At 38.6% G+C, this 144,179-nt stretch overlaps 2 protein-coding genes and 2 long non-coding RNA genes across 6 annotated transcripts; all 4 read right to left on the bottom strand.

Annotated features, from left to right (window-relative positions):
- Positions 1–75,461: 75,461 nt before the first annotated feature.
- LOC143482891 (uncharacterized) lies at positions 75,462–79,840 on the bottom strand. The gene is made up of 5 exons (XR_013122322.1): positions 77,463–79,840; positions 77,259–77,290; positions 76,960–77,019; positions 76,596–76,655; positions 75,462–76,321 (listed from the first exon to the last, which is right to left on the bottom strand). It is a non-coding gene; the product is annotated as an uncharacterized LOC143482891 (long non-coding RNA).
- A 234-nt stretch (positions 79,841–80,074) lies between these two features.
- On the bottom strand, positions 80,075–82,055 carry LOC143508715 (uncharacterized). Its single transcript, XM_076997368.1, has 4 exons — positions 81,971–82,055; positions 81,114–81,555; positions 80,757–80,972; positions 80,075–80,375 (listed from the first exon to the last, which is right to left on the bottom strand). Exons 2-4 carry the CDS (start codon positions 81,552–81,554, stop codon positions 80,154–80,156), a joined length of 879 nt encoding a protein of 292 aa, XP_076853483.1. The 5' UTR covers position 81,555; positions 81,971–82,055; the 3' UTR covers positions 80,075–80,153.
- A 16,091-nt stretch (positions 82,056–98,146) lies between these two features.
- LOC143482878 (uncharacterized) lies at positions 98,147–102,724 on the bottom strand. Of its 3 annotated transcripts, XR_013122317.1 has the most exons (7): positions 100,670–102,724; positions 100,319–100,380; positions 100,115–100,146; positions 99,802–99,861; positions 99,600–99,631; positions 99,281–99,340; positions 98,147–99,006 (listed from the first exon to the last, which is right to left on the bottom strand). It is a non-coding gene; the product is annotated as an uncharacterized LOC143482878 (long non-coding RNA). The 3 variants fall into 3 exon arrangements; XR_013122316.1 differs by lacking the exon at positions 99,600–99,631; XR_013122318.1 differs by lacking the exon at positions 99,600–99,631 and having other exon boundaries at positions 101,094–102,724.
- A 234-nt stretch (positions 102,725–102,958) lies between these two features.
- On the bottom strand, positions 102,959–104,939 carry LOC143508713 (uncharacterized). The gene is made up of 4 exons (XM_076997367.1): positions 104,855–104,939; positions 103,998–104,439; positions 103,641–103,856; positions 102,959–103,259 (listed from the first exon to the last, which is right to left on the bottom strand). Exons 2-4 carry the CDS (start codon positions 104,436–104,438, stop codon positions 103,038–103,040), a joined length of 879 nt encoding a protein of 292 aa, XP_076853482.1. The 5' UTR covers position 104,439; positions 104,855–104,939; the 3' UTR covers positions 102,959–103,037.
- Positions 104,940–144,179: the final 39,240 nt, after the last annotated feature.

Raw genomic sequence — 144,179 nt, 5'->3', positions numbered from 1 at the left:
ATTGAAACAACCTTTAACATCATTTAGCAGGTTGTCAACATTTAAACAGCCTTCAACATCATTTAGCAGGATATCAACATTAAAACAACCTTTAACATTAGGAGGTCAACAACATTCAAAACAACGTTTCAGCTGCTTTGCAAGCCAACATAAAGTTTGTTCACAAACTTTGCCTATCTAGTTAAGTTGGCTTGACAAAGCCAACTTGCTGTTCTTCTTAATCTTCTTATTAAGTTGGCTTGCAAAGCCAACTTACTGTTCTTCTTATTCTTCTTATTATTATTATTCCTCCCAAAAAGTTTGTCCGCCTATTTCGTCCACAGCTTTTAAGATAGAACCACCAAACTTTGTAGGAACCTCCGCCCCATATCAGAATAGTGTGCTTGTGCTTTTTAGAAAGATAAACCATCTGCATCCCTCCTTTCTATACCTCCATCCGAGCAATTTTTCCCATAGACTTTCAATGGGCCAATTTTCAAACTGCTCTCATTTTGTCAGATTTCAAGATAGATCCACCAAACTCGATATACATGGTCCAGTGATGGAAAGAACGAAAACAACAACTTTTCACAACTCTATCACTCTTTTATCCCTTCTTTTTCATCCCTTCTTTTTCACCCATTCACTTCCATTCATTTTTCACTGCCTTCTAGCTCGTATGTTTTATATGCTATTACCACCAAAATCACTAGACATAGTACATCTGGTCTGATATCAGTAAAGATAAAACTATTTTTCACCACTCATTTTGTATTCATCCTTTTTTCATCCCTCCATTCTCCCATAGAAATACATTGATTTTATAACTACATCAGCTGTATAGATAGTACAACTAAATCTGCTGTACTGACTAACCTGTATATGTGCTAAACGTGGTGTTATATGGTCTTATATGGTCTAAAACAGCTTTTTATTTTCTTCTATTCATTCTTTTATCATCCATTCATCCCTCCATCCTCCCATTTAAAACCACTGCTATAACTGAATCAGATGTATAGATAGAACAACTAAATCTGTTGTACTGATTCAACTGTTAATATGATAAATATGCTGTTATATGGTCTAAAACAGCCTTTTATTTGCTTCTATTCTTTCTTTTTTCATCCCTTCATCCCTCCATCCTCCCACTGAAAACCACTGTTATAACTCAATCAGATGTATAGATAGAACAACTAAAAATGCTTTACCATTTTAACTGTATATATGCTAAACATGCTGTTATATGGACTTATATGGTATAAAACAACCTTTTATTTTCTTCTCTTTGTTCTTTTTTCATCCCTTCATCCCTTCACCCTCCCATAGGATTACATTGATTTCATAACTACCTTAATTTTCAAGATACAGTGATCAAACTTGGTGAAATGATTCAGTAGCTGATCCCTAGCACTGCACTGAATACCATATTGATGCCATTTGTCCATCCTCCCATTCTATCATTTCATTCATCCCTCCATCCTCCCATTGGAAACCATTGATTTAATCAAATCCTTAATTTTCAAGATACAGTGATCAATCCTTGTGACATGACTCAGTAGCTGATCCCTAGCACTACACTGAATATCATACTGATGCCAATTGTCTGTACTCCCCTTCTATCATTTCATTCATCCCTCCATCCTCCCATTGGAAACCATTGATTTAATCAAATCCTTAATTTTCAAGATACAGTGATCAAACTTGGTGACATGACTCAGTAGCTGATCCCTAACACTGCCCTGAATATCATATTGATGCCATTTGTTTATCCTCCCATTCTATCATTTCATTCATCCCTCCATCCTCCCATTGGAAACAATTGATGTAATCAAATCCTTAATTTTCAAGATAGAGTGATCAAACCTTGTGACATGACTCAGTAGCTGATCCCTAGTACTACACTGAATATCATATTGATGCCAATTGTCTGTACTCCCCTTCTATCATTTCATTCATCCCTCCATCCTCCCATAAGAATCAATTGATTTTAAAAATCCCTTAATTTTCAAGATACAGTGATCAAACATGGTGAAATGACTCACTACCTGATCCCTAGCACTGTACTGAATATCATATTGATGCCATTTGTCTATCCTCCCATTCTATCATTTCATTCATCCCTCCATCCTCCCATAAGAAGCCATTGATTTAATAAAATCCTTAATTTTTGAGATATAGTGATCAAACTTGGTGAAATGACTCAGTAGCTGATCCCTAGCACCGCACTGAATATCATATTGATGCCATTTGTCTATCCTCCCATTCTATCATTTCATTCATCCCTCCATCCTCCCATTGGAAACCTATGATTTAATCAAATCCTTCATTTTCAAGATACAGTGATCAAATTTGGTGAAATGACTCAGTAGCTGATCCCTAACACTGCCCTGAATATCATATTGATGCCATTTGTCTATCCTCCCATTCTATCATTTCATTCATCCCTCCATCCTCCCATTGGAAACCATTGATTTATTCAAATCCTTAATTTTCAAGATACAGTGATCAAACTTGGTGACATGACTCAGTAGCTGATCCCTAACACTGCCCTGAATATCATATTGATGCCATTTGTTTATCCTCCCATTCTATCATTTCATTCATCCCTCCATCCTCCCATTGGAAACCATTGATTTATTCAATCCCTTAATTTTCAAGATACAGTGATCAAACTTGGTGAAATGACTCAGTAGCTGATCCCTAACACTGCCCTGAATATCATATTGATGCCATTTGTCTATCCTCCCATTCTATCATTTCATTCATCCCTCCATCCTCCCATTGGAAACCATTGATTTAATCAAATCCTTAATTTTCAAGATACAGTGATCAAACTTGGTGACATGACTCAGTAGCTGATCCCTAGCACCACACTGAATATCATATTGATGCCATTTGTCAATCCTCCCATTCTATCATTTCATTCATCCCTCCATCCACCCATTGGAAACCATTGATTTAATCAAATCCTTAATTTTCAAGATACAGTGATCAAACTTGGTGACATGACTCAGTAGCTGATCCCTAACACTGCCCTGAATATCATATTGATGCCATTTGTTTATCCTCCCATTCTATCATTTCATTCATCCCTCCATCCTCCCATAAGAATCCATTGATTTAATCAATCTCTTATTTTTAAAGATACAGTGATCAAACCTTGTGACATGACTCAGTAGCTGATCCCTAGCACCGCACTGAATATCATATTGATGCCATTTGTCTATCCTCCCATTCTATCATTTCATTCATCCCTCCATCCTCTCATTGGAAACCATTGATTTAATCAAATCCTTAATTTTCAAGATACAGTGATCAAACCTTGTGACATGACTCAGTGGCTGATCCCTAGCACTGCACTGAATACCATATTGATGCCATTTGTCTATCCTCCCATTCTATCATTTCATTCATCCCTCCATCCTCCCATAAGAATCCATTGATTTAATCAATCCCTTAATTTTTAAGATACAGTGATCAAACTTGGTGAAATGGCTCAGTAGCTGGTCCCTAGCACTGCACTGAATATCATATTGATGCCATTTGTCTATCCTCCCATTCTATCATTTCATTCATCCTTCCATCCTCCCATAGGATTTTATTGATTTTATAACTCCATCAGATGTAAAGATTTAACAACTAAATCTGATATACTGTCTCAAATGTAAATATACTAAATATGGTCTTACATGATGTTAAACAGTTTTGTCTTCTATTCATTTGTTTTCATCCCTCCATCCTCCCATTGGAAACCATTGATTTAATCAATCCCTTAATTTTCAAGATGCAGTGATCAAACTTGGTGAAATGACTCAGTAGCTGATCCCTAGCCCTGCACTGAATAACATATTGATGCCATTTGACTATCCTCCCATTTCTATCATTTCATTCACCCCTCCATCCTCCCATATGATTCAATTGGTTTTATAACTCCACCAGATGTATAGATGGAACAACTTAAACTGCTGTACTCACTCAACTGTAAATATACTAAATATGGTCTTACATGGTTTTAAACAGTTTTTTCTTCTATTCATTCGTTTTCATCCCTCCATCCTCCCATAGGAAACCATTGATTTTTTAACTGTTTCAGCTGTTAAGATAAAACAACTATATTTGCTGTCCTTATCGAACTACTATGCTTTTCTGGGACCAACTATTATCATTTAACATACTTAACATTGTCTTCATGCTGTTACAACAAGCTTTGTCAAGCCAACTTAAAGTTTGTTCACAAACTTTACTTTCTAGTTATTATTATTATTATTATTCCGACTCGTAAAAATTTGACACGCTATTTCGTCCACAGCTTTTAAGATAGAACCACCAAACTTTGTAGGAACCTCCGCCCTATATCAGAATAGTGTGCTTGTGCTTTATAGAAAGATACACCACCTGCCTCCACCCTTTTTATGCCTCCAACCGAGCCATTTTTCCCATAGACTTGCATGGGGCCAATTTTCAAACTGCTCTCATTTTGTCAGATTTCAAGATAAATCCACCAAACTCGATATACATGGTCCAGTGATGGAAAGAACGAAAACAACAACTTTTCACAACTCTATCACTCTTTTATCCCTTCTTTTTCATCCCTTCTTTTTCACCCATTCACTTCCATTCATTTTTCACTGCCTTGTAGCTCGTATGTTTTACATGCTATTACCACCAAAATCACTAGATATAGTACATCTGGTCTGATATCAGTAAAGATACAACTATTTTTTACCACTCATTTTGTATTCATCCTTTTTTCATCCCTCCATTCTCCCATAGAAATACATTGATTTTATAACTACATCAGCTGTATAGATAGTACAACTATATCTGCTGTACTGACTAAGCTGTATATATGCTACACATGGTGGTATATGGTCTTATATGGTCTAAAACAGCTTTTTATTTTCTTCTATTCATTCTTTTTTCATTCCTTCATCCCTCCATCCTCCCATTGGAAACAACTAATATAACTCAATCAGCTGTTTAGATAGATCAACTAAACATGCTATTCCAATTCAATCTTATATATGATAAACATAGTGTTATATGGTCTTATATGGTCTAAAACAGCTTTTTATTTTCTTCTATTCATTCTTTTTTCATTCCTTCATCCCTCCATCCTCCCATTGAAAACCACTGATAAAACTGAATCAGATGTATAGATAGAACAACTAAATCTGCTGTACTGATTCAACTGTTAATATGATAAATATGCTGTTATATGGTCTAAAACAGCTTTTTATTTTCTTCTATTCATTCTTTTTTCATTCCTTCATCCCTCCATCCTCCCATTGGAAACAACTAATATAACTCAATCAGCTGTTTAGATAGAACAACTAAAAATGCTATTCCAATTCAATTGTATATATGCTAAACATGGTGTTATATGGTCTTATATGGTCTAAAACAGTTTTTTCTTTTCTTCTATTCATTCTTTTTCATCCTTTCATCCCTCCATCCTCCCATTGGAAACCATTGATTTAATCAAATCCTTAATTTTCAAGATACAGTGATCAAACCTTGTGACATGACTCAGTAGCTGATCCCTAGCACCGCACTGAATAGCATATTGATGCCATTTGTCTATCCTCCCATTCTATCACTTCATTCATCCCTCCATCCTCTCATAGACAACCATTGATTTAATCAAATCCTTAATTTTCAAGATACAGTGATCAAACCTTGTGACATGACTCAGTCACTGATCCCTAGCACCGCACTGAATAGCATATTGATACCATTTGTCTATCCTCCCATTCTATCATTTCATTCATCCCTCCATCCTCCCATTGGAAACCATTGATTTAATCAAATCCCTAATTTTCAAGATACAGTGATCAAACTTGGTGACATGACTCAGTAGCTGATCCCTAGCACCGCACTGAATAGCATATTGATGCCATTTGTCTATCCTCCCATTCTATCATTTCATTCATCCCTCCATCCTCCCATTGGAAACCATTGATTTAATCAAATCCTTAATTTTCAAAATACAGTGACTAACCTTGTGACATGACACAGTAGCTGATCCCTAGCACCGCACTGAATAGCATATTGATGCCATTTGTCTATCCTCCCATTCTATCATTTCATTCATCCCTCCATCCTCCCATTGGAAACCTATGATTTAATCAAATCCTTAATTTTCAAGATACAGTGATCAAATTTGGTGAAATGACTCAGTAGCTGATCCCTAACACTGCCCTGAATATCATATTGATGCCATTTGTTTATCCTCCCATTCTATCATTTCATTCATCCCTCCATCCTCCCATTGGAAACCATTGATTTATTCAATCCCTTAATTTTCAAGATACAGTGATCAAACTTGGTGAAATGACTCAGTAGCTGATCCCTAACACTGCCCTGAATATCATATTGATGCCATTTGTCTATCCTCCCATTCTATCATTTCATTCATCCCTCCATCCTCCCATTGGAAACCATTGATTTAATCAAATCCTTCATTTTCAAGATACAGTGATCAAACCTTGTGACATGACTCAGTAGCTGATCCCTAGCACCGCACTGAATATCATATTGATGCCATTTGTCTATCCTCCCATTCTATCATTTCATTCATCCCTCCATCCTCCCATTGGAAACCATTGATTTAATCAAATCCTTAATTTTCAAGATACAGTGATCAAACCTTGTGACATAACTCAGTAGCTGATCCCTAGCACCGCACTGAATATCATATTGATGCCATTTGTTTATCCTCCCATTCTATCATTTCATTCATCCCTCCATCCTCCCATTGGAAACCATGGATTTAATCAAATCCTTAATTTTCAAGATACAGTGATCAAACCTTGTGACATGACTCAGTAGCTGATCCCTAGCACCGCACTGAATAGCATATTGATGCCATTTGTCTATCCTCCCATTCTATCATTTCATTCATCCCTTCATCCTCCCATTGGAAACCATTGATTTAATCAAATCCTTAATTTTTAAGATACAGTGATCAAATTTGGTGAAATGACTCAGTAGCTGATCCCTAACACTGCCCTGAATATCATATTGATGCCATTTGTTTATCCTCCCATTCTATCATTTCATTCATCCCTCCATCCTCCCATTGGAAACCATTGATTTATTCAATCCCTTAATTTTCAAGATACAGTGATCAAACTTGGTGAAATGACTCAGTAGCTGATCCCTAACACTGCCCTGAATATCATATTGATGCCATTTGTCTATCCTCCCATTCTATCATTTCATTCATCCCTCCATCCTCCCATTGGAAACCATTGATTTAATCAAATCCTTCATTTTCAAGATACAGTGATCAAACCTTGTGACATGACTCAGTAGCTGATCCCTAGCACCGCACTGAATATCATATTGATGCAATTTGTTTATCCTCCCATTCTATCATTTCATTCATCCCTCCATCCTCCCATAGAGAACCATTGATTTCATTAAATACCTTAATTTTCAAGATACAGTGATCAAACTTGGTGACATGACTCACTACCTCATCCCTAGCACTGCACTGAATATCATATTGATGCCATTTGTCTATCCTCCCATTCTATCATTTCATTCATCCCTCCATCCTCCCATTGGAAACCATTGATTTAATCAAATCCTTAATTTTCAAGATACAGTGATCAAACCTTGTGACATGACTCAGTAGCTGATCCCTAGCACCGCACTGAATAGCATATTGATGCCAATTGCCTATCCTCCCATTCTATCATTTCATTCATCCCTCCATCCACCCATTGGAAACCATTGATTTAATCAAATCCTTAATTTTCAAGATACATTGATCAAACTTGGTGAAATGACTCAGTAGCTGATCCCTAGCACCGCACTGAATATCATATTGATGCCATTTGTTTATCCTCCCATTCTATCATTTCATTCATCCCTCCATCCTCCCATTGGAAACCATGGATTTAATCAAATCCTTAATTTTCAAGATACAGTGATCAAACCTTGTGACATGACTCAGTAGCTGATCCTCAGCACCGCACTGAATATCATATTGATGACATTTGTCTATCCTCCCATTCTATCATTTCATTCATCCCTCCATCCTCCCATAAGAATCCATTGATTTTATAACTCCATCAGATGTATAGATTTAACAACTAAATCTGATATAGTGACTCAACTGTAAATATACTAAATATGGTCTTACATGGTGTTAAACAGTTTTTTCGTCTATTCATTCGTTTTCATCCCTCCATCCTCCCATAGGAAACCATTGATTTTTAAACTGTTTCAGCTGTTAAGATAAAACAAACTATATTTGCTGTCCTTATTGAACTACTATGCTTTTCTGGGACCAACTATTATTATTTAACATACTTAACATTGTCTTCATGCTGTTACAACAAGCTTTGTCAAGCCAACTTAAAGTTTGTTCACAAACTTTACTTTCTAGTTAAGTTGGCTTGCAAAGCCAACTTACTGTTCTTCTTATTCTTCTTATTATTATTATTCCTCCCAAAAAGTTTGTCCGCCTATTTCGTCCACAGCTTTTAAGATAGAACCACCAAACTTTGTAGGAACCTCCGCCCCATATCAGAATAGTGTGCTTGTGCTTTTTAGAAAGATAAACCATCTGCATCCCTCCTTTCTATACCTCCATCCGAGCAATTTTTCCCATAGACTTTCAATGGGCCAATTTTCAAACTGCTCTCATTTTGTCAGATTTCAAGATAGATCCACCAAACTCGATATACATGGTCCAGTGATGGAAAGAACGAAAACAACAACTTTTCACAACTCTATCACTCTTTTATCCCTTCTTTTTCATCCCTTCTTTTTCACCCATTCACTTCCATTCATTTTTCACTGCCTTCTAGCTCGTATGTTTTATATGCTATTACCACCAAAATCACTAGACATAGTACATCTGGTCTGATATCAGTAAAGATAAAACTATTTTTCACCACTCATTTTGTATTCATCCTTTTTTCATCCCTCCATTCTCCCATAGAAATACATTGATTTTATAACTACATCAGCTGTATAGATAGTACAACTAAATCTGCTGTACTGACTAACCTGTATATATGCTAAACGTGGTGTTATATGGTCTTATATGGTCTAAAACAGCTTTTTATTTTCTTCTATTCATTCTTTTATCATCCATTCATCCCTCCATCCTCCCATTTAAAACCACTGCTATAACTGAATCAGATGTATAGATAGAACAACTAAATCTGTTGTACTGATTCAACTGTTAATATGATAAATATGCTGTTATATGGTCTAAAACAGCCTTTTATTTGCTTCTATTCTTTCTTTTTTCATCCCTTCATCCCTCCATCCTCCCACTGAAAACCACTGTTATAACTCAATCAGATGTATAGATAGAACAACTAAAAATGCTTTACCATTTCAACTGTATATATGCTAAACATGCTGTTATATGGACTTATATGGTATAAAACAACCTTTTATTTTCTTCTCTTTGTTCTTTTTTCATCCCTTCATCCCTTCACCCTCCCATAGGATTACATTGATTTCATAACTACCTTAATTTTCAAGATACAGTGATCAAACTTGGTGAAATGATTCAGTAGCTGATCCCTAGCACTGCACTGAATACCATATTGATGCCATTTGTCCATCCTCCCATTCTATCATTTCATTCATCCCTCCATCCTCCCATTGGAAACCATTGATTTAATCAAATCCTTAATTTTCAAGATACAGTGATCAATCCTTGTGACATGACTCAGTAGCTGATCCCTAGCACTACACTGAATATCATACTGATGCCAATTGTCTGTACTCCCCTTCTATCATTTCATTCATCCCTCCATCCTCCCATTGGAAACCATTGATTTAATCAAATCCTTAATTTTCAAGATACAGTGATCAAACTTGGTGACATGACTCAGTAGCTGATCCCTAACACTGCCCTGAATATCATATTGATGCCATTTGTTTATCCTCCCATTCTATCATTTCATTCATCCCTCCATCCTCCCATTGGAAACAATTGATGTAATCAAATCCTTAATTTTCAAGATAGAGTGATCAAACCTTGTGACATGACTCAGTAGCTGATCCCTAGTACTACACTGAATATCATATTGATGCCAATTGTCTGTACTCCCCTTCTATCATTTCATTCATCCCTCCATCCTCCCATAAGAATCAATTGATTTTAAAAATCCCTTAATTTTCAAGATACAGTGATCAAACATGGTGAAATGACTCACTACCTGATCCCTAGCACTGTACTGAATATCATATTGATGCCATTTGTCTATCCTCCCATTCTATCATTTCATTCATCCCTCCATCCTCCCATAAGAAGCCATTGATTTAATAAAATCCTTAATTTTTGAGATATAGTGATCAAACTTGGTGAAATGACTCAGTAGCTGATCCCTAGCACCGCACTGAATATCATATTGATGCCATTTGTCTATCCTCCCATTCTATCATTTCATTCATCCCTCCATCCTCCCATTGGAAACCTATGATTTAATCAAATCCTTCATTTTCAAGATACAGTGATCAAATTTGGTGAAATGACTCAGTAGCTGATCCCTAACACTGCCCTGAATATCATATTGATGCCATTTGTCTATCCTCCCATTCTATCATTTCATTCATCCCTCCATCCTCCCATTGGAAACCATTGATTTATTCAAATCCTTAATTTTCAAGATACAGTGATCAAACTTGGTGACATGACTCAGTAGCTGATCCCTAACACTGCCCTGAATATCATATTGATGCCATTTGTTTATCCTCCCATTCTATCATTTCATTCATCCCTCCATCCTCCCATTGGAAACCATTGATTTATTCAATCCCTTAATTTTCAAGATACAGTGATCAAACTTGGTGAAATGACTCAGTAGCTGATCCCTAACACTGCCCTGAATATCATATTGATGCCATTTGTCTATCCTCCCATTCTATCATTTCATTCATCCCTCCATCCTCCCATTGGAAACCATTGATTTAATCAAATCCTTAATTTTCAAGATACAGTGATCAAACTTGGTGACATGACTCAGTAGCTGATCCCTAGCACCACACTGAATATCATATTGATGCCATTTGTCAATCCTCCCATTCTATCATTTCATTCATCCCTCCATCCACCCATTGGAAACCATTGATTTAATCAAATCCTTAATTTTCAAGATACAGTGATCAAACTTGGTGACATGACTCAGTAGCTGATCCCTAACACTGCCCTGAATATCATATTGATGCCATTTGTTTATCCTCCCATTCTATCATTTCATTCATCCCTCCATCCTCCCATAAGAATCCATTGATTTAATCAATCTCTTATTTTTAAAGATACAGTGATCAAACCTTGTGACATGACTCAGTAGCTGATCCCTAGCACCGCACTGAATATCATATTGATGCCATTTGTCTATCCTCCCATTCTATCATTTCATTCATCCCTCCATCCTCTCATTGGAAACCATTGATTTAATCAAATCCTTAATTTTCAAGATACAGTGATCAAACCTTGTGACATGACTCAGTGGCTGATCCCTAGCACTGCACTGAATACCATATTGATGCCATTTGTCTATCCTCCCATTCTATCATTTCATTCATCCCTCCATCCTCCCATAAGAATCCATTGATTTAATCAATCCCTTAATTTTTAAGATACAGTGATCAAACTTGGTGAAATGGCTCAGTAGCTGGTCCCTAGCACTGCACTGAATATCATATTGATGCCATTTGTCTATCCTCCCATTCTATCATTTCATTCATCCTTCCATCCTCCCATAGGATTTTATTGATTTTATAACTCCATCAGATGTAAAGATTTAACAACTAAATCTGATATACTGTCTCAAATGTAAATATACTAAATATGGTCTTACATGATGTTAAACAGTTTTGTCTTCTATTCATTTGTTTTCATCCCTCCATCCTCCCATTGGAAACCATTGATTTAATCAATCCCTTAATTTTCAAGATGCAGTGATCAAACTTGGTGAAATGACTCAGTAGCTGATCCCTAGCCCTGCACTGAATAACATATTGATGCCATTTGACTATCCTCCCATTTCTATCATTTCATTCACCCCTCCATCCTCCCATATGATTCAATTGGTTTTATAACTCCACCAGATGTATAGATGGAACAACTTAAACTGCTGTACTCACTCAACTGTAAATATACTAAATATGGTCTTACATGGTTTTAAACAGTTTTTTCTTCTATTCATTCGTTTTCATCCCTCCATCCTCCCATAGGAAACCATTGATTTTTTAACTGTTTCAGCTGTTAAGATAAAACAACTATATTTGCTGTCCTTATCGAACTACTATGCTTTTCTGGGACCAACTATTATCATTTAACATACTTAACATTGTCTTCATGCTGTTACAACAAGCTTTGTCAAGCCAACTTAAAGTTTGTTCACAAACTTTACTTTCTAGTTATTATTATTATTATTATTCCGACTCGTAAAAATTTGACACGCTATTTCGTCCACAGCTTTTAAGATAGAACCACCAAACTTTGTAGGAACCTCCGCCCTATATCAGAATAGTGTGCTTGTGCTTTATAGAAAGATACACCACCTGCCTCCACCCTTTTTATGCCTCCAACCGAGCCATTTTTCCCATAGACTTGCATGGGGCCAATTTTCAAACTGCTCTCATTTTGTCAGATTTCAAGATAAATCCACCAAACTCGATATACATGGTCCAGTGATGGAAAGAACGAAAACAACAACTTTTCACAACTCTATCACTCTTTTATCCCTTCTTTTTCATCCCTTCTTTTTCACCCATTCACTTCCATTCATTTTTCACTGCCTTGTAGCTCGTATGTTTTACATGCTATTACCACCAAAATCACTAGATATAGTACATCTGGTCTGATATCAGTAAAGATACAACTATTTTTTACCACTCATTTTGTATTCATCCTTTTTTCATCCCTCCATTCTCCCATAGAAATACATTGATTTTATAACTACATCAGCTGTATAGATAGTACAACTATATCTGCTGTACTGACTAAGCTGTATATATGCTACACATGGTGGTATATGGTCTTATATGGTCTAAAACAGCTTTTTATTTTCTTCTATTCATTCTTTTTTCATTCCTTCATCCCTCCATCCTCCCATTGGAAACAACTAATATAACTCAATCAGCTGTTTAGATAGAACAACTAAAAATGCTATTCCAATTCAATTGTATATATGCTAAACATGGTGTTATATGGTCTTATATGGTCTAAAACAGTTTTTTCTTTTCTTCTATTCATTCTTTTTCATCCTTTCATCCCTCCATCCTCCCATTGGAAACCATTGATTTAATCAAATCCTTAATTTTCAAGATACAGTGATCAAACCTTGTGACATGACTCAGTAGCTGATCCCTAGCACCGCACTGAATAGCATATTGATGCCATTTGTCTATCCTCCCATTCTATCACTTCATTCATCCCTCCATCCTCTCATAGACAACCATTGATTTAATCAAATCCTTAATTTTCAAGATACAGTGATCAAACCTTGTGACATGACTCAGTCACTGATCCCTAGCACCGCACTGAATAGCATATTGATACCATTTGTCTATCCTCCCATTCTATCATTTCATTCATCCCTCCATCCTCCCATTGGAAACCATTGATTTAATCAAATCCCTAATTTTCAAGATACAGTGATCAAACTTGGTGACATGACTCAGTAGCTGATCCCTAGCACCGCACTGAATAGCATATTGATGCCATTTGTCTATCCTCCCATTCTATCATTTCATTCATCCCTCCATCCTCCCATTGGAAACCATTGATTTAATCAAATCCTTAATTTTCAAAATACAGTGACTAACCTTGTGACATGACACAGTAGCTGATCCCTAGCACCGCACTGAATAGCATATTGATGCCATTTGTCTATCCTCCCATTCTATCATTTCATTCATCCCTCCATCCTCCCATTGGAAACCTATGATTTAATCAAATCCTTAATTTTCAAGATACAGTGATCAAATTTGGTGAAATGACTCAGTAGCTGATCCCTAACACTGCCCTGAATATCATATTGATGCCATTTGTTTATCCTCCCATTCTATCATTTCATTCATCCCTCCATCCTCCCATTGGAAACCATTGATTTATTCAATCCCTTAATTTTCAAGATACAGTGATCAAACTTGGTGAAATGACTCAGTAGCTGATCCCTAACACTGCCCTGAATATCATATTGATGCCATTTGTCTATCCTCCCATTCTATCATTTCATTCATCCCTCCATCCTCCCATTGGAAACCATTGATTTAATCAAATCCTTCATTTTCAAGATACAGTGATCAAACCTTGTGACATGACTCAGTAGCTGATCCCTAGCACCGCACTGAATATCATATTGATGCCATTTGTCTATCCTCCCATTCTATCATTTCATTCATCCCTCCATCCTCCCATTGGAAACCATTGATTTAATCAAATCCTTAATTTTCAAGATACAGTGATCAAACCTTGTGACATAACTCAGTAGCTGATCCCTAGCACCGCACTGAATATCATATTGATGCCATTTGTTTATCCTCCCATTCTATCATTTCATTCATCCCTCCATCCTCCCATTGGAAACCATGGATTTAATCAAATCCTTAATTTTCAAGATACAGTGATCAAACCTTGTGACATGACTCAGTAGCTGATCCCTAGCACCGCACTGAATAGCATATTGATGCCATTTGTCTATCCTCCCATTCTATCATTTCATTCATCCCTTCATCCTCCCATTGGAAACCATTGATTTAATCAAATCCTTAATTTTTAAGATACAGTGATCAAATTTGGTGAAATGACTCAGTAGCTGATCCCTAACACTGCCCTGAATATCATATTGATGCCATTTGTTTATCCTCCCATTCTATCATTTCATTCATCCCTCCATCCTCCCATTGGAAACCATTGATTTATTCAATCCCTTAATTTTCAAGATACAGTGATCAAACTTGGTGAAATGACTCAGTAGCTGATCCCTAACACTGCCCTGAATATCATATTGATGCCATTTGTCTATCCTCCCATTCTATCATTTCATTCATCCCTCCATCCTCCCATTGGAAACCATTGATTTAATCAAATCCTTCATTTTCAAGATACAGTGATCAAACCTTGTGACATGACTCAGTAGCTGATCCCTAGCACCGCACTGAATATCATATTGATGCAATTTGTTTATCCTCCCATTCTATCATTTCATTCATCCCTCCATCCTCCCATAGAGAACCATTGATTTCATTAAATACCTTAATTTTCAAGATACAGTGATCAAACTTGGTGACATGACTCACTACCTCATCCCTAGCACTGCACTGAATATCATATTGATGCCATTTGTCTATCCTCCCATTCTATCATTTCATTCATCCCTCCATCCTCCCATTGGAAACCATTGATTTAATCAAATCCTTAATTTTCAAGATACAGTGATCAAACCTTGTGACATGACTCAGTAGCTGATCCCTAGCACCGCACTGAATAGCATATTGATGCCAATTGCCTATCCTCCCATTCTATCATTTCATTCATCCCTCCATCCACCCATTGGAAACCATTGATTTAATCAAATCCTTAATTTTCAAGATACATTGATCAAACTTGGTGAAATGACTCAGTAGCTGATCCCTAGCACCGCACTGAATATCATATTGATGCCATTTGTTTATCCTCCCATTCTATCATTTCATTCATCCCTCCATCCTCCCATTGGAAACCATGGATTTAATCAAATCCTTAATTTTCAAGATACAGTGATCAAACCTTGTGACATGACTCAGTAGCTGATCCTCAGCACCGCACTGAATATCATATTGATGACATTTGTCTATCCTCCCATTCTATCATTTCATTCATCCCTCCATCCTCCCATAAGAATCCATTGATTTTATAACTCCATCAGATGTATAGATTTAACAACTAAATCTGATATAGTGACTCAACTGTAAATATACTAAATATGGTCTTACATGGTGTTAAACAGTTTTTTCGTCTATTCATTCGTTTTCATCCCTCCATCCTCCCATAGGAAACCATTGATTTTTAAACTGTTTCAGCTGTTAAGATAAAACAAACTATATTTGCTGTCCTTATTGAACTACTATGCTTTTCTGGGACCAACTATTATTATTTAACATACTTAACATTGTCTTCATGCTGTTACAACAAGCTTTGTCAAGCCAACTTAAAGTTTGTTCACAAACTTTACTTTCTAGTTAAGTTGGCTTGCAAAGCCAACTTACTGTTCTTCTTATTCTTCTTATTATTATTATTCCTCCCAAAAAGTTTGTCCGCCTATTTCGTCCACAGCTTTTAAGATAGAACCACCAAACTTTGTAGGAACCTCCGCCCCATATCAGAATAGTGTGCTTGTGCTTTTTAGAAAGATAAACCATCTGCATCCCTCCTTTCTATACCTCCATCCGAGCAATTTTTCCCATAGACTTTCAATGGGCCAATTTTCAAACTGCTCTCATTTTGTCAGATTTCAAGATAGATCCACCAAACTCGATATACATGGTCCAGTGATGGAAAGAACGAAAACAACAACTTTTCACAACTCTATCACTCTTTTATCCCTTCTTTTTCATCCCTTCTTTTTCACCCATTCACTTCCATTCATTTTTCACTGCCTTCTAGCTCGTATGTTTTATATGCTATTACCACCAAAATCACTAGACATAGTACATCTGGTCTGATATCAGTAAAGATAAAACTATTTTTCACCACTCATTTTGTATTCATCCTTTTTTCATCCCTCCATTCTCCCATAGAAATACATTGATTTTATAACTACATCAGCTGTATAGATAGTACAACTAAATCTGCTGTACTGACTAACCTGTATATATGCTAAACGTGGTGTTATATGGTCTTATATGGTCTAAAACAGCTTTTTATTTTCTTCTATTCATTCTTTTATCATCCATTCATCCCTCCATCCTCCCATTTAAAACCACTGCTATAACTGAATCAGATGTATAGATAGAACAACTAAATCTGTTGTACTGATTCAACTGTTAATATGATAAATATGCTGTTATATGGTCTAAAACAGCCTTTTATTTGCTTCTATTCTTTCTTTTTTCATCCCTTCATCCCTCCATCCTCCCACTGAAAACCACTGTTATAACTCAATCAGATGTATAGATAGAACAACTAAAAATGCTTTACCATTTCAACTGTATATATGCTAAACATGCTGTTATATGGACTTATATGGTATAAAACAACCTTTTATTTTCTTCTCTTTGTTCTTTTTTCATCCCTTCATCCCTCCACCCTCCCATAGGATTACATTGATTTCATAACTACCTTAATTTTCAAGATACAGTGATCAAACTTGGTGAAATGATTCAGTAGCTGATCCCTAGCACCGCACTGAATAGCATATTGATGCCATTTGTCTATCCTCCCATTCTATCATTTCATTCATCCCTCCATCCTCCCATTGGAAACCATTGATTTAATCAAATCCTTAATTTTCAAGATACAGTGATCAATCCTTGTGACATGACTCAGTAGCTGATCCCTAGCACTACACTGAATATCATACTGATGCCAATTGTCTGTACTCCCCTTCTATCATTTCATTCATCCCTCCATCCTCCCATTGGAAACCATTGATTTAATCAAATCCTTAATTTTCAAGATACAGTGATCAAACTTGGTGACATGACTCAGTAGCTGATCCCTAACACTGCCCTGAATATCATATTGATGCCATTTGTTTATCCTCCCATTCTATCATTTCATTCATCCCTCCATCCTCCCATTGGAAACAATTGATTTAATCAAATCCTTAATTTTCAAGATAGAGTGATCAAACCTTGTGACATGACTCAGTAGCTGATCCCTAGTACTACACTGAATATCATATTGATGCCAATTGTCTGTACTCCCCTTCTATCATTTCATTCATCCCTCCATCCTCCCATAAGAATCCATTGATTTTAAAAATCCCTTAATTTTCAAGATACAGTGATCAAACATGGTGAAATGACTCACTACCTGATCCCTAGCACTGTACTGAATATCATATTGATGTCATTTGTCTATCCTCCCATTCTATCATTTCATTCATCCCTCCATCCTCCCATAAGAAGCCATTGATTTAATAAAATCCTTGATTTTTGAGATATAGTGATCAAACTTGGTGACATGACTCAGTAGCTGATCCCTAGCACTGCCCTGAATATCATATTGACGCCATTTGGTTATCCTCCCATTCTATCATTTCATTCATCCCTCCATCCTCCCATTGGAAACCATTGATTTAATCAAATCCTTAATTTTCAAGATAGAGTGATCAAACCTTGTGACATGACTCAGTAGCTGATCCCTAGCACCGCACTGAATATCATATTGATGCCATTTGTCTACCCTCCCATTCTATCATTTCATTCATCCCTCCATCCTCCCATAAGAATCCTTTGATTTTAAAAATCCCTTAATTTTCAAGATACAGTGATCAAACATGGTGAAATGACTCACTACCTGATCCCTAGCACTGTACTGAATATCATATTGATGCCATTTGTCTATCTTCCCATTCTATCATTTCATTCATCCCTCCATCCTCACATAAGAAGCCATTGATTTTATAAAATCCTTAATTTTTGAGATATAGTGATCAAACTTGGTGAAATGACTCAGTAGCTGATCCCTAGCACTGCACTGAATATCATATTGATGCCATTTGTCTATCCTCCCATTCTATCATTTCATTCATCCCTCCATCCTCCCATTGAGAACCTGTGATTTTCTAACTGCCTTAATTTTCAAGATACAGTGATCAAACTTGGTGAAATGACTCAGTAGCTGATCCCTAGCACTACACTGAATATCATATTGATGCCAATTGTCTGTACTCCCCTTCTATCATTTCATTCATCCCTCCATCCTCCCATAAGAATCCATTGATTTACTAACTGCCTTAATTTTCAAGATACAATGATCAAACTTGGTGAAATTACTCAATAGCTGATGCCTGTCACTGTACTGAAGATCATATTGATGACATTTGTCTATCCTTCCCTTCTATCATTTCATTCATCCCTCCATCATCCCATATGATTCAATTGGTTTTATAACTCCACCAGATGTATAGATAGAACAACTAAAACTGCTGTACTCACTCAACTGTAAATATACTAAATATGGTCTTGCATGGTTTCAAACAGTTTTTTCTTCTATTCATTCGTTTTCATCCCTCCATCCTCCCATAGGAAACCATTGATTTTTTTAACTGTTTCAGCTGTTAAGATAAAACAACTATATTTGCTGTCCTTATTGAACTAAAGACAGCAACTAGCAACTATCTGGGACCAACTATTATCATTTAACATACTTAACATTGTCTTCATGCTGTTACAACAAGCTTTGTCAAGCCAACTTAAAGTTTGTTCACAAACTTTACTTTCTAGTTATGTTGGCTTGACAAAGCCAACATTCTGTTATCCGATTTCTTCTTTTTATTATTATTCTTCTTATTATTATTCTATTTCGATTTTCGGTCGTTTTCACAGGTCACAGTTTTTAAGCTAGAACCTTGAAATTTGGCATGTTCGCAGATCTCATTTGGAAGAAGTGTGCTTGTGCTTTTGGGACATATTGGACATACGGTGTCTGCAGGACAAGTCCTCAAAGTGGACTTTTCCCCATAGGGAATGAATGGCGGAATGTTCAGAAATGTCCCCAGTTAGAGTGTGCTGTCATGAAAAATCATCAAAAATCTCCTGGATAAACAGCTGTAAATTCCTTCCACTTTCATCTAGAAGCTCCATTTAAATTTTAAATGGGAGAGAAACTTGTCCTTTCTGTTAAACCAAGATATCTAATCATTTGATCAATTACTTTTAGAGTTATGAGCATTTGTTTGGCATTAGACACAAAAAACTGCCCCATTAACTCCCATGTTAATTTCTCAACATCAGAATTGGATTTTCACAATTTGCCTCTATATTTAACTTGTCATAAATCAGACAATATTGGGTCAAACAACACACAAATTACATCAAAATGATCCGCCAGGGGTCCTCTCTCATACAATATTTTCGGTTAAGCGATAAGTTAAACAGGTCCCGAACTACAACCGTTTGTTCGGAGGGTGCAAATCACATTCTAGAGTAGCAGAGACAGTGTGTCAGTTAAGGGATTTTTCACAATTTGCCTCTGTTTTTAACTTGTCATAAATCAGACAATATTGGGTCAAACAACACACAAATTACATCAAAATGATCAGCCAGGGGTCCTCTCTCATACGATATTTTCGGTTAAGCGATAAGTTAAACAGGTCCCGAACTACAACCGTTTGTTCGGAGGGTGCAAATCACATTAAACAAGGCCTGTCCACTCAGACAAGCAGAGATAGTGACAGTTATTTTGAATGTCTCTCCCCCTCCCCCCACACACGCACGTCCACATACAAACATGTTCCTCATACCCACTCCACACAGACACACACAGCCTTCAACATCATTTAGCAGGATGTCAACATTTAAACAACCTTTAACATCATTTAACATTGATAACATTAAAACAACCTTTAACATCATTTAGCAGGTTATCAACATTTAAACAGCCTTCAACATCATTTAGCAGGATGTCAACATTCAAACAATCTTTAACATCATTTAACAGTGATAACATTAAAACAACCTTTAACATTATTTAGCAGGTTATCAACATTTAAACAACCTTTAACATTATTTTGCAGGTTATCAACATTTAAACAACCTTTAATATCATTTAGCAGATTATCAACATTTAAACAGCCTTCAACATCATTTAACAACAGCCTTTAACATTAGGTCAATGGAGCAGATGGAGCAGAGGTGCAGATGGAGCAGAGGGGCAGATGGGGCAGATGGAGCAGAGGGGCTGATGGGGCAGAGGGGCTGATGGGCAGCAGTGATAACATTTAAACAACCTTTAACATTATTTAACAGGTTTATCAACATTTAAACAACCTTTAACATTCTTTAGCAAGTTATCAACATTAAAACAACCTTTAACATCATTTAGCAGGTTATCAACATTTAAACAGCCTTCATCATCATTTAGCAGGATGTCAACATTTAAACAACCCTTAACATCATTTAACATTGATAACATTAAAACAACCTTTAACATTATTTAGCAGGTTATCAACATTTAAACAACCTTTAACATCATTTAGCAGGTTATCAACATTTAAACAGCCTTCAACATCATTTAGCAGGATGTCAACATTTAAACAACCTTCAACATCATTTAGCAGGATGTCAACATTTAAACAGCCTTCAACATCATTTAGCAGGATGTCAACATTTAAACAACCTTCAACATCATTTAGCAGGATGTCAACATTTAAACAGCCTTCAACATCATTTAACAACAGCCTTTAACATTAGGTCAATGGAGCAGATGGAGCAGAGGTGCAGATGGAGCAGAGGGGCTGATGGGGCAAAGGGGCAGATGGAGCAGAGGGCAGATGGAGCAGAGGGGCAGATGGGCAGCAGTGATAACATTTAAACAACCTTTAACATTCTTTAGCAAGTTATCAACATTAAAACAACCTTTAACATCATTTAGCAGGTTATCAACATTTAAACAGCCTTCATCATCATTTAGCAAGATGTCAACATTAAAACAACCTTTAACATTATTTAGCAGGTTATCAACATTTAAACAACCTTTAACATTATTTAGCAGGTTATCAACATTTAAACAACCTTTAACATTATTTAGCAGGTTATCAACATTTAAACAACCTTTAACATCATTTTAACATTAATAACATTAAAACAACCTTTAACATTAGGTCATCAACATTCAAAACAGCCTTTTTAGCTGCTTTGTCAAGCCAACATAAAGTTTGTTCCACGAACTTTGCCTTTCTAGTTATGTTGGCTTGCGAAGCAGCCAACATACTGTTCTCCCTATTCTTCTTATTCTTCTTCTTCTTATTATTATTATTCTATTCGAGTTTTCGGTAACTTTCACAGGTCGCAGTTTTTGAGCTAGAACCTTGAAAATTGGCAGGTTCACAGATCTCATATGGAAGAAGTGTGCTTGTGCTTTTGGGACATGTCGGACATACGGTGTCCTCAGGACAAGTCCTCAAAGTTGACTTTTTCCCATAGAGAATGAATGGCGGAATGTTCAGAAATATCCCCAGTTAGTGTGCTCTCATGAAAAATCTCCTGGATAAACAGCTGTAAATTCCTTCCACTTTCATCTAGAAGCTCCATTTAAATTTTAAATGAGAGAGAAATTTGTCCTTTCTGGCAGGCCAAAATATCTAATCATTTTATTAATTACTTTTAGAGTTATGAGCATTTGTTTGGCACTAGACACAGAAAACTGCCCCATTAACTCCCATGTTAATTTCTCAAAATCAGAACTGTCTTTTTCACAATTTGCCTCTGTGTTTAACTTGTCATAAATCAGACAATATTGGGTCAAACAACACATAAATTACACCAAAATGATCAGCCAGGGGTCCTCTCTCATACAATATCTTCGGTTAAGCGATACGTTAAATAGAGCCCGAACTACGACCGTTTGTTCGGAGGGTGCAAATCACATTAAACAAGGCGTCTACAGTGGCAGAGACCGTGTTTCAGTTAAGGGATTTTTCACAATTAGCCTGTTTTTAACTTGTCATAAATCAGAAAATATTGGGTCAAACAACACACAAATTACACGAAAATGATCAGCCAGGGGTCCTCTCTCATACAATATCTTCGGTTAAGCGATACGTTAAATAGAGCCCGAACTACGACCGTTTGTTCGGAGGGTGCAAATCACATTAAACAAGGCGTCTACAGTGGCAGAGACCGTGTTTCAGTTAAGGGATTTTTCACAATTTGCCTGTTTTTAACTTGTCATAAATCAGAAAATATTGGGTCAAACAACACACAAATTACACCAAAATGATCAGCCAGGGGTCCTCTCTCATACAATATCTTCGGTTAAGCGATACGTTAAATAGAGCCCGAACTACGACCGTTTGTTCGGAGGGTGCAAATCACATTAAACGAGGCTCCTCCACTCAGAGTGGTGTCAGTTATGTTGAATGTGTCTCCCCCTCCCCCCACACACGCACACACACACACACACACATGCATCTCTCTCATACCCACTACACACAGACACACACAGATGGAGCAGAGGAACAGATGGGGAAGATGGAGCAGAGGGGCAGATGGGGCAGGTAGAGCAGCAGGGCAGGTAGAGCAGCGGGGCAGATGGAGCAGACGGGCAGATGGGGCAGATAAAGCAGATGGATCAGAGGGGCAGATGGGGCAGATAGAGCAGATGGAGCACACACGCACAGAACCTCTTCTCTCCCTCAGTCCCTGCAGCAGTATTACCTGTATAACTGAACAACCACTCAATTTTAACTACCCCACAGCCAATTACCCCTCAACAGTAATTGCCCCACCACAGGTAAATACCCCCTCAACAAAACATTCCACATCTAAACAAGCTTTTAACAGGAGCTACACAGTAATCTTAATACCCATCAACAACAATAACCCCAACAGGTCAATAACCCCTCTATATCAACTACCCCAAAGCCAATTACCCCTCAGCAGTAATTGCCCCAAACAGCTATATTACCTGTTATCCGCAACAACACCATTAAACGAATAGCCTTCAACAATATCAAATACATCTGCATTAACTACCCCAATGGCAATAGCCCCTCAACAGTAATTGCCCCACCACAGGTAATTGCCCCTCAACAACAAATACAACATCTAAACAAGCTTTTATCAGGAACTACACAATAATCTTAATACCCATCAACAACAATAACCCCAACAGGTCAATAACCCCTCAATATCAACTACCCCACAGCCAATTACCCCTCAGCAGTAATTGCCCCAAACAGCTAAATCACCTCTTAACATTAACAACCCCATTAAACTAATAGCCTTCAACAATATCAAATACATCTGCATTAACTACCCCAATGGCAATTTTACTACCCCACAACCAATTGCCCCTCAACAGTAATTGCCCCACCACAGGTAAATACCCCCTCAACAAAAAAATCCACATCTAAACAAGCTTTTACCAGAAACTACACAGTAATCTTAATATCCATCAACAACAATAACCCCAACAGGTCAATAACCCCTCAATGTCAACTACCCCACAGCCAATTACCCCTCAGCAGTAATTGCCCCAAACAGCTAAATTACCTCTCAACATCAGCAACCCTATTAAACTAATAGCCTTCAACAACAACAAATACATCTGCATTACCTACCCCAATGGCAATAGCCCCTCAACAGTAATTGCCCCACCACAGGTAAATACCCCCTCAACAAAACATTCCACATCTAAACAAGCTTTTAACAGGAACTACACAGAAATCGTTAAAGCTATCAACAACAATAACCCCAACCGGTCAATAACCCCTCAATGTCAACTACCCCACAGCCAATTACCCCTCAGCAGTAATTGCCCCAAACAGCTATATTACCTATTAACCGCAACAACACCATTAAACTAATAGCCTTCAACAATAACAAATACATCTGCATTAACTACCCCAATGGCAATAGCCCCTCAACAGTAATTGCCCCACCACAGGTAAATACCCCCTCAACAAAACATTCCACATCTAAACAAGCTTTTAACAGGAAGTACACAGTAATCTTAATACCCATCAACAACAATAACCGCAACAGGTCAATAACCCCTCAATGTCAACTACCCCACAGCCAATTACCACTCAGCAGTAATTGACCCAAACAGCTAAATCACCTCTTAACATTAACAAACCCATTAAACTAACAGCCTTCAACAATATCCAATACATCTGCAATAACTACCCCAATGGCAATTTTACTACCCCACAACCAATTGCCCCTCAACAGTAATTGCCCCACCACAGGTAAATACCCCCTCAACAAAACATTCCACATCTAAACAAGCTTTTAACAGGAACTACACAGTAATCTTAATACCCATCAACAACAATAACCCCAACAGGTCAATAACCCCTCAATATTAACTACCCCACAGCCAATTGCCCCTCAGCAGTAATTGCCCCAATCTGCTAAACTACCTCTTAACCGCAACAACCCCATTAAACGAATAGCCTTCAACAATATCAAATACATCTGCATTAACTACCCCAATGGCAATAGCCCCTCAACAGTAATTGCCCCACCACAGGTAATTGCCCCTCAACAACAAATACAACATCTAAAAACGCTTTTAACAGGAACTACACAGAAATCTTTAAAGCTATCAACAGCAATAACCCCAACAGGTCAATAACCCCTCAATGTCAACTACCCCACAGCCAATTACCCCTCAACAGTTATTGCCCCACCACAGGTAAATACCCCCTCAACAAAACATTCCACATCTAAACAAGCTTTTAACAGGAACTACACAGTAATCTTAATACCCATCAACAACAATAACCCCAACAGGTCAATAACCCCTCAATATTAACTACCCCACAGCCAATTACCCCTCAGCAATAATTACCCCAACAGCTAAACTACCCCTCAACTGCAACTACCCCTTTAGCCAAATACATAAGCATCAACCACACCAGTCAATTTAGTAGCTGATGCCTAGTGCTACACTGAATATCATATTGATGCCATTTGTCTATCCTCCCCTTCTATCATTCCATTCATCCTTCCATCCTCCCATAAGAATGCATTGACTTAATCAATCCCTTAATTTTCAAGATATAGTGATCAAACTTGGTAAAATGACTCAGAAGCTGATCCCTAACACTACACTGAATATCATATTGATGCCATTTGTCTATCCTCCCCTTCTATCATTCCATTCATCCTTCCATCCTCCCATAAGAATGCATTGACTTAATCAATCCCTTAATTTTCAAGATATAGTGATCAAACTTTGTAAAATGACTCAGGAGCTGATGCCTTGCACTGCACTGAATATCATATTGATGCCATTTGTCTATCCTCCCGTTCTATCATTTCATTCATCCCCCCATCTCATAGAAATGCATTGATTTAATCAATCCCTTAATTTTCAAGATATAGTGATCAAACTTTGTAAAATGACTCAGGAGCTGATCCCTAACACTATACTGAATATCATATTGATGCCATTTGTCTATCCTCCCATTCTATCATTTCATTCATCCCTCCATCCTCCCATATTGACCCATTGATTTCATAACTCCCTTAATTTTCAAGATATCGTGATTGAACTTGGTGAAATGAATCAGGAGCTGATGCCTTGCACTGCCCTGAATATCATATTGATGGCATTTGTCGATCCTCCCCTTCTATCATTTCATTCATCCTTCCATCTCATAGAAATGCAATGATTTAATCAATCCCTTAATTTTCAAGATATAGTGATCAAACTTGATAAAATGACTCAGGAGCTGATGCCTAGAACTGCACTGAATATCATATTGATGTCATTTGTCCTCCCCTTCTATCATTTCATTCATCCCTCCATCCTCCTATAGGAATACACTGATTTCATCAATCTCTTAATTTTCAAGACTTGGTGATCAGACTTGGTGAAATTACCCAAAAGCTGATCCCTAGCACTACACTGAATATCATTTAACAGTGATAACATTGAAACAACCTTTAACATCATTTAGCAGGTTGTCAACATTTAAACAGCCTTCAACATCATTTAGCAGGATATCAACATTAAAACAACCTTTAACATTAGGAGGTCAACAACATTCAAAACAACGTTTCAGCTGCTTTGCAAGCCAACATAAAGTTTGTTCACAAACTTTGCCTATCTAGTTAAGTTGGCTTGACAAAGCCAACTTACTGTTCTTCTTATTCTTCTTATTATTATTATTCTTCCGCCAAAATTTCCAAACGCTATTTCGTCTACAGCTTTTAAGATAGAACCACCAAACTTTGTAGGAACCTCCGCCCCATACCCGAAAGAGGTGCTACTGCTTTTTAGAAAGATAAACCACCTGCATCCCTCCTTTCTATACCTCCTTCTGAGCCATTTTTCCCATAGACTTTCAATGGGCCAATTTTCAAACTGCTCTCATTTTGTCAGATTTCAAGATAAATCCACCAAACTTGATATACATGGTCCAGTGATGGAAAGAACGAAAACAACAACTTTTCACAACTGTATCACTCTTTTATCCCTTCTTTTTCATCCCTTCTTTTTCACCCATTCACTTCCATTCATTTTTCACTGCCTTCTAGCTCGTATGTTTTATATGCTGTTACCACCAAAATCACTGGATATAGTACATCTGGTCTGATATCAATAAAGATACAATTATTTTTCACCACTCATTTTTTATTCATCCTTTTTTCATCCCTCCATCTTCTCATAGGAATACATTGATTTTACAACTACATCAGCTGTATAGATAGTACAACTAAATCTGCTGTACTGACTCAGCTGTATATATGCTAAACATGATGTTACATGGTCTTATATGGTCTAAAACAGCTTTTTATTTTCTTCTATTCATTATTTTATCATCCCTTCATCCCTCCATCCTCCCATTGAAAACCACTGATATAACTGAATCAGATGTATAAGTAGAACAACTAAATCTGCTGTACTGATTCAACAGTTAATATGATAAATATGCTGTTATATGGTCTAAAACAGCCTTTTATTTTCTTCTATTCTTTCTTTTTTCATCACTTCATCCCTCCATCGTCCCATTGAAAACCACTGATATAACTCAATCAGATGTATAGATGAACAACTAAAAATGCTATCACAATTCAACTGTATACATGCTAAACATGGTGTCATATGGTCTGATATGGTATAAAACAACTTTTTATATTCTTCTTTTCATTCTTTTTTCATCCCTTCATCCCTCCATCCTCCAATAGGATTACATTGGTTTCATAACTACCTTAATTTTCATGATACAGTGATCAAACCTTGTGACATGACTCAGTAGCTGATCCCTAGCACCGCACTGAATATCATATTGATGCCAATTGTCTATCCTCCCATTCTATCATTTCATTCATCCCCCCATCCTCCCATTGGCAACCATTGATTTAATCAAATCCTTAATTTTCAAGATACAGTGATCAAACTTGGTGACATGACTCAGTAGCTGATCCCTAACACTGCCCTGAATATCATATTGATGTTATTTGTCTATCCTCCCATTCTATCATTTCATTCATCCCTCCATCATCCCATTGGAAACCATTGATTTAATCAAATCCTTAATTCTCAAGATACAGTGATCAAACTTGGTGAAATGACTCAATAGCTAATACCTACCACTGAGCTGCATTTCATATCGATGCCATTTGTCTATCTGCCATTTCTATCATTTCATTCATCCCTCCATCCTCCCATTGAGAACCAGTGATTTTCTAACTGCCTTAATTTTCAAGATACAGTGATCAAACTTGGTGAAATGACTCAGTAGCTGATCCCTAGCACTACACTGAATATCATATTGATGCAATTTGTCTATCCTCCCTTTCTATCATTTCATTCATCCCTCCATACTCTCATAGTAACCCATTGATTTACTAACTGCCTTAATTTTCAAGATACAGTGATCAAACTTGGTGAAATGACTCAATAGCTAATACCTACCACTGAGCTGCATTTCATATCGATGCCATTTGTCTATCTGCCATTTCTATCATTTCATTCATCCCTCCATCCTCCCATTGAGAACCAGTGATTTTCTAACTGCCTTAATTTTCAAGATACAGTGATCAAACCTTGTGACATGACTCAGTAGCTGATCCCTAGCACCGCACTGAATATCATATTGATGCCATTTGTTTATCCTCCCATTCTATCATTTCATTCATCCCTCCATCCTCCCATTGGAAACCATGGATTTAATCAAATCCTTAATTTTCAAGATACAGTGATCAAACCTTGTGACATGACTCAGTAGCTGATCCTCAGCACCGCACTGAATATCATATTGATGACATTTGTCTATCCTCCCATTCTATCATTTCATTCATCCCTCCATCCTCCCATATGATTCAATTGGTTTTATAACTCCATCAGATGTATAGATAGAACAACTAAAACTGCTGTACTCACTCAACTGTAAATATACTAAATATTGTCTTACATGGTTTTAAACAGTTTTTTCTTCTATTCATTCGTTTTCATCCATCCATCCTCCCATAGGAAACCATTGATTTTTTAACTGTTTCAGCTGTTAAAACAACTATATTTGCTGTCCTTATTGAACTACTATGCTTTTCTGGGAACAACTATTATCATTTAACATACTTAACATTGTCTTCATGCTGTTACAACAAGCTTTGTCAAGCCAACTTAAAGTTTGTTCACAAACTTTACTTTCTAGTTATTATTATTCTTCTATTTCGATTTTCGGTCGTTTTCACAGGTCACAGTTTTTAAGCTAGAACCTTGAAATTTGGCATGTTCGCAGATCTCATTTGGAAGAAGTGTGCTTGTGCTTTTGGGACATATTGGACATACGGTGTCCGCAGGACAAGTCCTCAAAGTGGACTTTTCCCCATAGGGAATGAATGGCGGAATGTTCAGAAATGTCCCCAGTTAGAGTGTGCAGTCATGAAAAATCATCAAAAATCTTCTGGATAAACAGCTGTAAATTTTTTCCACTTTCATCTAGAAACTCCATTTAAATTTTAAATGAGAGAGAAACTTGTCCTTTCTGTTAAGCCAAGATATCTAATCATTTGATCAATTACTTTTAGAGTTATGAGCATTTGTTTGGCATTAGACACAAAAAACTGCCCCATTAACTCCCATGTTAATTTCTCAACATCAGAATTGGATTTTCACAATTTGCCTCTATATTTAACTTGTCATAAATCAGACAATATTGGGTCAAACAACACACAAATTACATCAAAATGATCCGCCAGGGGTCCTCTCTCATACAATATTTTTGTTTAAGCGATAAGTTAAACAGGTCCCGAACTACAACCGTTTGTTCGGAGGGTGCAAATCACATTCTAGAGTAGCAGAGACAGTGTGTCAGTTAAGGGATTTTTCACAATTTGCCTCTATATTTAACTTGTCATAAATCAGACAATATTGGGTCAAACAACACACAAATTACATCAAAATGATCAGCCAGGGGTCCTCTCTCATACAATATTTTCGGTTAAGCGATAAGTTAAACAGGTCCCGAACTACAACCGTTTGTTCGGAGGGTGCAAATCACATTAAACAAGGCCTGTCCACTCAGACAAGCAGAGATAGTGACAGTTATTTTGAATGTCTCTCCCCCTCCCCCCACACACGCACGTCCACATACAAACATGTTCCTCATACCCACTCCACACAGACACACACAGCCTTCAACATCATTTAGCAGGATGTCAACATTCAAACAATCTTTAACATCATTTAACAGTGATAACATTAAAACAACCTTTAACATCATTTAACATTGATAACATTAAAACAACCTTTAACATTATTTAGCAGGTTATCAACATTTAAACAACCTTTAACATCATTTAGCAGGTTTTCAGCATTTAAACTGCCTTCAACATCATTTAGCAGTTTGTCAACATTTAAACAACCTTTAACATCATTTAGCAGGTTATCAACATTTAAACAGCCTTCAAGATCATTTAACAGTGATAACATTAAAACAACCTTTAACATCCTTTAACAAGTTATCAACATTTAAACAACCTTTAATATCATTTAGGAGATTATCAACATTTAAACAGCCTTCAACATCATTTAACAACAACCTTTAACATTAGGTCAATGGAGCAGATGGAGCAGAGGGGCAGATGGAGCAGAGGGGCAGCTGGGGCAGAGGGGCGAAGGGGCAGATGGAGTAGAGGGGGCAGATGGAGCAGAGGGGCAGATGGGGCAGAGGGGTGAAGGGGCAGATGGAGCAGATGGGGCAGGGGGGCAGATGGAGCAGAGGGGCAAATGGAGCAGAGGGGCAGATGGGCAGCAGTGATAACATTTAAACAACCTTTAACATTATTTAACAGGTTTATCAACATTTAAACAACCTTTAACAAGTTATCAACATTAAAACAACCTTTAACATCATTTAGCAGGTTATCAACATTTAAACAGCCTTCAACATCATTTAGCAGGATATCAACATTTAAACAGCCTTCATCATCATTTAGCAAGATGTCAACATTAAAACAACCTTTAACATTATTTAGCAGGTTATCAACATTTAAACAACCTTTAACATCATTTAGCAGGTTATCAACATATAAACTGCCTTCAACATCATTTAGCAGGATGTCAACATTTAAACAACCTTTAACATTATTTAGCAGGTTATCAACATTTAAACAACCTTTAACATCATTTAGCAGGATGTCAACATTTAAACAACCTTTAACATCATTTAACAGTGATAACATTAAAACAACCTTTAACATCCTTTAACAAGTTATCAACATTTAAACAACCTTTAATATCATTTAGCAGATTATCAACCTTTAAACAGCCTTCAACATCATTTAACAACAACCTTTAACATTAGGTCAATGGAGCAGATGGGGCAGAGGGGTGAAGGGGCAGATAGAGCAGAGGGGCAGAGGGGTGAAGGGGCAGATGGAGCACAGGGGCAAATGGAGCAGAGGGGCAGATGGAGCAGAGGGGCTGATGGGGCAAAGGGGCAGATGGGGCAGGGGGGCAGATGGAGCAGAGGGGCAAATGGAGCAGAGGTGCAGATGGGCAGCAGTGATAACATTTAAACAACCTTTAACATTATTTAGCAAGTTATCAACATTTAAACAACCTTTAACATCATTTAGCAGGTTATCAACATTTAAACAACCTTTAACATCATTTAACATTGATAACATTAAAACAACATTTAACATTATGTAACATTGATAACATTAAAACAATCTTTAACATCATTTAGCAGGTTATCAACATTTAAACAGCCTTCAACATCATTTAGCAGGATGTCAACATTTAAACAACCTTTAACATCATTTAGCAGATAATCAACATTTAAACAACCTTCAACATCATTTAGCAGGATGTCAACATTTAAACAACCTTTAACATCATTTAACATTGATAACATTAAAACAACCTTCAACATTATTTAGCAGGTTATCAACATTTAAACAACCTTTAACATTATTTAGCAGGTTATCAACATTTAAACAACCTTTAATATTATTTAGGAGATTATCAACATTTAAACAGCCTTCAACATCATTTAACAACAGCCTTTAACATTAGGTCAATGGAGCAGATGGAGCAGAGGTGCAGATGGAGCAGAGGGGCAGATGGGGCAGATAGAGCAGAGGGGCAGATGGAGCAGAGGGGCTGATGGGGCAAAGGGGCAGATGGAGCAGAGGGGCTGATGGGCAGCAGTGATACCATTTAAACAACCTTTAACATTATTTAACAGGTTTATCAACATTTAAACAACCTTTAACATTCTTTAGCAAGTTATCAACATTAAAACAACCTTTAACATCATTTAGCAGGTTATCAACATTTAAACAGCCTTCATCATCATTTAGCAAGATGTCAACATTAAAACAACCTTTAACATTATTTAGCAGGTTATCAACATTTAAACAACCTTTAACATTATTTAGCAGGTTATCAACATTTAAACAACCTTTAACATCATTTTAACATTAATAACATTAAAACAACCTTTAACATTAGGTCAACATTCAAAACAGCCTTTTTAGCTGCTTTGTCAAGCCAACATAAAGTTTGTTCCACGAACTTTGCCTTTCTAGTTCTCCCTATTCTTCTTATTTTTATTATTCTTCCGCATCACTTTTTGACACTTTTCACAGGTCGCAGTTTTTGAGCTAGAACCTTGAAAATTGGCAGGATCACAGATCCCATACGGGAATAGTGTGCTTGTGCTTTTGGGACATGTCGGACATACAGTGTCCGCAGGACAATGCTCCAAAGTTGACTTTTTCCCATAGAGAATGAATGGCGGAATGTTCAGAACTGAACATTCCGTAAGGGAGATCCCCACAGGCTCACACAACACACGCACGGAACCTCTTCTCTCCCTCAGTCCCTGCAGCAGTATTAACTGTATAACTGAACAACAACCCAATTTTTACTACCCCACAACCAATTACCCCTCAACAGTAATTGCCCCATAACAGTAATTGCCCCACCACAAATAAATACCCCCTCAAAAAAAAACACAACATCTAAACAAGCTTTTACCAGGAACTACACAATAATCTTAATACCCATCAACAACAATAACCTCAACAGGTCAATAACCCCTCAATATCAACTACCCCACAGCCAATTACCCCTCAGCAGTAATTGCCCCAAACAGCTAAATCACCTCTTAACATTAACAATCCCATTAAACTAATAGCCTTCAACAATATCAAATACATCTGCATTAACTACCCCAATGGCAATTTTACTACCCCACAACTAATTGCCCCTCAACAGTAATTGCCCCACCACAGGTAAATACCCCCTCAACAAAACATTCCACATCTAAACAAGCTTTTCACAGGAACTACACAGTAATCTTAATAGCCATCAACAACAATAACCCCAACAGGTCAATAACCCCTCAATATCAACTACCCCACAGCCAATTACCCCTCAGCAGTAATTGCCCCAAACAGCTATATTACCTATTAACCGCAACAACACCATTAAACTAATAGCCTTCAACAATATCAAATACATCTGCATTAACTACCCCAATGGCAATAGCCCCTCAACAGTAATTGCCCCACCACAGGTAATTGCCCCTCAACAACAAATACAACATCTAAACAAGCTTTTAACAGGAACTACACAGTAATCTTAATATCCATCAACAACAATAACCCCAATAGGTCAATAACCCCTCAATGTTAACTACCCCACAGCCAATTACCCCTCAACAGTAATTGCCCCACCACAGGTAAATACCCCCTCAACAAAACATTCCACATCTACAAAAGCTTTTCACAGGAACTACACAGTAATCTTAATACCCATCAACATCAATAACCCCAACAGGTCAATAACCCCTCAATATCAACTACCCCACAGCCAATTACCCCTCAGCAGTAATTGCCCCAAACAGCTATATTACCTATTAACCGCAACAACACCATTAAACTAATAGCCTTCAACAATATCAAATACATCTGCATTAATTACCCCAATGGCAATAGCCCCTCAACAGTAATTGCCCCACCACAGGTAATTGCCCCTCAACAACAAATACAACATCTAAACAAGATTTTAACAGGAACTACACAGAAATCTTTAAAGCTATCAACAACAATAACCCCAACAGGTCAAAAATCCCTCAATGTCAACTACCCCACAGCCAATTGCCCCTCAACTATAATTGCCCCACCACAGGTAAATACCCCCTCAACAAAACATTCCACATCTAAACAAGCTCTTCACAGGAACCACACAGTAATCTTAATACCCATCAACAACAATAACCCCAACAGGTCAATAACCCCTCAATATCAACTACCCCACAGCCAATTACCCCTCAGCAGTAATTGCCCCAAACAGCTAAATCCCCTCTTAACATTAACAAACCCATTAAACTAATAGCCTTCAACAATATCAAATACATCTGCATTAACTACCCCAATGGCAATTTTACTACCCCACAACCAATTGCCCCTCAACAGTAATTGCCCCAAACAGCTATATTACCTATTAACCGCAACAACACCATTAAACTAATAGCCTTCAACAATAACAAATACATCTGCATTAACTACCCCAATGGCAATAGCCCCTCAACAGTAATTGCCCCACCACAGGTAATTGCCCCTCAACAATAAATACAACATCTAAACAAGCTTTTAACAGCAACTACACAGTAATCTTAATAGCCATCAACAACAATAACCCTAACAGGTCAATAACCCCTCAATGTCAACTACCCCACAGCCAATTACCCCTCAGCAGTAATTGCCCCAAACAGCTATATTACCTCTTAACTGCAACAACCCCATTAAACTAATAGCCTTCAACAATATCAAATACATCTGCATTAACTACCCCAATGGCAATTTTACTACCCCACAACTAATTGCCCCTCAACAGTAATTGCCCCACCACAGGAAAATACCCCTTCAACAAAACATTCCACATCTAAACAAGGTTTTAACAGGAACTACACAGTAATCTTAATAGCCATCAACAACAATAACCCCAACAGGTCAATAACCCCTCAATATCAACTACCCCACAGCCAATTACCCCTCAGCAGTAATTGCCCCAAACAGCTATATTACCTATTAACCGCAACAACACCATTAAACTAATAGCCTTCAACAATAACAAATACATCTGCATTAACTACCCCAATGGCAATAGCCCCTCAACAGTAATTGCCCCACCACAGGTAAATACCCCCTCAACAAAACATTCCACATCTAAACAAGCTTTTCACAGGAACTACACAGTAATCTTAATACCCATCAACAACAATAGCCCCAACAGGTCAATAACCCTTCAATATCAACTACCCCACAGCCAATTACCCCTCAGCAGTAATTACCCCAAACACCTAAACTACCCCTTAACCGCAACATAATCTAACAATGCTAACATTAAAACAACCTTTAACATTAGGTCATCAACATTCAAAACAGCGTTTCAGCTGCTTTGCAAGCCAACATAAAGTTTGTTCACAAACTTTGCCTATCTAGTTAAGTTGGCTTGACAAAGCCAACTTACTGTTCTTCTTATTCTTCTTAATATTATTATTATTATTATTATTCTTCCGCTGCAAATTTTCAAACGCTATTTCGTCCACAGCGTTTAAGATAGAACCACCAAACTTTGTAGGAACCTCCGCCCCATACCCGAATAGTGTGCTACTGCTTTTTAGAAAGATACACCACCTGCCTCCACCCTTTTTATGCCTCCAACCGAGCCATTTTTCCCATAGACTTTCATGGGGACAATTTTCAAACTGCTCTCATTTTGTCAGATTTCAAGATAAATCCACTAAAATCGATATACATGGTCCAGTGATGGAATGAACCAATACAACAACTTTTCACAACTATATCACTCTTTTATCCCTTCTTTTTCATCCCTTCTTTTTCACCCATTCACTTCCATTCATTTTTCACTGCCTTCTAGCTCGTATGTTTTATATGCTGTTACCACTGAAATCACTAGATATAGTACATCTGATCTGATATCAATAAAGACACAATTATTTTTCACCACTCATTCTTTATTCATCCTTTTTTCATCCCTCCATCTTCTCATAGGAATACATTGATTTTACAACTACATCAGCTGTATAGATAGTACAACTAAATCTGCTGTACCAATTAAACTGTATATATGCTAAACAAGATGTTACATGGTCTTATATGGTCTAAACCAGCTTTTTATTTTCTTCTATTCATTCCTTTTTCATCCCTTCATCCCTCCATCCTCCCATTGAAAACCACTGATATAACTGAATCAGATGTATAGATAGAACAACTAAATCTGCTGTACTGATTAAACTGTTAATATGATAAATATGCTGTTATATGGTCTAAAACAGCCTTTTATTTGCTTCTATTCTTTCTTTTTTCATCCCTTCATCCCTCCATCCTCCCACTGAAAACCACTGTTGTAACTCAATCAGATGTATAGATAGAACAACTAAAAATGCTTTACCATTTCAACTGTATATATGCTAAACATGCTGTTATATGGACTTATATGGTCTAAAACAACTTTTTATTTTCTTCTCTTTGTTCTTTTTTCATCCCTTCATCCCTCCACCCTCCCATAGGATTACATTGATTTCATAACTACCTTAATTTTCAAGATACAATGATCAAACTTGGTGAAATGACTCAGTAGCTGATCCCTAGCACCGCACTGAATAGCATATTGATGCCATTTGTCTATCCTCCAATTCTATCATTTCATTCATCCCTCCATCCTCCCATTGGAAACCATTGATTTAATCAAATCCTTAATTTTCAAGATACAGTGATCAAACCTTGTGACATGACTCAGTAGCTGATCCCTAGCACCGCACTGAATATCATATTGATGTCATTTGTCTATCCTCCCATTCTATCATTTCATTCATCCCTCCATCCTCCCATTGGAAACCATTGATTTCATCAATCTCTTAATTTTCAAGATACAGTGATCAAACCTTGTGACGTGACTCAGTAGCTGATCCCTAGCACCGCACAGAATAGCATATTGATGCCATTTGTCTATCCTCCCATTCTATCATTTCATTCATCCCTCCATCCTCCCATAAGAATCCATTGATTTAATCAATCTCTTATTTTTAAAGATACAGTGATCAAACCTTGTGACATGACTCAGTAGCTGATCCCTAGCACTGCACTGAATATCATATTGATGCCATTTGTCTATCCTCCCATTCTATCATTTCATTCATCCCTCCATCCTCCCATTGGAAACCATTGATTTAATCAAATCCTTAATTTTTAAGATACAGTGATCAAACCTTGTGACATGACTCACTACCTCAACCCTAGCACTGCACTGAATATCATATTGAAGCCATTTGTCTGTCCTCCCAATCTATCATTTCATTCATCCCTCCATCCTCCCATAGATAACCATTGATTTCATCAATCTCTTAATTTTCAAGATACAGTGATCAAACTTGGTGAAATGACTCAGTAGCTGATCCCTAGCACCGCACTGAATAGCATATTGATGCCATTTGTCTATCCTCCCATTCTATCATTTCATTCATCCCTCCATCCTCCCATAATAATCCATTGATATCATCAATCCCTTAATTTTCAAGATACAGTGATCAAACTTGGTAAAATGACTCAGTAGCTGATCCCTAGCACCGCACTGAATAGCATATTGATGCCATTTGTCTATCCTCCCATTCTATCATTTCATTCATCCCTCCATCCTCCCATAGGAAACCATTGATTTTTTAATCTGTTTCAGCTGTTAAGATAAAACAACTATATTTGCTGTCCTTATCGAACTACTATGCTTTTCTGGGACCAACTATTATCATTTAACATACTTAACATTGTCTTCATGCTGTTACAACAAGCTTTGTCAAGCCAACTTAAAGTTTGTTCACAAACTTTACTTTCTAGTTCTCCCTATTCTTCTTATTATGTTGGCTTGCGAAGCAGCCAACATACTGTTCTCCCTATTCTTCTTTTTCTTATTATTATTATTCTATTCCACTTTTCGGTAACTTTCACAGGTCGCAGTTTTTGAGCTAGAACCTTGAAAATTGGCAGGATCACAGATCCCATATGGAAGAAGTGTGCTTGTGCTTTTGGGACATGTCGGACATACGGTGTCCTCAGGACAAGTCCTCAAAGTTGACTTTTTCCCATAGAGAATGAATGGCGGAATGTTCAGAAATGTCCCCAGTTAGTGTGCTGTCATGAAAAATCTCCTGGATAAACAGCTGTAAATTCCTTCCACTTTCATCTAGAAGCTCCATTTAAATTTTAAATGAGAGAGATATTTGTCCTTTCTGGCACGCCAAAATATCTAATCATTTTATCAATTACTTTTAGAGTTATGAGCATTTGTTTGGCACTAGACACAGAAAACTGCCCCATTAACTCCCATGTTAATTTCTCAAAATCAGAACTGTCTTTTTCACAATTTGCCTCTGTGTTTAACTTGTCATAAATCAGACAATATTAGGTCAAACATCACATAAATTACACCAAAATGATCAGCCAAGGGTCCTCTCTCATACAATATCTTCGGTTAAGCGATACGTTAAATAGAGCCCGAAGTACGACCGTTTGTTCGGAGGGTGCAAATCACATTAAACAAGGCTTCTAGAGTGGCAGAGACCGTGTTTCAGTTAAGGGATTTTTCACAATTTGCCTCTGTGTTTAACTTGTCATAAATCAGACAATATTGGGTCAAACAACACATAAATTACACCAAAATGATCAGCCAAGGGTCCTCTCTCATACAATATCTTCGGTTAAGCGATACGTTAAATAGAGCCCGAAGTACGACCGTTTGTTCGGAGGGTGCAAATCACATTAAACAAGGCGTCTACAGTGGCAGAGACCGTGTTTCAGTTAAGGGATTTTTCACAATTTGCCTGTTTTTAACTTGTCATAAATCAGAAAATATTGGGTCAAACAACACACAAATTACACCAAAATGATCAGCCAGGGGTCCTCTCTCATACAATATCTTCGGTTAAGCGATACGTTAAATAGAGCCCGAACTACGACCGTTTGTTCGGAGGGTGCAAATCACATTAAACGAGGCTCCTCCACTCAGAGTGGTGTCAGTTATGTTGAATGTGTCTCCCCCTCCCCCTCCCCCACGCGCACACACACATGCATCTCTCTCATACCCACTCCACACAGACACACACAGATGGAGCAGAGGAACAGATGGGGAAGATGGAGCAGAGGGGCAGATGGGGCAGGTAGAGCAGCAGGGCAGGTAGAGCAGCGGGGCAGATGGAGCAGACGGGCAGATGGGGCAGATAAAGCAGATGGGGCAGAAGGGCAGATGGATCAGAGGGGCAGATAGAGCAGATGGAGCAGATGGAGCACACACGCACGGAACCTCTTCTCTCCCTCAGTCCCTGCAGCAGTATTAACTGTATAACTGAACAACCACTCAATTTTAACTAACCCACAACCAATTACCCCTTAACAGTAATTGCCCCACCACAGGTAAATACCCCCTCAACAAAACATTCCACATCTAAACAAGCTTTTAACAGGAACTACACAGTAATCTTTATACCCATCAACAACAATAACCCCAACAGGTCAATAACCCCTCAATATCAACTACCCCACAGCCAATTACCCCTCAGCAGTAATTGCCCCAAACAGCTATATTACCTATTAACCGCAACAACACCATTAAACGAATAGCCTTCAACAATATCAAATACATCTGCATTAACTACCCCAATGGCAATAGCCCCTCAACAGTAATTGCCCCACCACAGGTAATTGCCCCTCAACAACAAATACAACATCTAAACAAGCTTTTAACAGGAACTACACAGAAATCTTTAAAGCTATCAACAACAATAACCCCAACAGGTCAATAACCCCTCAATGTCAACTACCCCACACCCAATTACCCCTCAACAGTTATTGCCCCACCACAGGTAAATACCCCCTCAACAAAACATTCCACATCTAAACAAGCTTTTAACAGGAGCTACACAGTAATCTTAATAGCCATCAACAACAATAACCCCAACAGGTCAATAACCCCTCAATGTCAACTACCCCACAGCCAATTACCCCTCAGCAGTAATTACCCCAAACACCTAAACTACTCCTTAACCGCAACATAATCTAACAATGATAACATTAAAACAACCTTTAACATTAGGCCATCAACATTCAAAACAGCGTTTCGACTGCTTTGCAAGCCAACATAAAGTTTGTTCACAAACTTTGCCTATCTAGTTTTTATTATTCTTCCGCATCACTTTTTGACACTTTTCACAGGTCGCAGTTTTTGAGCTAGAACCTTGAAAATTGGCAGGATCACAGATCCCATACGGGAATAGTGTGCTTGTGCTTTTGGGACATGTCGGACATACAGTGTCCGCAGGACAATGCTCCAAAGTTGACTTTTTCCCATAGAGAATGAATGGCGGAATGTTCAGAACTGAACATTCCGTAAGGGAGATCCCCACAGGCTCACACAACACACGCACGGAACCTCTTCTCTCCCTCAGTCCCTGCAGCAGTATTAACTGTATAACTGAACAACAACCCAATTTTTACTACCCCACAACCAATTACCCCTCAACAGTAATTGCCCCATAACAGTAATTGCCCCACCACAAATAAATACCCCCTCAAAAAAAAAACACAACATCTAAACAAGCTTTTACCAGGAACTACACAATAATCTTAATACCCATCAACAACAATAACCTCAACAGGTCAATAACCCCTCAATATCAACTACCCCACAGCCAATTACCCCTCAGCAGTAATTGCCCCAAACAGCTAAATCACCTCTTAACATTAACAATCCCATTAAACTAATAGCCTTCAACAATATCAAATACATCTGCATTAACTACCCCAATGGCAATTTTACTACCCCACAACTAATTGCCCCTCAACAGTAATTGCCCCACCACAGGTAAATACCCCCTCAACAAAACATTCCACATCTAAACAAGCTTTTCACAGGAACTACACAGTAATCTTAATAGCCATCAACAACAATAACCCCAACAGGTCAATAACCCCTCAATATCAACTACCCCACAGCCAATTACCCCTCAGCAGTAATTGCCCCAAACAGCTATATTACCTATTAACCGCAACAACACCATTAAACTAATAGCCTTCAACAATATCAAATACATCTGCATTAACTACCCCAATGGCAATAGCCCCTCAACAGTAATTGCCCCACCACAGGTAATTGCCCCTCAACAACAAATACAACATCTAAACAAGCTTTTAACAGGAACTACACAGTAATCTTAATATCCATCAACAACAATAACCCCAATAGGTCAATAACCCCTCAATGTTAACTACCCCACAGCCAATTACCCCTCAACAGTAATTGCCCCACCACAGGTAAATACCCCCTCAACAAAACATTCCACATCTACAAAAGCTTTTCACAGGAACTACACAGTAATCTTAATACCCATCAACATCAATAACCCCAACAGGTCAATAACCCCTCAATATCAACTACCCCACAGCCAATTACCCCTCAGCAGTAATTGCCCCAAACAGCTATATTACCTATTAACCGCAACACCACCATTAAACTAATAGCCTTCAACAATATCAAATACATCTGCATTAATTACCCCAATGGCAATAGCCCCTCAACAGTAATTGCCCCACCACAGGTAATTGCCCCTCAACAACAAATACAACATCTAAACAAGATTTTAACAGGAACTACACAGAAATCTTTAAAGCTATCAACAACAATAACCCCAACAGGTCAAAAATCCCTCAATGTCAACTACCCCACAGCCAATTGCCCCTCAACTATAATTGCCCCACCACAGGTAAATACCCCCTCAACAAAACATTCCACATCTAAACAAGCTCTTCACAGGAACCACACAGTAATCTTAATACCCATCAACAACAATAACCCCAACAGGTCAATAACCCCTCAATATCAACTACCCCACAGCCAATTACCCCTCAGCAGTAATTGCCCCAAACAGCTAAATCCCCTCTTAACATTAACAAACCCATTAAACTAATAGCCTTCAACAATATCAAATACATCTGCATTAACTACCCCAATGGCAATTTTACTACCCCACAACCAATTGCCCCTCAACAGTAATTGCCCCAAACAGCTATATTACCTATTAACCGCAACAACACCATTAAACTAATAGCCTTCAACAATAACAAATACATCTGCATTAACTACCCCAATGGCAATAGCCCCTCAACAGTAATTGCCCCACCACAGGTAATTGCCCCTCAACAATAAATACAACATCTAAACAAGCTTTTAACAGCAACTACACAGTAATCTTAATAGCCATCAACAACAATAACCCTAACAGGTCAATAACCCCTCAATGTCAACTACCCCACAGCCAATTACCCCTCAGCAGTAATTGCCCCAAACAGCTATATTACCTCTTAACTGCAACAACCCCATTAAACTAATAGCCTTCAACAATATCAAATACATCTGCATTAACTACCCCAATGGCAATTTTACTACCCCACAACTAATTGCCCCTCAACAGTAATTGCCCCACCACAGGAAAATACCCCTTCAACAAAACATTCCACATCTAAACAAGGTTTTAACAGGAACTACACAGTAATCTTAATAGCCATCAACAACAATAACCCCAACAGGTCAATAACCCCTCAATATCAACTACCCCACAGCCAATTACCCCTCAGCAGTAATTGCCCCAAACAGCTATATTACCTATTAACCGCAACAACACCATTAAACTAATAGCCTTCAACAATAACAAATACATCTGCATTAACTACCCCAATGGCAATAGCCCCTCAACAGTAATTGCCCCACCACAGGTAAATACCCCCTCAACAAAACATTCCACATCTAAACAAGCTTTTCACAGGAACTACACAGTAATCTTAATACCCATCAACAACAATAGCCCCAACAGGTCAATAACCCTTCAATATCAACTACCCCACAGCCAATTACCCCTCAGCAGTAATTACCCCAAACACCTAAACTACCCCTTAACCGCAACATAATCTAACAATGCTAACATTAAAACAACCTTTAACATTAGGTCATCAACATTCAAAACAGCGTTTCAGCTGCTTTGCAAGCCAACATAAAGTTTGTTCACAAACTTTGCCTATCTAGTTATGTTGGCTTGCGAAGCAGCCAACATACTGTTCTCCCTATTCTTCTTATTCTTCTTCTTCTTATTATTATTATTCTATTCGAGTTTTCGGTAACTTTCACAGGTCGCAGTTTTTGAGCTAGAACCTTGAAAATTGGCAGGTTCACAGATCTCATATGGAAGAAGTGTGCTTGTGCTTTTGGGACATGTCGGACATACGGTGTCCTCAGGACAAGTCCTCAAAGTTGACTTTTTCCCATAGAGAATGAATGGCGGAATGTTCAGAAATATCCCCAGTTAGTGTGCTCTCATGAAAAATCTCCTGGATAAACAGCTGTAAATTCCTTCCACTTTCATCTAGAAGCTCCATTTAAATTTTAAATGAGAGAGAAATTTGTCCTTTCTGGCAGGCCAAAATATCTAATCATTTTATTAATTACTTTTAGAGTTATGAGCATTTGTTTGGCACTAGACACAGAAAACTGCCCCATTAACTCCCATGTTAATTTCTCAAAATCAGAACTGTCTTTTTCACAATTTGCCTCTGTGTTTAACTTGTCATAAATCAGACAATATTGGGTCAAACAACACATAAATTACACCAAAATGATCAGCCAGGGGTCCTCTCTCATACAATATCTTCGGTTAAGCGATACGTTAAATAGAGCCCGAACTACGACCGTTTGTTCGGAGGGTGCAAATCACATTAAACAAGGCGTCTACAGTGGCAGAGACCGTGTTTCAGTTAAGGGATTTTTCACAATTAGCCTGTTTTTAACTTGTCATAAATCAGAAAATATTGGGTCAAACAACACACAAATTACACGAAAATGATCAGCCAGGGGTCCTCTCTCATACAATATCTTCGGTTAAGCGATACGTTAAATAGAGCCCGAACTACGACCGTTTGTTCGGAGGGTGCAAATCACATTAAACAAGGCGTCTACAGTGGCAGAGACCGTGTTTCAGTTAAGGGATTTTTCACAATTTGCCTGTTTTTAACTTGTCATAAATCAGAAAATATTGGGTCAAACAACACACAAATTACACCAAAATGATCAGCCAGGGGTCCTCTCTCATACACTATCTTCGGTTAAGCGATACGTTAAATAGAGCCCGAACTACGACCGTTTGTTCGGAGGGTGCAAATCACATTAAACGAGGCTCCTCCACTCAGAGTGGTGTCAGTTATGTTGAATGTGTCTCCCCCTCCCCCTCACACACGTACGCACACACACATGCATTTCTCTCATACCCACTCCACACAGACACACACAGATGGAGCAGAGGAACAGATGGGGAAGATGGAGCAGAGGGGCAGATGGGGCAGGTAGAGCAGCAGGGCAGGTAGAGCAGCGGGGCAGATGGAGCAGACGGGCAGATGGGGCAGATAAAGCAGATGGGGCAGAAGGGCAGATGGATCAGAGGGGCAGATAGAGCAGATGGAGCACACACGCACGGAACCTCTTCTCTCCCTCAGTCCCTGTAGCAGTATTAACTGTATAACTGAACAACCACTCAATTTTAACTAACCCACAACCAATTACCCCTCAACAGTAATTGCCCCACCACAGGTAAATACCCCCTCAACAAAACATTCCACATCTAAACAAGCTTTTAACAGGAACTACACAGTAATCTTTATACCCATCAACAACAATAACCCCAACAGGTCAATAACCCCTCAATATCAACTACCCCACAGCCAATTACCCCTCAGCAGTAATTGCCCCAAACAGCTATATTACCTATTCACCGCAACAACACCATTAAACGAATAGCCTTCAACAATATCAAATACATCTGCATTAACTACCCCAATGGCAATAGCCCCTCAACAGTAATTGCCCCACCACAGGTAATTGCCCCTCAACAACAAATACAACATCTAAACAAGCTTTTAACAGGAACTACACAGAAATCTTTAAAGCTATCAACAACAATAACTCCAACAGGTCAATAACCCCTCAATGTCAACTACCCCACACCCAATTACCCCTCAACAGTTATTGCCCCACCACAGGTAAATACCCCCTCAACAAAACATTCCACATCTAAACAAGCTTTTAACAGGAGCTACACAGTAATCTTAATAGCCATCAACAACAATAACCCCAACAGGTCAATAACCCCTCAATGTCAACTACCCCACAGCCAATTACCCCTCAGCAGTAATTACCCCAAACACCTAAACTACTCCTTAACCGCAACATAATCTAACAATGATGACATTAAAACAACCTTTAACATTAGGCCATCAACATTCAAAACAGCGTTTCGACTGCTTTGCAAGCCAACATAAAGTTTGTTCACAAACTTTGCCTATCTAGTGTTGAATGTGTCTTCCCCTCCCCCCACACACGCACGGGCACATGCATCTCTCTCATACCCACTCCACACAGACACACACAGATGGAGCAGAGGAACAGATGGGGAAGATGGAGCAGAGGGGCAGATGGGGCAGGTAGAGCAGCAGGGCAGGTAGAGCAGCGGGGCAGATGGAGCAGACGGGCAGATGGGGCAGATAAAGCAGATGGATCAGAGGGGCAGATGGGGCAGATAGAGCAGATGGAGCACACACGCACAGAACCTCTTCTCTCCCTCAGTCCCTGCAGCAGTATTACCTGTATAACTGAACAACCACTCAATTTTAACTACCCCACAGCCAATTACCCCTCAACAGTAATTGCCCCACCACAGGTAAATACCCCCTCAACAAAACATTCCACATCTAAACAAGCTTTTAACAGGAGCTACACAGTAATCTTAATACCCATCAACAACAATAACCCCAACAGGTCAATAACCCCTCTATATCAACTACCCCAAAGCCAATTACCCCTCAGCAGTAATTGCCCCAAACAGCTATATTACCTGTTATCCGCAACAACACCATTAAACGAATAGCCTTCAACAATATCAAATACATCTGCATTAACTACCCCAATGGCAATAGCCCCTCAACAGTAATTGCCCCACCACAGGTAATTGCCCCTCAACAACAAATACAACATCTAAACAAGCTTTTATCAGGAACTACACAATAATCTTAATACCCATCAACAACAATAACCCCAACAGGTCAATAACCCCTCAATATCAACTACCCCACAGCCAATTACCCCTCAGCAGTAATTGCCCCAAACAGCTAAATCACCTCTTAACATTAACAACCCCATTAAACTAATAGCCTTCAACAATATCAAATACATCTGCATTAACTACCCCAATGGCAATTTTACTACCCCACAACCAATTGCCCCTCAACAGTAATTGCCCCACCACAGGTAAATACCCCCTCAACAAAAAAATCCACATCTAAACAAGCTTTTACCAGAAACTACACAGTAATCTTAATATCCATCAACAACAATAACCCCAACAGGTCAATAACCCCTCAATGTCAACTACCCCACAGCCAATTACCCCTCAGCAGTAATTGCCCCAAACAGCTAAATTACCTCTCAACATCAGCAACCCTATTAAACTAATAGCCTTCAACAACAACAAATACATCTGCATTACCTACCCCAATGGCAATAGCCCCTCAACAGTAATTGCCCCACCACAGGTAAATACCCCCTCAACAAAACATTCCACATCTAAACAAGCTTTTAACAGGAACTACACAGAAATCGTTAAAGCTATCAACAACAATAACCCCAACCGGTCAATAACCCCTCAATGTCAACTACCCCACAGCCAATTACCCCTCAGCAGTAATTGCCCCAAACAGCTATATTACCTATTAACCGCAACAACACCATTAAACTAATAGCCTTCAACAATAACAAATACATCTGCATTAACTACCCCAATGGCAATAGCCCCTCAACAGTAATTGCCCCACCACAGGTAAATACCCCCTCAACAAAACATTCCACATCTAAACAAGCTTTTAACAGGAAGTACACAGTAATCTTAATACCCATCAACAACAATAACCGCAACAGGTCAATAACCCCTCAATGTCAACTACCCCACAGCCAATTACCACTCAGCAGTAATTGACCCAAACAGCTAAATCACCTCTTAACATTAACAAACCCATTAAACTAACAGCCTTCAACAATATCCAATACATCTGCAATAACTACCCCAATGGCAATTTTACTACCCCACAACCAATTGCCCCTCAACAGTAATTGCCCCACCACAGGTAAATACCCCCTCAACAAAACATTCCACATCTAAACAAGCTTTTAACAGGAACTACACAGTAATCTTAATACCCATCAACAACAATAACCCCAACAGGTCAATAACCCCTCAATATTAACTACCCCACAGCCAATTGCCCCTCAGCAGTAATTGCCCCAATCTGCTAAACTACCTCTTAACCGCAACAACCCCATTAAACGAATAGCCTTCAACAATATCAAATACATCTGCATTAACTACCCCAATGGCAATAGCCCCTCAACAGTAATTGCCCCACCACAGGTAATTGCCCCTCAACAACAAATACAACATCTAAAAACGCTTTTAACAGGAACTACACAGAAATCTTTAAAGCTATCAACAGCAATAACCCCAACAGGTCAATAACCCCTCAATGTCAACTACCCCACAGCCAATTACCCCTCAACAGTTATTGCCCCACCACAGGTAAATACCCCCTCAACAAAACATTCCACATCTAAACAAGCTTTTAACAGGAACTACACAGTAATCTTAATACCCATCAACAACAATAACCCCAACAGGTCAATAACCCCTCAATATTAACTACCCCACAGCCAATTACCCCTCAGCAATAATTACCCCAACAGCTAAACTACCCCTCAACTGCAACTACCCCTTTAGCCAAATACATAAGCATCAACCACACCAGTCAATTTAGTAGCTGATGCCTAGTGCTACACTGAATATCATATTGATGCCATTTGTCTATCCTCCCCTTCTATCATTCCATTCATCCTTCCATCCTCCCATAAGAATGCATTGACTTAATCAATCCCTTAATTTTCAAGATATAGTGATCAAACTTGGTAAAATGACTCAGAAGCTGATCCCTAACACTACACTGAATATCATATTGATGCCATTTGTCTATCCTCCCCTTCTATCATTCCATTCATCCTTCCATCCTCCCATAAGAATGCATTGACTTAATCAATCCCTTAATTTTCAAGATATAGTGATCAAACTTTGTAAAATGACTCAGGAGCTGATGCCTTGCACTGCACTGAATATCATATTGATGCCATTTGTCTATCCTCCCGTTCTATCATTTCATTCATCCCCCCATCTCATAGAAATGCATTGATTTAATCAATCCCTTAATTTTCAAGATATAGTGATCAAACTTTGTAAAATGACTCAGGAGCTGATCCCTAACACTATACTGAATATCATATTGATGCCATTTGTCTATCCTCCCATTCTATCATTTCATTCATCCCTCCATCCTCCCATATTGACCCATTGATTTCATAACTCCCTTAATTTTCAAGATATCGTGATTGAACTTGGTGAAATGAATCAGGAGCTGATGCCTTGCACTGCCCTGAATATCATATTGATGGCATTTGTCGATCCTCCCCTTCTATCATTTCATTCATCCTTCCATCTCATAGAAATGCAATGATTTAATCAATCCCTTAATTTTCAAGATATAGTGATCAAACTTGATAAAATGACTCAGGAGCTGATGCCTAGAACTGCACTGAATATCATATTGATGTCATTTGTCCTCCCCTTCTATCATTTCATTCATCCCTCCATCCTCCTATAGGAATACACTGATTTCATCAATCTCTTAATTTTCAAGACTTGGTGATCAGACTTGGTGAAATTACCCAAAAGCTGATCCCTAGCACTACACTGAATATCATTTAACAGTGATAACATTGAAACAACCTTTAACATCATTTAGCAGGTTGTCAACATTTAAACAGCCTTCAACATCATTTAGCAGGATATCAACATTAAAACAACCTTTAACATTAGGAGGTCAACAACATTCAAAACAACGTTTCAGCTGCTTTGCAAGCCAACATAAAGTTTGTTCACAAACTTTGCCTATCTAGTTATGTTGGCTTGCGAAGCAGCCAACATACTGTTCTCCCTATTCTTCTTATTTTTTTTATTATGTTGGCTTGCGAAGCAGCCAACATCTTGTTCTCGCTATTCTTCTTATTCTTCTTCTTATTATTATTCTATTCGAGTTTTCGGTAACTTTCACAGGTCGCAGTTTTTGAGCTAGAACCTTGAAAATTGGCAGGTTCACAGATCTCATATGGAAGAAGTGTGCTTGTGCTTTTGGGACATGTCGGACATACGGTGTCCTCAGGACAAGTCCTCAAAGTTGACTTTTTCCCATAGAGAATGAATGGCGGAATGTTCAGAAATGTCCCCAGTTAGTGTGCTGTCATGAAAAATCTCCTGGATAAACAGCTGTAAATTCCTTCCACTTTCATCTAGAAGCTCCATTTAAATTTTAAATGAGAGAGATATTTGTCCTTTCTGGCACGCCAAAATATCTAATCATTTTATCAATTTCTTTTAGAGTTATGAGCATTTGTTTGGCACTAGACACAGAAAACTGCCCCATTAACTCCCATGTTAATTTCTCAAAATCAGAACTGTCTTTTTCACAATTTGCCTCTGTGTTTAACTTGTCATAAATCAGACAATATTGGGTCAAACAACACACAAATTACACCAATATGATCAGCCAGGGGTCCTCTCTCATACAATATCTTCGGTTAAGCGATACGTTAAATAGAGCCCGAACTACGACCGTTTGTTCGGAGGGTGCAAATCACATTAAACGAGGCTTCTAGAGTGGAAGAGACAGTGTTTCAGTTAAGGGATTTTTCACAATTTGCCACGGTGTTTAACTTGTCATAAATCAGAAAATATTGGGTCAAACAATACACAAATTACACCAAAATGATCAGCCAGGGGTCCTCTCTCATACAATATCTTCGGTTAAGCGATACGTTAAATAGAGCCCGAAGTACGACCGTTTGTTCGGAGGGTGCAAATCACATTAAACGAGGCTCCTCCACTCAGAGTGGTGTCAGTTATGTTGAATGTGTCTCCCCCTCCCCCCACACACGTACGCACACACACATGCATCTCTCTCATACCCACTACACACAGACACACACAGATGGAGCAGAGGAACAGATGGGGAAGATGGAGCAGAGGGGCAGATGGGGCAGGTAGAGCAGCAGGGCAGGTAGAGCAGCGGGGCAGATGGAGCAAACGGGCAGATAAAGCAGATGGATCAGAGGGGCAGATGGGGCAGATAGAGCAGATGGAGCACACACGCATGGAACCTCTTCTCTCCCTCAGTCCCTGCAGCAGTATTAACTGTATAACTGAACAACCACTCAATTTTAACTAACCCACAACCAGTTACCCCTCAACAAAACATTCCACATCTAAACAAGCTTTTAACAGGAACTACACAGTAATCTTTATACCCATCAACAACAATAACCCCAACAGGTCAATAACCCCTCAATATCAACTACCCCACAGCCAATTACCCCTCAGCAGTAATTGCCCCAAAAAGCTATATTACCTATTAACCGCAACAACACCATTAAATGAATAGCCTTCAACAATATCAAATACATCTGCATTAACTACCCCAATGGCAATAGCCCCTCAACAGTAATTGCCCCACCACAGGTAATTGCCCCTCAACAACAAATACAACATCTAAACAAGCTTTTAACAGGAACTACACAGAAATCTTTAAAGCTATCAACAACAATAACCCCAACAGGTCAATAACCCCTCAATGTCAACTACCCCACACCCAATTACCCCTCAACAGTTATTGCCCCACCACAGGTAAATACCCCCTCAACAAAACATTCCACATCTAAACAAGCTTTTAACAGGAGCTACACAGTAATCTTAATAGCCATCAACAACAATAACCCCAACAGGTCAATAACCCCTCAATGTCAACTACCCCACAGCCAATTACCCCTCAGCAGTAATTACCCCAAACACCTAAACTACTCCTTAACCGCAACATAATCTAACAATGATAACATTAAAACAACCTTTAACATTAGGCCATCAACATTCAAAACAGCGTTTCGACTGCTTTGCAAGCCAACATAAAGTTTGTTCACAAACTTTGCCTATCTAGTTAAGTTGGCTTGACAAAGCCAACTTGCTGTTCTTCTTAATCTTCTTATTATTATTATGTTGGCTTGACAAAGCCAACATTCTGTTCTCCCTATTCTTCTTATTATTATTATTATTCTATTTCGATTTTCGGTCGTTTTCACAGGTCACAGTTTTTAAGCTAGAACCTTGAAATTTGGCATGTTCGCAGATCTCATTTGGAAGAAGTGTGCTTGTGCTTTTGGGACATATTGGACATACGGTGTCCGCAGGACAAGTCCTCAAAGTGGACTTTTCCCCATAGGGAATGAATGGCGGAATGTTCAGAAATGTCCCCAGTTAGAGTGTGCTGTCATGAAAAATCATCAAAAATCTCCTGGATAAACAGCTGTAAATTCCTTCCACTTTCATCTAGAAGCTCCATTTAAATTTTAAATGGGAGAGAAACTTGTCCTTTCTGTTAAACCAAGATATCTAATCATTTGATCAATTACTTTTAGAGTTATGAGCATTTGTTTGGCATTAGACACAAAAAACTGCCCCATTAACTCCCATGTTAATTTCTCAACATCAGAATTGGATTTTCACAATTTGCCTCTATATTTAACTTGTCATAAATCAGACAATATTGGGTCAAACAACACACAAATTACATCAAAATGATCCGCCAGGGGTCCTCTCTCATACAATGTCTTCAGTTAAGCAATAAGTTAAACAGGTCCCGAACTACAACCGTTTGTTCGGAGGGTGCAAATCACATTCTAGAGTGGCAGAGACACTGTGTCAGTTAAGGGATTTTTCACAATTTGCCTCTGTTTTTAACTTGTCATAAATCAGACAATATTGGGTCAAACAACACACAAATTACATCAAAATGATTCACCAGGGGTCCTCTCTCATAGGATATTTTCGGTTAAACGATAAGTTAAACAGGTCCCGAACTACAACCGTTTGTTCGGAGGGTGCAAATCACATTAAACAAGCAGAGATAGTGACAGTTATTTTGAATGTCTCTCCTCCTCCCCCCACACACGCACGTCCACATACATACATGTTCCTCATACCCATTCCACACAGACACACACAGCCTTCAACATCATTTAGCAGGATGTGAACATTTAAACAACCTTTAACATCATTTAACATTGATAACATTAAAACAACCTTTAACATTATTTAGCAGGTTATCAACATTTAAACAACCTTTAACATCATTTAGCAGGTTTTCAACATTTAAACTGCCTTCAACATCATTTAGCAGGATGTCAACATTTAAACAACCTTTAACATCATTTAGCAGGTTATCAACATTTAAACAGCCTTCAACATCATTTAACAGTGATAACATTAAAACAACCTTTAACATCCTTTAACAAGTTATCAACATTTAAACAACCTTTAATATCATTTAGGAGATTATCAACATTTAAACAGTCTTCAACATCATTTAACAACAACCTTTAACATTAGGTCAATGGAGCAGATGGAGCAGAGGGGTAGATGGAGCAGAGGGGCAGCTGGGGCAGAGGGGCGAAGGGGCAGATGGAGCAGAGGGGCAGAGGGGCGAAGGGGCAGATGGAGTAGAGGGGGCAGATAGAGCAGAGGGGCAGACGGGGCAGAGGGGTGAAGGGGCAGAGGGGCTGATCGGGCAAAGGGGCAGATGGAGCAGATGGAGCAGAGGGGCAGATGGGCAGCAGTGATAACATTTAAACAACCTTTAACATTATTTAACAGGTTTATCAACATTTAAACAACCTTTAACATTATTTAGCAGATAATCAACATTTAAACAACCTTCAACATCATTTAGCAGGATGTCAACATTTAAACAACCTTTAACATCATTTAACATTGATAACATTAAAACAACCTTTAACATTATTTAGCAGGTTATCAACATTTAAACAACCTTTAACATCATTTTAACATTAATAACATTAAAACAACCTTTAACATTAGGTCATCAACATTCATAACAGCCTTTTTAGCTGCTTTGTCAAGCCAACATAAAGTTTGTTCCACGAACTTTGCCTTTCTAGTATTATATTGTACTTCTTCCATTCCGATTTTCGGTCATTTTCACAGGTCACAGTTTTTGAGCTAGAACCTTGAAAATTTGCAGGTTCGCAGATCTCATTGGGAAGAAGTGTGCTTGTGCTTTTGGGACATGTGGGACATACGGTGTCCTCAGGACAAGTCCTCAAAGTGGACATTACCCCCATAGGGAGTGAATGGCGGCCTGTTCAGAAATGTCCCCAGTTAGAGTGTGCTGTCATGAAAAATCATCAAAAATCTCCTGGATAAACTGCTGTAAAATCCTGAAACGTTCACCTAGAAGCTCCATTTAAATTTTAAATGGGAGAGAAACTTGTCCTCTCTGGCACGCCGAGATATCTAATCATTTGATGAATTAGTTTTAGAGTTATGAGCATTTGTTTGGCACCAGACACAGAAAACTGCCCCATTGGCCCCCATATAAATGTATGAGAATCAGAATCAGCTTTGTTGAGATTTTTGTGTGTTTTTAACTTGCCATAAATCAGTCATTTTAGGGTCAAACCACACCAAAATATATCAAAATCATCAGCAAGGGGTCCTCTCTCACACAATCTCTTCGGTGAAGCGATAAGTTAAATGGGTCCCGAACTACGACCGTTTGTTCGGAGGGTGCAAATCACATAAAACAAGGCTTCCCCACACAGAGTGGCAGTTATTTTTGAATGTCTCTCCCCCTCCCCCACACGCACGCGCACACACCTGCATCTCTCTCATACCCACTCCACACAGTCAAACACATATACACAACAGACACACACACATACATACATGCAGATGGGGCAGATGGAGTAGAGGGGGCAGATGGAGTAGAGGGGGCAGATGGAGTAGAGGGGGCAGATGGAGCAGAGGGGGCAGATGGAGCAGAGGGGCAGATGAGGGTGAGGGGCAAATGGGGCAGATAGAGCAGATGGAGCAGAGGGGGAGATGGAGCAGATGGAGCAGAGGGGCAGATGGAGCAGAGGGGCAGATGGAGCAGAGGGGCTGATGGGGCAAAGGGGCAGATGGAGCAGAGGGGCAGAAGGAGCCGAGGGGGAGATGGAGCAGAGGGGCGAAGGGGCAGATGGAGCAGAGGGGCAGATGGGGCAGAGGGGCGAAGGGGCAGATGGAGCAGAGGTGCAGATGGAGCAGAGGGGCAGCTGGGGCAGAGGGGCGAAGGGGCAGATGGAGCAGAGGGGGCAGATAGAGCAGAGGGGCAGATGGAGCAGAGGGGTGAAGGGGCAGAGGGGCTGATGGGGCAGAGGGGCAGATGGAGCAGAGGGGCAGATGGGCAGCAGTGATAACATTTAAACAACCTTTAACATTATTTAACAGGTTTATCAACATTTAAACAACCTTCAACATTCTTTAGCAAGTTATCAACATTAAAACAACCTTTAACATCATTTAGCAGGTTATCAACATTTAAACAGCCTTCATCATCATTTAGCAAGATGTCAACATTAAAACAACATTTAACATTATTTAGCAGGTTATCAACATTTAAACAACCTTTAACATTATTTAGCAGGTTATCAACATTTAAACAACCTTTAACATCATTTTAACATTAATAACATTAAAACAACCTTTAACATTAGGTCATCAACATTCAAAACAGCCTTTTTAGCTGCTTTGTCAAGCCAACATAAAGTTTGTTCACGAACTTTGCCTTTCTAGTTATTATTATTAAGTTGGCTTGACAAAGCCAACTTACTGTTCTTCTTATTCTTCTTATTATTATTATTCTTCCGCCAAAATTTCCAAACGCTATTTCGTCTACAGCTTTTAAGATAGAACCACCAAACTTTGTAGGAACCTCCGCCCCATACCCGAAAGAGGTGCTACTGCTTTTTAGAAAGATAAACCACCTGCATCCCTCCTTTCTATACCTCCTTCTGAGCCATTTTTCCCATAGACTTTCAATGGGCCAATTTTCAAACTGCTCTCATTTTGTCAGATTTCAAGATAAATCCACCAAACTTGATATACATGGTCCAGTGATGGAAAGAACGAAAACAACAACTTTTCACAACTGTATCACTCTTTTATCCCTTCTTTTTCATCCCTTCTTTTTCACCCATTCACTTCCATTCATTTTTCACTGCCTTCTAGCTCGTATGTTTTATATGCTGTTACCACCAAAATCACTGGATATAGTACATCTGGTCTGATATCAATAAAGATACAATTATTTTTCACCACTCATTTTTTATTCATCCTTTTTTCATCCCTCCATCTTCTCATAGGAATACATTGATTTTACAACTACATCAGCTGTATAGATAGTACAACTAAATCTGCTGTACTGACTCAGCTGTATATATGCTAAACATGATGTTACATGGTCTTATATGGTCTAAAACAGCTTTTTATTTTCTTCTATTCATTATTTTATCATCCCTTCATCCCTCCATCCTCCCATTGAAAACCACTGATATAACTGAATCAGATGTATAAGTAGAACAACTAAATCTGCTGTACTGATTCAACAGTTAATATGATAAATATGCTGTTATATGGTCTAAAACAGCCTTTTATTTTCTTCTATTCTTTCTTTTTTCATCACTTCATCCCTCCATCGTCCCATTGAAAACCACTGATATAACTCAATCAGATGTATAGATGAACAACTAAAAATGCTATCACAATTCAACTGTATACATGCTAAACATGGTGTCATATGGTCTGATATGGTATAAAACAACTTTTTATATTCTTCTTTTCATTCTTTTTTCATCCCTTCATCCCTCCATCCTCCAATAGGATTACATTGGTTTCATAACTACCTTAATTTTCATGATACAGTGATCAAACCTTGTGACATGACTCAGTAGCTGATCCCTAGCACCGCACTGAATATCATATTGATGCCAATTGTCTATCCTCCCATTCTATCATTTCATTCATCCCCCCATCCTCCCATTGGCAACCATTGATTTAATCAAATCCTTAATTTTCAAGATACAGTGATCAAACTTGGTGACATGACTCAGTAGCTGATCCCTAACACTGCCCTGAATATCATATTGATGTTATTTGTCTATCCTCCCATTCTATCATTTCATTCATCCCTCCATCATCCCATTGGAAACCATTGATTTAATCAAATCCTTAATTCTCAAGATACAGTGATCAAACTTGGTGAAATGACTCAATAGCTAATACCTACCACTGAGCTGCATTTCATATCGATGCCATTTGTCTATCTGCCATTTCTATCATTTCATTCATCCCTCCATCCTCCCATTGAGAACCAGTGATTTTCTAACTGCCTTAATTTTCAAGATACAGTGATCAAACTTGGTGAAATGACTCAGTAGCTGATCCCTAGCACTACACTGAATATCATATTGATGCAATTTGTCTATCCTCCCTTTCTATCATTTCATTCATCCCTCCATACTCTCATAGTAACCCATTGATTTACTAACTGCCTTAATTTTCAAGATACAGTGATCAAACTTGGTGAAATGACTCAATAGCTAATACCTACCACTGAGCTGCATTTCATATCGATGCCATTTGTCTATCTGCCATTTCTATCATTTCATTCATCCCTCCATCCTCCCATTGAGAACCAGTGATTTTCTAACTGCCTTAATTTTCAAGATACAGTGATCAAACCTTGTGACATGACTCAGTAGCTGATCCCTAGCACCGCACTGAATATCATATTGATGCCATTTGTTTATCCTCCCATTCTATCATTTCATTCATCCCTCCATCCTCCCATTGGAAACCATGGATTTAATCAAATCCTTAATTTTCAAGATACAGTGATCAAACCTTGTGACATGACTCAGTAGCTGATCCTCAGCACCGCACTGAATATCATATTGATGACATTTGTCTATCCTCCCATTCTATCATTTCATTCATCCCTCCATCCTCCCATATGATTCAATTGGTTTTATAACTCCATCAGATGTATAGATAGAACAACTAAAACTGCTGTACTCACTCAACTGTAAATATACTAAATATTGTCTTACATGGTTTTAAACAGTTTTTTCTTCTATTCATTCGTTTTCATCCATCCATCCTCCCATAGGAAACCATTGATTTTTTAACTGTTTCAGCTGTTAAAACAACTATATTTGCTGTCCTTATTGAACTACTATGCTTTTCTGGGAACAACTATTATCATTTAACATACTTAACATTGTCTTCATGCTGTTACAACAAGCTTTGTCAAGCCAACTTAAAGTTTGTTCACAAACTTTACTTTCTAGTTATTATTATTATTCCGACTCGTAAAAATTTGACACGCTATTTCGTCCACAGCTTTTAAGATAGAACCACCAAACTTTGTAGGAACCTCCGCCCTATATCAGAATAGTGTGCTTGTGCTTTATAGAAAGATACACCACCTGCCTCCACCCTTTTTATGCCTCCAACCGAGCCATTTTTCCCATAGACTTGCATGGGGCCAATTTTCAAACTGCTCTCATTTTGTCAGATTTCAAGATAAATCCACCAAACTCGATATACATGGTCCAGTGATGGAAAGAACGAAAACAACAACTTTTCACAACTCTATCACTCTTTTATCCCTTCTTTTTCATCCCTTCTTTTTCACCCATTCACTTCCATTCATTTTTCACGGCCTTGTAGCTCGTATGTTTTACATGCTATTACCACCAAAATCACTAGATATAGTACATCTGGTCTGATATCAGTAAAGATAAAACTATTTTTTACCACTCATTTTGTATTCATCCTTTTTTCATCCCTCCATTCTCCCATAGAAATACATTGATTTTATAACTACATCAGCTGTATAGATAGTACAACTATATCTGCTGTACTGACTAAGCTGTATATATGCTACACATGGTGGTATATGGTCTTATATGGTCTAAAACAGCTTTTTATTTTCTTCTATTCATTCTTTTTTCATTCCTTCATCCCTCCATCCTCCCATTGGAAACAACTAATATAACTCAATCAGCTGTTTAGATAGATCAACTAAACATGCTATTCCAATTCAATCTTATATATGATAAACATAGTGTTATATGGTCTTATATGGTCTAAAACAGCTTTTTATTTTCTTCTATTCATTCTTTTTTCATTCCTTCATCCCTCCATCCTCCCATTGAAAACCACTGATAAAACTGAATCAGATGTATAGATAGAACAACTAAATCTGCTGTACTGATTCAACTGTTAATATGATAAATATGCTGTTATATGGTCTAAAACAGCTTTTTATTTTCTTCTATTCATTCTTTTTTCATTCCTTCATCCCTCCATCCTCCCATTGGAAACAACTAATATAACTCAATCAGCTGTTTAGATAGAACAACTAAAAATGCTATTCCAATTCAATTGTATATATGCTAAACATGGTGTTATATGGTCTTATATGGTCTAAAACAGTTTTTTCTTTTCTTCTATTCATTCTTTTTCATCCTTTCATCCCTCCATCCTCCCATTGGAAACCATTGATTTAATCAAATCCTTAATTTTCAAGATACAGTGATCAAACCTTGTGACATGACTCAGTAGCTGATCCCTAGCACCGCACTGAATAGCATATTGATGCCATTTGTCTATCCTCCCATTCTATCACTTCATTCATCCCTCCATCCTCTCATAGACAACCATTGATTTAATCAAATCCTTAATTTTCAAGATACAGTGATCAAACCTTGTGACATGACTCAGTAGCTGATCCCTAGCACCGCACTGAATAGCATATTGATGCCATTTGTCTATCCTCCCATTCTATCATTTCATTCATCCCTCCATCCTCCCATTGGAAACCATTGATTTAATCAAATCCTTAATTTTCAAGATACAGTGATCAAACCTTGTGACATGACTCAGTAGCTGATCCCTAACACTGCCCTGAATATCATATTGATGCCATTTGTCTATCCTCCCATTTTATCATTTCATTCATCCCTCCATCCTCCCATTGGAAACCATTGATTTAATTAAATCCTTAATTTTCAAGATACAGTGATCAAACCTTGTGACATGACTCAGTAGCTGATCCCTAACACTGCCCTGAATATCATATTGATGCCATTTGTCTATCCTCCCATTCTATCATTTCATTCATCCCTCCATCCTCCCATTGGAAACCATTGATTTAATCAAATCCTTAATTTTCAAGATACAGTGATCAAACCTTGTGACATGACTCAGTAGCTGATCCCTAACACTGCCCTGAATATCATATTGATGCCATTTGTCTATCCTCCCATTCTATCATTTCATTTATCCCTCCATCCTCCCATTGGAAACCATTGATTTAATCAAATCCTTAATTTTCAAGATACAGTGATCAAACCTTGTGACATGACTCAGTAGCTGATCCCTAGCACCGCACTGAATATCTTATTGATGCCATTTGTCTATCCTCCCATTCTATCATTTCATTCATCCCTCCATCCTCCCATTGGAAACCATTGATTTAATCAAATCCTTAATTTTCAAGATACAGTGATCAAACTTGGTGAAATGACTCAGTAGCTGATCCCTAGCACCGCACTGAATAGCATATTGATGCCATTTGTCTATCCTCCCATTCTATCATTTCATTCATCCCTCCATCCTCCCATTGAAAACCATTGATTTAATCAAATCCTTAATTTTCAAGATACAGTGATCAAACCTTGTGACATGACTCAGTAGCTGATCCCTAGCACCGCACTGAATAGCATATTGATGCCATTTGTCTATCCTCCCATTCTATCATTTCATTCATCCCTCCATCCTCCCATTGGAAACCTATGATTTAATCAAATCCTTAATTTTCAAGATACAGTGATCAAATTTGGTGAAATGACTCAGTAGCTGATCCCTAACACTGCCCTGAATATCATATTGATGCCATTTGTCTATCCTCCCATTCTATCATTTCATTCATCCCTCCATCCTCCCATTGGAAACCATTGATTTATTCAAATCCTTAATTTTCAAGATACAGTGATCAAACTTGGTGACATGACTCAGTAGCTGATCCCTAGCACTACACTGAATAGCATATTGATGCCATTTGTCTATCCTCCCATTCTATCATTTCATTCATCCCTCCATCCTCTCATAGATAACCATTGATTTAATCAAATCCTTAATTTTCAAGATACAGTGATCAAACCTTGTGACATGACTCAGTAGCTGATCCCTAACACTGCACTGAATAACATATTGATGCCAATTGGCTATCCTCCCTTTCTATCATTTCATTCATCCCTCCATCCTCCCATAAGAATCCATTGATTTCATAAATCCCTTAATTTTCAAGATACAGTGATCAAACCTTGTGACATGACTCAGTAGCTGATCCCTAACACTACACTGAATATCATATTGATGCAATTTGTCTATACTCCCTTTCTATCATTTCATTCATCCCTCCATCCTCCCATATGATTCAATTGGTTTTATAACTCAACCAGATGTATAGATAGAACAACTAAAACTGCTGTACTCACTCCACTGTAAATATACTAAATATGGTCTTACATGGTTTTAAACAATTTTTTCTTCTATTCATTCGTTTTCATCCCTCCATCCTCCCATAGGAAACCATTGATTTTTTTAACTGTTTCAGGTGTTAAGATAAATCAACTAAATTTGCTGTCCTTATTGAACTACTATGCTTTTCTGGGACCAACTATTATCATTTAACATACTTAACATTGTCTTCATGCTGTTACAACAAGCTTTGTCAAGCCAACTTAAAGTTTGTTCACAAACTTTACTTTCTAGTTTTCTTATTATTATTATTCTATTCCACTTTTCGGTAACTTTCACAGGTCGCAGTTTTTGAGCTAGAACCTTGAAAATTGGCAGGATCACAGATCCCATATGGAAGAAGTGTGCTTGTGCTTTTGGGACATGTCGGACATACGGTGTCCTCAGGACAAGTCCTCAAAGTTGACTTTTTCCCATAGAGAATGAATGGCGGAATGTTCAGAAATGTCCCCAGTTAGTGTGCTGTCATGAAAAATCTCCTGGATAAACAGCTGTAAATTCCTTCCACTTTCATCTAGAAGCTCCATTTAAATTTTAAATGAGAGAGATATTTGTCCTTTCTGGCACGCCAAAATATCTAATAATTTTATCAATTACTTTTAGAGTTATGAGCATTTGTTTGGCACTAGACACAGAAAACTGCCCCATTAACTCCCATGTTAATTTCTCAAAATCAGAACTGTCTTTTTCACAATTTGCCTCTGTGTTTAACTTGTCATAAATCAGACAATATTAGGTCAAACATCACATAAATTACACCAAAATGATCAGCGAAGGGTCCTCTCTCATACAATATCTTCGGTTAAGCGATCCGTTAAATACAGCCCGAAGTACGACCGTTTGTTCGGAGGGTGCAAATCACATTAAACGAGGCTTCTAGAGTGGCAGAGACCGTGTTTCAGTTAAGGGATTTTTCACAATTTGCCTCTGTGTTTAACTTGTCATAAATCAGACAATATTGGGTCAAACAACACATAAATTACACGAAAATGATCAGCCAAGGGTCCTCTCTCACACAATATCTTCGGTTAAGCGATACGTTAAATAGAGCCCGAAGTACGACCGTTTGTTCGGAGGGTGCAAATCACATTAAACAAGGCGTCTACAGTGGCAGAGACCGTGTTTCAGTTAAGGGATTTTTCACAATTTGCCTGTTTTTAACTTGTCATAAATCAGACAATATTGGGTCAAACAACACACAAATTACACCAAAATGATCAGCCAGGGGTCCTCTCTCATACAATGTCTTCGGTTAAGCGATAAGTTAAATAGGGCCAGAACTACGACCGTTTGTTTGGAGGGTGCAAATCACATTAAACGAGGCTCCTCCACTCAAAGTGGTGTCAGTTATGTTGAATGTGTCTCCCCCTCCCCCCACACACGCACGCGCACATGCATCTCTCTCATACCCACTCCACACAGACACACACAGATGGAGCAGAGGAACAGATGGGGAAGATGGAGCAGAGGGGAAGATGGGGCAGGTAGAGCAGCAGGGCAGGTAGAGCAGCGGGGCAGATGGAGCAGACGGGCAGATGGGGCAGATAAAGCAGATGGGGCAGAAGGGCAGATGGATCAGAGGGGCAGATGGGGCAGATAGAGCAGATGGAGCACACACGCACGGAACCTCTTCTCTCCCTCAGTCCCTGCAGCAGTATTAACTGTATAACTGAACAACCACTCAATTTTAACTAACCCACAACCAGTTACCCCTCAACAGTAATTGCCCCACCACAGGTAAATACCCCCTCAACAAAACATTCCACATCTAAACAAGCTTTTAACAGGAACTACACAGTAATCTTTATACCCATCAACAACAATAACCCCAACAGGTCAATAACCCCTCAATATCAACTACCCCACAGCCAATTACCCCTCAGCAGTAATTGCCCCAAAAAGCTATATTACCTATTAACCGCAACAACACCATTAAATGAATAGCCTTCAACAATATCAAATACATCTGCATTAACTACCCCAATGGCAATAGCCCCTCAACAGTAATTGCCCCACCACAGGTAATTGCCCCTCAACAACAAATACAACATCTAAACAAGCTTTTAACAGGAACTACACAGAAATCTTTAAAGCTATCAACAACAATAACCCCAACAGGTCAATAACCCCTCAATGTCAACTACCCCACACCCAATTACCCCTCAACAGTAATTGCCCCACCACAGGTAAATACCCCCTCAACATAAAATTCCACATCTAAACAAGCTTTTAACAGGAGCTACACAGTAATCTTAATAGCCATCAACAACAATAACCCCAACAGGTCAATAACCCCTCAATGTCAACTACCCCACAGCCAATTACCCCTCAGCAGTAATTACCCCAAACACCTAAACTACTCCTTAACCGCAACATAATCTAACAATGATAACATTAAAACAACCTTTAACATTAGGCCATCAACATTCAAAACAGCGTTTCGACTGCTTTGCAAGCCAACATAAAGTTTGTTCACAAACTTTGCCTATCTAGTTTTTATGTTGGCTTGCAAAGCAGCCAACATACTGTTCTCTCTATTCTTCTTATTATTATTATTCTATTCGAGTTTTCGGTAACTTTCACAGGTCGCAGTTTTTGAGCTAGAGCCTTGAAAATTGGCAGGTTCACAGATCTCATATGGAAGAAGTGTGCTTGTGCTTTTGGGACATGTCGGACATACGGTGTCCTCAGGACAAGTCCTCAAAGTTGACTTTTTCCCATAGAGAATGAATGGCGGAATGTTCAGAAATGTCCCCAGTTAGTGTGCTGTCATGAAAAATCATCAAAAATCTCCTGGATAAACAGCTGTAAATTCCTTCCACTTTTATCTAGAAGCTCCATTTAAATTTTAAATGAGAGAGAAATTTGTCCTTTCTGGCACGCCAAAATATCTAATCATTTGATCAATTACTTTTAGAGTTATGAGCATTTGTTTGGCACTAGACACAGAAAACTGCTCCATTAACTCCCATGTTAATTTCTCAAAATCAGAACTGTCTTTTTCACAATTTGCCTCTGTGTTTAACTTGTCATAAATCAGACAATATTGGGTCAAACAACACATAAATTACACCAAAATGATCAGCCAGGGGTCCTCTCTCATACAATATCTTCGGTTAAGCGATACGTTAAATAGAGCCCGAAGTACGACCGTTTGTTCGGAGGGTGCAAATCACATTAAACAAGGCGTCTACAGTGGCAGAGACCGTGTTTCAGTTAAGGGATTTTAAACAATTTGCCTGTTTTTAACTTGTCATAAATCAGACAATATTGGGTCAAACAACACACAAATTACACCAAAATAATCAGCCAGGGGTCCTCTCTCATACAATATCTTCGGTTAAGCGATACGTTAAATAGAGCCCGAACTACGACCGTTTGTTCGGAGGGTGCAAATCACATTAAACGAGGATCCTCCACTCAGAGTGGTGTCAGTTATGTTGAATGTGTCTCCCCCTCCCCCTCACACACGTACGCACACATGCATCTCTCTCATACCCACTCCACACAGACACACACAGATGGAGCAGAGGAACAGATGGGGAAGATGGAGCAGAGGGGCAGATGGGGCAGGTAGAGCAGCAGGGCAGGTAGAGCAGCGGGGCAGATGGGGCAGGTAGAGTACCCCAATGGCAATAGCCCCTCAACAGTAATTGCCCCACCACAGGTAAATACCCCCTCAACAAAACATTCCACATCTAAACAAGCTTTTAACAGGAACTATACAGTAATCTTAATACCCATCAACAACAATAACCCCAACAGGTCAATAACCCCTCAATATCAACTACACCACAGCCAATTACCCCTCAGCAGTAATTACCCCAAACAGCTATATTACCTATTAACCGCAACAACACCATTAAACTAATAGCCTTCAACAATATCAAATACATCTGCATTAACTACCCCAATGGCAATAACCCCTCAACAGTAATTGCCCCACCACAGGTAATTGCCCCTCAACAACAAATACAACATCTAAACAAGCTTTTAACAGGAACTACACAGAAATCTTTAAAGCTATCAACAACAATAACCCCAACAGGTCAATAACCCCTCAATGTCAACTACCCCACAGCCAATTACCCCTCAACAGTAATTGCCCCACCACAGGTAAATACCCCCTCAACAAAACATTCCACATCTACAAAAGCTTTTCACAGGAACTACACAGTAAACTTAATACCGATCAACAACAATAACCCCAACAGGTCAATAACCCCTCAATGTCAACTACCCCACAACTAATTGCCCCTCAACAGTAATTGCCCCACCACAGGTAAATACCCCCTCAACAAAACATTCCACATCTATACAAGCTTTTCACAGGAACTACACAGTAAACTTAATACCGATCAACAACAATAACCCCAACAGGTCAATAACCCCTCAATATCAACTACCCCACACCCAATTACCCCTCAGCAGTAATTACCCCACCACAGGTAAATACCCCCTCAACAAAACATTCCACATCTAAACAAGCTTTTGACAGGAACTACACAGTAATATTAATACCCATCAACAACAATAACCCCAACAGGTCAATAACCACTCAATATCAACTACCCCACAGCCAATTACCCCTCAGCAGTAATTGCCCCAAACAGCTATATTACCTATTAACCGCATCAACCCCATTAAACTAATAGCCTTCAACAATATCAAATACATCAGCATTAACTACCCCAATAGCAATAGCCCCATAACAGTAATTACCCCACCACAGATAAATACCCCCTCAACAACAAATAATAGGTTTTTTTAGTTATCATAGTAATAATGAGGTTATCAATCATTAAACATCCAAACAGCCTTTTATTAATTTTCACTTGACTTCAGCATCATTTTAAGTTTACATTTAACATTTCAACATAGTGTTAACATTTAAATAGTGTTAACATTTAAACAGCATTGATCGTGATTATTGTAATAGTAATCATAGTAATTAGCAGGTTATCAATCATTAAACATCCAAACAGCCTTTTATTCATTTTTACCTGACTTCAGCATTAAGTTTATATGTAATATTTCAACAGCAGTTAACATCATTTAACAGTTTTAATGTTCAATCAGCATATAACATAATTTAGTGGGTTATCAACCATAAAACAACCAAACAGGCTTTTATGCTTTTTAGCTCATTAATTTAACCATATGTAATGATTTCAGGTTTACATTTCACAGCACTTAACATCATCTAGCAGTTTTTATGCATCAACAGCCTTAAGCATCTTTTAACATACACACAGAATATTGATGTGTAGCTTCTTTATGAACCAGAACGGTTGACATTACAAAATAAGTAAAAATAATGAATCAACCAAACAATGAAATCAAGCAAACAACGACAATTTTTTTTTTGGAAAATTTGTCATGGTAGACAGCATGGTAGGTCAATAGTCCAGCAGGGGTTATAGACGGTATCCTAATATCCACATGCTTGTCCAATGGTTGGCCTGGTGAGTGCACAGGCCTGTACAGTTTGTCCTGTCACTTTGTGTGCACTGTGTGCATGTATGCATCTGTCTCCCACCAACACGGCCTGTTTAGACACATTGTCTGTAATCCCAGTGAGTCCTTCTGGAACCTTCCCTTTGGTCCCATTGCTTGAGTGCTTGACCAGAGAATCTCTGCCACTGTCAGGGCTCTGCTGGGTGGGCATAACCCTCCACCTCACTGTGGTAGTAGAGAAGGCAGTCCTCACTGTTCTTCCATAGTTTTTTTGTTTGTTTTTTTGTTTTTAGTTGTCATGGTCAACAACAGTGTCAATAGTCCAGCAGAGGTCATAGGCAATATGTGTTGAAGATTGGGGCTCCTCTCGGTCTCTGTCTCTGTATCTGTCTCCCACCAACATGGCCTGTTTACACACATTGTCTGTAATCCCAGTATGCACTGCTGGGGCCGCGCACCAGAGTCCTTATGGAACCTTCCCTTGGGTCCCATTGATTGAGTGCTTGACCAGAGAATATGTGCCACTGTCAGGGCTCTGTTGGGTGGGCATAAGTCTGTGGTATCACTGTGGTAGTGCAGAAAACAGCCCTCTCTGTTTCGACAGGTCTTGCCAGGTCCTGTGCTAGCACACAGACACACATGCACACAGTGCACACAAAGTGACAGGACAAACTGTACAGGCCTGCGCACTGACCAAGCCAACCATTGGACAACCATGCTCACCATGCCTACCCCCTTCCTGGTAGCTGAACTGAAACTGAACTGAGTGAAGAAATGAACACAAATGTAACATAAATAAAAAATGACCAACAGCAGTCATAACACAAGGAGGAGTTGATTTAAAGGCATACATAAGGCTTTAACCACCCTCAGGTAATGAACTAACTGATGCGTAATGCCCATCTCCTGAAAGACGTATGAACATAAAACAAAAGGCAATTAAACACATCTATTGATGTCATATAAGGATACAAAACAAAACCCAATTAAACACATCTATTGATGTCATATATGGACACAAAATAAAGAACAATGAAACACATACATTGATGTCATATATGGACACAAAACAAAGGACAATTAAACACATCTATTTTTGTCATATATTGACACAAAACAAAGGGCAATTAAGCACATACATTGATGTCATTTATGCAGGGCCAGCCCTCTACATGGCCACGTAATTTGAGTATGCCTTGGGCCAGCTCTGCATATATGGACACTGAACAAAGGACAATTAAACACATATATTAATGCCATATATGGACACTAAACAAAGGACAATTAAACACATACATTGATGTCATTTATGCAGGGCCAGTCCAAGCTTACATGGGGCCCTATGCAGAATTTCATTTTGGGCCCCCCCTACCACCACCTCAACACCAAATGCTACATCATCTTGGTGCTCTTGGGAGCCCCCTGTTGGCAAGGGGGCTTCAAGTGGCTGCACAATTTGAGTATGCCTAGGGCCAGCTCTGCATAAATGGACACGGAATAAAGGACAACACATATATTAATGTCATATATGGACACTGAACAAAGGACAATTAAACATACGCTGACATCTATGTGACTACTGTCTCCGCTACGGGAATCCACTGGAATAGAGCATCTTTTGAGGAGGCTGCATTCTGTAACAAATAAATCATAATGTAACATGGAGAAACAAGTATGCAAAAACAGGCACAGTGTCAAAATCCCAGAAAAGCACACAGGAGAGCAGACAAAATCCAAAGGGGCAAACTCTACAAAGGTACAATACTAGATAAGTTAACTGTAGACAAAAGTTATAAACAAAACTGTTCAGTAGCACAAAATCGAGAGCTTGGCAATTTATTGCAACAAACTGAGTCAGTAATCAGGTGATGTGGATCTCCATCTTCAGGGTTGAGGTTGCTGGTCAATGTTATTCTGGAAACTGGGCTGTGTGACGTACTGATTTTCCTATCTTACAAAACACAATAAACAGGATTATGGTAGCTGTAGTATGTGTTGAGAAGTCCTGCTGCAACACTAGTGTGAGGGTTAGAAATAAACACAGGGTCCAGAAGTGTAGTCTTCTCTGTTGTTGCACTGGTTATCAGCTGTGTGTATCCTTTTGACTGAAACAAATTAAAAATGGGTTTATTTGCAACTGACAGCTGATCTTCATTAAAGTCGCCACACACCACAACAGGTCTGTAGTCCATGATGTCGATTGAGGTCAAAAGGGCATCTAGGTTTGGTAAGAACTCTGTCAACCTGTAGTCTGGTGGTCTGTAAATAACTGCAATAAGAGCTTGTTTTGGGGCCTCTACCTTTAAAACCACAAACTCCAGATCAGTTACATTCTGTATATACTGAATAGCATGAGCTTTGACATTATCTTTCACATACATGGCAACTCCACCACCACTCCTGTTGGACAGATGTGTGTAGTTGGTGTAGGCCGCATGTCTGTTCCGCTTGTATATTTTGTAGCCATTCAACTGCAGAGAATCAGGAAAAACAGAACCAGTCATATGCGTCTCAGTAAGACACAAAACATCAGATAAGAGGAGCTCATGATGGCTTTTGACATCCTCAATATGAGTTTGAAGGCCTTCTGTGTTATGATGTACAATTTTAAGACCAGAGTTCAAATGAGGTTCTTTTACTAAGTGCAAAAGTGGCTGAATAGCACTTAAATCAAGTTTGGGCATATTCTCCAATGAGGCACTGATTTCAGTGTCACAGTAAATCTTCCTTTCATCAAAGTCAGTGATGTGTAGTCCACTGAGTGATGTGGTTCTGCTGAGTGCAACATATGCCATACCTGGTTCAAAAATCTTCTTTAGTGATACAACAGCACACAGAGTTGTCATTCCTTGCACTTTATGAGTGGTGCATGCAAAGGCCAACTTTAAAGGAAATTGCCGTCGAACAGTTCCTTTTTCTTCAGATTTTCCTCTACTCTCTCAATGTAAACTACATTATCATCACCTCCAGGCACTTTGTTGCGGTGTTTCTGTCCTGCATCAACATTATCCAGCTTAAGACCAATCATATGCACAACTGGAACATCTTTACGAATGTGAGTGACTATTTTTACCACTTTGCCAAATGAACCATTGACCAGTCCATCTTCCACATCAATATTTCTGGTAAGCATTACTCGTGCATCAGTTGCCAGCTGTAGTGTGTCAACAAGATCACCTTTTTCTCCTTTGAAAGGGACACCTTGTTTCTGCATCTGGCCTGTTCGTGGGTCTTTTTTATAATCCTCTGCATCTATATTAGTAATATTTTGAAAGCGTGATGATATGGCAGCTGAATTATAATCATCAACCTCTTTATTAGTAGCAAATATGTGTAATGCATCATAGGGGCAGTCCTCAGGGGATTTAATTACCTGTTCTAGCATAGATCGGTCAGCAGCGGACAGTGTGTCGTGTTTCCGTTTTACTCTGAGTCTGTTAAGAAGCTCAGCATATGCAAGGTCATCTTTCTGACGCATGATTTCTGTCAGTATCACCATCTTAAAATGATCTTTCCAAAAGTCCAGCACATGGTCCTCATACACACACAGGGGCTTTGCCTTTCCAAGCGGTGGTAATTGCTGGAAGTCACCAACAGCCATGATAGAAACGTTGCCAAAGGGTTTGTTGTTCCCTCTAATCTGCTGGAGTCTCCAATTAATGTAAGCAAATAAAGGCTTTGACACCATTGATATTTCGTCTATGATTATAATTTGCACATTTGACAAGTTTGCCCTGATTTCATCCAGATTGTTCCCAAGTCCTTGATATGGAGGCTTCAAGCTTCGTGGGAGTTTAAAAAGTGAGTGTAGCGTTTTTCCATTAATGTTATGACTAGCACAACCAGTAAAAGCTGACAACAGCACTGTAGGTTTTGAAATGTCGGTTTCCTCACGTACACATGGAAGTTTCTGTAGTATTTTTGTAGCCTCTACATACACAGATTTAATAAGGTGGCTCTTTCCTGTTCCTGCTGTTCCTGCGATGTAATAAAGAAACTGCTCTGGGTTTTCATTAAGGACTTTTCTTTTGCACCAGTCACGCACAGTGTAGAACACAGCTGCCTGTGTCTCATTCAAGCTCTGGTACATTTTTTTTATTTCTGCATGGCTCATCTGTGGTCCTTCCATTATAGGCATTGCAGTGGTGTTCTCAGATCTAGATGCAACGTAATCTGGAACGTCATCTTGTTCCTTTACATCATTGTGATTTTCTGGCTCTTGCTCTAAAATGCATTCCAAACGAATCAGTTCATTTGCTGGAGCCAAAGTAGTCCAGGCATCTTCAATGGGACCGTTCTGTTCAAAGTCCTCGATTGCTTGTTCAATAGCTTCACTGTGCTTTTCATACTTTTCTTTGTTTTCATGTACAATGGAAAAAACACGTTGAAGGGCATCTGTACCTGGCAGCTTTACAAAGGCATAAATGTAGAAGGACTCATAATTGTGGAACTGAGCAGACGTAAGCTGTGTGATTCTGCGGTGGGGCAGGTAGAGTTTCAGCAGCGTTCCACAGTATTTCTCAGGATCTTTTTGTGGTGAGAAACGAGCAAAGCGAATGACAGCAGGTTTACCTCTGGTGCGCTTCTTTATGTGCCCCATGTTGTTTTGCAAAGGGAAGACATTTTTACCCTTTTTCTGTTCTGTATAAACAATTCGGTATTCACTTGCAAATTCTGCCATGCACATATTCTCAAACACTGGTGTTTTTGGCCTGGCCATGTACTTTTCTATTAATCCTGTCATCCACACGTTCTCATCATCAGGATCTTTGTTGTCCAAGTACTTCATAGGTAGGCTCATGCGCACAGCATTGTCGTCTGTCGGTATGAAAATGACGGCACGGGATGATGATTTGAGTTTTAAACTGCAAGTGCGTGCGACTGCTTCCTGGGCACTGACCTCTCTGTTTTTGGCATAGGCATGCATGATCTGTTTCATCGTTTCCCTTTCAGATGAGCTGTCACATGAATCTCTCATGACTCGCTTTAGATAATCGCTCATTTCATGTTCAGCTTTTGAAATGTATGACAGTATATACATTATACAGGTATATGGATTCAGTATGAATTGTATGTCCATGTTGGCATTCCAGGCTCTTAACAGCAGAGGATTGTAGCCATTTACCCAGCAGTCTTTTGGTGCTCGTTCCATTATGATCTGACTGGATGTAGAAAGAGACTCAACACTTCTCTTGTAGTCCTGGTAAGACATATTGACCTTTTCAAGCAGTTCTGTGATGCTTTCAAATTGTTGATTTTTGTCATTCAACAGATCCCACACAGTCTGTAGATTTACTTTAGCCTGTGCTTGTTCATCTATTTCTGTATTTTCCTCATCAGAGTCTGTGTCAAGGGGTGGTGGTCTGGGGCGTGTAATCATTGTTGTTGGCATAGGTGGTTTAGGAAATCCAAACCTGCAGTACTTGTTATTCTTTTTGCATGATTTAGAGTGATTTCGGCTGTGTGTCTGTACTTCTGTTACTATTGTGTTCAGCTCTCGGTTTGTGTTTGTGTCTGGCAACTTGCATGATATGTATTTGTCAATGAAATCACATACAACTTGATCTGGGTCATCTTCAAATTCTGGTGCATCTTTCACCCAAAACAGACAGTGAATGTGTGGAGAACCTCGCTGTTGAAATTCTACACGGTAAAAATAGTCAACCACCTCACCAATGGGCTGTGCAGGAGACAGAATCAGGTTCATGAGCCCTTCTACACGTTTCTCAAACATTCTCATGGCAGTAACTGGATTGCTACGTAGTATCTCACACTTCTGTGACCAGTCTAAAGCTGAGAAGTCCACACTTTGACCTTGCTGTGCTTTAATTGCTTTGATTACCTCTGGCCATCTCATCTCTGCTGCACTGAATGTACAGAAAAATGTGGGAGTTCCCAGCTGTCTGAGCATGGCAAACAGATCTCGGAGTGTTTTTTGCCAGTAAGCAGGTATCCCTCTCAGAGGTTGCATGAATCTGGTGCCCTCATTATTTTTTATAAGTTTCTCTAATTCAACTTTGTCTCTTAAAAGTGAACTGTTGATTTTACGCCCATCACGTGTCCTGGTTTTTGCTTTTCGCAGTTGAATGGACATACTTGAAGCGGCTAGATGCATTTCAGTTACAAACTGTGCAAAGAAAATGTAGTTTGTGTCCATCGCAAAGCGATTATCAGCAGAGAATAATCTTGCATTGAAGTATCTGCTAGGTGAGAGAGCAACCTGTCTGTGTGGTTCATCAAATGTATTTTTACCACAAGGAAACTGTACTGGGAAAGCCATTGCCTCGATCTTAGGGACTTTAAACACACTGACTGGACTGTTTCTCTCTGCTGGAGCAATACAGAATATGCCATCATTGAAGGATAACAGATGATGACCAAGATCTGGTGGCTGAAGACATGTGTCTAACGCTAGACCTGTGTGCTGATCAGTGCTCTGATTCTCATTATCTGCATCAGGCTGCATATTCTCAGGGTTCTGTTGTTGTGTGTTCTCACTCTCAGTATTGTTGTCAATATCCATTTCCTGTTCTGGAGCACTTTCATCTGTGACGTCTGTAACATCATTAAATAAATCATCTTCCTGTACAGGGTTGAGAACAATGTCCTTATATTCAGAATGTATTTCTTTCAGTTTACATAACGCAGACAAGACTTTGTGCATAGATATTGTCTGGAACTGATAATGACCTGAATAACACAACCGTCTCTTGAGTTTCACTGTAAGCAACTGTGATTCACTTCTTGGTCTGGGTAAAACATTTACTGTTGTTTCAACATCTGAAGGAACTGACACAACAGCACCCTTGATGGCTCTCTGTTGACCTTTGGGAAGACTGATGACCTTGGCAAAACACACGTATTTGGCTATAACATGCCTTTCAAGTATATTCAAATCACAGAGTTCTGGTGGGACTGGTGTAAGTTCAAGTTTATTAACAGCAGCAATGGCAGGCATCTTTCCCTTTGATAAATTTGCATGACAACAGTGGCAGATCCATTCTCTCTTCCTTTCTTCAGTCACACAGTTATTTGGACAGTCAGAGGAACAGATGTGAACATATTTGCCCGTCAAGCAAACTGAAGCAACTGTAAGATTCTTCTGATAGTTTCTGTGTTCACACACACGAACCTGGTTAGAAAACAGTGCTCTGTGACAGACGGTGCAAACATAGCTTGGCCCATCTTTTGCCATCTCTTTAAAGTGACTTAATGCGATCAACTGTTGTGGATTCTGGATGTCAAAGAAACACTCATTATTGATATTTTCATGCAGACTGTGTTGGTGTAAATAACGATTTAGTCTGTATTTTTTCTGTATATGCTGTGCACAACGTATTTTGTGTAGCATCTTTAATTTGGACTCTCTGTTCACTGACCGAAGTAAGCACTGTTCTCTGTGATGGGACCTAAAAACTACATCAGTCTGATATAATCTATTAAATTTTTGTTTTCTAAGCTCATAAAAAATTGAATCATTTCTGCACCTATTTGTAAAATATTGTTTTTGCTTTTGCCTGAAAATCAGATCTTTTGAATATTTATCAATTATGTGCTGTTTGTGCTTCTCTCTGTACACAGCATTGTTTTTGTAATTACTGATAACGTATTGTTTTTGCTTCTCTCTGAATGCTGCATTATGACGGTAGTTCGTTGTGATGTACCGTCTCTGCTTATCTTTGTAAGTAGTGTTTAGCATATAATTAACCCTTAATGTTCGTTGCTTCTCAAGTCTGTAATTTGCATTTTTTAAGTAGCTATTTCGACTGCGTTGTTTGATTTTCTCCTTGAACTTGGGGTCACTTGCGTATTTCTGCTTCCAGTTAACACGTTTCCCACATGTTTGCGAGGATGCGAGTTCTTGCATCTGTTGTTGAATTTTTTTTCTTCTGCGTGCTTTGTTTAACTTCGTTAATGTTTTTTTGTCATGCTGGCTAATAAAACTAGGCTGCACGTTTAACGTTTGAAGTTCACAAGGGAGTTCGTCATGTTGAGTACTACCTGTCATCACAAAAGACACGGGCAGAAGTTCGTATTGCTGATTGTCCCGCAACTCAAGGCAACCCTGATACAGCAGTAGCAACCTTTCGGTCAAATCTGTCAAGTTCGCAAAAGTCAGCATCACGGCCGTACCTGTGTTCTCATCATCAGGCTTTAATCCGTCGGGTGTTCTGCTGTGAGAATCAAAAAAGCCAAATCTCCCTACGCGATCTCTGAATACTGCAATGCAGGTGTTTCCAACGATCAGAAGCGCATCAGTTACGTTATCTGTAAGACAAGCGAGAGCGCTCTCTAGGTTCATATACTCGTCCATTCCTATTGGCGCATCGTCTTTCAAGAAACCATACCTTTGTGGGTGTTTAATAAGACTGTAACAGTGCAGATCGGTGTCGACTGTCGCTGGTAACTCGTCAGAAGTTAAATAGTTATTCACAAACCTTCCTTCATTCAGCAATGTTCGTTTCACAGAAGTATATAAAGCATCGCCTCTCACTAAAACGTTGTCAAGACCCATAGAGTTCAACTCGTTAACTTCGTTGTGCACAGCAAGAAATGTCAGAGCGTTGCAGGTACACTGTGTACCACGCGAGAAATCCTCGTATCTCTCGTCACCTTGACAGTGGGTGGCCTGAACTGACTCCACATACCGATTAGTAACAGTGTTTGCTACTTGGTTAGCGCTTCCGCTATCCACTTTCAGTGCCTCGCGTCGTTTAGCTGCAACGGACCTCTTGCTTTTTCTCGGCATGGTTTAACAGATTTCAAACAGTAAATCTGAGCAAATAGTATTTAAAATATGTGCAACCTCATCAAAAACAGATAATGCAAATAATTTAAACGTGGGCTACTTTGTAAATTAGGATATTACGTCTTAGTTCAGTAATAAAAAAAACACAAATGTAACTCGTCTCAGCACCAGTCCCAGATGGTAGACACGGCTCAACGGATCCAAGGAGTTCAGCGTTGAAACAAACCTGCGTGATCTGTTAACCAGAGGTCAGTCAACCTTTAAAGTCAAGCGCCAGGGAGTGAAGACTTCTTCAGGTGTGTAGGGGTGACCACTCGAACAGTTGTGACAAGCAGATGATGGTGGAAAGTTATATTCTAACCTATTCTGCTTAAACAATATTATTCCAAAAGGTTGTTTTTAAAACGTTTACTGTATTCAAAATAATCAAATCACAATAATACTGTTACAACTTTTAAAAAGATATTTGTCAGTTGTCACCTTAGATAAATCAGAAAACAATTCTCAAAAACAGTTATAACAGCCTAGACCTATGCAACGATATATGCACAAACATACAATTCAAAACTTTATATATGTGTGTCTGCAGAAGGCAAAGATGGTCCTACTGCTTACTGTTGTTTGTCTGAAACAAATCAATTCAACACAAAGCAACAAGAAAATGGCAATGTATATAAAACACACAAAAAACTATATATGCACAAACATCAAACAGTATGGGGTCTACTTCTTAAAAAATGCACTTCTGTAATTTGCAAAACTGATATATAGTACTACTTCTTCACTGGGATAAGAGAATAATGATGTGTGTGAGGAGTGTATGATGCGTGTCTTCAACAGCACTCAGCGATGATGGTCCACTCAGCCAATAATCTGGAACAAATAAATCACAGTTGCCTTCTGGCTCGTTTTGTTGCCTTCCGGCTCGTTTTGTTTTCGTTTGTGCCTTCCGGCTCGTTTTGGTTTCGTTTTTGCCTTCCGGCGTGGTAAGTTTTCGTTTGTGCCTTCCGGCGCGGTAAATTTTTGTTTGTGCCTTCCGGCGCGGTAAGTTTTCGTTTGTGCCTTCCGGCGAGGTAAATTCGTTTTGTTTGCGTTGTTTTTCGTTTTGTTTCGTTTGTCGTTTTGGATATCGTTTTGGGTATCGTTGTACTTGCAAGGGCAAGCCAATAGATGCAGACAAGAAAAGAAGAGAAAATATTGGGATGGGGAGGAGAGGTGATTTTAATAGAAAGACAGAAAAGACCAACAAAGACTAGAAAAGTCTTCAGATCAGGACCTGTAAAAATAAAGAAGAATCAATCTGCATGCATGTAGAATTGCAAATTGTGAATTCAATTGTACTACTTCACAATCAGATTCACTGGATATATATAGTATTGGGTGATTTCAGTCTAAACACAGCTTGCTTGCTTTTCCTCTTTATGTGATAAATAGATAGATAAGTCTTCATTGATCCTTTGGGAGGTTCCCCTCAGGGAAATTAAGTATGCATGATGTTATGGCTCTTACATTTCTGCAAATGTTAACGTTGAACCTTTAAAAACCCTTACTTTCACAAGCAGTCTTCAGAAGCCAGAGACCTGCACCAAGACCAGAGTTAGGTCACCCTGCTAAAATTACAACACAGAGAGAGAGAGAGAGAGAGAGAGAGAGAGAGAGAGAGAGAGAGAGAGAGAGAGAGAGAGAGAGAGAGAGAGAGAGAGAGAGAAATGCATGAGTGAAACTTGTACAGACAATCTACATTCAGACTGGTCACATTTGGTCCATTAGCCAAACTCTTATGCCTTATGTACACATACATTTACATGGTATAAAATAATGGGAGTTTTATGATATGTATGTGTGTAGTATTTAAGAGGAAACAAAGGTCTGTGTCAATAATGCTGTTAACATGGAACCTTTAAAAACCCTTACTTTCACAAGCAGCCTTGAGAAGCCAGAGGAACCTACACCAGGACCAGTTAGGTCACCCTGCTAAAATCACAACAGAGACACACACACACACACACACACACACACACACAAATCCCTGAGTGAAACTTGTACAAACAATCTATATTCAGACCGGTCACATTTGGTCCATTAGCCAAACACTGAGTAATATGCCTGATGTACACATACATTTAGATAGTATAAAATAATGGCAGTTTTATGATATGTATGTATGTAGTATTTAAGAGGAAACAAAGGTCTCATTAAATTCTTTTACTTACTCTGAAGTTAGGTGAGGTGAGCTGAACTGAACCTACAGAAACATACAAGTGCACATTAGTGAACATTTTCACAATTTGCCAGGTGCACTTCTCCAGAGGACCTTACAGAAGTGCTTTGTGGTCTCTTTCTAATAGATGCTTATCTGTTAATACATAGGTCTGTGTCAATAATGCAGTTAACGTTGAACCTTTAAAAACCCTTACTTTCACAAGCAGCCTTCAGAAGCCAGAGGAACCTACACCAGGACCAGACTGAGGTCACCCTGCTAAAATCATAACAGAGACACACACACACACACACACACACACACACACACACACACACACACACACACAGAAATGCATGAGTGAAACTTGTACAAACAATCTACATTCAGACCGGTCACATTTGGTCCATTAGCCAAACACTGAGTATTATGCCTGATGTACACATACATTTAGATAGTATAAAATAATGGCAGTTTTATGATATGTATGTGTGTTGTATTTAAGAGGAAACAAAGGTCTCATTAAATTCTTTTATGTACTCTGAGGTTAGGTGAGGTGAGCTGAACTGAACCTACAGAAACATACAAGTGCACATTAGTGAACATTTTCACAATTTGCCAGGTGCCCTTCTCCAGAGGACCTTACAGAAGTGCTTTGTGGTCTTTTTCTAATAGATGCTTATTTGTTAATAGTCCTGTCCAGAGTGGAACTTGGATATTACACAAAATTCCATAATTATGTTAATAAAATGTTCTTAGCTCACTGGCCCATTCTTTTTTACTGTAACAACACACCATCCACTGGTCTCTACCATATCAGATCATGCCCATCACAGCCATTACACTCATATTTGTACATAAAAACATTCAGAAATTTGTACATTGCTACAGAATGCACAATTTTTGTAACCCCGCAAACACACCAGGTATACAGAAATTGCAGTTTTAATAGCTTTCTACTCACTTCAAATAGCTTGACGTACACATGGATATGCAAATAGAGAAGAGAAACATTTAAATATGTGAACAACATTTGCATCTTTCAAACAAACCTTTCAACTGTCATACTGTAAATATTTTGAGATAACACATGACTGATTTAGTGAATTTGGAACAATTGTTAAAAAATCAAGTGAGCTGCCTAGTGCTTTCATAGACACCAATACCTTATTATTGAACTTCCAGATGAATGAAGGGTGCAAATCCTATTAAGGTTGCTACACCTTGTCAATTATATGTATAAATTAATATCAAAATGTACTTACACAAACTGTCGGTATTTACAGCTTTGAAACCTGCAAATTACAGTGCAACACAACAAGCAAGGTCAAATATTTCGCCAAATTTTAACAGGCTATAATACATATACTCGGCTTAATTTTCTTTCCTCTGATGCACTTGTCAAGTGCCTTCCTCTTAGCTGCACCAGTGGAGAAGTCAATCTTGTGAGCCATCTCTGCTTGAACCTTGTCAACATTAGCAGGCATCATCCAATAGCCTAGAACATCAGTGACCGTTTTGGTAACCCGTATCCACACTGCTACTTTAATTTTAAATAGGAGAGCCCCAATGTGTGTACAAGACTCTGCGATGCCAGCCATGTGCAGTGTGCGCAGTCCACCTGACCACCAGAACTGATGATCACCCATGGTTTGACCGGAGGTTCCCTGAGGCGCTAAAAGTGCAAAACCTACAAAAACATTACTACAATGCATTGCGTCTTTCGTGTCTGCTGACGGCACATTCCCATTCTCTATAATAACACAAATATTAATTCTGTATTTAACTTGTCGCGGTAAGCGATATCGCATTTATTATTTACACGGTTTATTATTTATTCTTGGACCCGTGTACTAAAATATGCCGGCCACAACCCAGCAAGCAATGCGGCGTGACGTAGATCCCCATTCTATATTAGCTAGCTAGCTACTTAACCAGCTAACTTTGTGTGCTTGGTCTGGTGTGTAATAACACACATATTACCTAACTACTAAATACAGCGATACAAATACACGACAATACATCCTAATTACAATGGCCAAAAGTAGCTAGCTCCAGCATTTACTGGTTGTTCACGAAAGGCTGTTCTGTGAACCATTACAACACTCGGCCGTCCCTACTTAGTTGACTAGCAAAGCTGGCTATATCTCGAACGATACTTTTTGTTAGCTATCTAGCTTGCAAGCCTTCCAGTGCAAGGGGCATGTTATCAGTTATATCTAAAAATCAAAGCCTGACGATGTACACGCACACTGGTAGTTATCGATCTAGAGTAGCCAGGTTCACTATGCGTGTTCGGTATGCTAATAACAAACCTGGTATCTAGCTAGCTAACGGTCCAAAACGTTAGCCAACGCCTAACTGGCTACCTCACAAAATCAGCCGTCTGTCTTGCCTTAGTTAAGCGAATAACTAATGTTGTCTAACTAATGTAAGACAACGAATACGCCGTTTAAACATTCATGTCTAATTATGTTATGTCAAATTACAATTTATCAACGTGTTTAACGTTTTATGAACGCTGAATGATACTTACGGTAAAACGCAGCTGTTTCTCTCAGGGAGATCGAAAGCGATTGACGTTCTCGCGCAGTTTAAAAAAAGGTCAACGTCAACAACAATACCGATTTGCGCGTGCGCTATTTTTTTCAATAATATTATTGGAATTATATTGTTATTATTGATAACATATATTATAGTCATATTCCCTATTATATTGATATATTAGATATATTGATATTATTATGATGACGAAGATTATTATTCAATATTTATTTACAACTCACAAACATGAATCAGGCACATTTATTTTTAAAATATATAATTTAATTATATAAATTAGAAATCCACAACAACAACAACAACAAAACTACAAAACTATATTACACTGCTACTCTGCACTTCAGGCTTAAGGAAAAAATGGGCACTCAAAACTTTCTATTACCCCTTCAGTGTGTTTTACCAACATTTTGAATGGTAATTCTAATATTATTTTATCAGTGTCTCCACTCCAAACATGGGGAGGGATGGAAAATTCTTCCATATTGGCAGTGAGGATCTTTACAGCCGTGGGAGTGGGGCAGATCCCCACAACCTCCACCTCTTCTGTAAACACTGCCATCTCCGATTTCTGTGAATAACAGGGAATATGATGGTTGCATGATTGTGAGCTCAAAAGTAAATGTTTTGAAGTTTACATTTACAAGGTATAGGGTAGATAAGCATATTTATTATTATTTATATTACATTAATATATTACATATAAATTAATATTATACAGTCAGATATGTGTTTAGATTATTAACATGGCTGTGACTCAAGTTCATCAGGATCAGAAGTGTTTTATATGTATCAGTGTCATCAATATATTAAGATATTAAGTTAAATTTCCAGTTACTGTGTGACCTGTGGTCATAGAGAAATTCTGTTAGACAATGGCTAACCCACGTATGGTGACAGTTTTTAACTGTCCTTCTACATGGTAGGTGTTTCTAAAGACCTTTTGATTTACCTTTATAGTTGTGTACGTAGTAGAATTGAATGTCACTACGTCTTTCTGTTTTTTGATGTGGAGGTGAGTAATGTCCACATTTGCAGACAGAGTGACATCCTCCAGAGCTGCATCTCTCCACAGAGCCACCTCATACTTATTACTCCCTGCCATCACCTCCAGGTTCCGGACTGGAACATCCCCGTCCTTCGTGTTTTGGAGCCTGGTAGTACTCAGCTACAATGAAACCGAGTCACAAATGATATAAGTAAAATAAAAGACATGATTGGTTAAGATTAAGGTTCAATGCATCACTTATTATACTGTGGGTCATAGAATAGATTTAACTAGACTAATATTTAAACAGTTAATACTCACACTGGTTACTCTTCCACATAAAGTCGAGTATACTGCAGTCCAATTTGGCACGTCTGTTTGGTACACTGGGGAGGGAGGGCAGACAGCATGGCGGCACTGTACCTCCAAATCACGTGAGACTGCAACATCCGATGTTTTGTATACAACTGTTGATGTTGTAAAAAACACTTTGGCATTTCCATATTTCTGTGATATGTTGTAGCCTTTGATGAAATATGATTGATTGTCATCAATTTGATCACAATCATCATTTTTTAAATGAGCCACAACGAAATTTTGCCCATCGCACAGGGCGCAAGTTGCAACCCTCTTCGAGGTCTTCACTGCCACCACGCCATCCACCATTTCATAGGTCTCAGCCCTCTCTGCAGTATGTTTCCCCACACACTTCACCTTCATTGGTGGTGGTCTGGCATATGGACCTGAAGCTTTGGAGAACATTCTAAGAGATGAAGAAAAAAAAAAACACATTCAGCCTGAAAAAACTGATCACTCTACCACAAACCACAAAGGTTGCATTACTGTAATCACAATATTAAACAAGATATTTTAAGTTTGGCTAAAAGGGACTCTCATTTGTGAGTTCACACTGAACGTTAGGCTAGTCGAAATGGTATAATAATAATAAAACATTCGATATATTAGAGTATTAAATTTCAGAACATATACAGACCAGTCTTTCACAGACCCTTCTTGTAAAAACTACTCTTTATTATTATATATTTCTTGATAAGACATTGTTATTACTTCATCATAAAGAAAAATGACTTCCTTATCCTTATTATGACTTTATCATGAATACAAAAGATTATTCCTTAGTATTATTACTTTATCATGAACAAAAAAGGACTACTTACTTGGAACCTTTTCCACTTCCACAGACCTTACTTTTCCACAGACCTTATTCTTCTCACAACTGAGACACTCTGAAGAAGGGTTGCCAGGTCCTACACAAATATCCAGCACAAAGTCAGTGTAAAACCCGCACTTCAGAAACTTAAACTAGCCCAAAGCATATGTCTGTCACAGATTTTAAACCAAACGGCAAAACTATGAATCTATGACTTAGTATTTGGTTTGAGGGATTTATTGTCAGTATTGCTATATTAGTAATTAATATATAATAATAATAATCACAATATTGTAACAGTGTTTTATTACTTATTTTATATCAGTTTTACATCCCAGTCAAGAACATTTAATAGTAACATAATTAGCAAAAAGAAAATAACTTTTAATCATTTCTTGCTTTCTCTTTTCATTTCACATTGTGTGTCTGTGTTTATTGCTCGCTTGCTTTCTCTCTCTCTCCGTTTCACACTGTCCTTCCTTATGTCGTTATGTTCTCCTGCTTCTTAGTGTACACTTGTAACTCCGGCGGTAGCCCAACTAAATAGTAGCCCTAACCAACCCCACCCCCCACACCACAATTTTTACCCCTGAAGGGATCTGTACTGAGAGTCTTCAAGAGCGCTGATAATTCACGTTGCAATCAGTCAAGCAATATAGCTTGTGTAATAACACACATATTACCTAACTATTCAATACAGCGATACAAATACACGACAATACATCCTAATTACAATGGCCAAAAGTAGCTAGCTCCAGCATTTACTGGTTGTTCACGAAAGGCTGTTCTGTGAACCATTACAACACTCGGCCGTCCCTACTTAGTTGACTAGCAAAGCTGGCTATATCTCGAACGATACTTTTTGTTAGCTATCTAGCTTGCAAGCCTTCCAGTGCAAGGGGCATGTTATCAGTTATATCTAAAAATCAAAGCCTGACGATGTACACGCACACTGGTAGTTATCGATCTAGAGTAGCCAGGTTCACTATGCGTGTTCGGTATGCTAATAACAAACCTGGTATCTAGCTAGCTAACGGTCCAAAACGTTAGCCAACGCCTAACTGGCTACCTCACAAAATCAGCCGTCTGTCTTGCCTTAGTTAAGCGAATAACTAATGTTGTCTAACTAATGTAAGACAACGAATACGCCGTTTAAACATTCATGTCTAATTATGTTATGTCAAATTACAATTTATCAACGTGTTTAACGTTTTATGAACGCTGAATGATACTTACGGTAAAACGCAGCTGTTTCTCTCAGGGAGATCGAAAGCGATTGACGTTCTCAGTAAAAAAAAAACCTCAACGTCTTCGATAGTGATTTGCGCCTGCGCTATTTTTCAAAATTATTATGATTAAAATTATGATATTATTATTATTAATAATATATATTATATTCATATATTCGCTGTTATATTTATATTATATTGATATATTAGAATCCTCAGGACAACGCGTCAAAGTGAGGTTTTCCACCTGCAAGAAGCTGCCCCCCCCCAACCCAAAATCACTCCAAACTGGTCTCATTCGTTTGTGCTGTTAAAATTAATGTTTGTGCTTAACGTCACAAGCGCACCTCTCACGTATTTAACTATCTATACAATAGAATAAGCTGGGTGATGATGGACTACAGAAGGGACAGGAGGTGAGGGGAAACAGAGAAGGCAGAATTTCTGGATGACATCAAAGCTTCTGTTGAGAGATTTATGAGGATCTTAATGTTCCCTTATGCAGATTAACCACATCTTTGTCTAGAAGCCCTCTATCCAGAAATCTTCAGAGGTGTTGTGGGCAGTGGAGAAGATCAGGAACTGTTCTCTTGCTTCCTTGCTTCATTGCCAGAGCCAGCTCCAATGACTGTTTTATGTTGACCTCTTGAAAGTTTCTGTAACACACGGAGCACAGCATCCACATTCAGGGACCACTCCTTCTCCTGGCCATCTATCTGTTTAGCTCAGTGCATTAACATTTAAACATTTGCATTTAACCATTTTACTAGTACATTTATTATATTGCTATAATGCTTATTTACACAGGGTAGGATCCAAACCTCCAACCCTCTGACCTAAACAAAAGTACTTGTTCCATCATATAACAGGATTGTCTACAATAAAAATGCATTTAAGAAAAAAAAAGTTGTATCGCTTGTGTTTTCACTTATTAATGTTTTTGAGTGATTCATCCCTCGATCCTCCCATATGGAACCACTGATTTCATAACACCCTTAATTTTCAAGATATAGTGATCAAACTTGGTAAAATTACTAGGAGCTGATCCCTAACACTACACTGAATATCATATTGAAGCCATTTGTCTATGCTCCCCTTACATTGTTTCCTTCATCCTTCCATCCTCCCATAGGAATGCATTGATTTCATCAATCCCTTAATTTTCAAGACATAGTGATCAAACTTGATATCATGACTCAGGAGCTGAACCCTAACACTACACTGAATGTCATATTGATGCCATTTATCTATCCTCCCGTTCTATAATTTCATTCATCCCTCCATCCTCCTATATAGACCCATTGATTTCATCAATCTCTTAATTTTCCAAGACTTAATGATCAGACTTGGTGAAATGACCCAATAGATGATCCCTAGCACTACACTGAATATCATTTAACACTGATAACTGTGACGGGGGTATAGAGGCGGCCGGAGGCACTGGTTGCATGTCAGGAGCTTTATTATCCATGACCAAGAAATAACAACTTAAACGAGCACAAAGCAAAACAGAACATACACAGCTCTCAAAGACCTAATGAATAAGAGCATAGAAGGGCTCTCCTTTGTAGGCACGGCGTAGTGCAGGATATAGGACACGCTTCAGTCTCCTGAATGTACAGCACTGGACTGCACGACCTGTGGACTTAAAAAGGGGTGCAAACTGATGGTGTACAAGTGTCAGTAATTAGATGAGTTGCACCGGGTAAGTGACCTGGTGCAAGGGAGCGTGTACGTAGTGTTTGAGCAAGTAAATCCCCGCGCCCTCTGATGGCCTCAACAACCCCATTAAACTAATATCCTTTAACAATATCAAATACATCTGCATTAACTACCCCAATGGTAATAGCCCCTCAACAGGAATTGCCCCACCACAGGTAAATACCCCCTCAACAAAACTTCCACTTCTAAACAAGCTTTTCACAGAAACTACACAGTAATCTTAATACCCATCAAAAACAATAACTCCAACAGGTCAATAACCCCTCAGTGTCAACTACCCCACAGCCAATTACCCCTCAGCAGTAATTGCCCCAAACAGCTAAATTACCTCTTAACATCAACAACCCCATTAAACTATTTGACTTATACAATATCAAATACATCAGCATTAACTACCCCAATGGCAATAGCCCCTCAACAGTAATTGCTCCACCACATGTAATTACTCCTCAACAAAAAAATTCACATATAAACAAGCTTTTAACATTAATTACACAGTAATCTTAATAGCCATCAACAACAATTACCCCAACAGGTCAATAACCCCTCAGTGTCAACTACCCCACAGCCAATTACCCCTCAGCAGTAATTGCCCCAAACAGCGAAATTGCCTCTTAACATCAACAACCCAATTAAACTAATATCCTTCAACAATATCAAATACATCTGCATTAAGTACCCCAATGGCAATAGCCCCTCAACAGTAATTGCCCCACCACAGGTAAATACCACCTCTACAAAACATTCCACATCTAAACAAGCGTTTAACAGAAACTACACAGTAATCTTAATACCCATAAACAACAATAACTCCAACAGGTCAAAAAACCCTCAATATCAACTACCCCACAGCCAATTATCCCTCAGCAGTAATTACCCCAAACACCTAAACTACCCCTTAACCGCAACATAATTTAACAATGATAACATTAAAACAACCTTTAACATTAGGTCATCAACATTCAAAACAGCGTTATATCTGCTTTGCAAGCCAACATAAAGTTTGTTCACAAACTTTGCCTATCTAGTTATGTTGGCTTGCGAAGCAGCCAACATACTGTTCTCCCTATTCTTCTTATTATGTTGGCTTGCAAAGCAGCCAACATACTGTTCTCTCTATTCTTCTTATTATTATTATTCTATTCGAGTTTTCGGTAACTTTCACAGGTCGCAGTTTTTGAGCTAGAGCCTTGAAAATTGGCAGGTTCACAGATCTCATATGGAAGAAGTGTGCTTGTGCTTTTGGGACATGTCGGACATACGGTGTCCTCAGGACAAGTCCTCAAAGTTGACTTTTTCCCATAGAGAATGAATGGCGGAATGTTCAGAAATGTCCCCAGTTAGTGTGCTGTCATGAAAAATCATCAAAAATCTCCTGGATAAACAGCTGTAAATTCCTTCCACTTTTATCTAGAAGCTCCATTTAAATTTTAAATGAGAGAGAAATTTGTCCTTTCTGGCACGCCAAAATATCTAATCATTTGATCAATTACTTTTAGAGTTATGAGCATTTGTTTGGCACTAGACACAGAAAACTGCTCCATTAACTCCCATGTTAATTTCTCAAAATCAGAACTGTCTTTTTCACAATTTGCCTCTGTGTTTAACTTGTCATAAATCAGACAATATTGGGTCAAACAACACATAAATTACACCAAAATGATCAGCCAGGGGTCCTCTCTCATACAATATCTTCGGTTAAGCGATACGTTAAATAGAGCCCGAAGTACGACCGTTTGTTCGGAGGGTGCAAATCACATTAAACAAGGCGTCTACAGTGGCAGAGACCGTGTTTCAGTTAAGGGATTTTAAACAATTTGCCTGTTTTTAACTTGTCATAAATCAGACAATATTGGGTCAAACAACACACAAATTACAGCAAAATAATCAGCCAGGGGTCCTCTCTCATACAATATCTTCGGTTAAGCGATACGTTAAATAGAGCCCGAACTACGACCGTTTGTTCGGAGGGTGCAAATCACATTAAACGAGGATCCTCCACTCAGAGTGGTGTCAGTTATGTTGAATGTGTCTCCCCCTCCCCCTCACACACGTACGCACACACACATGCATCTCTCTCACACCCACTACACACAGTCACACACATATACACCACACACACACACACAGATGGAGCAGAGGAACAGATGGGGAAGATGGAGCAGAGGGGCAGATGGGGCAGGTAGAGCAGCAGGGCAGGTAGAGCAGCGGGGCAGATGGGGCAGGTAGAGTACCCCAATGGCAATAGCCCCTCAACAGTAATTGCCCCACCACAGGTAAATACCCCCTCAACAAAACATTCCACATCTAAACAAGCTTTTAACAGGAACTATACAGTAATCTTTATACCCATCAACAACAATAACCCCAACAGGTCAATAACCCCTCAATATCAACTACCCCACAGCCAATTACCCCTCAGCAGTAATTACCCCAAACAGCTATATTACCTATTAACCGCAACAACACCATTAAACTAATAGCCTTCAACAATATCAAATACATCTGCATTAACTACCCCAATGGCAATAACCCCTCAACAGTAATTGCCCCACCACAGGTAATTGCCCCTCAACAACAAATACAACATCTAAACAAGCTTTTAACAGATACTACACAGAAATCTTTAAAGCTATCAACAACAATAACCCCAACAGGTCAATAACCCCTCAATGTCAACTACCCCACAGCCAATTACCCCTCAACAGTAATTGCCCCACCACAGGTAAATACCCCCTCAACAAAACATTCCACATCTACAAAAGCTTTTCACAGGAACTACACAGTAAACTTAATACCGATCAACAACAATAACCCCAACAGGTCAATAACCCCTCAATGTCAACTACCCCACAACTAATTGCCCCTCAACAGTAATTGCCCCACCACAGGTAAATACCCCCTCAACAAAACATTCCACATCTATACAAGCTTTTCACAGGAACTACACAGTAAACTTAATACCGATCAACAACAATAACCCCAACAGGTCAATAACCCCTCAATGTCAACTACCCCACACCCAATTACCCCTCAGCAGTAATTACCCCACCACAGGTAAATACCCCCTCAACAAAACATTCCACATCTAAACAAGCTTTTGACAGGAACTACACAGTAATATTAATACCCATCAACAACAATAACCCCAACAGGTCAATAACCACTCAATATCAACTACCCCACAGCCAATTACCCCTCAGCAGTAATTGCCCCAAACAGCTATATTACCTATTAACCGCATCAACCCCATTAAACTAATAGCCTTCAACAATATCAAATACATCAGCATTAACTACCCCAATAGCAATAGCCCCATAACAGTAATTACCCCACCACAGATAAATACCCCCTCAACAACAAATAATAGGTTTTTTTAGTTATCATAGTAATAATGAGGTTATCAATCATTAAACATCCAAACAGCCTTTTATTAATTTTCACTTGACTTCAGCATCATTTTAAGTTTACATTTAACATTTCAACATAGTGTTAACATTTAAATAGTGTTAACATTTAAACAGCATTGATCGTGATTATTGTAATAGTAATCATAGTAATTAGCAGGTTATCAATCATTAAACATCCAAACAGCCTTTTATTCATTTTTACCTGACTTCAGCATTAAGTTTATATGTAATATTTCAACAGCAGTTAACATCATTTAACAGTTTTAATGTTCAATCAGCATATAACATAATTTAGTGGGTTATCAACCATAAAACAACCAAACAGGCTTTTATGCTTTTTAGCTCATTAATTTAACCATATGTAATGATTTCAGGTTTACATTTCACAGCACTTAACATCATCTAGCAGTTTTTATGCATCAACAGCCTTAAGCATCTTTTAACATACACACAGAATATTGATGTGTAGCTTCTTTATGAACCAGAACGGTTGACATTACAAAATAAGTAAAAATAATGAATCAACCAAACAATGAAATCAAGCAAACAACGACAATTTTTTTTTTGGAAAATTTGTCATGGTAGACAGCATGGTAGGTCAATAGTCCAGCAGGGGTTATAGACGGTATCCTAATATCCACATGCTTGTCCAATGGTTGGCCTGGTGAGTGCACAGGCCTGTACAGTTTGTCCTGTCACTTTGTGTGCACTGTGTGCATGTATGCATCTGTCTCCCACCAACACGGCCTGTTTAGACACATTGTCTGTAATCCCAGTGAGTCCTTCTGGAACCTTCCCTTTGGTCCCATTGCTTGAGTGCTTGACCAGAGAATCTCTGCCACTGTCAGGGCTCTGCTGGGTGGGCATAACCCTCCACCTCACTGTGGTAGTAGAGAAGCCAGTCCTCGCTGTTCTTCCATAGTTTTTTTGTTTGTTTTTTTGTTTTTAGTTGTCATGGTCAACAACAGTGTCAATAGTCCAGCAGAGGTCATAGGCAATATGTGTTGAAGATTGGGGCTCCTCTCGGTCTCTGTCTCTGTATCTGTCTCCCACCAACATGGCCTGTTTACACACATTGTCTGTAATCCCAGTATGCACTGCTGGGGCCGCGCACCAGAGTCCTTATGGAACCTTCCCTTGGGTCCCATTGATTGAGTGCTTGACCAGAGAATATGTGCCACTGTCAGGGCTCTGTTGGGTGGGCATAAGTCTGTGGTATCACTGTGGTAGTGCAGAAAACAGCCCTCTCTGTTTTGACAGGTCTTGCCAGGTCCTGTGCTAGCACACAGACACACATGCACACAGTGCACACAAAGTGACAGGACAAACTGTACAGGCCTGCGCACTGACCAAGCCAACCATTGGACAACCATGCTCACCATGCCTACCCCCTTCCTGGTAGCTGAACTGAAACTGAACTGAGTGAAGAAATGAACACAAATGTAACATAAATAAAAAATGACCAACAGCAGTCATAACACAAGGAGGAGTTGATTTAAAGGCATACATAAGGCTTTAACCACCCTCAGGTAATGAACTAACTGATGCGTAATGCCCATCTCCTGAAAGACGTATGAACATAAAACAAAAGGCAATTAAACACATCTATTGATGTCATATAAGGATACAAAACAAAACCCAATTAAACACATCTATTGATGTCATATATGGACACAAAATAAAGAACAATGAAACACATACATTGATGTCATATATGGACACAAAACAAAGGACAATTAAACACATCTATTTTTGTCATATATTGACACAAAACAAAGGGCAATTAAGCACATACATTGATGTCATTTATGCAGGGCCAGCCCTCTACATGGCCACGTAATTTGAGTATGCCTTGGGCCAGCTCTGCATATATGGACACTGAACAAAGGACAATTAAACACATATATTAATGCCATATATGGACACTAAACAAAGGACAATTAAACACATACATTGATGTCATTTATGCAGGGCCAGTCCAAGCTTACATGGGGCCCTATGCAGAATTTCATTTTGGGCCCCCCCTACCACCACCTCAACACCAAATGCTACATCATCTTGGTGCTCTTGGGAGCCCCCTGTTGGCAAGGGGGCTTCAAGTGGCTGCACAATTTGAGTATGCCTAGGGCCAGCTCTGCATAAATGGACACGGAATAAAGGACAACACATATATTAATGTCATATATGGACACTGAACAAAGGACAATTAAACATACGCTGACATCTATGTGACTACTGTCTCCGCTACGGGAATCCACTGGAATAGAGCATCTTTTGAGGAGGCTGCATTCTGTAACAAATAAATCATAATGTAACATGGAGAAACAAGTATGCAAAAACAGGCACAGTGTCAAAATCCCAGAAAAGCACACAGGAGAGCAGACAAAATCCAAAGGGGCAAACTCTACAAAGGTACAATACTAGATAAGTTAACTGTAGACAAAAGTTATAAACAAAACTGTTCAGTAGCACAAAATCGAGAGCTTGGCAATTTATTGCAACAAACTGAGTCAGTAATCAGGTGATGTGGATCTCCATCTTCAGGGTTGAGGTTGCTGGTCAATGTTATTCTGGAAACTGGGCTGTGTGACGTACTGATTTTCCTATCTTACAAAACACAATAAACAGGATTATGGTAGCTGTAGTATGTGTTGAGAAGTCCTGCTGCAACACTAGTGTGAGGGTTAGAAATAAACACAGGGTCCAGAAGTGTAGTCTTCTCTGTTGTTGCACTGGTTATCAGCTGTGTGTATCCTTTTGACTGAAACAAATTAAAAATGGGTTTATTTGCAACTGACAGCTGATCTTCATTAAAGTCGCCACACACCACAACAGGTCTGTAGTCCATGATGTCGATTGAGGTCAAAAGGGCATCTAGGTTTGGTAAGAACTCTGTCAACCTGTAGTCTGGTGGTCTGTAAATAACTGCAATAAGAGCTTGTTTTGGGGCCTCTACCTTTAAAACCACAAACTCCAGATCAGTTACATTCTGTATATACTGAATAGCATGAGCTTTGACATTATCTTTCACATACATGGCAACTCCACCACCACTCCTGTTGGACAGATGTGTGTAGTTGGTGTAGGCCGCATGTCTGTTCCGCTTGTATATTTTGTAGCCATTCAACTGCAGAGAATCAGGAAAAACAGAACCAGTCATATGCGTCTCAGTAAGACACAAAACATCAGATAAGAGGAGCTCATGATGGCTTTTGACATCCTCAATATGAGTTTGAAGGCCTTCTGTGTTATGATGTACAATTTTAAGACCAGAGTTCAAATGAGGTTCTTTTACTAAGTGCAAAAGTGGCTGAATAGCACTTAAATCAAGTTTGGGCATATTCTCCAATGAGGCACTGATTTCAGTGTCACAGTAAATCTTCCTTTCATCAAAGTCAGTGATGTGTAGTCCACTGAGTGATGTGGTTCTGCTGAGTGCAACATATGCCATACCTGGTTCAAAAATCTTCTTTAGTGATACAACAGCACACAGAGTTGTCATTCCTTGCACTTTATGAGTGGTGCATGCAAAGGCCAACTTTAAAGGAAATTGCCGTCGAACAGTTCCTTTTTTCTTCAGATTTTCCTCTACTCTCTCAATGTAAACTACATTATCATCACCTCCAGGCACTTTGTTGCGGTGTTTCTGTCCTGCATCAACATTATCCAGCTTAAGACCAATCATATGCACAACTGGAACATCTTTACGAATGTGAGTGACTATTTTTACCACTTTGCCAAATGAACCATTGACCAGTCCATCTTCCACATCAATATTTCTGGTAAGCATTACTCGTGCATCAGTTGCCAGCTGTAGTGTGTCAACAAGATCACCTTTTTCTCCTTTGAAAGGGACACCTTGTTTCTGCATCTGGCCTGTTCGTGGGTCTTTTTTATAATCCTCTGCATCTATATTAGTAATATTTTGAAAGCGTGATGATATGGCAGCTGAATTATAATCGTCAACCTCTTTATTAGTAGCAAATATGTGTAATGCATCATAGGGGCAGTCCTCAGGGGATTTAATTACCTGTTCTAGCATAGATCGGTCAGCAGCGGACAGTGTGTCGTGTTTCCGTTTTACTCTGAGTCTGTTAAGAAGCTCAGCATATGCAAGGTCATCTTTCTGACGCATGATTTCTGTCAGTATCACCATCTTAAAATGATCTTTCCAAAAGTCCAGCACATGGTCCTCATACACACACAGGGGCTTTGCCTTTCCAAGCGGTGGTAATTGCTGGAAGTCACCAACAGCCATGATAGAAACGTTGCCAAAGGGTTTGTTGTTCCCTCTAATCTGCTGGAGTCTCCAATTAATGTAAGCAAATAAAGGCTTTGACACCATTGATATTTCGTCTATGATTATAATTTGCACATTTGACAAGTTTGCCCTGATTTCATCCAGATTGTTCCCAAGTCCTTGATATGGAGGCTTCAAGCTTCGTGGGAGTTTAAAAAGTGAGTGTAGCGTTTTTCCATTAATGTTATGACTAGCACAACCAGTAAAAGCTGACAACAGCACTGTAGGTTTTGAAATGTCGGTTTCCTCACGTACACATGGAAGTTTCTGTAGTATTTTTGTAGCCTCTACATACACAGATTTAATAAGGTGGCTCTTTCCTGTTCCTGCTGTTCCTGCGATGTAATAAAGAAACTGCTCTGGGTTTTCATTAAGGACTTTTCTTTTGCACCAGTCACGCACAGTGTAGAACACAGCTGCCTGTGTCTCATTCAAGCTCTGGTACATTTTTTTTATTTCTGCATGGCTCATCTGTGGTCCTTCCATTATAGGCATTGCAGTGGTGTTCTCAGATCTAGATGCAACGTAATCTGGAACGTCATCTTGTTCGTTTACATCATTGTGATTTTCTGGCTCTTGCTCTAAAATGCATTCCAAACGAATCAGTTCATTTGCTGGAGCCAAAGTAGTCCAGGCATCTTCAATGGGACCGTTCTGTTCAAAGTCCTCGATTGCTTGTTCAATAGCTTCACTGTGCTTTTCATACTTTTCTTTGTTTTCATGTACAATGGAAAAAACACGTTGAAGGGCATCTGTACCTGGCAGCTTTACAAAGGCATAAATGTAGAAGGACTCATAATTGTGGAACTGAGCAGACGTAAGCTGTGTGATTCTGCGGTGGGGCAGGTAGAGTTTCAGCAGCGTTCCACAGTATTTCTCAGGATCTTTTTGTGGTGAGAAACGAGCAAAGCGAATGACAGCAGGTTTACCTCTGGTGCGCTTCTTTATGTGCCCCATGTTGTTTTGCAAAGGGAAGACATTTTTACCCTTTTTCTGTTCTGTATAAACAATTCGGTATTCACTTGCAAATTCTGCCATGCACATATTCTCAAACACTGGTGTTTTTGGCCTGGCCATGTACTTTTCTATTAATCCTGTCATCCACACGTTCTCATCATCAGGATCTTTGTTGTCCAAGTACTTCATAGGTAGGCTCATGCGCACAGCATTGTCGTCTGTCGGTATGAAAATGACGGCACGGGATGATGATTTGAGTTTTAAACTGCAAGTGCGTGCGACTGCTTCCTGGGCACTGACCTCTCTGTTTTTGGCATAGGCATGCATGATCTGTTTCATCGTTTCCCTTTCAGATGAGCTGTCACATGAATCTCTCATGACTCGCTTTAGATAATCGCTCATTTCATGTTCAGCTTTTGAAATGTATGACAGTATATACATTATACAGGTATATGGATTCAGTATGAATTGTATGTCCATGTTGGCATTCCAGGCTCTTAACAGCAGAGGATTGTAGCCATTTACCCAGCAGTCTTTTGGTGCTCGTTCCATTATGATCTGACTGGATGTAGAAAGAGACTCAACACTTCTCTTGTAGTCCTGGTAAGACATATTGACCTTTTCAAGCAGTTCTGTGATGCTTTCAAATTGTTGATTTTTGTCATTCAACAGATCCCACACAGTCTGTAGATTTACTTTAGCCTGTGCTTGTTCATCTATTTCTGTATTTTCCTCATCAGAGTCTGTGTCAAGGGGTGGTGGTCTGGGGCGTGTAATCATTGTTGTTGGCATAGGTGGTTTAGGAAATCCAAACCTGCAGTACTTGTTATTCTTTTTGCATGATTTGGAGTGATTTCGGCTGTGTGTCTGTACTTCTGTTACTATTGTGTTCAGCTCTCGGTTTGTGTTTGTGTCTGGCAACTTGCATGATATGTATTTGTCAATGAAATCACATACAACTTGATCTGGGTCATCTTCAAATTCTGGTGCATCTTTCACCCAAAACAGACAGTGAATGTGTGGAGAACCTCGCTGTTGAAATTCTACACGGTAAAAATAGTCAACCACCTCACCAATGGGCTGTGCAGGAGACAGAATCAGGTTCATGAGCCCTTCTACACGTTTCTCAAACATTCTCATGGCAGTAACTGGATTGCTACGTAGTATCTCACACTTCTGTGACCAGTCTAAAGCTGAGAAGTCCACACTTTGACCTTGCTGTGCTTTAATTGCTTTGATTACCTCTGGCCATCTCATCTCTGCTGCACTGAATGTACAGAAAAATGTGGGAGTTCCCAGCTGTCTGAGCATGGCAAACAGATCTCGGAGTGTTTTTTGCCAGTAAGCAGGTGTCCCTCTCAGAGGTTGCATGAATCTGGTGCCCTCATTATTTTTTATAAGTTTCTCTAATTCAACTTTGTCTCTTAAAAGTGAACTGTTGATTTTACGCCCATCACGTGTCCTGGTTTTTGCTTTTCGCAGTTGAATGGACATACTTGAAGCGGCTAGATGCATTTCAGTTACAAACTGTGCAAAGAAAATGTAGTTTGTGTCCATCGCAAAGCGATTATCAGCAGAGAATAATCTTGCATTGAAGTATCTGCTAGGTGAGAGAGCAACCTGTCTGTGTGGTTCATCAAATGTATTTTTACCACAAGGAAACTGTACTGGGAAAGCCATTGCCTCGATCTTAGGGACTTTAAACATACTGACTGGATTGTTTCTCTCTGCTGGAGCAATACAGAATATCCCATCATTGAAGGATAACAGATGATGACCAAGATCTGGTGGCTGAAGACATGTGTCTAACGCTAGACCTGTGTGCTGATCAGTGCTCTGATTCTCATTATCTGCATCAGGCTGCATATTCTCAGGGTTCTGTTGTTGTGTGTTCTCACTCTCAGTATTGTTGTCAATATCCATTTCCTGTTCTGGAGCACTTTCATCTGTGACGTCTGTAACATCATTAAATAAATCATCTTCCTGTACAGGGTTGAGAACAATGTCCTTATATTCAGAGTGTATTTCTTTCAGTTTACATAACGCAGACAAGACTTTGTGCATAGATATTGTCTGGAACTGATAATGACCTGAATAACACAACCGTCTCTTGAGTTTCACTGTAAGCAACTGTGATTCACTTCTTGGTCTGGGTAAAACATTTACTGTTGTTTCAACATCTGAAGGAACTGACACAACAGCACCCTTGATGGCTCTCTGTTGACCTTTGGGAAGACTGATGACCTTGGCAAAACACACGTATTTGGCTATAACATGCCTTTCAAGTATATTCAAATCACAGAGTTCTGGTGGGACTGGTGTAAGTTCAAGTTTATTAACAGCAGCAATGGCAGGCATCTTTCCCTTTGATAAATTTGCATGACAACAGTGGCAGATCCATTCTCTCTTCCTTTCTTCAGTCACACAGTTATTTGGACAGTCAGAGGAACAGATGTGAACATATTTGCCCGTCAAGCAAACTGAAGCAACTGTAAGATTCTTCTGATAGTTTCTGTGTTCACACACACGAACCTGGTTAGAAAACAGTGCTCTGTGACAGACGGTGCAAACATAGCTTGGCCCATCTTTTGCCATCTCTTTAAAGTGACTTAATGCGATCAACTGTTGTGGATTCTGGATGTCAAAGAAACACTCATTATTGATATTTTCATGCAGACTGTGTTGGTGTAAATAACGATTTAGTCTGTATTTTTTCTGTATATGCTGTGCACAACGTATTTTGTGTAGCATCTTTAATTTGGACTCTCTGTTCACTGACCGAAGTAAGCACTGTTCTCTGTGATGGGACCTAAAAACTACATCAGTCTGATATAATCTATTAAATTTTTGTTTTCTAAGCTCATAAAAAATTGAATCATTTCTGCACCTATTTGTAAAATATTGTTTTTGCTTTTGCCTGAAAATCGGATCTTTTGAATATTTATCAATTATGTGCTGTTTGTGCTTCTCTCTGTACACAGCATTGTTTTTGTAATTACTGATAACGTATTGTTTTTGCTTCTCTCTGAATGCTGCATTATGACGGTAGTTCGTTGTGATGTACCGTCTCTGCTTATCTTTGTAAGTAGTGTTTAGCATATAATTAACCCTTAATGTTCGTTGCTTCTCAAGTCTGTAATTTGCATTTTTTAAGTAGCTATTTCGACTGCGTTGTTTGATTTTCTCCTTGAACTTGGGGTCACTTGCGTATTTCTGCTTCCAGTTAACACGTTTCCCACATGTTTGCGAGGATGCGAGTTCTTGCATCTGTTGTTGAATTTTTTTTCTTCTGCGTGCTTTGTTTAACTTCGTTAATGTTTTTTTGTCATGCTGGCTAATAAAACTAGGCTGCACGTTTAACGTTTGAAGTTCACAAGGGAGTTCGTCATGTTGAGTACTACCTGTCATCACAAAAGACACGGGCAGAAGTTCGTATTGCTGATTGTCCCGCAACTCAAGGCAACCCTGATACAGCAGTAGCAACCTTTCGGTCAAATCTGTCAAGTTCGCAAAAGTCAGCATCACGGCCGTACCTGTGTTCTCATCATCAGGCTTTAATCCGTCGGGTGTTCTGCTGTGAGAATCAAAAAAGCCAAATCTCCCTACGCGATCTCTGAATACTGCAATGCAGGTGTTTCCAACGATCAGAAGCGCATCAGTTACGTTATCTGTAAGACAAGCGAGAGCGCTCTCTAGGTTCATATACTCGTCCATTCCTATTGGCGCATCGTCTTTCAAGAAACCATACCTTTGTGGGTGTTTAATAAGACTGTAACAGTGCAGATCGGTGTCGACTGTCGCTGGTAACTCGTCAGAAGTTAAATAGTTATTCACAAACCTTCCTTCATTCAGCAATGTTCGTTTCACAGAAGTATATAAAGCATCGCCTCTCACTAAAACGTTGTCAAGACCCATAGAGTTCAACTCGTTAACTTCGTTGTGCACAGCAAGAAATGTCAGAGCGTTGCAGGTACACTGTGTACCACGCGAGAAATCCTCGTATCTCTCGTCACCTTGACAGTGGGTGGCCTGAACTGACTCCACATACCGATTAGTAACAGTGTTTGCTACTTGGTTAGCGCTTCCGCTATCCACTTTCAGTGCCTCGCGTCGTTTAGCTGCAACGGACCTCTTGCTTTTTCTCGGCATGGTTTAACAGATTTCAAACAGTAAATCTGAGCAAATAGTATTTAAAATATGTGCAACCTCATCAAAAACAGATAATGCAAATAATTTAAACGTGGGCTACTTTGTAAATTAGGATATTACGTCTTAGTTCAGTAATAAAAAAAACACAAATGTAACTCGTCTCAGCACCAGTCCCAGATGGTAGACACGGCTCAATGGATCCAAGGAGTTCAGCGTTGAAACAAACCTGCGTGATCTGTTAACCAGAGGTCAGTCAACCTTTAAAGCCAAGCGCCAGGGAGTGAAGACTTCTTCAGGTGTGTAGGGGTGACCACTCGAACAGTTGTGACAAGCAGATGATGGTGGAAAGTTATATTCTAACCTATTCTGCTTAAACAATATTATTCCAAAAGGTTGTTTTTAAAACGTTTACTGTATTCAAAATAATCAAATCACAATAATACTGTTACAACTTTTAAAAAGATATTTGTCAGTTGTCACCTTAGATAAATCAGAAAACAATTCTCAAAAACAGTTATAACAGCCTAGACCTATGCAACGATATATGCACAAACATACAATTCAAAACTTTATATATGTGTGTCTGCAGAAGGCAAAGATGGTCCTACTGCTTACTGTTGTTTGTCTGAAACAAATCAATTCAACACAAAGCAACAAGAAAATGGCAATGTATATAAAACACACAAAAAACTATATATGCACAAACATCAAACAGTATGGGGTCTACTTCTTAAAAAATGCACTTCTGTAATTTGCAAAACTGATATATAGTACTACTTCTTCACTGGGATAAGAGAATAATGATGTGTGTGAGGAGTGTATGATGCGTGTCTTCAACAGCACTCAGCGATGATGGTCCACTCAGCCAATAATCTGGAACAAATAAATCACAGTTGCCTTCTGGCTCGTTTTGTTGCCTTCCGGCTCGTTTTGTTTTCGTTTGTGCCTTCCGGCTCGTTTTGGTTTCGTTTTTGCCTTCCGGCGTGGTAAGTTTTCGTTTGTGCCTTCCGGCGCGGTAAATTTTTGTTTGTGCCTTCCGGCGCGGTAAGTTTTCGTTTGTGCCTTCCGGCGAGGTAAATTCGTTTTGTTTGCGTTGTTTTTCGTTTTGTTTCGTTTGTCGTTTTGGATATCGTTTTGGGTATCGTTGTACTTGCAAGGGCAAGCCAATAGATGCAGACAAGAAAAGAAGAGAAAATATTGGGATGGGGAGGAGAGGTGATTTTAATAGAAAGACAGAAAAGACCAACAAAGACTAGAAAAGTCTTCAGATCAGGACCTGTAAAAATAAAGAAGAATCAATCTGCATGCATGTAGAATTGCAAATTGTGAATTCAATTGTACTACTTCACAATCAGATTCACTGGATATATATAGTATTGGGTGATTTCAGTCTAAACACAGCTTGCTTGCTTTTCCTCTTTATGTGATAAATAGATAGATAAGTCTTCATTGATCCTTTGGGAGGTTCCCCTCAGGGAAATTAAGTATGCATGATGTTATGGCTCTTACATTTCTGCAAATGTTAACGTTGAACCTTTAAAAACCCTTACTTTCACAAGCAGTCTTCAGAAGCCAGAGACCTGCACCAAGACCAGAGTTAGGTCACCCTGCTAAAATTACAACACAGAGAGAGAGAGAGAGAGAGAGAGAGAGAGAGAGAGAGAGAGAGAGAGAGAGAGAGAGAGAAATGCATGAGTGAAACTTGTACAGACAATCTACATTCAGACTGGTCACATTTGGTCCATTAGCCAAACTCTTATGCCTTATGTACACATACATTTACATGGTATAAAATAATGGGAGTTTTATGATATGTATGTGTGTAGTATTTAAGAGGAAACAAAGGTCTCATTAAATTCTTTTACTTACTCTGAAGTTAGGTGAGGTGAGCTGAACTGAACCTACAGAAACATACAAGTGCACATTAGTGAACATTTTCACAATTTGGCAGGTGCCTTTCTCCAGAGGACCTTACAGAAGTGCTTTGTGGTCTCTTTCTAATAGATGCTTATTTGTTAATACATAGGTCTGTCAATAATGCTGTTAACATGGAACCTTTAAAAACCCTTACTTTCACAAGCAGCCTTGAGAAGCCAGAGGAACCTACACCAGGACCAGTTAGGTCACCCTGCTAAAATCACAATAGAGACACACACACACACACACACACACACACACACACACACACACACACAAATCCCTGAGTGAAACTTGTACAAACAATCTATATTCAGACCGGTCACATTTGGTCCATTAGCCAAACACTGAGTAATATGCCTGATGTACACATACATTTAGATAGTATAAAATAATGGCAGTTTTATGATATGTATGTATGTAGTATTTAAGAGGAAACAAAGGTCTCATTAAATTCTTTTACTTACTCTGAAGTTAGGTGAGGTGAGCTGAACTGAACCTACAGAAACATACAAGTGCACATTAGTGAACATTTTCACAATTTGCCAGGTGCACTTCTCCAGAGGACCTTACAGAAGTGCTTTGTGGTCTCTTTCTAATAGATGCTTATCTGTTAATACATAGGTCTGTGTCAATAATGCAGTTAACGTTGAACCTTTAAAAACCCTTACTTTCACAAGCAGCCTTCAGAAGCCAGAGGAACCTACACCAGGACCAGACTGAGGTCACCCTGCTAAAATCATAACAGAGACACACACACACACACACACACACACACACACACACACACACACACACACACACACACACACACACACACACACACACACAGAAATGCATGAGTGAAACTTGTACAAACAATCTACATTCAGACCGGTCACATTTGGTCCATTAGCCAAACACTGAGTATTATGCCTGATGTACACATACATTTAGATAGTATAAAATAATGGCAGTTTTATGATATGTATGTGTGTTGTATTTAAGAGGAAACAAAGGTCTCATTAAATTCTTTTATGTACTCTGAGGTTAGGTGAGGTGAGCTGAACTGAACCTACAGAAACATACAAGTGCACATTAGTGAACATTTTCACAATTTGCCAGGTGCCCTTCTCCAGAGGACCTTACAGAAGTGCTTTGTGGTCTTTTTCTAATAGATGCTTATTTGTTAATAGTCCTGTCCAGAGTGGAACTTGGATATTACACAAAATTCCATAATTATGTTAATAAAATGTTCTTAGCTCACTGGCCCATTCTTTTTTACTGTAACAACACACCATCCACTGGTCTCTACCATATCAGATCATGCCCATCACAGCCATTACACTCATATTTGTACATAAAAACATTCAGAAATTTGTACATTGCTACAGAATGCACAATTTTTGTAACCCCGCAAACACACCAGGTATACAGAAATTGCAGTTTTAATAGCTTTCTACTCACTTCAAATAGCTTGACGTACACATGGATATGCAAATAGAGAAGAGAAACATTTAAATATGTGAACAACATTTGCATCTTTCAAACAAACCTTTCAACTGTCATACTGTAAATATTTTGAGATAACACATGACTGATTTAGTGAATTTGGAACAATTGTTAAAAAATCAAGTGAGCTGCCTAGTGCTTTCATAGACACCAATACCTTATTATTGAACTTCCAGATGAATGAAGGGTGCAAATCCTATTAAGGTTGCTACACCTTGTCAATTATATGTATAAATTAATATCAAAATGTACTTACACAAACTGTCGGTATTTACAGCTTTGAAACCTGCAAATTACAGTGCAACACAACAAGCAAGGTCAAATATTTCGCCAAATTTTAACAGGCTATAATACATATACTCGGCTTAATTTTCTTTCCTCTGATGCACTTGTCAAGTGCCTTCCTCTTAGCTGCACCAGTGGAGAAGTCAATCTTGTGAGCCATCTCTGCTTGAACCTTGTCAACATTAGCAGGCATCATCCAATAGCCTAGAACATCAGTGACCGTTTTGGTAACCCGTATCCACACTGCTACTTTAATTTTAAATAGGAGAGCCCCAATGTGTGTACAAGACTCTGCGATGCCAGCCATGTGCAGTGTGCGCAGTCCACCTGACCACCAGAACTGATGATCACCCATGGTTTGACCGGAGGTTCCCTGAGGCGCTAAAAGTGCAAAACCTACAAAAACATTACTACAATGCATTGCGTCTTTCGTGTCTGCTGACGGCACATTCCCATTCTCTATAATAACACAAATATTAATTCTGTATTTAACTTGTCGCGGTAAGCGATATCGCATTTATTATTTACACGGTTTATTATTTATTCTTGGACCCGTGTACTAAAATATGCCGGCCACAACCCAGCAAGCAATGCGGCGTGACGTAGATCCCCATTCTATATTAGCTAGCTAGCTACTTAACCAGCTAACTTTGTGTGCTTGGTCTGGTGTGTAATAACACACATATTACCTAACTACTAAATACAGCGATACAAATACACGACAATACATCCTAATTACAATGGCCAAAAGTAGCTAGCTCCAGCATTTACTGGTTGTTCACGAAAGGCTGTTCTGTGAACCATTACAACACTCGGCCGTCCCTACTTAGTTGACTAGCAAAGCTGGCTATATCTCGAACGATACTTTTTGTTAGCTATCTAGCTTGCAAGCCTTCCAGTGCAAGGGGCATGTTATCAGTTATATCTAAAAATCAAAGCCTGACGATGTACACGCACACTGGTAGTTATCGATCTAGAGTAGCCAGGTTCACTATGCGTGTTCGGTATGCTAATAACAAACCTGGTATCTAGCTAGCTAACGGTCCAAAACGTTAGCCAACGCCTAACTGGCTACCTCACAAAATCAGCCGTCTGTCTTGCCTTAGTTAAGCGAATAACTAATGTTGTCTAACTAATGTAAGACAACGAATACGCCGTTTAAACATTCATGTCTAATTATGTTATGTCAAATTACAATTTATCAACGTGTTTAACGTTTTATGAACGCTGAATGATACTTACGGTAAAACGCAGCTGTTTCTCTCAGGGAGATCGAAAGCGATTGACGTTCTCGCGCAGTTTAAAAAAAGGTCAACGTCAACAACAATACCGATTTGCGCGTGCGCTATTTTTTTCAATAATATTATTGGAATTATATTGTTATTATTGATAACATATATTATAGTCATATTCCCTATTATATTGATATATTAGATATATTGATATTATTATGATGACGAAGATTATTATTCAATATTTATTTACAACTCACAAACATGAATCAGGCACATTTATTTTTAAAATATATAATTTAATTATATAAATTAGAAATCCACAACAACAACAACAACAAAACTACAAAACTATATTACACTGCTACTCTGCACTTCAGGCTTAAGGAAAAAATGGGCACTCAAAACTTTCTATTACCCCTTCAGTGTGTTTTACCAACATTTTGAATGGTAATTCTAATATTATTTTATCAGTGTCTCCACTCCAAACATGGGGAGGGATGGAAAATTCTTCCATATTGGCAGTGAGGATCTTTACAGCCGTGGGAGTGGGGCAGATCCCCACAACCTCCACCTCTTCTGTAAACACTGCCATCTCCGATTTCTGTGAATAACAGGGAATATGATGGTTGCATGATTGTGAGCTCAAAAGTAAATGTTTTGAAGTTTACATTTACAAGGTATAGGGTAGATAAGCATATTTATTATTATTTATATTACATTAATATATTACATATAAATTAATATTATACAGTCAGATATGTGTTTAGATTATTAACATGGCTGTGACTCAAGTTCATCAGGATCAGAAGTGTTTTATATGTATCAGTGTCATCAATATATTAAGATATTAAGTTAAATTTCCAGTTACTGTGTGACCTGTGGTCATAGAGAAATTCTGTTAGACAATGGCTAACCCACGTATGGTGACAGTTTTTAACTGTCCTTCTACATGGTAGGTGTTTCTAAAGACCTTTTGATTTACCTTTATAGTTGTGTACGTAGTAGAATTGAATGTCACTACGTCTTTCTGTTTTTTGATGTGGAGGTGAGTAATGTCCACATTTGCAGACAGAGTGACATCCTCCAGAGCTGCATCTCTCCACAGAGCCACCTCATACTTATTACTCCCTGCCATCACCTCCAGGTTCCGGACTGGAACATCCCCGTCCTTCGTGTTTTGGAGCCTGGTAGTACTCAGCTACAATGAAACCGAGTCACAAATGATATAAGTAAAATAAAAGACATGATTGGTTAAGATTAAGGTTCAATGCATCACTTATTATACTGTGGGTCATAGAATAGATTTAACTAGACTAATATTTAAACAGTTAATACTCACACTGGTTACTCTTCCACATAAAGTCGAGTATACTGCAGTCCAATTTGGCACGTCTGTTTGGTACACTGGGGAGGGAGGGCAGACAGCATGGCGGCACTGTACCTCCAAATCACGTGAGACTGCAACATCCGATGTTTTGTATACAACTGTTGATGTTGTAAAAAACACTTTGGCATTTCCATATTTCTGTGATATGTTGTAGCCTTTGATGAAATATGATTGATTGTCATCAATTTGATCACAATCATCATTTTTTAAATGAGCCACAACGAAATTTTGCCCATCGCACAGGGCGCAAGTTGCAACCCTCTTCGAGGTCTTCACTGCCACCACGCCATCCACCATTTCATAGGTCTCAGCCCTCTCTGCAGTATGTTTCCCCACACACTTCACCTTCATTGGTGGTGGTCTGGCATATGGACCTGAAGCTTTGGAGAACATTCTAAGAGATGAAGAAAAAAAAAAACACATTCAGCCTGAAAAAACTGATCACTCTACCACAAACCACAAAGGTTGCATTACTGTAATCACAATATTAAACAAGATATTTTAAGTTTGGCTAAAAGGGACTCTCATTTGTGAGTTCACACTGAACGTTAGGCTAGTCGAAATGGTATAATAATAATAAAACATTCGATATATTAGAGTATTAAATTTCAGAACATATACAGACCAGTCTTTCACAGACCCTTCTTGTAAAAACTACTCTTTATTATTATATATTTCTTGATAAGACATTGTTATTACTTCATCATAAAGAAAAATGACTTCCTTATCCTTATTATGACTTTATCATGAATACAAAAGATTATTCCTTAGTATTATTACTTTATCATGAACAAAAAAGGACTACTTACTTGGAACCTTTTCCACTTCCACAGACCTTACTTTTCCACAGACCTTATTCTTCTCACAACTGAGACACTCTGAAGAAGGGTTGCCAGGTCCTACACAAATATCCAGCACAAAGTCAGTGTAAAACCCGCACTTCAGAAACTTAAACTAGCCCAAAGCATATGTCTGTCACAGATTTTAAACCAAACGGCAAAACTATGAATCTATGACTTAGTATTTGGTTTGAGGGATTTATTGTCAGTATTGCTATTTATATTAGTAATTAATATATAATAATAATAATCACAATATTGTAACAGTGTTTTATTACTTATTTTATATCAGTTTTACATCCCAGTCAAGAACATTTAATAGTAACATAATTAGCAAAAAGAAAATAACTTTTAATCATTTCTTGCTTTCTCTTTTCATTTCACATTGTGTGTCTGTGTTTATTGCTCGCTTGCTTTCTCTCTCTCTCCGTTTCACACTGTCCTTCCTTATGTCGTTATGTTCTCCTGCTTCTTAGTGTACACTTGTAACTCCGGCGGTAGCCCAACTAAATAGTAGCCCTAACCAACCCCACCCCCCACACCACAATTTTTACCCCTGAAGGGATCTGTACTGAGAGTCTTCAAGAGCGCTGATAATTCACGTTGCAATCAGTCAAGCAATATAGCTTGTGTAATAACACACATATTACCTAACTATTCAATACAGCGATACAAATACACGACAATACATCCTAATTACAATGGCCAAAAGTAGCTAGCTCCAGCATTTACTGGTTGTTCACGAAAGGCTGTTCTGTGAACCATTACAACACTCGGCCGTCCCTACTTAGTTGACTAGCAAAGCTGGCTATATCTCGAACGATACTTTTTGTTAGCTATCTAGCTTGCAAGCCTTCCAGTGCAAGGGGCATGTTATCAGTTATATCTAAAAATCAAAGCCTGACGATGTACACGCACACTGGTAGTTATCGATCTAGAGTAGCCAGGTTCACTATGCGTGTTCGGTATGCTAATAACAAACCTGGTATCTAGCTAGCTAACGGTCCAAAACGTTAGCCAACGCCTAACTGGCTACCTCACAAAATCAGCCGTCTGTCTTGCCTTAGTTAAGCGAATAACTAATGTTGTCTAACTAATGTAAGACAACGAATACGCCGTTTAAACATTCATGTCTAATTATGTTATGTCAAATTACAATTTATCAACGTGTTTAACGTTTTATGAACGCTGAATGATACTTACGGTAAAACGCAGCTGTTTCTCTCAGGGAGATCGAAAGCGATTGACGTTCTCAGTAAAAAAAAAACCTCAACGTCTTCGATAGTGATTTGCGCCTGCGCTATTTTTCAAAATTATTATGATTAAAATTATGATATTATTATTATTAATAATATATATTATATTCATATATTCGCTGTTATATTTATATTATATTGATATATTAGAATCCTCAGGACAACGCGTCAAAGTGAGGTTTTCCACCTGCAAGAAGCTGCCCCCCCCCAACCCAAAATCACTCCAAACTGGTCTCATTCGTTTGTGCTGTTAAAATTAATGTTTGTGCTTAACGTCACAAGCGCACCTCTCACGTATTTAACTATCTATACAATAGAATAAGCTGGGTGATGATGGACTACAGAAGGGACAGGAGGTGAGGGGAAACAGAGAAGGCAGAATTTCTGGATGACATCAAAGCTTCTGTTGAGAGATTTATGAGGATCTTAATGTTCCCTTATGCAGATTAACCACATCTTTGTCTAGAAGCCCTCTATCCAGAAATCTTCAGAGGTGTTGTGGGCAGTGGAGAAGATCAGGAACTGTTCTCTTGCTTCCTTGCTTCATTGCCAGAGCCAGCTCCAATGACTGTTTTATGTTGACCTCTTGAAAGTTTCTGTAACACACGGAGCACAGCATCCACATTCAGGGACCACTCCTTCTCCTGGCCATCTATCTGTTTAGCTCAGTGCATTAACATTTAAACATTTGCATTTAACCATTTTACTAGTACATTTATTATATTGCTATAATGCTTATTTACACAGGGTAGGATCCAAACCTCCAACCCTCTGACCTAAACAAAAGTACTTGTTCCATCATATAACAGGATTGTCTACAATAAAAATGCATTTAAGAAAAAAAAAGTTGTATCGCTTGTGTTTTCACTTATTAATGTTTTTGAGTGATTCATCCCTCGATCCTCCCATATGGAACCACTGATTTCATAACACCCTTAATTTTCAAGATATAGTGATCAAACTTGGTAAAATTACTAGGAGCTGATCCCTAACACTACACTGAATATCATATTGAAGCCATTTGTCTATGCTCCCCTTACATTGTTTCCTTCATCCTTCCATCCTCCCATAGGAATGCATTGATTTCATCAATCCCTTAATTTTCAAGACATAGTGATCAAACTTGATATCATGACTCAGGAGCTGAACCCTAACACTACACTGAATGTCATATTGATGCCATTTATCTATCCTCCCGTTCTATAATTTCATTCATCCCTCCATCCTCCTATATAGACCCATTGATTTCATCAATCTCTTAATTTTCCAAGACTTAATGATCAGACTTGGTGAAATGACCCAATAGATGATCCCTAGCACTACACTGAATATCATTTAACACTGATAACTGTGACGGGGGTATAGAGGCGGCCGGAGGCACTGGTTGCATGTCAGGAGCTTTATTATCCATGACCAAGAAATAACAACTTAAACGAGCACAAAGCAAAACAGAACATACACAGCTCTCAAAGACCTAATGAATAAGAGCATAGAAGGGCTCTCCTTTGTAGGCACGGCGTAGTGCAGGATATAGGACACGCTTCAGTCTCCTGAATGTACAGCACTGGACTGCACGACCTGTGGACTTAAAAAGGGGTGCAAACTGATGGTGTACAAGTGTCAGTAATTAGATGAGTTGCACCGGGTAAGTGACCTGGTGCAAGGGAGCGTGTACGTAGTGTTTGAGCAAGTAAATCCCCGCGCCCTCTGATGGCCTCAACAACCCCATTAAACTAATATCCTTTAACAATATCAAATACATCTGCATTAACTACCCCAATGGTAATAGCCCCTCAACAGGAATTGCCCCACCACAGGTAAATACCCCCTCAACAAAACTTCCACTTCTAAACAAGCTTTTCACAGAAACTACACAGTAATCTTAATACCCATCAAAAACAATAACTCCAACAGGTCAATAACCCCTCAGTGTCAACTACCCCACAGCCAATTACCCCTCAGCAGTAATTGCCCCAAACAGCTAAATTACCTCTTAACATCAACAACCCCATTAAACTATTTGACTTATACAATATCAAATACATCAGCATTAACTACCCCAATGGCAATAGCCCCTCAACAGTAATTGCTCCACCACATGTAATTACTCCTCAACAAAAAAATTCACATATAAACAAGCTTTTAACATTAATTACACAGTAATCTTAATAGCCATCAACAACAATTACCCCAACAGGTCAATAACCCCTCAGTGTCAACTACCCCACAGCCAATTACCCCTCAGCAGTAATTGCCCCAAACAGCGAAATTGCCTCTTAACATCAACAACCCAATTAAACTAATATCCTTCAACAATATCAAATACATCTGCATTAAGTACCCCAATGGCAATAGCCCCTCAACAGTAATTGCCCCACCACAGGTAAATACCACCTCTACAAAACATTCCACATCTAAACAAGCGTTTAACAGAAACTACACAGTAATCTTAATACCCATAAACAACAATAACTCCAACAGGTCAAAAAACCCTCAATATCAACTACCCCACAGCCAATTATCCCTCAGCAGTAATTACCCCAAACACCTAAACTACCCCTTAACCGCAACATAATTTAACAATGATAACATTAAAACAACCTTTAACATTAGGTCATCAACATTCAAAACAGCGTTATATCTGCTTTGCAAGCCAACATAAAGTTTGTTCACAAACTTTGCCTATCTAGTTCTTCTTCTTCTTATTATTATTATTCTATTCGAGTTTTCGGTAACTTTCACAGGTCGCAGTTTTTGAGCTAGAACCTTGAAAATTGGCAGGTTCACAGATCTCATATGGAAGAAGTGTGCTTGTGCTTTTGGGACATGTCGGACATACGGTGTCCTCAGGACAAGTCCTCAAAGTTGACTTTTTCCCATAGAGAATGAATGGCGGAATGTTCAGAAATATCCCCAGTTAGTGTGCTCTCATGAAAAATCTCCTGGATAAACAGCTGTAAATTCCTTCCACTTTCATCTAGAAGCTCCATTTAAATTTTAAATGAGAGAGAAATTTGTCCTTTCTGGCAGGCCAAAATATCTAATCATTTTATTAATTACTTTTAGAGTTATGAGCATTTGTTTGGCACTAGACACAGAAAACTGCCCCATTAACTCCCATGTTAATTTCTCAAAATCAGAACTGTCTTTTTCACAATTTGCCTCTGTGTTTAACTTGTCATAAATCAGACAATATTGGGTCAAACAACACATAAATTACACCAAAATGATCAGCCAGGGGTCCTCTCTCATACAATATCTTCGGTTAAGCGATACGTTAAATAGAGCCCGAACTACGACCGTTTGTTCGGAGGGTGCAAATCACATTAAACAAGGCGTCTACAGTGGCAGAGACCGTGTTTCAGTTAAGGGATTTTTCACAATTAGCCTGTTTTTAACTTGTCATAAATCAGAAAATATTGGGTCAAACAACACACAAATTACACGAAAATGATCAGCCAGGGGTCCTCTCTCATACAATATCTTCGGTTAAGCGATACGTTAAATAGAGCCCGAACTACGACCGTTTGTTCGGAGGGTGCAAATCACATTAAACAAGGCGTCTACAGTGGCAGAGACCGTGTTTCAGTTAAGGGATTTTTCACAATTTGCCTGTTTTTAACTTGTCATAAATCAGAAAATATTGGGTCAAACAACACACAAATTACACCAAAATGATCAGCCAGGGGTCCTCTCTCATACAATATCTTCGGTTAAGCGATACGTTAAATAGAGCCCGAACTACGACCGTTTGTTCGGAGGGTGCAAATCACATTAAACGAGGCTCCTCCACTCAGAGTGGTGTCAGTTATGTTGAATGTGTCTCCCCCTCCCCCTCACACACGTACGCACACACACATGCATTTCTCTCATACCCACTCCACACAGACACACACAGATGGAGCAGAGGAACAGATGGGGAAGATGGAGCAGAGGGGCAGATGGGGCAGGTAGAGCAGCAGGGCAGGTAGAGCAGCGGGGCAGATGGAGCAGACGGGCAGATGGGGCAGATAAAGCAGATGGATCAGAGGGGCAGATGGGGCAGATAGAGCAGATGGAGCACACACGCACAGAACCTCTTCTCTCCCTCAGTCCCTGCAGCAGTATTACCTGTATAACTGAACAACCACTCAATTTTAACTACCCCACAGCCAATTACCCCTCAACAGTAATTGCCCCACCACAGGTAAATACCCCCTCAACAAAACATTCCACATCTAAACAAGCTTTTAACAGGAGCTACACAGTAATCTTAATACCCATCAACAACAATAACCCCAACAGGTCAATAACCCCTCTATATCAACTACCCCAAAGCCAATTACCCCTCAGCAGTAATTGCCCCAAACAGCTATATTACCTGTTATCCGCAACAACACCATTAAACGAATAGCCTTCAACAATATCAAATACATCTGCATTAACTACCCCAATGGCAATAGCCCCTCAACAGTAATTGCCCCACCACAGGTAATTGCCCCTCAACAACAAATACAACATCTAAACAAGCTTTTATCAGGAACTACACAATAATCTTAATACCCATCAACAACAATAACCCCAACAGGTCAATAACCCCTCAATATCAACTACCCCACAGCCAATTACCCCTCAGCAGTAATTGCCCCAAACAGCTAAATCACCTCTTAACATTAACAACCCCATTAAACTAATAGCCTTCAACAATATCAAATACATCTGCATTAACTACCCCAATGGCAATTTTACTACCCCACAACCAATTGCCCCTCAACAGTAATTGCCCCACCACAGGTAAATACCCCCTCAACAAAAAAATCCACATCTAAACAAGCTTTTACCAGAAACTACACAGTAATCTTAATATCCATCAACAACAATAACCCCAACAGGTCAATAACCCCTCAATGTCAACTACCCCACAGCCAATTACCCCTCAGCAGTAATTGCCCCAAACAGCTAAATTACCTCTCAACATCAGCAACCCTATTAAACTAATAGCCTTCAACAACAACAAATACATCTGCATTACCTACCCCAATGGCAATAGCCCCTCAACAGTAATTGCCCCACCACAGGTAAATACCCCCTCAACAAAACATTCCACATCTAAACAAGCTTTTAACAGGAACTACACAGAAATCGTTAAAGCTATCAACAACAATAACCCCAACCGGTCAATAACCCCTCAATGTCAACTACCCCACAGCCAATTACCCCTCAGCAGTAATTGCCCCAAACAGCTATATTACCTATTAACCGCAACAACACCATTAAACTAATAGCCTTCAACAATAACAAATACATCTGCATTAACTACCCCAATGGCAATAGCCCCTCAACAGTAATTGCCCCACCACAGGTAAATACCCCCTCAACAAAACATTCCACATCTAAACAAGCTTTTAACAGGAAGTACACAGTAATCTTAATACCCATCAACAACAATAACCGCAACAGGTCAATAACCCCTCAATGTCAACTACCCCACAGCCAATTACCACTCAGCAGTAATTGACCCAAACAGCTAAATCACCTCTTAACATTAACAAACCCATTAAACTAACAGCCTTCAACAATATCCAATACATCTGCAATAACTACCCCAATGGCAATTTTACTACCCCACAACCAATTGCCCCTCAACAGTAATTGCCCCACCACAGGTAAATACCCCCTCAACAAAACATTCCACATCTAAACAAGCTTTTAACAGGAACTACACAGTAATCTTAATACCCATCAACAACAATAACCCCAACAGGTCAATAACCCCTCAATATTAACTACCCCACAGCCAATTGCCCCTCAGCAGTAATTGCCCCAATCTGCTAAACTACCTCTTAACCGCAACAACCCCATTAAACGAATAGCCTTCAACAATATCAAATACATCTGCATTAACTACCCCAATGGCAATAGCCCCTCAACAGTAATTGCCCCACCACAGGTAATTGCCCCTCAACAACAAATACAACATCTAAAAACGCTTTTAACAGGAACTACACAGAAATCTTTAAAGCTATCAACAGCAATAACCCCAACAGGTCAATAACCCCTCAATGTCAACTACCCCACAGCCAATTACCCCTCAACAGTTATTGCCCCACCACAGGTAAATACCCCCTCAACAAAACATTCCACATCTAAACAAGCTTTTAACAGGAACTACACAGTAATCTTAATACCCATCAACAACAATAACCCCAACAGGTCAATAACCCCTCAATATTAACTACCCCACAGCCAATTACCCCTCAGCAATAATTACCCCAACAGCTAAACTACCCCTCAACTGCAACTACCCCTTTAGCCAAATACATAAGCATCAACCACACCAGTCAATTTAGTAGCTGATGCCTAGTGCTACACTGAATATCATATTGATGCCATTTGTCTATCCTCCCCTTCTATCATTCCATTCATCCTTCCATCCTCCCATAAGAATGCATTGACTTAATCAATCCCTTAATTTTCAAGATATAGTGATCAAACTTGGTAAAATGACTCAGAAGCTGATCCCTAACACTACACTGAATATCATATTGATGCCATTTGTCTATCCTCCCCTTCTATCATTCCATTCATCCTTCCATCCTCCCATAAGAATGCATTGACTTAATCAATCCCTTAATTTTCAAGATATAGTGATCAAACTTTGTAAAATGACTCAGGAGCTGATGCCTTGCACTGCACTGAATATCATATTGATGCCATTTGTCTATCCTCCCGTTCTATCATTTCATTCATCCCCCCATCTCATAGAAATGCATTGATTTAATCAATCCCTTAATTTTCAAGATATAGTGATCAAACTTTGTAAAATGACTCAGGAGCTGATCCCTAACACTATACTGAATATCATATTGATGCCATTTGTCTATCCTCCCATTCTATCATTTCATTCATCCCTCCATCCTCCCATATTGACCCATTGATTTCATAACTCCCTTAATTTTCAAGATATCGTGATTGAACTTGGTGAAATGAATCAGGAGCTGATGCCTTGCACTGCCCTGAATATCATATTGATGGCATTTGTCGATCCTCCCCTTCTATCATTTCATTCATCCTTCCATCTCATAGAAATGCAATGATTTAATCAATCCCTTAATTTTCAAGATATAGTGATCAAACTTGATAAAATGACTCAGGAGCTGATGCCTAGAACTGCACTGAATATCATATTGATGTCATTTGTCCTCCCCTTCTATCATTTCATTCATCCCTCCATCCTCCTATAGGAATACACTGATTTCATCAATCTCTTAATTTTCAAGACTTGGTGATCAGACTTGGTGAAATTACCCAAAAGCTGATCCCTAGCACTACACTGAATATCATTTAACAGTGATAACATTGAAACAACCTTTAACATCATTTAGCAGGTTGTCAACATTTAAACAGCCTTCAACATCATTTAGCAGGATATCAACATTAAAACAACCTTTAACATTAGGAGGTCAACAACATTCAAAACAACGTTTCAGCTGCTTTGCAAGCCAACATAAAGTTTGTTCACAAACTTTGCCTATCTAGTTATGTTGGCTTGCGAAGCAGCCAACATACTGTTCTCCCTATTCTTCTTATTATGTTGGCTTGCGAAGCAGCCAACATACTGTTCTCCCTATTCTTCTTATTTTTTTTATCTTTATTATTATTATTCTATTCCACTTTTCGGTAACTTTCACAGGTCGCAGTTTTTGAGCTAGAACCTTGAAAATTGGCAGGTTCACAGATCCCATATGGAAGAAGTGTGCTTGTGCTTTTGGGACATGTCGGACATACGGTGTCCTCAGGACAAGTCCTCAAAGTTGACTTTTTCCCATAGAGAATGAATGGCGGAATGTTCAGAAATGTCCCCAGTTAGTGTGCTGTCATGAAAAATCTCCTGGATAAACAGCTGTAAATTCCTTCCACTTTCATCTAGAAGCTCCATTTAAATTTTAAATGAGAGAGATATTTGTCCTTTCTGGCACGCCAAAATATCTAATCATTTTATCAATTACTTTTAGAGTTATGAGCATTTGTTTGGCACTAGACACCGAAAACTGCTCCATTAACTCCCATGTTAATTTCTCAAAATCAGAACTGTCTTTTTCACAATTTGCCTCTGTGTTTAACTTGTCATAAATCAGACAATATTGGGTCAAACAACAAATAAATTACACCAAAATGATCAGCCAAGGGTCCTCTCTCATACAATATCTTCGGTTAAGCGATACGTTAAATAGAGCCCGAAGTACGACCGTTTGTTTGGAGGGTGCAAATCACATTAAACGAGGCGTCTACAGTGGCAGAGACCGTGTTTCAGTTAAGGGATTTTTCACAATTTGCCTCTGTGTTTAACTTGTCATAAATCAGACAATATTGGGTCAAACAACACATGAATTACACCAAAATGATCACCCAGGGGTCCTCTCTCATACAATATCTTCGGTTAAGCGATACGTTAAATAGAGCCCGAAGTACGACCGTTTGTTCGGAGGGTGCAAATCACATTAAACAAGGCGTCTACAGTGGCAGAGACCGTGTTTCAGTTAAGGGATTTTTCACAATTTGCCTGTTTTTAACTTGTCATAAATCAGACAATATTGGGTCAATCAACACACAAATTACACCAAAATAATCAGCCAGGGGTCCTCTCTCATACAATGTCTTCGGTTAAGCGATAAGTTAAATAGGGCCCGAACTACGACCGTTTGTTTGGAGGGTGCAAATCACATTAAACGAGGATCCTCCACTCAGAGTGGTGTCGGTTATGTTGAATGTGTCTCCCCCTCCCCCCACACACGCACGCACACACACATGCATCTCTCTCATACCCACTACACACAGACACACACAGATGGAGCAGAGGAACAGATGGGGAAGATGGAGCAGAGGGGCAGATGGGGCAGGTAGAGCAGCAGGGCAGGTAGAGCAGCGGGGCAGATGGAGCAGATGGGCAGATGGGGCAGATAAAGCAGATGGGGCAGAAGGGCAGATGGATCAGAGGGGCAGATAGAGCAGATGGAGCACACACGCACGGAACCTCTTCTCTCCCTCAGTCCCTGTAGCAGTATTAACTGTATAACTGAACAACCACTCAATTTTAACTAACCCACAACCAATTACCCCTCAACAGTAATTGCCCCACCACAGGTAAATACCCCCTCAACAAAACATTCCACATCTAAACAAGCTTTTAACAGGAACTACACAGTAATCTTTATACCCATCAACAACAATAACCCCAACAGGTCAATAACCCCTCAATATCAACTACCCCTCAGCAGTAATTGCCCCAAACAGCTATATTACCTATTAACCGCAACAACACCATTAAACGAATAGCCTTCAACAATATCAAATACATCTGCATTAACTACCCCAATGGCAATAGCCCCTCAACAGTAATTGCCCCACCACAGGTAATTGCCCCTCAACAACAAATACAACATCTAAACAAGCTTTTAACAGGAACTACACAGAAATCTTTAAAGCTATCAACAACAATAACCCCAACAGGTCAATAACCCCTCAATGTCAACTACCCCACACCCAATTACCCCTCAACAGTTATTGCCCCACCACAGGTAAATACCCCCTCAACAAAACATTCCACATCTAAACAAGCTTTTAACAGGAGCTACACAGTAATCTTAATAGCCATCAACAACAATAACCCCAACAGGTCAATAACCCCTCAATGTCAACTACCCCACAGCCAATTACCCCTCAGCAGTAATTACCCCAAACACCTAAACTACTCCTTAACCGCAACATAATCTAACAATGATAACATTAAAACAACCTTTAACATTAGGCCATCAACATTCAAAACAGCGTTTCGACTGCTTTGCAAGCCAACATAAAGTTTGTTCACAAACTTTGCCTATCTAGTTTTTATTATTCTTCCGCATCACTTTTTGACACTTTTCACAGGTCGCAGTTTTTGAGCTAGAACCTTGAAAATTGGCAGGATCACAGATCCCATACGGGAATAGTGTGCTTGTGCTTTTGGGACATGTCGGACATACAGTGTCCGCAGGACAATGCTCCAAAAGCCCTATCCGGACGGGATTAGTTTCTCAGGGGGTCCTGGGGTAATTTTCTCTTTTACGGGGGGTCCTCTGTGATTTTAATCCCGTCCGGAACGAGCATGTCCGTGTTTTTCTCAGACGTCCTCAGAGAAAATTACAGGCGGAATTACCTACTGTTTTTCGCTGTACTCCGTGGTCGTCTGGTAATTTTAGTCCCGTCCGGATCCACATGTCTGAGTTTATACATGCAGACATCACCTCGCGTTTAATAAAACAGCTATATGTCCACTGCCACGCACCGTAGTTACACGTTGGGCGCGCGTTTTCACGGAGATCCACGTAAAGACAGCGGCGAGCGAAAATGGATTTACTGGATTTTTTAATGGATTTATTTTATTTTATTTAACGGATTTATTTAGCTATTTACATTCATTAGCGATTTTTTATAATGTGTTTTCTGTATTGGTTTAACAAAATAGCTTAACTTAAACGGAGATCTTAAATGCTGAACTGAACAGTAGTAAAGTTAAAAGTTAAAAAGGAATCATCAGAGTTGGCAGTGTGACATTATTAAACATGCTATCACGTGACAAGGCGATGTCATGTGACCGAGAAAGCCAAAAACTCGCGGGTCCTCCTGTTTTTTCAATTGCTGTCCGGATGCAAGAGTTTTATCACTGAGTACAAGGGTGAAATATTTTTCACAGACGTCCCCCTGAAAAACTAATCCCGTCCGGATAGGGCTAAAGTTGACTTTTTCCCATAGAGAATGAATGGCGGAATGTTCAGAACTGAACATTCCGTAAGGGAGATCCCCACAGGCTCACACAACACACGCACGGAACCTCTTCTCTCCCTCAGTCCCTGCAGCAGTATTAACGGTATAACTGAACAACAACCCAATTTTTACTACCCCACAACCAATTACCCCTCAACAGTAATTGCCCCATAACAGTAATTGCCCCACCACAAATAAATACCCCCTCAAAAAAAAACACAACATCTAAACAAGCTTTTACCAGGAACTACACAATAATCTTAATACCCATCAACAACAATAACCTCAACAGGTCAATAACCCCTCAATATCAACTACCCCACAGCCAATTACCCCTCAGCAGTAATTGCCCCAAACAGCTAAATCACCTCTTAACATTAACAATCCCATTAAACTAATAGCCTTCAACAATATCAAATACATCTGCATTAACTACCCCAATGGCAATTTTACTACCCCACAACTAATTGCCCCTCAACAGTAATTGCCCCACCACAGGTAAATACCCCCTCAACAAAACATTCCACATCTAAACAAGCTTTTCACAGGAACTACACAGTAATCTTAATAGCCATCAACAACAATAACCCCAACAGGTCAATAACCCCTCAATATCAACTACCCCACAGCCAATTACCCCTCAGCAGTAATTGCCCCAAACAGCTATATTACCTATTAACCGCAACAACACCATTAAACTAATAGCCTTCAACAATATCAAATACATCTGCATTAACTACCCCAATGGCAATAGCCCCTCAACAGTAATTGCCCCACCACAGGTAATTGCCCCTCAACAACAAATACAACATCTAAACAAGCTTTTAACAGGAACTACACAGTAATCCTAATATCCATCAACAACAATAACCCCAATAGGTCAATAACCCCTCAATGTTAACTACCCCACAGCCAATTACCCCTCAACAGTAATTGCCCCACCACAGGTAAATACCCCCTCAACAAAACATTCCACATCTACAAAAGCTTTTCACAGGAACTACACAGTAATCTTAATACCCATCAACATCAATAACCCCAACAGGTCAATAACCCCTCAATATCAACTACCCCACAGCCAATTACCCCTCAGCAGTAATTGCCCCAAACAGCTATATTACCTATTAACCGCAACAACACCATTAAACTAATAGCCTTCAACAATATCAAATACATCTGCATTAATTACCCCAATGGCAATAGCCCCTCAACAGTAATTGCCCCACCACAGGTAATTGCCCCTCAACAACAAATACAACATCTAAACAAGATTTTAACAGGAACTACACAGAAATCTTTAAAGCTATCAACAACAATAACCCCAACAGGTCAAAAATCCCTCAATGTCAACTACCCCACAGCCAATTGCCCCTCAACTATAATTGCCCCACCACAGGTAAATACCCCCTCAACAAAACATTCCACATCTAAACAAGCTCTTCACAGGAACCACACAGTAATCTTAATACCCATCAACAACAATAACCCCAACAGGTCAATAACCCCTCAATATCAACTACCCCACAGCCAATTACCCCTCAGCAGTAATTGCCCCAAACAGCTAAATCCCCTCTTAACATTAACAAACCCATTAAACTAATAGCCTTCAACAATATCAAATACATCTGCATTAACTACCCCAATGGCAATTTTACTACCCCACAACCAATTGCCCCTCAACAGTAATTGCCCCAAACAGCTATATTACCTATTAACCGCAACAACACCATTAAACTAATAGCCTTCAACAATAACAAATACATCTGCATTAACTACCCCAATGGCAATAGCCCCTCAACAGTAATTGCCCCACCACAGGTAATTGCCCCTCAACAATAAATACAACATCTAAACAAGCTTTTAACAGCAACTACACAGTAATCTTAATAGCCATCAACAACAATAACCCTAACAGGTCAATAACCCCTCAATGTCAACTACCCCACAGCCAATTACCCCTCAGCAGTAATTGCCCCAAACAGCTATATTACCTCTTAACTGCAACAACCCCATTAAACTAATAGCCTTCAACAATATCAAATACATCTGCATTAACTACCCCAATGGCAATTTTACTACCCCACAACTAATTGCCCCTCAACAGTAATTGCCCCACCACAGGAAAATACCCCTTCAACAAAACATTCCACATCTAAACAAGGTTTTAACAGGAACTACACAGTAATCTTAATAGCCATCAACAACAATAACCCCAACAGGTCAATAACCCCTCAATATCAACTACCCCACAGCCAATTACCCCTCAGCAGTAATTGCCCCAAACAGCTATATTACCTATTAACCGCAACAACACCATTAAACTAATAGCCTTCAACAATAACAAATACATCTGCAATAACTACCCCAATGGCAATAGCCCCTCAACAGTAATTGCCCCACCACAGGTAAATACCCCCTCAACAAAACATTCCACATCTAAACAAGCTTTTCACAGGAACTACACAGTAATCTTAATACCCATCAACAACAATAGCCCCAACAGGTCAATAACCCTTCAATATCAACTACCCCACAGCCAATTACCCCTCAGCAGTAATTACCCCAAACACCTAAACTACCCCTTAACCGCAACATAATCTAACAATGCTAACATTAAAACAACCTTTAACATTAGGTCATCAACATTCAAAACAGCGTTTCAGCTGCTTTGCAAGCCAACATAAAGTTTGTTCACAAACTTTGCCTATCTAGTTCTTCTTCTTCTTATTATTATTATTCTATTCGAGTTTTCGGTAACTTTCACAGGTCGCAGTTTTTGAGCTAGAACCTTGAAAATTGGCAGGTTCACAGATCTCATATGGAAGAAGTGTGCTTGTGCTTTTGGGACATGTCGGACATACGGTGTCCTCAGGACAAGTCCTCAAAGTTGACTTTTTCCCATAGAGAATGAATGGCGGAATGTTCAGAAATATCCCCAGTTAGTGTGCTCTCATGAAAAATCTCCTGGATAAACAGCTGTAAATTCCTTCCACTTTCATCTAGAAGCTCCATTTAAATTTTAAATGAGAGAGAAATTTGTCCTTTCTGGCAGGCCAAAATATCTAATCATTTTATTAATTACTTTTAGAGTTATGAGCATTTGTTTGGCACTAGACACAGAAAACTGCCCCATTAACTCCCATGTTAATTTCTCAAAATCAGAACTGTCTTTTTCACAATTTGCCTCTGTGTTTAACTTGTCATAAATCAGACAATATTGGGTCAAACAACACATAAATTACACCAAAATGATCAGCCAGGGGTCCTCTCTCATACAATATCTTCGGTTAAGCGATACGTTAAATAGAGCCCGAACTACGACCGTTTGTTCGGAGGGTGCAAATCACATTAAACAAGGCGTCTACAGTGGCAGAGACCGTGTTTCAGTTAAGGGATTTTTCACAATTAGCCTGTTTTTAACTTGTCATAAATCAGAAAATATTGGGTCAAACAACACACAAATTACACGAAAATGATCAGCCAGGGGTCCTCTCTCATACAATATCTTCGGTTAAGCGATACGTTAAATAGAGCCCGAACTACGACCGTTTGTTCGGAGGGTGCAAATCACATTAAACAAGGCGTCTACAGTGGCAGAGACCGTGTTTCAGTTAAGGGATTTTTCACAATTTGCCTGTTTTTAACTTGTCATAAATCAGAAAATATTGGGTCAAACAACACACAAATTACACCAAAATGATCAGCCAGGGGTCCTCTCTCATACAATATCTTCGGTTAAGCGATACGTTAAATAGAGCCCGAACTACGACCGTTTGTTCGGAGGGTGCAAATCACATTAAACGAGGCTCCTCCACTCAGAGTGGTGTCAGTTATGTTGAATGTGTCTCCCCCTCCCCCTCACACACGTACGCACACACACATGCATTTCTCTCATACCCACTCCACACAGACACACACAGATGGAGCAGAGGAACAGATGGGGAAGATGGAGCAGAGGGGCAGATGGGGCAGGTAGAGCAGCAGGGCAGGTAGAGCAGCGGGGCAGATGGAGCAGACGGGCAGATGGGGCAGATAAAGCAGATGGAGCACACACGCACAGAACCTCTTCTCTCCCTCAGTCCCTGCAGCAGTATTACCTGTATAACTGAACAACCACTCAATTTTAACTACCCCACAGCCAATTACCCCTCAACAGTAATTGCCCCACCACAGGTAAATACCCCCTCAACAAAACATTCCACATCTAAACAAGCTTTTAACAGGAGCTACACAGTAATCTTAATACCCATCAACAACAATAACCCCAACAGGTCAATAACCCCTCTATATCAACTACCCCAAAGCCAATTACCCCTCAGCAGTAATTGCCCCAAACAGCTATATTACCTGTTATCCGCAACAACACCATTAAACGAATAGCCTTCAACAATATCAAATACATCTGCATTAACTACCCCAATGGCAATAGCCCCTCAACAGTAATTGCCCCACCACAGGTAATTGCCCCTCAACAACAAATACAACATCTAAACAAGCTTTTATCAGGAACTACACAATAATCTTAATACCCATCAACAACAATAACCCCAACAGGTCAATAACCCCTCAATATCAACTACCCCACAGCCAATTACCCCTCAGCAGTAATTGCCCCAAACAGCTAAATCACCTCTTAACATTAACAACCCCATTAAACTAATAGCCTTCAACAATATCAAATACATCTGCATTAACTACCCCAATGGCAATTTTACTACCCCACAACCAATTGCCCCTCAACAGTAATTGCCCCACCACAGGTAAATACCCCCTCAACAAAAAAATCCACATCTAAACAAGCTTTTACCAGAAACTACACAGTAATCTTAATATCCATCAACAACAATAACCCCAACAGGTCAATAACCCCTCAATGTCAACTACCCCACAGCCAATTACCCCTCAGCAGTAATTGCCCCAAACAGCTAAATTACCTCTCAACATCAGCAACCCTATTAAACTAATAGCCTTCAACAACAACAAATACATCTGCATTACCTACCCCAATGGCAATAGCCCCTCAACAGTAATTGCCCCACCACAGGTAAATACCCCCTCAACAAAACATTCCACATCTAAACAAGCTTTTAACAGGAACTACACAGAAATCGTTAAAGCTATCAACAACAATAACCCCAACCGGTCAATAACCCCTCAATGTCAACTACCCCACAGCCAATTACCCCTCAGCAGTAATTGCCCCAAACAGCTATATTACCTATTAACCGCAACAACACCATTAAACTAATAGCCTTCAACAATAACAAATACATCTGCATTAACTACCCCAATGGCAATAGCCCCTCAACAGTAATTGCCCCACCACAGGTAAATACCCCCTCAACAAAACATTCCACATCTAAACAAGCTTTTAACAGGAAGTACACAGTAATCTTAATACCCATCAACAACAATAACCGCAACAGGTCAATAACCCCTCAATGTCAACTACCCCACAGCCAATTACCACTCAGCAGTAATTGACCCAAACAGCTAAATCACCTCTTAACATTAACAAACCCATTAAACTAACAGCCTTCAACAATATCCAATACATCTGCAATAACTACCCCAATGGCAATTTTACTACCCCACAACCAATTGCCCCTCAACAGTAATTGCCCCACCACAGGTAAATACCCCCTCAACAAAACATTCCACATCTAAACAAGCTTTTAACAGGAACTACACAGTAATCTTAATACCCATCAACAACAATAACCCCAACAGGTCAATAACCCCTCAATATTAACTACCCCACAGCCAATTGCCCCTCAGCAGTAATTGCCCCAATCTGCTAAACTACCTCTTAACCGCAACAACCCCATTAAACGAATAGCCTTCAACAATATCAAATACATCTGCATTAACTACCCCAATGGCAATAGCCCCTCAACAGTAATTGCCCCACCACAGGTAATTGCCCCTCAACAACAAATACAACATCTAAAAACGCTTTTAACAGGAACTACACAGAAATCTTTAAAGCTATCAACAGCAATAACCCCAACAGGTCAATAACCCCTCAATGTCAACTACCCCACAGCCAATTACCCCTCAACAGTTATTGCCCCACCACAGGTAAATACCCCCTCAACAAAACATTCCACATCTAAACAAGCTTTTAACAGGAACTACACAGTAATCTTAATACCCATCAACAACAATAACCCCAACAGGTCAATAACCCCTCAATATTAACTACCCCACAGCCAATTACCCCTCAGCAATAATTACCCCAACAGCTAAACTACCCCTCAACTGCAACTACCCCTTTAGCCAAATACATAAGCATCAACCACACCAGTCAATTTAGTAGCTGATGCCTAGTGCTACACTGAATATCATATTGATGCCATTTGTCTATCCTCCCCTTCTATCATTCCATTCATCCTTCCATCCTCCCATAAGAATGCATTGACTTAATCAATCCCTTAATTTTCAAGATATAGTGATCAAACTTGGTAAAATGACTCAGAAGCTGATCCCTAACACTACACTGAATATCATATTGATGCCATTTGTCTATCCTCCCCTTCTATCATTCCATTCATCCTTCCATCCTCCCATAAGAATGCATTGACTTAATCAATCCCTTAATTTTCAAGATATAGTGATCAAACTTTGTAAAATGACTCAGGAGCTGATGCCTTGCACTGCACTGAATATCATATTGATGCCATTTGTCTATCCTCCCGTTCTATCATTTCATTCATCCCCCCATCTCATAGAAATGCATTGATTTAATCAATCCCTTAATTTTCAAGATATAGTGATCAAACTTTGTAAAATGACTCAGGAGCTGATCCCTAACACTATACTGAATATCATATTGATGCCATTTGTCTATCCTCCCATTCTATCATTTCATTCATCCCTCCATCCTCCCATATTGACCCATTGATTTCATAACTCCCTTAATTTTCAAGATATCGTGATTGAACTTGGTGAAATGAATCAGGAGCTGATGCCTTGCACTGCCCTGAATATCATATTGATGGCATTTGTCGATCCTCCCCTTCTATCATTTCATTCATCCTTCCATCTCATAGAAATGCAATGATTTAATCAATCCCTTAATTTTCAAGATATAGTGATCAAACTTGATAAAATGACTCAGGAGCTGATGCCTAGAACTGCACTGAATATCATATTGATGTCATTTGTCCTCCCCTTCTATCATTTCATTCATCCCTCCATCCTCCTATAGGAATACACTGATTTCATCAATCTCTTAATTTTCAAGACTTGGTGATCAGACTTGGTGAAATTACCCAAAAGCTGATCCCTAGCACTACACTGAATATCATTTAACAGTGATAACATTGAAACAACCTTTAACATCATTTAGCAGGTTGTCAACATTTAAACAGCCTTCAACATCATTTAGCAGGATATCAACATTAAAACAACCTTTAACATTAGGAGGTCAACAACATTCAAAACAACGTTTCAGCTGCTTTGCAAGCCAACATAAAGTTTGTTCACAAACTTTGCCTATCTAGTTAAGTTGGCTTGACAAAGCCAACTTGCTGTTCTTCTTAATCTTCTTATTATTAAGTTGGCTTGACAAAGCCAACTTACTGTTCTTCTTATTCTTCTTATTATTAAGTTGGCTTGACAAAGCCAACTTGCTGTTCTTCTTAATCTTCTTATTATTATTATTATTATTATTATTATTCCGACTCGTAAAAATTTGACACGCTATTTCGCCCACAGCTTTTAAGATAGAACCACCAAACTTTGTAGGAACCTCCGCCCTATATCAGAATAGTGTGCTTGTGCTTTATAGAAAGATACACCACCTGCCTCCACCCTTTTTATGCCTCCAACCGAGCCATTTTTCCCATAGACTTGCATGGGGCCAATTTTCAAACTGCTCTCATTTTGTCAGATTTCAAGATAAATCCACCAAACTCGATATACATGGTCCAGTGATGGAAAGAACGAAAACAACAACTTTTCACAACTCTATCACTCTTTTATCCCTTCTTTTTCATCCCTTCTTTTTCACCCATTCACTTCCATTCATTTTTCACTGCCTTGTAGCTCGTATGTTTTACATGCTATTACCACCAAAATCACTAGATATAGTACATCTGGTCTGATATCAGTAAAGATACAACTATTTTTTACCACTCATTTTGTATTCATCCTTTTTTCATTCCTCCATTCTCCCATAGAAATACATTGATTTTATAACTACATCAGCTGTATAGATAGTACAACTATATCTGCTGTACTGACTAAGCTGTATATATGCTACACATGGTGGTATATGGTCTTATATGGTCTAAAACAGCTTTTTATTTTCTTCTATTCATTCTTTTTTCATTCCTTCATCCCTCCATCCTCCCATTGGAAACAACTAATATAACTCAATCAGCTGTTTAGATAGATCAACTAAACATGCTATTCCAATTCAATCTTATATATGATAAACATAGTGTTATATGGTCTTATATGGTCTAAAACAGCTTTTTATTTTCTTCTATTCATTCTTTTTTCATTCCTTCATCCCTCCATCCTCCCATTGAAAACCACTGATAAAACTGAATCAGATGTACAGATAGAACAACTAAATCTGCTGTACTGATTCAACTGTTAATATGATAAATATGCTGTTATATGGTCTAAAACAGCTTTTTATTTTCTTCTATTCATTCTTTTTTCATTCCTTCATCCCTCCATCCTCCCATTGGAAACAACTAATATAACTCAATCAGCTGTTTAGATAGAACAACTAAAAATGCTATTCCAATTCAATTGTATATATGCTAAACATGGTGTTATATGGTCTTATATGGTCTAAAACAGTTTTTTCTTTTCTTCTATTCATTCTTTTTCACCCTTTCATCCCTCCATCCTCCCATTGGAAACCATTGATTTAATCAAATCCTTAATTTTCAAGATACAGTGATCAAACCTTGTGACATGACTCAGTCACTGATCCCTAGCACCGCACTGAATAGCATATTGATACCATTTGTCTATCCTCCCATTCTATCATTTCATTCATCCCTCCATCCACCCATTGGAAACCATTGATTTAATCAAATCCTTAATTTTCAAGATACAGTGATCAAACTTGGTGACATGACTCAGTAGCTGATCCCTAACATTGCCCTGAATATCATATTGATGCCATTTGTCTATCCTCCCATTCTATCATTTCATTCATCCCTCCATCCTCCCATTGGAAACCATTGATTTAATCAAATCCCTAATTTTCAAGATACAGTGATCAAACTTGGTGACATGACTCAGTAGCTGATCCCTAGCACCGCACTGAATAGCATATTGATGCCATTTGTCTATCCTCCCATTCTATCATTTCATTCATCCCTCCATCCTCCCATTGGAAACCATTGATTTAATCAAATCCTTAATTTTCAAAATACAGTGACTAACCTTGTGACATGACACAGTAGCTGATCCCTAGCACCGCACTGAATAGCATATTGATGCCATTTGTCTATCCTCCCATTCTATCATTTCATTCATCCCTCCATCCTCCCATTGGAAACCTATGATTTAATCAAATCCTTAATTTTCAAGATACAGTGATCAAATTTGGTGAAATGACTCAGTAGCTGATCCCTAACACTGCCCTGAATATCATATTGATGCCATTTGTTTATCCTCCCATTCTATCATTTCATTCATCCCTCCATCCTCCCATTGGAAACCATTGATTTATTCAATCCCTTAATTTTCAAGATACAGTGATTAAACTTGGTGAAATGACTCAGTAGCTGATCCCTAACACTGCCCTGAATATCATATTGATGCCATTTGTCTATCCTCCCATTCTATCATTTCATTCATCCCTCCATCCTCCCATTGGAAACCATTGATTTAATCAAATCCTTAATTTTCAAGATACAGTGATCAAAACTTGTGACATGACTCAGTAGCTGATCCCTAGCACTGCACTGAATATCATATTGATGCCATTTGTCTATCCTCCCATTCTATCATTTCATTCATCCCTCCATCCTCCCATTGGAAACCATTGATTTATTCAAATCCTTAATTTTCAAGATACAGTGATCAAACCTTGTGACATGACTCAGTGGCTGATCCCTAGCACTGCACTGAATAGCATATTGATGCCATTTGTCTATCCTCCTATTCTATCATTTCATTCATCCCTCCATCCTCCCATAGAGAACCAGTGATTTTCTAACTGCCTTAATTTTCAAGATACAGTGATCAAACTTGGTGAAATGACTCAGTAGCTGATACCTAGCACTACACTGAATATCATATTAATGCAATTTGTCTATCCTCCCTTTCTATCATTTCATTCATCCCTCCATACTCTCATAGTAACCCATTGATTTACTAACTGCCTTAATTTTCAAGATACAGTGATCAAACTTGGTAAAATTACTCAATAGCTGATACCAACCACTGAGCTGCATTTCATATCGATGCCATTTGTCCATCTGCCATTTCTATCATTTCATTCATCCCTCCATCCTCCCATATGATTCAATTGGTTTTATAACTCCACCAGATGTATGGATAGAACAACTAAAACTGCTGTACTCACTCAACTGTAAATATACTAAATATTGTCTTACATGGTTTTAAACAGTTTTTTCTTCTATTCATTCGTTTTCATCCCTCCATTCTCCCATAAGAAACCATTGAATTTTTAACTGTTTCAGCTGGTAAGATAAAACAACTATATTTGCTGTCCTTATTGAACTACTATGCTTTTCTGGGACCAACTATTATCATTTAACATACTTAACATTGTCTTCATGCTGTTACAACAAGCTTTGTCAAGCCAACTTAAAGTTTGTTCACAAACTTTACTTTCTAGTTATTATTATTATTCCTCCTACAAAAAGTTTGTCCGCCTATTTCGTCCACAGCTTTTAAGATAGAACCACCAAACTTTGTAGGAACCTCCGCCCCATATCAGAATGGTGTGCTACTGCTTTATAGAAAGATACACCACCTGCCTCCACCCTTTTTATGCCTCCAACCGAGCCATTTTTCCCATAGACTTGCATTGGGCCAATTTTCAAACTGCTCTCATTTTGTCAGATTTTAAGATAAATCCACCAAACTTGATATACATGGTCCAGTGATGGAAAGAATGAAAACAACAACTTTTCACAACTCTATCACTCTTTTATCCCTTCTTTTTCATCCCTTCTTTTTCACCCATTCACTTCCATTCATTTTTCACTGCCTTGTAGCTCGTATGTTTTACATGCTATTACCACCAAAATCACTAGATATAGTACATCTGGTCTGATATCAGTAAAGATAAAACAATTTTTTACCACTCATTTTGTATTCATCCTTTTTTCATCCCTCCATTCTCCCATAGAAATACATAGATTTTATAACTACATCAGCTGTATAGATAGTACAACTATATCTGCTGTACTGACTAAGCTGTATATATGCTACACATGGTGGTATATGGTCTTATATGGTCTAAAACAGCTGTTTATTTTCTTCTATTCATTCTTTTTTCATTCCTTCATCCCTCCATCCTCCCATTGGAAACAACTAATATAACTCAATCAGCTGTTTAGATAGAACAACTAAAAATGCTATTCCAATTCAATCGTATATATGCTAAACATAGTGTTATATGGTCTTATATGGTCTAAAACAGCTTTTTATTTTCTTCTATTCATTCTTTTTTCATTCCTTCATCCCTCCATCCTCCCATTGGAAACAACTAATATAACTCAATCAGCTGTTTAGATAGAACAACTAAAAATGCTATACCATTTCAACTGTATATATGCTAAACATGCTGTTATATGGTCTTATATGGTCTAAAACAACTTTTTATTTTCTTCTCTTTGTTCTTTTTTCATCCTTCCATCCCTCCATCCTCCCATAGGATTACATTGATTTCATAACTACCTTAATTTTCAAGATACAGTGATCAAACTTGGTGAAATGACTCAGTAGCTGATCCCTAGCACCGCACTGAATAGCATATTGATGCCATTTGTCTATCTTCCCATTCTATCATTTCATTCATCCCTCCATCTTCCCATTGGAAACCATTGATTTATTCAAATCCTTAATTTTCAAGATACAGTGATCAAACTTGGTGACATGACTTACTACCTCATCCCTAGCACCGCACTGAATATCATATTGATGCCATTTGTTTATCCTCTCATTCTATCATTTCATTCATCCCTCCATCATCCCATTGGAAACCATTGATTTATTCAAATCCTTAATTTTCAAGATACAGTGATCAAACCTTGTGACATGACTCAGTAGCTGATCCCTAGCACCGCACTGAATATCATATTGATGCCATTTGTCTATCCTCCCATTCTATCATTTCATTCATCCCTCCATCATCCCATTGGAAACCATTGATTTAATCAAATCCTTAATTTTCAAGATACAGTGATCAAACCTTGTGACATGACTCAGTAGCTGATCCCTAGCACCGCACTGAATAGCATATTGATGCCATTTGTCTATCCTCCCATTCTATCATTTCATTCATCCCTCCATCCTCCCATTGGAAACCTATGATTTAATCAAATCCTTAATTTTCAAGATACAGTGATCAAATTTGGTGAAATGACTCAGTAGCTGATCCCTAACACTGCCCTGAATATCATATTGATGCCATTTGTTTATCCTCCCATTCTATCATTTCATTCATCCCTCCATCCTCCCATTGGAAACCATTGATTTATTCAATCCCTTAATTTTCAAGATACAGTGATCAAACTTGGTGAAATGACTCAGTAGCTGATCCCTAACACCGCCCTGAATATCATATTGATGCCATTTGTCTATCCTCCCATTCTATCATTTCATTCATCCCTCCATCCTCCCATTGGAAACCATTGATTTAATCAAATCCTTAATTTTCAAGATACAGTGATCAAATTTGGTGAAATGACTCAGTAGCTGATCCCTAACACTGCCCTGAATATCATATTGATGCCATTTGTTTATCCTCCCATTCTATCATTTCATTCATCCCTCCATCCTCCCATAAGAATCCATTGATTTCATCAATCCCTTAATTTTCAAGATACAGTGATCAAACCTGGTGACATGACTCAGTAGCTGATCCCTAGCACCGCACTGAATATCATATTGATGCCATTTGTCTATCTTCCCATTCTATCACTTCATTCATCCCTCCATCCTCTCATAGATAACTATTGATTGAATCAAATCCTTAATTTTCAAGATACAGTGATCAAACTTGGTGAAATGACTCAGTACCTGATCCCTAGCACTGTACTGAATGTCATATTGATGCCATTTGTCTATCCTCCTATTATATCATTTCATTCATCCCTCCATCCTCCCATTGGAAACCATTGATTTAATCAAATCCTTAATTTTCAAGATACAGTGATCAAACTTGGTGAAATGACTCAGTAGCTGATCCCTAGCACCACACTGAATAGCATATTGATGCCATTTGTCTATCCTCCCATTCTATCATTTCATTCATCCCTCCATCCTCCCATTGGAAACCATTGATTTAATCAAATCCTTAATTTTCAAGATACGGTGATCAAACCTTGTGACATGACTCAGTAGCTAATCCCTAGCACCGCACTGAATAGCATATTGATGCCATTTGTCTATCCTCCCATTCTATCATTTCATTCATCCCTCCATCCTCTCATAGATAACCATTGATTTAATCAAATCCTTAATTTTCAAGATACAGTGATCAAACCTTGTGACATGACTCAGTAGCTGATCCCTAACACTGCACTGAATAACATATTGATGCCAATTGGCTATCCTCCCTTTCTATCATTTCATTCATCCCTCCATCCTCCCATAAGAATCCATTGATTTCATAAATCCCTTAATTTTCAAGATACAGTGATCAAACTTGGTGAAATGACTCAGTAGCAGATCCCTAACACTACACTGAATATCATATTGATGCAATTTGTCTATACTCCCTTTCTATCATTTCATTCATCCCTCCATCCTCCCATATGATTCAATTGGTTTTATAACTCAACCAGATGTATAGATAGAACAACTAAAACTGCTGTACTCACTCAACTGTAAATATACTAAATATGGTCTTACATGGTTTTAAACAATTTTTTCTATTCATTCGTTTTCATCCCTCCATCCTCCCATAGGAAACTATTGATTTTTTTAACTGTTTCAGGTGTTAAGATAAATCAACTAAATTTGCTGTCCTTATTGAACTACTATGCTTTTCTGGGACCAACTATTATCATTTAACATACTTAACATTGTCTTCATGCTGTTACAACAAGCTTTGTCAAGCCAACTTAAAGTTTGTTCACAAACTTTACTTTCTAGTTATTAAGTTGGCTTGACAAAGCCAACTTACTGTTCTTCTTATTCTTCTTATTATTAAGTTGGCTTGACAAAGCCAACTTACTGTTCTTCTTATTCTTCTTATTATTATTATTATTATTCCTCCTACAAAAAGTTTGTCCGCCTATTTCGTCCACAGCTTTTAAGATAGAACCACCAAACTTTGTAGGAACCTCCGCCCCATATCAGAATGGTGTGCTACTGCTTTATAGAAAGATACACCACCTGCCTCCACCCTTTTTATGCCTCCAACCGAGCCATTTTTCCCATAGACTTGCATTGGGCCAATTTTCAAACTGCTCTCATTTTGTCAGATTTCAAGATAAATCCACCAAAATCGATATACATGGTCCAGGGATGGAAAGAACCAATACAACAACTTTTCACAACTATATCACTCTTTTATTCCTTCTTTTTCATCCCTTCTTTTTCACCCATTCACTTCCATTCATTTTTCACTGCCTTATAGCTCGTGTGTTTTACATGCTATTACCACCAAAATCACTAGATATAGTACATCTGGTCTGATATCAGTAAAGATAAAACTATGTTTTACCACTCATTTTGTATTCATCCTTTTTTCATCCCTCCATCTTCTCATAGGAATACATTGATTTTACAACTACATCAGCTGTATAGATAGTACAACTAAATCTGCTGTACCAATTAAACTGTATATATGCTAAACAAGATGGTACCTGGTCTTATATGGTCTAAACCAGCTTTTTATTTTCTTCTATTCATTCCTTTTTCATTCCTTCATCCCTCCATCCTCCCATAGAAAACCACTGATATAACTGAATCAGATGTATAGATAGAACAACTAAATCTGCTGTGCTGATTCAACTGTTAATATGATAAATATGCTGTTATATGGTCTAAAACAGCCTTTTATTTTCTTCTATTCTTTCTTTTTTCATCACTTCATCCCTCCATCCTCCCATTGAAAACCACTGATATAACTCAATCAGATGTATAGATGAACAACTAAAAATGCTATACCATTTCAACTGTATATATGCTAAACATGCTGTTATATGGTCTGATATGGTGTAAAACAACTTTTTGTTTTCTTCTCTTAGTTCTTTTTTCATCCCTTCATCCCTCCATCATCCCATTGGAAACCACTGATTTAATCAAATCCTTAGTTTTCAAGATACAGTGATCATACTTGGTGACATGACTCACTACCTCATCCCTAGCACTGCCCTGAATATCATATTGATGCCATTTGTCTATCCTCCCATTCTATCATTTCATTCATCCCTCCATCCTCCCATTGGAAACCATTGATTTAATCAAATCCTTAATTTTCAAGATACAGTGATCGAACCTTGTGACATGACTCAGTAGCTGATCCCTAGCACCGCACTGAATAGCATATTGATGCCATTTGTCTATCCTCCCATTCTATCATTTCATTCATCCCTCCATCCTCCCATTGGAAACCATTGATTTAATCAAATCCTTAATTTTCAAGATACAGTGATCGAACCTTGTGACATGACTCAGTAGCTGATCCCTAGTACCGCACTGAATAGCATATTGATGCCATTTGTCTATCCTCCCATTCTATCATTTCATTCATCCCTCCATCCTCCCATTGGAAACCATTGATTTATTCAATCCCTTAATTTTCAAGATACAGTGATCAAACTTGGTGACATGACTCAGTAGCTGATCCCTAACACTGCCCTGAATATCATATTGATGTTATTTGTCTATCCTCCCATTCTATCATTTCATTCATCCCTCCATCCTCCCATTGAGAACCAGTGATTTTCTAACTGCCTTAATTTTCAAGATACAGTGATCAAACTTGGTGAAATGACTCAGTAGCTGATCCCTAGCACTACACCGAATATCATATTTATGCAATTTGTCTATCCTCCCTTTCTATCATTTCATTCATCCCTCCATACTCTCATAGTAACCCATTGATTTACTAACTGCCTTAATTTTCAAGATACAGTGATCAAACTTGGTAAAATTACTCAATAGCTGATGCTTGTCACTGTATTGAAGATCATATTGATGCCATTTGTCTATCCTTCCTTTCTATCATTTCATTCATCCCTCCATCCTCCCATATGATTCAATTGGTTTTATAACTCCACCAGATGTATAGATAGAACAACTAAAACTGCTGTACTCACTCAACTGTAAATATACTAAATATGGTCTTACATGGTTTTAAACAGTTTTTTCTTCTATTCATTTGTTTTCATCCCTCCATCCTCCCATAGGAAACCATTGATTTTTTAACTGTTTCAGCTGGTAAGATAAAACAACTATATTTGCTGTCCTTATTGAACTACTATGCTTTTCTGGGACCAACTAATAACATTTAACATACTTAACATTGTTTTCATGCTGTTACAACAAGCTTTGTCAAGCCAACTTAAAGTTTGTTCACAAACTTTACTTTCTAGTTATTATTATTATTCCTCCTACAAAAAGTTTGTCCGCCTATTTCGTCCACAGCTTTTAAGATAGAACCACCAAACTTTGTAGGAACCTCCGCCCCATATCAGAATGGTGTGCTACTGCTTTATAGAAAGATACACCACCTGCCTCCACCCTTTTTATGCCTCCAACCGAGCCATTTTTCCCATAGACTTGCATTGGGCCAATTTTCAAACTGCTCTCATTTTGTCAGATTTTAAGATAAATCCACCAAACTTGATATACATGGTCCAGTGATGGAAAGAATGAAAACAACAACTTTTCACAACTCTATCACTCTTTTATCCCTTCTTTTTCATCCCTTCTTTTTCACCCATTCACTTCCATTCATTTTTCACTGCCTTGTAGCTCGTATGTTTTACATGCTATTACCACCAAAATCACTAGATATAGTACATCTGGTCTGATATCAGTAAAGATAAAACAATTTTTTACCACTCATTTTGTATTCATCCTTTTTTCATCCCTCCATTCTCCCATAGAAATACATAGATTTTATAACTACATCAGCTGTATAGATAGTACAACTATATCTGCTGTACTGACTAAGCTGTATATATGCTACACATGGTGGTATATGGTCTTATATGGTCTAAAACAGCTGTTTATTTTCTTCTATTCATTCTTTTTTCATTCCTTCATCCCTCCATCCTCCCATTGGAAACAACTAATATAACTCAATCAGCTGTTTAGATAGAACAACTAAAAATGCTATTCCAATTCAATCGTATATATGCTAAACATAGTGTTATATGGTCTTATATGGTCTAAAACAGCTTTTTATTTTCTTCTATTCATTCTTTTTTCATTCCTTCATCCCTCCATCCTCCCATTGGAAACAACTAATATAACTCAATCAGCTGTTTAGATAGAACAACTAAAAATGCTATACCATTTCAACTGTATATATGCTAAACATGCTGTTATATGGTCTTATATGGTCTAAAACAACTTTTTATTTTCTTCTCTTTGTTCTTTTTTCATCCTTCCATCCCTCCATCCTCCCATAGGATTACATTGATTTCATAACTACCTTAATTTTCAAGATACAGTGATCAAACTTGGTGAAATGACTCAGTAGCTGATCCCTAGCACCGCACTGAATAGCATATTGATGCCATTTGTCTATCTTCCCATTCTATCATTTCATTCATCCCTCCATCTTCCCATTGGAAACCATTGATTTATTCAAATCCTTAATTTTCAAGATACAGTGATCAAACTTGGTGACATGACTTACTACCTCATCCCTAGCACCGCACTGAATATCATATTGATGCCATTTGTTTATCCTCTCATTCTATCATTTCATTCATCCCTCCATCATCCCATTGGAAACCATTGATTTATTCAAATCCTTAATTTTCAAGATACAGTGATCAAACCTTGTGACATGACTCAGTAGCTGATCCCTAGCACCGCACTGAATATCATATTGATGCCATTTGTCTATCCTCCCATTCTATCATTTCATTCATCCCTCCATCATCCCATTGGAAACCATTGATTTAATCAAATCCTTAATTTTCAAGATACAGTGATCAAACCTTGTGACATGACTCAGTAGCTGATCCCTAGCACCGCACTGAATAGCATATTGATGCCATTTGTCTATCCTCCCATTCTATCATTTCATTCATCCCTCCATCCTCCCATTGGAAACCTATGATTTAATCAAATCCTTAATTTTCAAGATACAGTGATCAAATTTGGTGAAATGACTCAGTAGCTGATCCCTAACACTGCCCTGAATATCATATTGATGCCATTTGTTTATCCTCCCATTCTATCATTTCATTCATCCCTCCATCCTCCCATTGGAAACCATTGATTTATTCAATCCCTTAATTTTCAAGATACAGTGATCAAACTTGGTGAAATGACTCAGTAGCTGATCCCTAACACCGCCCTGAATATCATATTGATGCCATTTGTCTATCCTCCCATTCTATCATTTCATTCATCCCTCCATCCTCCCATTGGAAACCATTGATTTAATCAAATCCTTAATTTTCAAGATACAGTGATCAAATTTGGTGAAATGACTCAGTAGCTGATCCCTAACACTGCCCTGAATATCATATTGATGCCATTTGTTTATCCTCCCATTCTATCATTTCATTCATCCCTCCATCCTCCCATAAGAATCCATTGATTTCATCAATCCCTTAATTTTCAAGATACAGTGATCAAACCTGGTGACATGACTCAGTAGCTGATCCCTAGCACCGCACTGAATATCATATTGATGCCATTTGTCTATCTTCCCATTCTATCACTTCATTCATCCCTCCATCCTCTCATAGATAACTATTGATTGAATCAAATCCTTAATTTTCAAGATACAGTGATCAAACTTGGTGAAATGACTCAGTACCTGATCCCTAGCACTGTACTGAATGTCATATTGATGCCATTTGTCTATCCTCCTATTATATCATTTCATTCATCCCTCCATCCTCCCATTGGAAACCATTGATTTAATCAAATCCTTAATTTTCAAGATACAGTGATCAAACTTGGTGAAATGACTCAGTAGCTGATCCCTAGCACCACACTGAATAGCATATTGATGCCATTTGTCTATCCTCCCATTCTATCATTTCATTCATCCCTCCATCCTCCCATTGGAAACCATTGATTTAATCAAATCCTTAATTTTCAAGATACGGTGATCAAACCTTGTGACATGACTCAGTAGCTAATCCCTAGCACCGCACTGAATAGCATATTGATGCCATTTGTCTATCCTCCCATTCTATCATTTCATTCATCCCTCCATCCTCTCATAGATAACCATTGATTTAATCAAATCCTTAATTTTCAAGATACAGTGATCAAACCTTGTGACATGACTCAGTAGCTGATCCCTAACACTGCACTGAATAACATATTGATGCCAATTGGCTATCCTCCCTTTCTATCATTTCATTCATCCCTCCATCCTCCCATAAGAATCCATTGATTTCATAAATCCCTTAATTTTCAAGATACAGTGATCAAACTTGGTGAAATGACTCAGTAGCAGATCCCTAACACTACACTGAATATCATATTGATGCAATTTGTCTATACTCCCTTTCTATCATTTCATTCATCCCTCCATCCTCCCATATGATTCAATTGGTTTTATAACTCAACCAGATGTATAGATAGAACAACTAAAACTGCTGTACTCACTCAACTGTAAATATACTAAATATGGTCTTACATGGTTTTAAACAATTTTTTCTTCTATTCATTCGTTTTCATCCCTCCATCCTCCCATAGGAAACTATTGATTTTTTTAACTGTTTCAGGTGTTAAGATAAATCAACTAAATTTGCTGTCCTTATTGAACTACTATGCTTTTCTGGGACCAACTATTATCATTTAACATACTTAACATTGTCTTCATGCTGTTACAACAAGCTTTGTCAAGCCAACTTAAAGTTTGTTCACAAACTTTACTTTCTAGTTATTAAGTTGGCTTGACAAAGCCAACTTACTGTTCTTCTTATTCTTCTTATTATTAAGTTGGCTTGACAAAGCCAACTTACTGTTCTTCTTATTCTTCTTATTATTAAGTTGGCTTGACAAAGCCAACTTGCTGTTCTTCTTAATCTTCTTATTATTAAGTTGGCTTGACAAAGCCAACTTACTGTTCTTCTTATTCTTCTTAATATTATTATTATTATTCTTCCGCTGAAAAATTTAGAACGCTATTTCGTCCACAGCTTTTAAGATAGAACCACCAAACTTTGTAGGAACCTCCGCCCCATATCAGAATAGTGTGCTACTGCTTTATAGAAAGATACACCACCTGCCTCCACCTTTTTTATGCCTCCAACCGAGCCATTTTTCCCATAGACTTTCATGGGGACAATTTTCAAACTGCTCTCATTTTGTCAGATTTCAAGATAAAACCACAAAACTCGATATACATGGTCCAGTGATGGAAAGAACGAAAACAATAACTTTTCACAACTCTATCACTCTTTTATCCCTTCTTTTTCATCCCTTCTTTTTCACCCATTCACTTCCATTCATTTTTCACTGCCTTCTAGCTCGTATGTTTTATATGCTATTACCACCAAAATCACTAGATATAGTACATCTGGTCTGATATCAATAAAGATACAATTATTTTTCAGCACTCATTCTTTATTCATCCTTTTTTCATCCCTCCATCTTCTCATAGGAATACATTGATTTTACAACTACATCAGCTGTATAGATAGTACAACTAAATCTGCTGTACTGACTCAGCTGTATATATGCTAAACATGATGTTACATGGTCTTATATGGTCTAAAACAGCTTTTTATTTTCTTCTATTCATTATTTTATCATCCCTTCATCCCTCCATCCTCCCATTGAAAACCACTGATATAACTGAATCAGATGTATAGATAGAACAACTAAATCTGCTGTACTGATTCAACAGTTAATATGATAAATATGCTGTTATATGGTCTAAAACAGCCTTTTATTTTCTTCTATTCTTTCTTTTTTCATCACTTCATCCCTCCATCGTCCCATTGAAAACCACTGATATAACTCAATCAGATGTATAGATGAACAACTAAAAATGCTATAACAATTCAACTGTATACATGCTAAACATGGTGTTATATGGTCTTATATGGTATAAAACAGCTTTTTATATGCTTCTATTCATTCTTTTTTCATCCCTTCATCCCTCCATCCTCCCATAGGATTACATTGGTTTCATAACTACCTTAATTTTCAAGATACAGTGATCAAACCTTGTGACATGACTCAGTAGCTGATCCCTAGCACCGCACTGAATAGCATATTGATGCCATTTGCCTATCCTCCCATTCTATCATTTCATTCATCCCTCCATCCACCCATTGAAAACCATAAATTTAATCAAATCCTTAATTTTCAAGATACAGTGATCAAACCTTGTGACATGACTCAGTAGCTGATCCCTAGCACCGCACTGAATAGCATATTGATGCCATTTGTCTATCCTCTCATTCTATCATTTCATTCATCCCTCCATCCTCCCATTGGAAACCATTGATTTAATCAAATCCTTAAATTTCAAGATACATTGATCAAACTTGGTGAAATGACTCAGTAGCTGATCCCTAGCACCGCACTGAATAGCATATTGATGCCATTTGTCTATCCTCCCATTCTATCATTTCATTCATCCCTCCATCCTCCCATTGGAAACCTATGATTTAATCAAATCCTTAATTTTCAAGATACAGTGATCAAATTTGGTGAAATGACTCAGTAGCTGATCCCTAACACTGCCCTGAATATCATATTGATGCCATTTGTCTATCCTCCCATTCTATCATTTCATTCATCCCTCCATCCTCCCATTGGAAACCATTGATTTATTCAAATCCTTAATTTTCAAGATACAGTGATCAAACTTGGTGACATGACTCAGTAGCTGATCCCTAGCACTACACTGAATATCATATTGATGCAATTTGTCTATCCTCCCTTTCTATCATTTCATTCATCCCTCCATACTCTCATAGTAACCCATTGATTTACTAACTGCCTTAATTTTCAAGATACAGTGATCAAACTTGGTAAAATTACTCAATAGCTGATACCAACCATTGAGCTGCATTTCATATCGATGCCATTTGTCCATCTGCCATTTCTATCATTTCATTCATCCCTCCATCCTCCCATATGATTCAATTGGTTTTATAACTCCACCAGATGTATGGATAGAACAACTAAAACTGCTGTACTCACTCAACTGTAAATATACTAAATATGGTCTTACATGGTTTTAAACAGTTTTTTCTTCTATTCATTCGTTTTCATCCCTCCATCCTCCCATAAGAAACCATTGAATTTTTAACTGTTTCAGCTGGTAAGATAAAACAACTATATTTGCTGTCCTTATTGAACTACTATGCTTTTCTGGGACCAACTATTATCATTTAACATACTTAACATTGTCTTCATGCTGTTACAACAAGCTTTGTCAAGCCAACTTAAAGTTTGTTCACAAACTTTACTTTCTAGTTATTATTATTATTATTATTCCGACTCGTAAAAGTTTGACACGCTATTTCGTCCACAGCTTTTAAGATAGAACCACCAAACTTTGTAGGAACCTCCGCCCTATATCAGAATAGTGTGCTTGTGCTTTATAGAAAGATACACCACCTGCCTCCACCCTTTTTATGCCTCCAACCGAGCCATTTTTCCCATAGACTTGCATGGGGCCAATTTTCAAACTGCTCTCATTTTGTCAGATTTCAAGATAAATCCACCAAACTCGATATACATGGTCCAGTGATGGAAAGAACGAAAACAACAACTTTTCACAACTCTATCACTCTTTTATCCCTTCTTTTTCATCCCTTCTTTTTCACCCATTCACTTCCATTCATTTTTCACTGCCTTGTAGCTCGTATGTTTTACATGCTATTACCACCAAAATCACTAGATATAGTACATCTGGTCTGATATCAGTAAAGATACAACTAATTTTTACCACTCATTTTGTATTCATCCTTTTTTCATCCCTCCATTCTCCCATAGAAATACATTGATTTTATAACTACATCAGCTGTATAGATAGTACAACTATATCTGCTGTACTGACTAAGCTGTATATATGCTACACATGGTGGTATATGGTCTTATATGGTCTAAAACAGCTTTTTATTTTCTTCTATTCATTCTTTTTTCATTCCTTCATCCCTCCATCCTCCCATTGGAAACAACTAATATAACTCAATCAGCTGTTTAGATAGATCAACTAAACATGCTATTCCAATTCAATCTTATATATGATAAACATAGTGTTATATGGTCTTATATGGTCTAAAACAGCTTTTTATTTTCTTCTATTCATTCTTTTTTCATTCCTTCATCCCTCCATCCTCCCATTGAAAACCACTGACAAAACTGAATCAGATGTATAGATAGAACAACTAAATCTGCTGTACTGATTCAACTGTTAATATGATAAATATGCTGTTATATGGTCTAAAACAGCTTTTTATTTTCTTCTATTCATTCTTTTTTCATTCCTTCATCCCTCCATCCTCCCATTGGAAACAACTAATATAACTCAATCAGCTGTTTAGATAGAACAACTAAAAATGCTATTCCAATTCAATTGTATATATGCTAAACATGGTGTTATATGGTCTTATATGGTCTAAAACAGTTTTTTCTTTTCTTCTATTCATTCTTTTTCATCCTTTCATCCCTCCATCCTCCCATTGGAAACCATTGATTTAATCAAATCCTTAATTTTCAAGATACAGTGATCAAACCTTGTGACATGACTCAGTAGCTGATCCCTAGCACCGCACTGAATAGCATATTGATGCCATTTGTCTATCCTCCCATTCTATCACTTCATTCATCCCTCCATCCTCTCATAGACAACCATTGATTTAATCAAATCCTTAATTTTCAAGATACAGTGATCAAACCTTGTGACATGACTCAGTCACTGATCCCTAGCACCGCACTGAATAGCATATTGATACCATTTGTCTATCCTCCCATTCTATCATTTCATTCATCCCTCCATCCTCCCATTGGAAACCATTGATTTAATCAAATCCTTAATTTTCAAGATACAGTGATCAAACCTTGTGACATGACTCAGTAGCTGATCCCTAGCACCGCACTGAATAGCATATTGATGCCATTTGTCTATCCTCCCATTCTATCATTTCATTCATCCCTCCATCCTCCCATTGGAAACCATTGATTTAATCAAATCCTTAATTTTCAAGATACAGTGATCAAACCTTGTGACATGACTCAGTAGCTGATCCCTAGCACCGCACTGAATAGCATATTGATGCCATTTGTTTATCCTTCCATTCTATCACTTCATTCATCCCTCCATCCTCCCATTGGAAACCATTGATTTAATCAAATCCTTAATTTTCAAGATACAGTGATCAAACTTGGTGACATGACTCAGTAGCTGATCCCCAACACTGCCCTGAATATCATATTGATGCCATTTGTTTATCCTCCCATTCTATCATTTCATTAATCCCTCCATACTCCCATAAGAATCCATTGATTTAATCAATCTCTTATTTTTAAAGATACAGTGATCAAACCTTGTGACATGACTCAGTAGCTGATCCCTAGCACCGCACTGAATATCATATTGATGCCATTTGTCTATCCTCCCATTCTATCATTTCATTCATCCCTCCATCCTCTCATTGGAAACCATTGATTTAATCAAATCCTTAATTTTCAAGATACAGTGATCAAACCTTGTGACATGACTCAGTGGCTGATCCCTAGCACTGCACTGAATACCATATTGATGCCATTTGTCTATCCTCCCATTCTATCATTTCATTCATCCCTCCATCCTCCCATAAGAATCCATTGATTTAATCAATCTCTTATTTTTAAAGATACAGTGATCAAACCTTGTGACATGACTCAGTAGCTGATCCCTAGCACCGCACTGAATAGCATATTGATGCCATTTGTCTATCCTCCCATTCTATCATTTCATTCATCCCTCCATCCTCCCATTGGAAACCATTGATTTAATCAAATCCTTAATTTTCAAGATACAGTGATCAAACTTGGTGAAATGACTCAGTAGCTGAACCCTAGCACCGCTCTGAATAGCATATTGATGCCATTTGTCTATCCTCCCATTCTATCATTTCATTCATCCCTCCATCCTCCCATTGGAAACCATTGATTTAATCAAATCCTTAATTTTCAAGATACAGTGATCAAACCTTGTGACATGACTCAGTAGCTGATCCCTAGCACCGCACTGAATAGCATATTGATGCCATTTGTCTATCCTCCCATTCTATCATTTCATTCATCCCTCCATCCTCCCATTGGAAACCATTGATTTAATCAAATCCTTAATTTTCAAGATACAGTGATCAAACCTTGTGACATGACTCAGTAGCTGATCCCTAGCACCGCACTGAATAGCATATTGATGCCATTTGTTTATCCTTCCATTCTATCACTTCATTCATCCCTCCATCCTCCCATTGGAAACCATTGATTTAATCAAATCCTTAATTTTCAAGATACAGTGATCAAACTTGGTGACATGACTCAGTAGCTGATCCCCAACACTGCCCTGAATATCATATTGATGCCATTTGTTTATCCTCCCATTCTATCATTTCATTCATCCCTCCATCCTCCCATAAGAATCCATTGATTTAATCAATCTCTTATTTTTAAAGATACAGTGATCAAACCTTGTGACATGACTCAGTAGCTGATCCCTAGCACCGCACTGAATATCATATTGATGCCATTTGTCTATCCTCCCATTCTATCATTTCATTCATCCCTCCATCCTCTCATTGGAAACCATTGATTTAATCAAATCCTTAATTTTCAAGATACAGTGATCAAACCTTGTGACATGACTCAGTGGCTGATCCCTAGCACTGCACTGAATACCATATTGATGCCATTTGTCTATCCTCCCATTCTATCATTTCATTCATCCCTCCATCCTCCCTTAAGAATCCATTGATTTAATCAATCCCTTAATTTTTAAGATACAGTGTTCAAACTTGGTGAAATGGCTTAGTAGCTGGTCCCTAGCACTGCACTGAATATCATATTGATGCCATTTGTCTATCCTCCCATTCTATCATTTCATTCATCCCTCCATCCTCCCATAGGATTTTATTGATTTTATAGCTCCATCAGATGTAAAGATTTAACAACTAAATCTGATATACTGTCTCAAATGTAAATATACTAAATATGGTCTTACATGATGTTAAACAGTTTTGTCTTCTATTCATTCGTTTTCATCCCTCCATCCTCCCATTGGAAACCATTGATTTAATCAATCCCTTAATTTTCAAGATGCAGTGATCAAACTTGGTGAAATGACTCAGTAGCTGATCCCTAGCCCTACACTGAATAACATATTGATGCCATTTGACTATCCTCCCATTTCTATCATTTCATTCATCCCTCCATCCTCCCATATGATTCAATTGGTTTTATAACTCCACCAGATGTATAGATAGAACAACTAAAACTGCTGTACTCACTCAACTGTAAATATACTAAATATGGTCTTACATGGTGTTAAACAGTTTTTTCTTCTATTCATTCGTTTTCATCCCTCCATCCTCCCTAAGGAAACCATTGATTTTTTAAATGTTTCAGCTGTTAAGATAAAACAACTATATTTGCTGTCCTTATCGAACTACTATGCTTTTCTGGGACCAACTATTATCATTTAACATACTTAACATTGTCTTCATGCTGTTACAACAAGCTTTGTCAAGCCAACTTAAAGTTTGTTCACAAACTTTACTTTCTAGTTAAGTTGGCTTGACAAAGCCAACTTGCTGTTCTTCTTATTCTTCTTATTATTATTATTATTATTATTATTCCCCCTCGTAAAAAACTAGACAGCTATTTCGTCCACAGCTTTTAAGATAGAACCACCAAACTTTGTAGGA

Source organism: Brachyhypopomus gauderio, chromosome 2, assembly GCF_052324685.1.
Source record: "Brachyhypopomus gauderio isolate BG-103 chromosome 2, BGAUD_0.2, whole genome shotgun sequence".
Classification (NCBI taxonomy): Eukaryota; Metazoa; Chordata; class Actinopteri; order Gymnotiformes; family Hypopomidae; genus Brachyhypopomus; species Brachyhypopomus gauderio.
Note: the sequence above shows the minus strand (reverse complement) of the source record. Positions and strands in the feature narration are given on the sequence as shown.

Coding starts and splice junctions, on each gene's coding strand:
- LOC143508715 (XM_076997368.1), bottom strand. CDS start 81,554: ATGTTCTCCAAAGCTTCAGGTCCATATGCCAGACCACCACCAATGAAG. Junction 80,973..81,113: donor TATGTGGAAGAGTAACCAGT/GTGAGTATTAAC, acceptor GTTTCATTGTAG/CTGAGTACTACCAGGCTCCA. Junction 80,376..80,756: donor CTACGTACACAACTATAAAG/GTAAATCAAAAG, acceptor TGTTATTCACAG/AAATCGGAGATGGCAGTGTT.
- LOC143508713 (XM_076997367.1), bottom strand. CDS start 104,438: ATGTTCTCCAAAGCTTCAGGTCCATATGCCAGACCACCACCAATGAAG. Junction 103,857..103,997: donor TATGTGGAAGAGTAACCAGT/GTGAGTATTAAC, acceptor GTTTCATTGTAG/CTGAGTACTACCAGGCTCCA. Junction 103,260..103,640: donor CTACGTACACAACTATAAAG/GTAAATCAAAAG, acceptor TGTTATTCACAG/AAATCGGAGATGGCAGTGTT.